The sequence below is a fragment of the Anopheles nili genome, chromosome 2 (assembly GCF_943737925.1).
Source record: "Anopheles nili chromosome 2, idAnoNiliSN_F5_01, whole genome shotgun sequence".
Lineage (NCBI taxonomy): Eukaryota > Metazoa > Arthropoda > Insecta > Diptera > Culicidae > Anopheles > Anopheles nili.
Genome location: NC_071291.1, coordinates 73,077,179 through 73,221,357, shown reverse-complemented (window position 1 = coordinate 73,221,357; position 144,179 = coordinate 73,077,179). Strand labels below are relative to the sequence as shown.

The window sequence follows — 144,179 nt, the reverse complement described above, 5'->3', positions numbered from 1 at the left end:
ACACTCGTCTCCCTTCAGGGTCGGGTTTTCCACCGATGGCCGGATCGAATGGTATGATACGAGCATTCTTATTGCCCTCAGGGGACAGGCGACTGGTCTGAGTGTGGCGTGGGACGCTGCCTCGAAGCTATTGCATATTTAGCAGACGTTTCGCTTGGGTTAAACGACACTGGACGTTAATGGATGCTTCGGATGTTAGTTCGGGAATGGAAATGAGTGCAATGTCCCTCCGTTTCCCAGCCACCAGGGAGGTGGCAGAGGTGGCAATAAAACGAAAGCTTTCATTGCAGCCGGGGGTGGTTGGGTTCATTCTCTGAAATCGTGTGCTTTGATGTTTGCGAACTGTCACATCACTGAGAGCTTTTTTTTGATCGTTTGGATGAATTTTGTTTTGGGCGGTAAATGTTTCATTTCGAATATGGAAACTATTTCCCAGGCACGAGTGCGTATCGTTCCATCTTCTGAAGCATACATAGTAGTGGCCCTTGAGAGGTCTGGATAAGGTTCGAATTCTCGACAAAAGCCATGATTGCCAGCGGTCATTTTTGGGACAGCACAATCTCTGAGGCTGGTGACGATGGAGACGCCTTGGGGCACGATTAGATTGAGGTATGTTACTCAATGAAATAAAAACGAAGTATATACACCACAATGCGGTCGTACCGCGCAACTGCACCCTTGTAGAAGAGCTTTTATTCACTGCTCGTTATGCTCGATGGAACCTTCGGTGGCGGATATCCTGGCTGGGAGGTCTCGGATTTTCTTCGCCCTTAAATCACGACCATAAAGCATGATATTCAATATTTCACCAATGGAACCAAGATACCATGGTTTGGCTCTAGGACATGATGTAACTGTGTGATTCTGGAAAATGGCTGCATTGGAGTCATGAAAACGGTGGTCTAGCAAAATTCGATCCCATGACTTTTATTTATATGTTTATTACATATCCTTCTGTGGTATGGCTTTATCTAGCAAGTGTTTCATATTCACTCGGTACAGTTACTATGGCTGAACAATGCTCCCGGTATCCACAAGCTTCCAACGATAGCGCATTTTACTCCTAGTCCGACTATGAATTATTATAGACGGCTGACATTAGCATCTCCTGGCTCATTTCCACATTCATTCTTAGGAAGCAACGGTCCATTTTACACCCTCTGGTATCACCTGCTTCTCGGATGTCGCTTGAATGCACCATCCTATTCTAGGTGTCGTTACTGCAGCGAGCCAGTCTCTCGTACCCAGCTGCTTCTCGGAAAACGATGCAATCTTCGGGAGCAATTCTTCCGCTTATGCATCGCTCCACCGGGACACGGCTGCAAATTCCGCTTACTCATGTTGTCGCCGGTGAAACCTAGATGGGCGATAAATCTATCTAGCAAACATCGTTTAAAGACTGTTACGGTCCCGGTCTTCGGACGTTCGCCGATGGGTTAAAGCAGATAATCTACGTTTAAAATCAGGATTTGTCGTTTTGAAGCATTGAAGCGTGCCGTATCAATGGTGGGAAGGAGATGCCACCTTGCTACTTCTTCCACCAAGAACCTGTTGATTGCTCCGGTTGTCCGGTGGAATATCTTTCCGTGTCTGAATTTAATGGAAAGCGCACCAAGAAACGAGATAATGGATGATGGCATCGTTTGTGATTGGTTAATCGTTGGATGCATTTGTGAGGTCAGTTCTAGCTACACTGCAACCACTCTTGGAAGTAATATTCTGTAGTCACTAACGGAGGGAAAAGAAGGCACCGTGCACCTTATCCAACTTCTCATCGACGAGTCTCATCGCACAGCTGGTGCTTTCGAACACGGGCCTGTATATGTGCAGCCCCCGTGGGAAATCAAAGTGCTGGATTTTCATTCTAATCTGCGCATTCTTGCCCATCGTTTAACCCCAATGGGAAGGCCGTTCTCCCTTCGGAGCACGATCGAAGCGAATGAATTGTGTCGGACCGGTTTGAGGCAGGAAAGGCACACGTGCCTTAGAATGGAAGCTAATATTGTATGGAGCCTGGCGTGGTATCTGTTTAGAGTATCTATTTCCTCGCCCTGCTTTCACTATTCAGCTAGAGCGGCAGCATTGTACAGGATGTTCCGGTGCTTACCATGGTGCTCTAAACCGGTGAACAACTCACACACGCACACACACTGGCCTCCGGTCGGTGTTGCTGAACTCATGCTCTTCTACACCTGACTATCAGCACGAGTCCTTGCTATACGAGGCCCTTGGTTTCCCATTGCACATAGTGTTCTGTATGCCCTAGCTGTAATGTCGGCCGAGCTGATAAATTACCTGTCCGTTTTGACAACATTGCCGGTTCATCCGGCCTGGCTAAGGTGTGCTGGCAACAACGGAAGGTGGTCGACCTTTGGCAACCGGGTATGGTACGTTGTACCCGGCTCGTTGTGGGGAATCAGAAAGGCCCGTTGGGTTCATCTTTACCCAGGCATGATTGGAGCGAGTTAATGTGCCGGGTATGAATTATACAGCGGTCTCGCTCCATTTTTCGAGTAAAATCCTTTTTTGTTGGTATGGAGCGTCGGAAGTGATTTACAGGAGCGCGTAGTTTGTTTTAGGCCGGCTAATATTTTAATCCTTGCCATGGATCCTTTTGCAACTAGGCTGAAAATATGCTAGACTATGGAGGATCCTTTCTAACGTTCAAATAATATGAGTAGATTTTTCATGAAAATAATAAAATAAACTTATCAAATTTCGAATCCAATACTACTTCTATTCTACCGAATTTTCTTCATCCAGATGCCACTATTGGTCCCGGTCTCTCTGTCAATGTTGATTCAATTTACCCATTAACGCAACGTTATAACACCCGTCCCCAGGCCCACGGCTCGGTAGTACGTGTCGAAGTGCCACTGGCAGCTGCTCGCTTTTGGAACTGTCACTTAGCACCAGCAACTAGCTGTCATATTTTTTTCCAACTCCAGTCAACATCTATTGGGAGAGAAATCCTCTGCGATTTCACGTCTATTACGGCGTGTTTTTTTCGTTTTCGTTTTTTCTTTTTTTCGTTAAATCCTGCTCAACTTCAGCTCTTTTTGTTCGAAAAGTTACCAGTTCCCATCGCACCGGGGGCTCTGTTGCGTCAAAACCTTCACCCGTGCAGCGTTTCTTTCCGGTTGCCCCTTTTTTCGCCGTTCCGTTGATGCACGAAAGTATCCAGTCGAAAGCTTCTCAATTCGGGTGTTTTCCCTCACCCTTTGGCCTTTTCTTTTCCCTGCGTGCGTGCTGCTGCAATCGCTCCATTTGATTGACTGTCACGAACGAAACCGTTGGGATTGGAAAAACCATTTACCACCGTTTCACAGCACACTTTCTGGTATGGTTGGGGCTCCGATGATTTTTTTCTTGCTGAACCGGTCCGGATATGGAGGCTTAGCAAGAGAATAATACTAGAACTAGAAGTTGGCTTACCTTAATAAGACAGAAACAATGCTGACGTGAGGGTGAAAAAGAAAACTTTTCGGTCGCCCCTTTGTCACGTATCTCAGCCGTCGGATGGTTTATTTGATCGTCTAAGCGGTTGGCATCGGTTCCGTGTGACTTCTGAAACAGGTATTTGAGGGTGTATCCAGCACTAATGAAAGAATGTTTCGAATGGAATGAGATTATGTTTTAACCAAAGCCATTTGAGAATTCAAACAAAGTAATGAGCTAACGGAAAGAAACTATGCCTGTCTTAATTTTAATGATGACATTCAAATGACATCGTTAGCACCGACTCGACCTTTTTTTTCCAAAAATAAGCCCTTTTGGGAATCGGACAGAAACTTCTTGGCGGCTCGTAAATTGCCGTAACGTCGGTAAAAAAAACTCCCGGGAGTTGCTGCTGCTTGACAGCAGAGTGGCAGCTGTCATTCCGTTTCGTTTCTTCGACAACCGGACCTGAAGAAGGCGTTTGTAAACTTTTCCGATGTTTTTCCGAAATGGTACGGTTTGCGGTATAATCAATCGCTTTTGACCTTCTCTACTTGAACGAAGTTCTTGGGGGCCATTAGGTATTCTCACGTGTTGAACTATATTACTTGCTCGACTTATTGAAGTCATAATTGATGCCGTATATTCAGTATTTCGATGGAACGAGGAAGACCTCATGTTTCTAACGCACACTGACACGCTAAATAATTTACCGATTTGTCTGCCGTCAAAATTGGAATATATTGACTTCTACTACATATTTACCACCAAGCATTTAAGAATGGTTTCTAGCCTTGCATCTAATTACTATCGATGTCGGTACGATGATGACTAAGGATAGCTTCAATGTCAATAGAACCGGGGTTCTTTTACACATTCGCAATGCACCAACGTCCAAGTACTACACCGCCATCTACGTCGCGTTTTCCTGCCCCGGATGCGGTCATGGTCTTTAGGATGGTTCTCACGTTCACATGGGATCCCGTTTCAAGGATGTCCTAAAGATCCGCTTCGTCATCAAGTTCCAGGGAAGTTTGATTGAACACGTACTCTTCGAAAGGACACCCAAGCGAGCAGTTGATGACGAGCTGCGATAAGTGTACATACGGTGGGAAATAGTTAGGTTTTCACCATTTTCCACCAGTTTGCAGCCAGCTCTCGATGGTGTTGGGTTCTTCTGTTGTGCTACCAAGAAGAGCGCCCTGGCTGATTCACACACTCGATGCATTCGTTTGATGTGGCAAGCTCTCAAGTGACATCCAATCGGTACCAATCGGTGTGAAAGAGTAGCTCATTTGTAGAACTACAGGTTAAACTGCACGTTCCCTTAGCTCATGGTTAGAATAATGCACTTTGATGTTTAAGTAATATTTAAAAGCAATATTTATTGCCCAGCAAACGAGACAACATTCTCTCCAAACACTTGATGGACGTTTAAAAGCGATAAATCTTTTCCACCGCGAGTGAAACCCACCACGAGCACGATTTATGCTGCTGCCAATGGCACCTCGGCATTGCTTTGCGATTAGAAAGCTCTTTCCTTCGGTTAAGGCAATCACCACGAGTGAACCTTGCGACGATCCTGGTCACCCCCTGCTGCAAAGCTCACCCGCCGGATTGAGGACCAAATTTACGATCTTTTGATGAAGATAGGTCGTCGAAATAAATGTCCTTACGATGACTCCGGCGCACCGGTTTGGTGTGCGCTAAAATATTCGCCCAACAAATGGCCACCCGTCTGCCGTTTGCGTTTTGATCCGGCTGCAACCGTACTGCTGCTCCTTCGCTGCATCCATCCGAACGGCAAATAAATTGCACGGAACGAGATGTACTTTCCGATATGAGGTTCAGCTTTGCAGAGGGCGATCGCTCGAGCGCGGGACGTTACGATGCAGAACGTTTCGCCGGCATTTTCGTCTGCGTTTGAGGGGTGGTAGAGCAGCCAGTGGGCTTGACTTTGCCAGCCACCATCGACGGAGCAGCATAATTCAATCTCAATTCAGCTCACCTGTGCACTCGCCGCCATGCCATGCCAGCCCGTCCGGGTGAAGTTCGAGTTCGCCCTTTGAATGCATTTGCCGTGCAGCACGAATGCGCAACTCGGCACCACGAAGCGTTTGCTCTGGCGTTCTCCATGCATAAATGCAACGCCAAGATTCTTGAGCGTTCGCTGAGCGCTCGTCGTTGCGCCTTTCTTGCGCCATTTGCATGCACATCACATCCGCCAGCGAGTCGGTGGCTTCTTGGGGGCCATTTCTTTGCCGCCGTCGGTCGCCCGTTCCATGGAGACGGCGTAGAAAGCGCCCTTGGCCGTCGGGTGTTAAGACGCTCGGTTTGTTTGAGCGACCACTGAATGGGAAGCTGCTGGCGTCGAGTTTCACGGGGTGGGTGGGCATTCTTTTTGGAAAGGGATAGCCTGTGTGTGCGTGTGTGAGTGTATGGGGGTAGTTTTTTTTTCTCGTTCAAAAAACACCCCAACCGATAAAGCTGCTCACATTCGAAGCTTCAGATCGTGGTATGGAAAGACGGCCGCCATCGTCGACGGGTCGTGTGGTGTATCTTATTTACGTAACAACCATAACGACCACCGCAGGGGTTTGCATTTTGCATAAATATGTGCACATTTTCCACACGGCACTCCTCCACGGCCCCGAAGGCAGCTCCCGGATGCTGCAGTGGTTTTTGCAGCGTTGCATCGAGCGACCGTTGTACATGCAGCGAGCTGTTTTGGGGCACTGGAAAAAGAGTTCGAACTCTGAAATTGGTTTAATTTTGTTGCGGGTGAAAGAGGGAAGCTGGGAAGTGGTTTATCGTTGGAAAAGAAATTGCTGAACAGCGTGTGGAGATGCATGCGTTATCGCTGCAACCATGCTATCTTAAGCTGTTTATGCAATGGTAAGCTTATGAATTAATTTGGTATAAATTTCTATCCTTTTGAAATGCAATTACGTCCTTGGAATGGAGGATTTCATGTTGCTTGATTTAGTTCAAAATTCACTCCGTACGTTCGCAGCTCTCTCTGATCTATAATGGCATGCTTTTTCCTGCAATCAGGCAGCATTCGTTTGCTTAACGCTTCACGACAGCTTAAAGGTAGCGTTCGATTTTCAGGCGGCTGCCAACTAAAGCGTGTTTTCGGGTCTTGTTTTTTCTTGCTCTCGCATCCTTTTGACGCCTTCCTTAAACGCGTTTCGGGTGCGGTTTGTCAAACACCCGGCACAAGGGCCGGCCAAATTCATTCCAGCTTCTCGCGGATGCACGAAACGGTTCCGCGATGTGCCATAAAGAAAAACCTCCCGGCCATTGAGTGAGTGAAATATTGCGGGGGCAAAATATAACCAAAGGTGTACGAAGGCAAGCACACGTAGCACGGTGGGCTATCGAAAAGCGAGAAAAAAGGGTCTTTACCGGCATCGCATGCATGCCGAGAAGTGGCGCAGCTTAATTGAAACACGGTTGTGGATGGTTATGGTTATGCCCGGGAGCTTGGTCCTCTCCGAAAGCAATTTTATGCCATCGTTTTTGGTCACATAAATATAAAACGCTATTCGTAATAAATTTCAAATCAAGCCCTACGAAGAAAAAACAAACCACCTCCCTGTGGGGGGTTTAAGGAGGAGTACGGTGTGTGTTGTCGGTGAGGCTACCGAGGTGAAATACGAGCCTGCGTAATGTTTGCAGAAGCCGGCACGGTTTTGCTTTAAAAACACATCGCAAACCGAAATGGATCGTTTCGTTTTTTGTGTCCTCAAGAAATGTGCGTGCTACATTTGGGAAATAATATTTTATCTTTCTTCTCCTTCCAGGTAGGCATCACGCTCGGACAAGCTTAGCGATAATCCGATCCATCCTTCATCATCGTTGACTCCGGTGTGCAAGTGTGTTCTGTGCTTGTTGGGTAAGGTTGGTAAATAGGAATATGTCTTAGATCTCGTTGGAAACATTATTTGATCTCCGAAAGCCGTGCTGAAGGTCAGCAAAGGTTTGGCTTCATCAAAACAGCATTAGCGCATTTGACATTTTTCGCCCCCAAAAATAATCCCCCACAACAATGTCAGTGTCGCACAGTTTTGACAACATTCTGCAGCCTCTGCAGGTCTGTTGTCCAATTCCTGAGCTGGCCTGCGGGTTATTTGACCTTTTTGGCAATATTTTTCAATGTTGCGTTGTTCGTTTGAATAGGGTTTTCCTGTCTGTTTGACTGTGGTGTTGTTGGAATCAAAAATTTCCCACACAAAAAATACAGCAAACAACGTGTTTGTTGTTTGCCTATCCAAAGGAAACAGGCACACAAAAAAGTATTTTTCTCGAATGCAGAAATGCGCTCCAAAAATGTCCCGAATTAAGAAGACACGCCCGCACTTACGGCCGTGTGAAAGCGCCCAAGGGTCCTGTGGAAAAGGGACAAAAACCGGGACACCCAACGACAACTCCCGAGCCAGGGAAAACCGGGAAAGTGATGAACGTTTTCTGCCCTCCAGCACCTATCTGTCCTCGCACCACTCACCCCAGGACCTCCCGTCGGGCTGTTAAAGGAGGCTCTTAAAAAGCAACCACCCCGATGGAGGCATTTTATCATTTTCATCTTGAATAATGATTCCGTTTGCCGAGAATTTATCATCACTCTTAACGGCGCTTGGGGTTTTTCCGTCGCCCACGAGCTTTCATTCGGCGGTGCGCCCCTTTCCGTTGGCATGCCATCCTCTCCGCCCCAGAGTAGCTTCCTAATGAGGAAAACCATGCCGCGGATGCGGCACGCTGCCATCATCACTCTTTCGAGAGGCGCTTCGGCAGGCGAAAAGCGGTCGGCCCAGAGAGAACACGGTCGGTTGCGGCTTTGTAGCTCGGTTTTATGCGAATTCCTTTCCGGCTGGCGGTTGGTTTGCTTCTGGGCAGCAATTGCAGCCATTAGCAAAGGGCAGCATAGTACGCTAGCTTCACACGCCTGGTACCCTTGACGCCTTGACGGCGTTCTCACTGGTGGTGGATTCCTACGGATTAACCCTTGGGTGCACAGAATTAGTTGAAGCGCTCGTTGCCTTTACATTTCATTTTAGTTCAACGCTTTGACACCTTGAAAGGTGCTTTGTTTGGAATATGTTTATGGAATAATGTACACAAAGTTTAATTTCATGCTTTGGCAACCGAAGGGTTCAAGGATAAAGGAGCAATATATCCAGATAATAGAATAGCAACGCGCGAGCACACACACACACAGAAACTCGCGTGCGTTCCCTGGAAAAGTGATTCCCTGCTATCCCGGAAGCGCCCGAACGTCTCAAGACGATGATTAAACCAACCGCCAACGCCAACCGTCGGCGTTGTCACCGTCATAATCAACTTCTTCCCTCTTGATGGACAAATAATGTGCCGTTTCCCAAGGGGTCGTGGCCAATGATTCGCGCCAAGGGTGAAAAGAATGATAGTTGGGCGGCGTGGTGGAGCATGTCCTTAACTTTTCATGCTGCCGGAAGTTGAAATCTTTGATAAATTGAAATAAGTCCTGCCAACGGCAGCAACCAGAGAAAAGGGGCAAATCTAATTGTTTTATCTTACGATTGGAGCGAGGGTGTGCTAGTTTGGGGGCGTCGTACTTTCTCGTTGATGTTTATGGCTGATAAGCGTAATTTCGTGAGCGTTCGTGTAGTAGGTGGGCAGATTGGAAGCGATTTCGTGCGAACTGATAAGCAGATGCTTTTCATTTACGCCATGGGCACTTTCCACGAAACGGCTCATTGGAGTGAGGGACGAGCTTGTCTAGGTTTGGGTGGTTGGGACGTTAATTAAATAAAATGGTTTATGATCTCAATACCAGCAGTGCAATATCAAATTAAAAAAAGTGTGTTTCAGGAAAAGATCAATGTCGTCGACAGACTTTAAGATTGATTTGCCTTTACCGATAGATTTTATTCATATTTCCGTTATCTTCGTTACAAGCTTTTTTTATAAGATTTATAGCCTGATCCTTGCCACGAAGGCGCCGCTTTACGAGAGGCTGAGAGGCTTAAATTTCAAACAACCCATGTGCTAAATGGCGATGAATTGTTGTGAAAGCGTGGCTTGTTATGATGCGTACTGCAGCATTGAAATTGATTCGCTTGTTTTGGCCTGCCCGGCGGCGGAAGGAAGCAAATAAAACGCGCACCTCTGACACCGTGGGCCATCGTCCGAGAGGCCATCGTCGCCATCATCGCCTTCGTTGCGTGTAAAAATAGACACCTTCGTCCACAACGCGTCACTCGCATGATATCGCACCGAAGCCCGCTAATGCGATAAGAACCGAATGATTGATGAGGCCTCGAATTCATTGATGGGCCCCGGGCCTTTCTCCGTCTGGGAGTTGAATCGCCTACCAGGGAACATCCACATCGCGAAATGTCGAACGCGAATGGACGAGATCGAGATGTATGATTTCGATTTCCGATTTCCGATCGAACCGCGATCTCGTCTCGGTTCCGATCCGGGCTGGTCAGCTCGCCACACGTGTCTTTCTATCACATTTGTCAATTCCGCTGACAGTTCGATGCCGGCTGGTGTGGTTGTGTTTTTTCATCCCCTGCCTTTGTCCTGTTCTCTCATTCCGTTTCGTACCCGTGTGCTTATGCTCCAGATTGCAGCGACATCGATCGATAAGGACACCCAGAAGCTGGTGAAGCGCGTATTACGCGTTCCCGGCGCGTTAATTATCTCCCACCCAGCAGCCGCATCTTCCATTTTTTTCTCAATCTCGTGGCCTCGTGTGCGTCGCGGTTGGCTTATGATGTAGGTTATCGGGCTGCTGTCAGGTCTACAGCTGGTCGAACCTGCCTCGAAAGGGTACAAATTGAACGAGCTGTTGCAATCAGCAGGAAGTTGGTGCCAGCTTGGCGCACGCTGCAACCGACCGGCCTTTGCCATCGTGCTTACGCTCGAAGTGTTGATAACGACCACGATCGGTAGGTTGTTTAGTTTCAGAGCAGCAACATACTTGCTGGTACATCATGAGCCCTGGCGAGTTTCCGAATGAATTTCGGAATGGAAGAAAACATCATCCTTTGGCGGTGTTTTGCTTTCCACACGCATCATTGTGTAAAGTTCACTCGTTTGCGCGACGTTATCAAAATGCAAATTATTTTCCTCATCAACATCCTTCACGCGTGATCTGTTTCTGGGTCCAACCAGCGCTCAAGAGGAGAATATTTTGGTCGTTGAAGGTAATTTTTACGCTCCACGCTCGGGCTCGGTTCGAAAATCGAATTTATTTCATTAAGTCAATCAAACGTGGTTCGTTCTACGCGAGGCTCTGTTCGCGTCGTGTGTGGCATAAACAATTTCACCGTACGTACGCAATCGTCAACCCGGCTCGAAATGTAACACGCACATGTCGACCGCTTGAGATTGGCTTCTCTTTTGCGATACCGAATTACCCGAATGTTTCCGCTAACGACTGGCGCAGAAGAATCCGGTTTTGATGAGCCATTCAAAACGGTTCGTACCGGCGCCCTGTGACAGCCTTATCTGGCTCGATAAGCATTTCGCCAACCGGAAATGAGGTTCCCGGTGCGATGATTGGATTTGTCATTGTGTACGTCGAACGGATTCCAACGACATGTGTACGCAGCTGAGCCCGGTCCCACTCCCGTGGTGCCTCCTTCAATCCTTTAATGCGCAACTGATATGACATTGTTCCTGAGAATGGCTTCTTCCGCTCGTGGGCGGAACTGTTTCGATCGTTTCCATTGAACCCCGTCGATGCGTCTTATCGCGAAGTTATCGAATTGTCAAGATATATTGATATAAAAATTCCTGGTACTGTTACAACAATGCTTGTCTGAAGAGAAGCACGCTTTTAAAGAGCACGTAAATGAAGCTTTAGTAGATGTGCCCTGTTGGAGTAAGCAGCGTTCGGAGTCAATATCGTAGCACGGTTTCTTTGTTGACGTACATGACCCGCGGCAAGTCACCTGTGAAACACAAAGGGATATCCTGATGATATGGAAAAACAAACTGCCATCATCAACTTCGCGCAGATAGATGGCAACCACGACATGCAGCCATGGTGGGGATGCGCGGACTTACAAACAAAAGGTCAAACAGCTAAAGTCAGTTCCCTGCTCGTACTTCTGCCTGTTTGTGCAGCTCCTGCTTAAAGTCAAGTCAGCTAACGGTCGGTTGCACTATTCATAATACCACTTGGGCGTATTCTCTGACAGCCAGCAGCCCCCTTTTTCGCTGTGCTGTCGTGTGCAGTGGTTCACCACGCGTGTTCGAAAAGCGAACGGCAGCCGGGTGAACGAGATTGCAAAATGGTCGCTTCTTTTCCGTATTTTCCGCACACATCGCAACGACGAGAATCGTTTCCATCTCGAAGTCATCGCTTGATGTCGACTGTCTGCGAGGGCAAACACCATCGCCCGATTGCGCGAGGAATGATTCTGGGTTTGCAAATGTGCTCTGCATCCTCACACAGCCCGTTATTCGTGTGCCTCTTCCGGCACTCTTCTGGTGTGCTTCCGGGAAACTAGCGCGTTATATTTCCATGATTTTTTTTTGTGTCTCGCCTTTCGAACTCATCTTTCACGGCCTGACGCCTCGTAGTACGGGGTTTGGGTGTAGTGTATTGGAATATAAGAACCACGAACCGGCTGGCCGGTAGTCGCGATCAATTGGCTCTGGCCCGCCGGATGGAAGCTCGACGTTGGAAGCCAACGGCCGACAATACATGCTTGCCATTATTCTGCCGTTAGTGTGCGCTCGGAAGAGGTGTCAATGTTTGCAGCTTTAGGCCCATCGCCTAGTGCCGCCATGTACGACGAGTCTCCCTTTTGGGCAGCTTCCGTCGGTGCCTTCAGCGATCCAATGGTTTGGATCCCATTACACAGGCACACCCGTTTCCGTTCCGTGTGATTGGCAGCGCTTTTCCTGGTGAACGAACTAACGAACGCTTCTTTATCAGCATGATCTTGTTGTGCCTTTCATATTTGCTCAGAACTTGAGTGGAGCGTGTACTGGCAATTGCTTCTACTTGTAAGGCGCCAGCCGGTGCAAGTGACGACACCGACGACGCCCGTTATGTGTTGGTTTATTTACTCCACTCACGGGCCTTATTGCCGGACATTTCCGGAGAAAAGTTGTGAATGGGATGGCTATCTGAAAACATCTTCTATTTTTATTGTGAGACGTAAGCAAGCTTTTTTACATCATGTTTTCGGTTGCACGTATTCAAAATCGTCCAAGGTAAAGCTATTCAATCCTACAGTAGTTGGTGTTTTGAATAATATATTTTGCTCGGTATATTCTTTGCGTAGGATATATGGTTGCGTAGGATACAAATTCAAAAGCAATGTGCTTATCGAGTATTGCATTAAATATCCAAAACATATCGTTCGCCAAAATTTCGCTTTTGAGCTTATGGAAAAACAAACCTTATCACTAACCATCTCTTTCAATTCCGCTAAAACGGTGATCAAAACATTCAATTAGACCCGGTGTTTTCGCTGGCCATGACGTCTTTTCCTCGCGCGCGCGCACACACCAAAAACATGTCCCACAAACCGGGCGTGGGATTGTTGTTGCCGGAATTGAGCAAGGCAAGTGCCGCGTAAATTGCACCCCCAAAATCTCGATAAGGAGCCGGCGCCCGTCCCCGGCTCGTCCCGTTCACTTTCACGTCCAAATGATGATGTTTATTCTGATGATTGAGATTAGAAAGCAGCGGGGTTGGGCTGGGAAGCAAGGAGCCGGACGGGATTGGATTTTGTTTTCACGTTATTTTATCCATTTACAGGCAACAGCAATGCACCCGAGCTCTCGGTCGGTCTTTCAGTGGCTCCTTCGGGTGCGTTAGTATTAGCGCAAATACACTACCGAGGGCTCGAGGCAGGATGAATAAAATATTTAAATCGAAATGTTTCATCTCAAGGGTGTAAATTCCGAGCTGCGTGTTTTTACCGGGCTCCCTTTGCCGTGGGCAGACCTTTGCTTCTTTCCACGGCAGACGGACGGTCCACTTTGGAAGTGTCTTCATTGGGGCAGGCAAAAATGAAGCCTGGTTCGGACCTTGTCCGGGCCCTGCGTTGTTTCTCTCGGGAGTTTTGTTTTTGTTTTCCTTTGCGCTTGAGAAGCCGGTGTCTTTTTGCTTTTCTTCAACATGGCATTGAAATTTCCTGCCACCCTAACCGATCCAAACCGGACTTTGAGGAATTTAGATCGTGAATTCGAATTGAATGTGGGTCGATGGGGCAAAAACGGAATTGTCTTGCCGCTTGGTTCTGTTTTTCCGTTTTTCCTCGCACTCGCTCACGCGCACCATTTTCTCACCAATACGTGCGTATTTGTGGAGTTTTCGGAATTGCGTTGGTTCATCGCCTCACAAGTAGCAGCCCACAAACAGCAGCTTGATCCATTCCTGGACACCAACCACCAACCGGCTTTTCCTGCCTATGGTTTGCTCATTCCATGGAAACGTTTCCGCGTTGGTAGGCTGCGGATCTTCGGGCCGTTTGACTTTGCTGACGATACTTCCCCGCTGGTGGAAGCTCCCACGAGGTTAAATCTCATTCCACCCGGTACGATGGACGAGCCAGCGCTATCATCATTCAGATTATTTCAAGCGTATTTGCATTTTCCATGGTGCGCTTGGAGGAAAGAAAAATAGGAGGAACGATAAAAAAAATAAAATAAAATACATCTTCCACGACCACATCCAACCCGGGGGCAGATTGTTTGACCCGGGAAGATTTTCCAGCGTTATGATACCGGTTAGCTGGCCACCCGTAACGGAGGCAGGACCAGGCACGACCGAAACGGTAAAATATGTTGCGCGCTCGGTACGGCACGGGAGGCACACGGATGGCCCCTTTCATGCTGTGATTGTGAGGAAAGCGACCAGAAAACGGCGAAGCGAAAGCATCCGCATCGCTGACCGAGGCAGGAAGTGTAGCGTAATTTCATTACTGCGCCCACGGACCACGCTCGCGGCCCGAATCCCGCGTCCTGCTCGCGTCCAGCTCGGCATAACACAATTGACCTGGAGTCTGGTTTTGTTGCTTGTCGCTGTTGTGTTGTTCTGGCTCATTCCTCCTCGGTTCTTTTATCGTGTGATATGCTGATGTATCATTTTCCACAGTTAATGAATCATGGCGCCTAAATATCACCACATTATGATGCGTATCAACGCGTTTTCGCTCCTGCTGGGCACGGCTTTGATCCTCCATCCAGGCGATGATCTCAGGGCATGGACCTTCGATACGGTCGATTTATTTTGCTACGTTTAAAGCGAGAAAGGCGCTCGACTCGAAAATGGATGGTGGTTGGTACCGTAGCATTCCTCAACATGCCCACGAACACCAAGCTGATGCTCGATGTTTTGGGAGCTTTAAATTGTGGAGCATTTCCCTGCCATATTGCATACTGTGTGTGCTTTATTTTTTATCTTTTTTCTATGATTTTCATCCATGCGATGGTGGTTCTGCTTGGCTGTTCGCTGCACATCAAACATGACCGCCGACTCTTTGGCGTAGTGTTGGGAGAAGAAAGTGTGAAACGAGCAAAAGCACCAGCGAACGTAAAACGGAAGCCACTTGCCTGGCAGAAATTTGCATAATTTTTTAACGACTTTTCGGAAAGCGGAGCAAAACTATTACCGCACAAACACACATACACACACATCCACTGGTGAAGTTGGTCCCGGAACCACGCGGAGTCCGCTGGAGCGGTGTTTTTGGGCTTCCGCCGTCCTTGAACGGGTCTGGAAGGCATGGAACAGGAAGCCGCCCGCACGCCATTTTCGATTCGAGGTTTTCCTCGCGTCTAGATGTGAGTGAGGGCTGTCCAGAGAACGTTTCACCTTCAGATGTCGGTGTAACATACCGCCACGCCGGATGAACTGGTGGCTGGTCGGTGGTGAACAGCATGCACGTGTATACATATATAAAGAAATAAAACTAAAAGTGTTATTGTCGTATGCAAATAAACCCCAGCCCGCATGCACACCACGGCCCTATGGCCGCGACCTAGCGCATGAATGGGGCACGAACGACCCACGGGAAGGTTTCGAATGGCGCCGGCAATGGTCACGATGGTGTGACATCATCAATCTGTATTTGTTGGTCTTTTCTTCGGTGTGGGGCTGAAGCATATGGACTACTTTGGTGCTCGACGAAAGCACGCTTCCGGTGCGGCCCTAATCGATGAACAATGGGAGCGCTGGATGAAGAACGTTGGGTTAATTCAATTTGGTGACGATCGAACGACGGCATGCAAAATGTAAAATTAGGGGACCATCCGAGCTGGCTTTTATTTGTTTCTTTTTTTATCAACCGTCAGAATATTTTTCGGTCGACGTCGGCCTCTTCCGCCTACTACGGACGAAGCCCACTGTGTACCAAAGGGCCGAAGCTGGAACGCCATGTTGTCACGAAACTCCACCGGCTACGGGGCTGGTCGCCACGATCGATGCGGAAGTGTCACACTGTTTATGCAAAGTAGGAGCGTGTTGAAAGTTACTTGTTTTATTTTTTGTTCCATATACCCTAGCATGCGGTCTTCTGCCGGCGCAATACAGGATAGCCGTATTGCAACGAGTTGATAAAAATCCTATTATTGCCTGCGATGCTCTGTCCGCATCCGGGGTGAAACGGGAAAGGTCCTTGTGCGCTTTGCTATCGACCTTTTGGCCGACTGACTTCCTTGGACCGAAAGCTTCATAATCGCTTGCTCCCCATCAGAAGGCGATTATGATCGGAGGAGCTCTGAAAGGGGGCATTCGAGGTCACCGGCAATTTGCCACAGAGTTCGTTGGATCCTGAGTAAACGTTTACCACAACCCATTAAAACGCGATTTAACGGGTGAAGAATGATAAATAGTAAAACATAATGAACTGTGGAGGACAATTATGCATGTTGAATTTCAATAGAAATAGCTTCCAATTGAGATCATCCAGTTATGATCAAACATTTAATCTAAATTAATTTTGAAACACGTTTTATACATTAGGGCAATATCAATTTTTATGTATGAAAATATATCATTATTTCATTTCATGTGCTTTGAATTTTTAAATATTTCAAAATTAAAAAACATTACCTTCTTCAAATTCCCAAAAGTGTTTCAATAACTGTGGTTGTATTAAAAGCAAGATCGAATAATTAATATGCTCAAAAATCACATCCTTTTCTGGAAATATTTTGGTCCGCTAGTTTCAAGTGACTTCACTGACACAAACTTTTTTGTGCTAATGCTTAAAAGTGTTTACCTACCATTACTTTACCAGCGCTGCTGTGCTAATCGATCTGCAACCACACGAGGCTCTTCGCGACCTGAGCTCCCGGTGATGACAAAATGTTTACCCAAATGTTTTCGCCGAAAATCCAACAAACCCTCCCGAATGGGTTACACCCCCGAGATAGGTGGGCGTTGGGAGGCAACTTTCTTTAACCACGCCTGATGCCTGATACGATCGTGTTGTTTATTACCGAGCGGCAGTAGCTCGCATCCTTAGCCGGTCGCTGTGGGAAAGAAAAATACAGGAGATTTAATGAAGCTAACATGAAGGTGGAGAAAAAAGGAGCCTTCAGCCCGGCAGCGTGGTTTGTTTATGGATTATGGGTGGCTCGATATGGAAAAAAGGGTGTACTCATCGTTCTTTTCTTGCTGTTTGTTTGTGCATGTGCTGGCGCTGTTTTCCATTCTGTAGGTGGATTTTTCGAATTCCCTCCTCGACTCTCACCCACCCCGAGCACGGGTGAAAGCCACCTTCACCAGCTGCTCTGGTGCGGTGATGCGTCGCGTGAGGTGCCTTGTTTTCGCGAGCGAACCAGTCACGAAACGGTACTTCATCGAATTACAGACGACGGTTAATCTTTACTGCACGGGTCCGCTGCCAAACTACGTGACCGTGCCGGTGGAGAATGGCTCCGGGCATCCGGGTCGCACTGGTGATGATACGGTGATGATACGTAGATACGAAGACGGTTGAAATATTGCGGCGGCTAAGGGAAACATGACCATGACTTTATAAGGAGGGTTACCGTCACGCTGATGGTCGGTATTTTCCTTGCGAAATTTCATCAAGCATTTTCGTGTACAGTAGAACCCCTTTGCGTACAGTCAACTTGTGGAATTAAAATACGTCCTTTATGCTCCCATCGCTGATTGTTTTCCCTAGTGCAGATTAGCAACCTGCAGAACTAACTCTTAAAGCTACTGTTTATCTTTGGGAGTAGTCCTCTCAAGAATGGCTTTAACCATCCGCAACATGTTGCCGCTCGTAAGAATGTATGAGTTAGATCCTTTCTCGGTAGTTCATATGGCTTGCCTTCTGTTTCGGGCGTGATGTTTGTGGGCTTTAGCACATCCATTGCCCTTATTAAGTGAATACGCAGGTTTTCCTCCTGTGGCTTTCTGACCGAGCGGCCTTTTTCGTATCCTAATTGATTATTATTCGCCCAAATATTGAACCACAATGCACACCGCCGCTCGCTGGCTGTGCGTGTCGGTGGAGGTTTTTCCTCGCCTGGGCACGTAACCATCGTTTGGGTAACGCAACGTAATGTGTGGCGGAAAAACGCACAACCACCAACAACACCCCACCGCCAGGACCGCGTGCTTCGAATTTGCATTGCATTAAATATTTCCAGCTGAGAAATGTACCGGAAATAATGTTCATTAGTATCGCGCTCCGATGCCAGCGGTGTTGACTTGCTTTTGCTCTTTCTGTTTTGCTCCTTCTTTCTCTTTCTCTTTCTTTCTATCTCTCTTGTTCATGCTCGATTTTTGCGAGATATGCTGATGCTGCTCGTTAACATACTCACGAGTGAAAATGCCCCCCGTTCTGATTTGCAGCTGACCGAAACGGGCGAACTTTGCCTTTCGCTGCCAGAGGATGGACTTTTTTCCTTCATGTTACCTCCCGGGGGCTACGGGAACTGTTATTGTTCACTCTTTTTTAACGCGGTAAAATAACAAATGATCACCCAGCAACGAGCGTTTTGGAAGCGAGTGGTGCAAAAAAATGGCCCCGAGAAACAAATGCAATTTTCATCGAGCAAATATTTGATCATGCAAAGCGTGATTTTGTAGAAATCATTTGAAGTGGCTGGAAATTATGTTTCGAATGGGTGGCAGCTTTTTTTGTTTCACTTTAGGGGAATTTTATCGCAAAAAAATGCATTTTATTCGCTTGTTCGTGCCTCAGTTGATTGATTTTAATATTTGCTTTCACGTTTATTGAAAACAAGCGTGTTGAACGATTGAATTTTAATGTTATTAGATTTATCAAACTACTAAACAATGGAAAAAAGCACATAGCAAACGGATCTATGAAAGGATCTTCTCAGTATAATGCAGCAACCAATCGAAAAGGTCTTCTCTAAAATCTCCTGCATGCGTTCGTACGCTCCCACTGCAGACTCTCTGCCCAGCGAGCGACCAATGTTTTATGGGCTATCCTCTTAAGATTCCTTTTCAGCAAAACTGCTCGGGCATTCCTCCGGGCAGCAGTTATTTACGGCCCAGCATTGCAAAACCGTCCTCGACACCCCGTGCACGCGCCCACCAACCGCGCACAAACACTAATTGGATCTTTATTAGAATCGCCGTAAATCGCCCGTTCGGTTCGGTTCTGCGCTGGCGTTTTATGGCTCGAGCGCGACTGGCTTAAAGACGCATGCGATTTCCACCGCCGAGCGTGCTCGACCGAGCCAGCGACCGGATCAGACGCTCTTATCGCGCCCAGTTCTTCAACCTCATCAAAATTAAGCCACTGTCTCTGAGCTGGATGCGAGAGTCCCGGCCACGCATGCAGGGAACGCCAGGAATCGATCGAACGGAAATCAAATCAATGCCACCGGGAGTGCGCTCTGCATGAGACTCAGCTGGCTATGATGAGCTACGGTGGTGTTGGTTTTAGCTGAAACAGGGGTTCGCGAAGAAGGGCGTTGGGTTATAAATTTCAAGCTTTATAGCTGCGAGAGGTCCTAATTTGAGACGCGCGTTGCAATTATGGGCTGTGGTGCGGGTTTATTAGGAACCCATCAGCAGGTTATTGGCCCCCTCGGTGTTTCGATAGGTTGCCGTTTCGGGACGAGAATGATCGAGAATCGGAGAAGACGTATGAGTCTTTTTTTTTGCGATTAAAACCCAATATTCTACGGTAAGTGGATGCGATTTCAAACATCCTGCATTCCTGAAATTCATGCCATCCGGCACGATTTGTGACGTTTCCATTTGGTTTTACTGCGTTGTTGTGTGGAAGGCGATTTCGTACTATTTTAGACTTTATCTTTGTTAGCTCAAATCAACACAAAAAGGTGGTGCAGGTTTCAGCTGTAAATGACCTAAACTTTAAGGTGCTGTAATAAACAGTAATTCATGAGCAAAATATAATATTGAATACTTTAAAAATAGTTCAAAGATAATATCAAAAAATGACAGTGTATCAAACAATATGGTCTCTTTAATAATTAAATCGCTCCGTTCAGCCGCATAATTTGATCGAATTAATGATTCTCTCTAGCCTCAGATGATTAAGTTTTAAACCAGGAAATTGATGATTAATACAAGGATTATAGTTTTTCAGTCGTTTTCTTCCCCAACGATCGCGCGAGTCTCGAGAGATAGAATTTCAGCGAAGCCCTGGTTGATTAATTTCCTCTTCAGATTTCTGGATTCATTTTCCCTAACCGTGCTTCTGCTCGCGGGGAAATCGATGGCAAACCTCTCGCTCGTCAGAACGCTTCCCCTTACGAGCTGCTTCTTGTCGCCGGGGTGGTTTTTAATATAATCTGATAATCCGCCAGCGATGACGATTCCCCGGAGAGTGCCTTGTGCCAAGCAGCGAAACATCAGCCACCGCCAGGGAAATCGTTACCTCGCCAATCCGGCCTCTTGAACTGCGGGGGTAGTCTTGAGCTTGAATTTATTATAGTTAAGCTTTATTTATCATGCCAGTATTGATTCTTCGGATAACCGTCAACCCCGTTCCTTCGGCTGATGCGGCAGGGGTTTGCATTCCCAGCCGTCATCCGTTGAGGCGGACAGATTCGATTATTGAGCTGTTTCGCTTCCGCTTCCTCCCGAGCACAAGCTCTGGTTCGAGAAAACGCACTCCATGGAAGCCAGTTGTTCTTTTTTTCTTTCAGCACGTCCTTTTTACTTCCATTTTGCTCATTCTTTCTTCCGATGCTTTTCGAAGCCCTTCGAGTGTCCTCGAAAGCGTGTGCGAGAGGTTTTTGAAGCGCCACCGCGATGTCGTTCAAAAGCGAACCAAACGGGAACGCTTAAAATAGGGGGCGGAAAAAGGATAACCAACCGATAGAAAGGCGGAAAAGTGGTTAAGGACAGCTCGTTGCTGGTGATTAAATGGTTCATTTGTGTCAAGAGGGCACGGGAGGCGCGCGTCTTTATCACTCTGCACTGTCTCTTTTCTGTTTCCGGAAGGGCGCGCAATTGAGAGAACGCCCTCGATGGAGTTCTATCGTCTTTGAAAGCTATAGAAAAGAGATGGAGAGTGTTATTTTTTTGCGCTCGTTTCACGTTCCGACCATTTTCTTTTCGCTTATTGAGTTTGCTCCAATAGCCTCGGCGTATTTCATTTGAATCTGTCTGACCGCTCGGACCAGTGGGTGCAGGATAATCGTCGTTGGTGGTAATTTTCCACTTCATTGAAATATGAAATGTATTTTTCATTAGTCCAACCATTTCTGGTGGGGAGCTAGGCGTTTGAAGAATGACTCTCGGGACCAGGCTGCAGCGGATGAGCACCGTAATTGAATTCTGTCCCATTATTCGCAAAGGTAAACGCGGATGAACCAGCTGAAGTGGAATCACTGGCGGTACATTAACAAGAAAATTCGTTTCCTTTTCTCTCTTCATGCTGAATTATTGGATTTAAATTCAATGTTTTAAAAATGTAGTTTTTGATGTAGAAATATATTTTATTTCAGTGGCAAAATATATTTTCCTCTCCGAAAAAATTGAGTGTTGTTTTCAACTGTTTCAAGACAGACATTTAGATTTATGATGGCCTAAGCACGCTCAAGAAATTTTGTGTCTTTTAATCCTCCAATAGCTGTAAAATCTTTTGGTACAAGGACATCCGAGGATGCTCATTTGTACAAGCGTGTTTCGCAACAAATGGTCGTCATTTTGTTCACTTCCCGCTTATTATCCATCATTCATTCAGCCTGCTTCAAACCCAAGTCAGGCTTACGGGGTGAAACGGCACCAAATAGCCGCTCTCAGGCCTCTTGACGATGAAGGCTTTCCGTTGAAGAGGAAAATATAATAAAATTACACCAGAACGCTCGAGCTACTCAGGCGCGCACTGTCCACTGGTACCGCTTGATGATTTATTCAGCCGTGAGCGAGAGCAACTAGAATGAAGTCTCCCAAGACACACCGCGGTACCTAAACCGTGCCCCTATAACCGGAAACGTTCCTCTTTCGCAGCAGACATCCGGTTGGAAATTGTTTCGCCTGGAAAACCGCTGCCCTCTCGGTCGCTCACCGTTAAAAAGGCTCGGCCAACGAAATCGTCAGTAATTTTATGCCCATTTCATTGCGCTTTCCGGAACCCGGACGCGTCTCCATCGGACTCCGTGCGGTATTCACTGTGAGGTGCTCTTTTCGACAGCATCCCTCGAACAAGAACGGCGGCGCCGGAATATGGAATGTTAAGCGAATTAACAATATAGCGAAATTAAGTGGCTTTTCGGTTGCCTCGAGGCGGGCTCGAAATTTGTGAAGCAGATTGCCGTCGCGGACGTCGGTTTTGAGGGCGCCGTCCATTAGGCAAAGAAGGCGGAAGATTCCGGTGAGTCCATCCAATCTAAAATGGAATGTTTCTTTTGCCCGTCTTTGTGCCACTGAACATGAATCAACTGTTCACTAATCTTCTGAGCATATTTTTCAAAAAATCCATTTTTTATCCTGACGATGGGTCGATAAATTTGCAGCAAATGTGTGCCTCTTCACGTGTACAATTTTTCATTTCAATTATATTGTTTTTTTTTTAAGTACTGTGTTTGGATAGTTTGAGGTCAAACAAAATTGCCTCTCTACGAATTGTTAGACAATTTTAAATCGTAAAGATTGTTAAAGTGATCTTTATGTTCCAATTCTTGCTATCCTAATTCTTTAACGCCATTTACCATTTTCCAAGGACAAAATTTCCATCCCGATTGTGTGCTCAACGTGCGAGAGGAAAAAGCAGTGAATAATTTAGCTGCATCTTCGCTGCCACTGACAGCGCAGTGATAAATATGAATACCGATTTTTCCGTTCCTCTTCGTACAATTGCTTCCTTTGAAAGATGGCACATTTGGTTGATTCACAGACGACTCCTGGCTACACCCACCGGACTCGGCAGCAATGAATGCCACCTGAAATGAGGTGTGAAAAAGTATGATTGATGCTCATTTTCCTCGGAGCTTTCGAGCGAGTCACGGGTGCGTTTGTGTGTACGTCCTATGGCGGGGTTCCGTGGCTTTCAGAGAACAAACGATCGCTTTTTGACTTTTGAATCAAACCCATCCGTCGGCTGAGTTTCGTCGGACGGCGGCGGTCGGAGCAGGAGTGAAAATAAATTTCAAGTTCTTGGAAAGTTTTTAACCGAAGGGGAGATGGCGACAAAAAAATCTCGGAAAATGATTAAGATGGGCATCCATTTCTGCTTGCTCGTGCCTGCTATCTAGTTCTTTAGCATTCTTTCTTCATTCCGTCTGTCGTCCGTTTCTACGATGAACAGAGAAGTCAAATGCTAGCCTGCGGCTGACATGACCCGGTCCCGATCCCCACCGTAAACAACGGGTCGCAATTTGAAGAATCCCATTCAAAGACCCGGGCAGAAATCAAACACCCAGAAATCAGGTCGATTGTGCTGGAGCAGCATTTTCCAAGGAACATGGTATGTTTTTCTCCGGCACTTCAATCAAATTCCGCTTCGGTCTGATTGAGCGCAGCAGAAGCTCACATCTCAATTACAAATATACGAGATTTCCTCTTTCGTGCTTGCTCGTTATCCTTGCACTAACTTTCGAATTTGAAAGCTCGGTTTGCAATATATGCATTCAACAATGTGTTCTTGGTGGCGGGGAAACCAGTGCCGAGTCAATCACAGCTTCGTCCATCAAATCATCGTATCGCAAATACATTAAATTGAACCCATCGTAACGGATCGGAACTCCTCTTCGAACGTCTATCCCGTTCCACCACCGCACGGACAGCTTAATCAAATACACGTGTTCTCCGATTTACGACGTATTCGCGACGTATCCTCCGGCTCGCGAAAGCTCATCGTCAATTCTTCTCGCAACCACTTCACCAACCACCCGATCCTGATTCACCGGTGGTGTGGCGAAAGCACCAGAGCGAGCGAATGAAGCTGGAAACCGTCAGCGAGACTGGCAGGATCCATCTTCTGTCAGCTCGCCCCACCAGACCGGCGGAGAGTGAAAAGATTGAAGCCATCAATCCGGTTCTTCCCTTTTTTGTCTTGGCAGGAACCCCCGGGGATACCTGGCAGGAAACTTTAGCCGAGTGCAATTGGGTTTGGGCAGGGTTTCGTGAGGGCACACCGGTACCGTTGAATTCAATTACAAACTCATTAAGAATGCCTGCAAATGTCTCGGTCCCACGGGTTCGCTTTCGGATCCGCCAAACGGGATCTTTTTGGTGGGGCAGTTATGTAAAGCTCATACACGGATACACGCACACGTCATCCGGGATTGCATTTGAGCCGGCATTAAATCATGCAGGTAGCTTTAACAGCACGGTGATCCTTATCCTTCCCAGTGCTTGACGTCAATTGATTTATAGGCTACAATTGCTCCACCCAGGCACGGTGGCTACCGGGTATCGCTAGCGGGTCGTCATTCTTTGCCGTCTCACATGGGATTTGTCTCGAGCTTGGCGTCCGCTTGGAGTCGAGGCGAGTCTTGCCACTCAATTACCATGCTAATGGCGGGATGGTGTTTTATTCCCGCTGCACATCGTGCCTGTTTCCGCGACGCAGTGCGGGCGATGTAATTCCAGCACGCCTTGGAGAGATCCACCGGATGCGAAACGACGGGAGATGGGTGCGCTCTGATTGCGCCGGGAGTTCTTGAGGTGTCTCATATTCGCTTCCGAGCCGAAAAGTCCGCGAGCCGTTGCGCCATCGTTAGCGAGTGCGGACTGGATTTAATTTGCATTTTCACCTTTCGCCGGCTCGTTTAGCTTGGGTATGGCTGGAGGTGCGCTCTGATTGGATTGGGTTCGCTGCTTCGAACTAACTCCGTTCGCTGGTGGAAAAAGCAGTTACGATGATTACACTGATAACGATATGCAGCCCCCGTTCGATGGTTGGCTATGGGAGTTGATTGTGATGGGCTGATCTCGTGCGCGCAACTAATGACAGTCTGCAAGCGTATGGCCTTAAAGCGTAGGGATCTGAACCAATTGATATACTTTCTCTGTGTAATGAGCAACTTTTTTTTAATGAAAAAACTACCGTAATGAGAAAAATCATTTGTCTATTTTCCTTATAACATGTTGCTGAAAATACTAAATATGATTTTTTTTTATTTTTCATGCTTTCAGAATAATTGCTTGCAGCATTCAACGGCTCATAACTCTGCACCAAGTGAATAGGATAAGTCGGTGAGTATTTAAATAAAAAAGACCTTTTACACATTTTTCATCATCTTCTATTTCGGACTATTAATTAAATTTTATTGCTACTACTTAAGTAACGCTTTTCTATGCAAAAAGGCTAACGGTAATTGTCGGCCAGTATCTTGTAGCTTAACGGAAGGTTACACATAGGATTTTTTGAGCATTTTGGGTTGTCTGAAGCGACAATTCACGGTTGGTTTCACTGGAGAAGCCTTGTATAAAGCGATATTAATTAAAATAAATTGTGGACGTAATTATGATCTATCACAGCACGCTTAGTCTGATCCCGTAATTCTGGTGCCTGGTTTTTTGGGATAGCCCATTTTTGCTAGCTTGTTTTTAGAACTACGGCATCCTTTCGCAGGAAAAGGCCGAATCTAAGCGACACCACTTCAACGGTCTCGAAAGTTGACACAAAATAGGCTGTATTTGAATGTCACGTAAATGGAAAATATTCTCTCTGGAATTTTAGTAGTGACTTGCTATGCAGTCATCATATTTTTCTATCTTTAAATTATCTTTTTTTTTGATTTGCTTTATCGATGTATTACCTCATAAGACATCTATTATTTTGAAATAAATATTGCACAAATGCTTTGATAAATTCCTCGAAATAAAATACTTTAACAAAAGATCAATATTGAAAAAAAATTTCCTGGCATCACTCTGTGCGTCAAAAGTAGCCCATTGCGTAAATTCTACGCTCATCGCATTCTACACTTATCCCACCTTGGAATCTATCATCGTCTGCTTATATGCGGACCATAAACAAGTACGTGCTGCTTGTCTTTTGGAGAGTGAGTTTACGACTCAAGAACATTTCGAAGCCCAAAAGCACAAACCCATAAGCCACTCTTTCTACTCCCGTTTGGCTGACTCATCATCTCTAAAATAGCATCCCTTTCGGGAATTCGCCATCGGGGGCTTAAAATGGTGGAAAAATAAAATTCGATTACCTACTCAACGTTTACGATCGCTCAGCGTTGATTTTCGTACGATCTTTTTATGTCCCGCACGTTCAGAAAGAGGGCTAGTTTTTGGCAGCTGAAATGATTACAGAACTTTAAAGCCTGCGTGGATCAACGCGCGAGCTATCGGCCAGACAAAAAAACATTTTATGGTCTTCGAGCGCTGGACACTTCCAACCACTACCATCAAACGTGGCTGCGTTTCCTGAGCAGATGGTGAAAGATTTCACCATGATTTCCTCTCTTGTCTTTGCGCGAATGAACGAGCTGGCTCTCAAGAAGGCAACCAACGGGTCAAATGCATGACTGAGCTGCGAAGTGGCTTTTGCAACGACGACAAGACAAAAAAAAAATGCACAACAAGAGCGCGCCTTGGAGATACATCTTGACGACGCGCTCCGTCGAAGAACGGTCCGTCACGTGTAAGGACTATAAATAGGCAGCTTGAGGATGGGCGAAAGCTGGTGGGGAAAGCTAATGAAGCACCATTAAACGCACCGGGCGCCGTCCGTCGACCAGCTGGTCGGAATGGGAAATTTATTGACGCGGGATGGGATTGCCGAGGCGCACGCTTTACGACCCAGGTCGAGGCCTCCCGAAAGAGTGCCCGCGTCGGTACGTTTCGTTTTTAATATTGTACAGTTCACGAAGCGATCTCGAAGAGCTTCAGGAGTGCAAACCCGTGGCACAAAAGCGAACCCCACCCGAAGGACCCAGTAGCGGAATATTGAAGAGTGAGAGCATAAAGTGGGCTTCAAGATGACAAGAGGTTAAAGCACTGAAAGCGTACGTAAGTGTGATTTAAGCTTTTCGAAGCATCAATCGTGTGGTGATAGTTTTTCGTTTTTGCCATAAACGAATTTATAACAATCTGCTTGTTCGTCAGTAGTTTTTTGTTCAGTAAATCAATTATTTTTACAGAAGTATGTTTGAACTTTTTTCGCGAAAACTCAGTGTGAAAATCTGCTCTTCCGTTAAACGATCGCCGTACCCAACTGCTACAGACTCAATTCAATTTAAAGTTTTGCACGATTTCTCGCAGTTTCTCCGAGGCAGCCTGGCCACTAAGCGGATTGCTGGTCCGTTTTTTTAATTATTGAGGGCCAGTTTAATACGGCCATAAATGCGAAACGGCTTAGGCCCTCGACAATTGGCCGACCGTTGCACAGATACGGTTTTACATTTTATTATATTCATTGCGTTTTCATATTTATATTTTTTGTTCTGTCATCGTCTCTTTTCCGTTCTAGCGCCATCCGGCAGCCCACGCGTTGCGCGGAAAACGCGACCAGCGTCCCGTATCGCGGGCTGCATTTATGGCTGCGCTTTCGCGCGCTGGCAGACGATCCGCGAAACTTCCGCGCATATTTTAATTGCGCCAAGAATAGGTGCTGGCAGCTTTCGCGGGTGTACGGTGCTCCGCATAGGTAGCGGCTACATTTTTATCTTTATAGGCAAAGTTGTAATGGCTTTTTATGGGAGTTAAAAATATGTTCGAGCGAACCCCTTTCGCTGGGTGGCTATCCTGGCGATGCCGTGCACTCGTTGGTGGCAAGCTGGATTATTCAATGCTCGTTAAACGGTGGGCGCGAATGATGTGTAGCCGAAGCCACCCGTGAGCTTAGCGAAAGGGTTTGTTTTCGCACCATCACAGCAACAAAACAAAGCAGAAGAAAACCAGTACGATTGATAAGGGCAAGGGATGGAAAGAAAGGATAACAAAGGGGTAATAATGGCGTTGTTGGAAAAATGAATTGCTTAGGCAATGGGCGCAATAAGCTCCCGGTTCGTAAATAAAATCTCGATATGATTGCCCTTTTTTATTGCACTTCAACTACTTACTCCCGTTATGCCAGGGACGTGAAATTAAATGTTGGAATCGTTCAGCATTTCGCACGAGAAAAAAGTTATAATACGCTACCTTCAAATCGCGGACGGTGCGTTTTGTAGACATCTCGATTTATTATTGGCATTTTCTCCCATACAATTACGGTAAACGATCCAACCGGCGCCCGCCCGCTTGAGCCCTTTCCATCAGGCGCGTAATCGAACCGCACCAAACCAGCCAAAAACTTCAAACCCCAGACGTTCGGGTTGGCTTCCTGCTGGCAGAAAGCAGCCGGCGAAACTAAACGTTACGTGACACCGAACGATCCGGTACGGAATTAATTCCATATCGCACGGCAGAAAGGGCTCGGGCGCAAACGAAGGAAATAATATCACTTGCCTTTTCACGGAATATTCATAGATCACACACGGGAGGTAGTATGTTTAATTTATTGGCATAAGTCGGTCGCGACGGTGGAAGAGGGCGTGCAAAGCCTTTCCCTAAGAGCCGGAAAATGCTGCCATTTTCTGTCCCTGGGTTTCCATTACCCACCGCGTGCGGGACACGTATGCTGCGTATGTGGCACAAATCGAGGGCTCCGAGAGCAAGTTTGTTCGGGTGGTTTGACTTACAAATGGGAAGGATTTTGTTAGCGGTTCCAGTGGATGTTTGGCGAGGGAAAAGCGGATTAAAGGAGTTTTGAGTCGTTCACTTTTCGAATTGATTTCGTGCTTTTCGTTGTTCAAACAGCACGTGGAGCAAGTTCAGTCATGCAAGACTGCTTGCTTCTTCTTTCGTGGCTCTCGAGAATGTACGGCTCCAAGCGAAATCCGAAAGAGAAATCCGTTAATCAAATTACGGTGCCCAATAAACTCACAGTAGCATTCGCGTATGAATTGCTCGTCTGACTGAGTTTGCTGAGAACGCACGAGTCGCCGGTAGGAATTGACCCGGGACCAGCTCAATTAAGCGAATAATTTGCCGAAGCATTACATTCCGTGGTATTACTTAAAGCAAAAGCAAATATCATCTTCTTGGGGAGCAAGAGAACACTTCCAATGACGAGCCACTGCCGCTGGGAGCTGCCACTGGTTCGATCGCTAAAAGAAGATCGTGTTGCATTTATGCACGACGGGCTTAATTTATGTATCACATCGTGCAACCCCGGAGATGCACAAGCCGGCAGATCGACTTGAATGGCTCTCGAACGGCCGCTGTGTCGTGCGGAATGAATAATATAAGCTGCTGGAATAAAATCCTTTCGCTTGCTCGAATCCCGGCTGGTACAGAGAAAATATTGCTAGCTAAAACAGCATGCGATAAAAACCGATTACCACCATTCTGCGAACTCCATCACATGCGCCATCACATGGCATAATATATCACCATCGTTTTGATTCCGGGACAGCTTCATTAAGCGGACCGTGTTCCCGGAACCAGGGCGATGGAGCAACCCTCCGGTTTTGATTGCAAATGCATGTAAATGGAAGCGACATGATACGTGCACGGGTTCGTTCAAATCAGTACGGCTCGTTTAACATACGATTTAGCATAGATTAGTTGGCTCGCTCAAAGAGCCTGTGCCCGAAGTGTAAATCTGGGTGCAGCAGCTGCATTGGCCAGGCCGTGGGTGCTTCCATCCGTGCTCCCGTTTCGGTTTACTCATACCCAGAACCACTCTCGGGCCCCGGACGGGGCCGAGTAGTCTATTTGCATTTTGAGAGACGCTGGCCTAAGTAGCATCCGGCAGCTTAGCCCGATGACTCGGGGAGAAAGTCGGGAATGCCGACCCGAGAGTGACACATTTCCCCGTGGTTTTTCCGTTGCCTTTCGTGTGGCATTATTTCTGCTTCCCGCAATTCGCTCGCCTTTTCCGCAACTGCAGCGTGCACATTCCCTGAGGGGCATTTATCATGCTCAAGCGCAAAGTGATGGAATGGTTCGCCTCTCGAGGAAGCAGGAGTCCGGATGCGCGTCTTCAACGGCAGCAGCGCCTTGGTGGCAACGCGTCCGCAGGCGTCTAACCTTTGGCTCACAAATATTTCCGACCCGTGCAGGGAGAAAGGCCAGGCGAAACAAAAAGGAACACCAACCGGGCGCAACCACAATCTGTAGCTTTTCCGTTCAATTAAGCTTTCATCCACAAATGGAGCCGTCCTTTTTCTCTGCGCGTCAGGGATGCGACTGAGGCTGTGTGAGGGTTTCCTGTCCTATGGATGGTTTTTTTATGATGCCCCTGACCACGGTCAACTATGGGATGGTGGGAATGGAGGCGTAGAGCAGTGGTTAACCTTCGGACGGGATGATTAATAGATGGGCTTTGCTGTTAGACGGAAGGCAATCGGAAGGAATGAAAAATATGAAAAACGACTCGGTAGCACATTTGAGACTCTGTTATAAGTTTTTCAATCGAGATTTGTACTTATTCAAAGATTAAAAAAAGGAATTCAAGCTTCTTTGATTGGTACACCAGATTCAAGAGCGGTATTTCATCCTTAATCATAAGAGAATGTTTTCAATTCAAATTATATGCTGGTAGTTTATTCGGAATCATTAAAAGTGGTAGTGGATCAATTGAGCAGAGCCTTCAAGCAACACTTTATTCTGAAAAGTATTTCGATTTCCCCAGCGTCCAATTCGGTTGAGAATCGTTTAGCAAACCCAAAATCGAACAGATGGTACCATATTAAGTATGCTCGACACATGCAACTCGTCGTCCGACCGCAAATTTCATATTCTAGTTGATAACATACGCCCCAAGTGTGGCCCACTTTGTGTGAATAACATCGTGTTATTCGAAACGTGTGCAATGCATCACAAACCGGCAATGAGCTTCATTCGAACCTACTTCTGATATGCATTCTTTACAACACCATGGGACGCCTTATTCGACTCCAACCGGTACCTTCACTCTTGCTGCTGTCGAAAAAACATGCACCACGAAATAAACATGCGAAGAAGTCACTCGAGCTGTGGGCTGCCTTCACGAACGACGATCCGCTGGATGCACAATCTGCTGAAATATGCATCCGGTCGGTGCGCGCTGGCATGCATATATTCGCGCCAACTCATCGAGCTGCTCAGCTGCGAAACAGATATACCGCTCCGTAGCCGAAAAACAGAGCTCAGCAGCTAGAAAGCACGCGTGAACGGCTCGTCTCATGGATCACCTTTCCAGGGCTTTCCCAGGACGCTTGGTGCCGGCCATCCATTTAGCACTGTACCGTCGACCGGTGCCATATTGCGGTCGAATTTGAGCCGCGCTTTCGAATCGTCATTTGCTTGGGTCGCTCCAGCCGGCCGGTGGTGCAGAATTTTGGGGTGCACAATTCGGTGCAGCGAACGGTACGGGTGTCACTTGCACCCGTGCGGTTGCCGCCGTTCTCTGCAGGGAAAACGCTAATGCGCTGATGGATGACATTCGAGTCGCGTTGCAGTTTGTATCGCAAGGCTTTTTTTTGGCCTATGCTTGTGAGTATGCTTTTTTTTTGCTTTTTCCGAGGGACGGTCGGCGTTTCATGGATTTTCACGGTGAAGGATTATACCCCATCGGCACTGCGACGTGCTCTGGTTTGGCCGGCCAGCTGTGGTCCGATAAATACGTCATGAAGTCGTGTTAAGACGGATAAGACCAGCCTGAGTGAGCCTCGGAAACGCGGATTAAGAGAAATGTTTGTTGTGTTTGCGTGAATAAAACACCTGTGTAATGGTAGGGTGTGCTATTATATACCAATTATTAAACATACTATAAAATAGCAGGGCACAAAAGATCAATTGCTTTAATAGGTTCATAAAATGATTCACTCAGACAAACGTACCTTTTCGCGGAATAATAGGATGGGAAAATAATTACACGTTGACTAAAAATAACACTCTCCTGGTACACGCACACTCAACACCTGTTCATGCAACTGAAAGCATGCTCTCCCGTAATCCTATCCGGCGTAGTGTTTTCATTTGCCACGCGAGTAAAGCACACGATCATGTAACACTCAGTAGCGGTGGAAAATTATGCGCAAAAAACACAATGCAGAACCGCCCGTACTCGGACGAGGCGTTTACCCTCTCGCTGGGGGATAACTTGACACGAGACTCATAATCTACCCTGTTGATACCCGGGCGAGCTGCCGCTGGTCGGGTGTATCATCATCCTGTAAAATAAATCAACATCAGCTGCGTCAAGTGCCCACGATAAGTGGCGCAGGAAGCACCCGGTTGGAGGTTGTGCGAATGTGTAGCTTTTAAAAATGCATATGACGAACTCGGCCGGGCAGGGGTGAGTTTTCCTTCTGTTGGAAATGATGGCACCGGGAGATCAGTCCATCGGTGTGGCGCTTACTTTAGTAAAAATATGTATATCTCTTTTTTTCCTCGCTCGAATATCCTTCCTCCAGGGCCAGGCGACCACGAAGGCTCACAACGTAGCGCGATGATGGGAGGTGTCTCGGGTGGGTTACTATTGTGGCAATAAATGCAACTCATTCACCGCTCGGATACAACCATTCGGAAATGTTTTGCATACAGCGCTGCATCTCGCTGTGGAGTTTCGTGTGTGTTTTTTTTTTCTTCTGCTTCGCTTCCAACCCGAGCCGGTTGAGTTGGTTGGGTTTATGCGAGTATTCACCACACGGTTCGTGCATACGAGACAGTTGAAACGTGCAGATTGGCGTGCATATGGCATTGAGAAGCTTTTGGAATTGATGGAGCTTTAATTTTCTACCTTACCTTACCGAAAACAGAACCTCTTTGCTATTTACTTTGATTAACTTTTCCGAGTTTGAAATTTAAACCAAACTTATTTCCAGTTGAGTGTTTTTGAAACATATTGAATGTTTGTTTGGTCGGAATTTATTCGGAAGCATTTATTACTCAAACTCACCCGAGCATATCATCCGTTTATTGGTTACAATAAGCTGTTTTTCATAGCGAAAAACACGAAAATTGTATTACAGCCAAATCATCAATCGATCAATTGTTGCATATGAATCATCTTCTCCCGGGAAACTTATCAATCCTGCAAACCCTCGAGGCCAGGATGGACCACACCAGGATAATGATGCACTTGGTGGTACCTCGGAAAGCAAGTTGTTATTCCGCATGTAAGCACCGTTACCACCGACACACTCCGCGCCCTCATTCCTCATTACACCCGGTCCAACCCCCAGTCACCAGTTGGTTGCGGTTTACATTTTTCTCTCCTTCTCCAAGCGAGATTTAGAATGTAACGCTGGCGCGAGGATTTCTGTTTTTCTCCCTACGAGCACCCGCGTGGAAGAGGATTGCACATTTCTCTTCCGGCCGACAGTGGCACCCGGAAGAAGCATAGAGGAACCGGTTCCGGCATTCTTTTGCATAAGCTGCTGCCCTCGCGAGCAAGCAACAGACCCATCGATGGACGAATGAAGATGTACGCGGGCCAAGGTGCAGGCCGCGAGCGCTAAACCTCCCCATCGCTCGGCTGTTGAAGAGGATGGGGTTTGCCTTTTTTTTTGCTTTTTTTCACGCTCCCCAGGTGGACTTGCGGACTGGATCCGAGCGCCGCGGGTTGCTTTCTTTGCCCCTCATGGCAATGTTTGCATACAGCTGTCGGAGTGCAGCTCGTCCGGCGCCGGCTCTCACATCGGCTTTCCGTAAATACAATTCGCACGACGATCATCGAGGCTGGCAAGATGGTGGAAATAAGAATGCCACAATTTTAGCAAAAGGCGAGAGGGAAAAAGAATGAAAGAGAGAGAGAGAGAAAGATGAAGCGAGACTGGTGAAGAAGGAGCGCAGCCAGTCAGGAAGGAAGGAAGCGTTGCGGATTGTTGCAATCCGCCCAGCTCTTCCACTTAGCAGCAGTGTCTTCCTGCTCTCGAAGCGTTCTTAACCATCCTTGACCCGCACAAACCGTACACTTGCGAGCATGTGCACTGTCAGAAAAATGTGCGCCCCTTTTTCCACCCCCCCCCCCCCTCCATTGCTCCCTCGGAAAGGCGAGGGCGATAGGAAGTGCATTAGCATGTTTCCGCTTCTTTCTGGTTGCAACTCTTCCGTACGTGGTGCGTTCTGGTGGAAAATAAAACGTCCCAATCCACGCGGCCATGGGATGGTCAGGCGAGATTTCAGAGCCGTCTCTGGCCGAGAGCCCGATTTTCTTGGCCCCGAGGGCCTCCGCCGGGAAGCAGATGTTTTCCTGCCGCTTTTTCCTTCTCCTGGTTGGGAAAAATGATGCCCATCTCATCTCACCGCGCCGTGTTATCTCTCGCGTTCGCCCTCTTCAAACCTCTCGACTGTATTTATACTTCCGATTCGATTCGTACGGTGGGCTAACATTGTACATCGGCTCCGTTGTGCGCGTACATAGTTGCGAGTGGGTTTCGAGAGGCGTTGCTGCTTCAGAAGCGAGCTGGAAAATGTGAAATCGCACCACGCGCGTCCCGGTTCGCATTTGAATACCACTCTCGATGGACGCGATGGCGAAAGCGATCGATCGGTGCGGTTGCATCCGAAGGGCACTTAGGGCACCCCATCGATAAGGACACAAACGCATGCTCGAGTGATGGAGATCTTGGCGTTGCTAAAGCCGTTGTTGGGGAAGCGATATTTCTTCAGACCACTTCTTTTTTGGTTGGCTGTCGGTGGAGTAAAGTGGTTCATTTTTCGCCCAAAAGTCCTATGTTTCTGGCAGCATTTGAGAAATGAGACACAGTGTTAAACTGAGAATGATTCGAAACAACTACACTTAGGAGTGGGTGGGGGGCGGGAGGAGGAGGGGGGGAGGACGAGGCACTGCATGTGGTTTGTGCATGTTTCGTCAAACAAAGAACCAATTAGGCCGCGTGTAAACAGCTTACGTAAACATATGTCCAAGTCTCGGGTGCATGGATTTGTTTATACTAGATGGATGTGCCACCGTCAGCGCAAATTGGAAAACTGAACGCGAGCGATCGGTCATTTCGAAAAGCGCTTATTTCCTCTCCACCGAAGCCCGTAATGAATTCATTCCCGCTTTTACGGTTCCATTGCTCCCTCTTGAACCCGGTCTGCGATGGTTAAGAATGCGTCGCCCTACGAAATTCGACTCCAGTGAGCGGTCTCTGCAGCCGTGCATACTAATCTTAGTGCTGATGTTTGTTGATGATGTTTTTTTTTTCCAGTGCCCTCCCAACCATCCATCCAACGGCCACTCTTATCTCTCTGCCTGTGCTGCTCCCCGAGCTAGACGCGCTTAAAGGAGCATGTTTCGGGCGTTTATCTTATCTTTTCGATGGGCTCTTTTTCGGCTCTCCATCGCGTCGGGGCCGCGTTTCTAAACAAAATCTCGAAATAAACGAAACGCACACACCGCCGGTCGCCGCCGTTTCGAAATTAGAGCAATGGGATGGAAAAAATGGGAGATAGAAAAAAGGGAGGCATCGACGAGGGAAAAAATGCAACAAAACTGTCGGGCAATCTTTAAATGTTCATCAATGGCCATTAGTGGGCAGTGGGCTTGTCAGTGGCCGCGTGACAGAACGGGAGCGAGAGAAAGTGAGTGAGTTTTGGGTGATCAATAAAACTGGTACGGAATCGATAGGGCTGCACGGTGGAAGGTGCCATCGGGACAGGGGCCATGTTTGGACACAACTTTTAATGGGATTTTGAAGGAATGCGTGTGCGTTGTTTTTCATTTCGCTTCGGCAAATAGTGTGATTTGTTGATGGAAATAAATTGATTTTTTGGTCACTGATAATAGTTTGTTGATGTTTGTTTGGTAAGTGTTCGCTCCAGTAGGTTGATTTATCTCGAAGGTTCAAATTGTTGCTCGAGTTCGCGGGTCGATCGTGATTCACAAACTCGGTTTTTGACTCGGTTGCTCTTCTGAATCTTAAAATATTTTTATTTCTTATTTGTATTTATTTTTCAAAAGATTTTCCTGTTTGCTAATGAAAGGATATCCTATTTTTCCGTTTCCAAATACATGAGCTTTTTACACTTTTTTGATATGTTTGCAAGAGTTTTTTGAACAACATATTTTCTTAATACCTAAGCGCATAAGTCGTTTTTACGTGCTACGCAGCGTGGTTTCATAAAACCCAAACATCTTCTCGCATCTTTACGTGTGCTTAATTTTGTCACATACTGTACAGCTGATTTAAATAACCCTCTGGAAGCATAAAATAGCAGTCCAGAAGAAGGGCAAACCATACAGGGAGCATAAAAAAGAGACGAAGAAATCTCCAAACCCATTGATTGTTGATAATTTCTGCTGACCTGTGGTGCACACCGCAGTAGGCCTCGAGCCCCGTGAATCCGTCAGAGCGAACGAGAGGCATCGCAGAGGAGGAACGAGCGTATCATAAAAAAACATCGCAACCTAATGTTGCTTATGTTGCGATGAACGCACACACCGACCGAGGCATGCTCATAACCACTCACACAACTGTTCTCGAACGCGTCTCGCTAGCCGTGGCAGGGTGCACATAGATCGAGCCCTGTCCCACTCTCTCACTCAGTTGCATAGTCTCGTGTTGTGCTGAAGGTCCGTCGTTGTCGTTGCCGTGCATATGTTGGCTCGCCGCGCACGGTTTCTTTATGTTTTGCTTCGATCTCGCGTGCGAGTGCGTCTGATTAATTCGATTTCGCGCATTTGCAATCAAACGTGCCCGGTGCTTAGAGTGTCTCGCGCATTCTCAGTGTGTTGCGCTATGCAGCGATTAAAGTAAGTGGTCCGTGAGAGAGACAAAAAGGGATCAATTTTGCATCGTGCAAATTGAGCGTTTGCTGCAAATCTTAAACCTCATCCGCAAATGCCGCAGCATCTGGAGGTTCGGTTTTAAAACAAAAGCCGATAAGCCGCGCCAATCAACGTGAACCTTTGCGTCTTGTGGTGCCATTTTATGCCCCCGTGTGGCTTCTTTGTGCCAGTGATTGCTGCCCGAACGTCCACTTCCCGGAATCGGTAGCCGACGGCAAGCTGCCAGCAGCTGGCTGCTGCATTGCTGGCAAATTGATGCTGCATTCGCAGCTCAGCTTCCACCGGAGGCGTGCGTTTAGTGCGCGTAATCGAAGAGTCGATGATCGAACGCCGTGCGCCAGCGTGGTGATGTTGGTGAAGCGTTTGCACGCATCGTAAACCATCGCGCTTGTGTGTGCGTTTTATGTTGGGCTATGGAAAACCGGATTATGCTGCGCGCACGTGTGTGTATGTGTGCGTGGGTCGCTGGAAATAGCATGCGGCCTGCATGATAGCATGGAGAGAAGAAAATAAAGTGAAGTAAAATACGAAAAAAAATACAAACCGTTTATGCACGGTTGAGCGGGCGAGAGGCTCGGTCGCTCGTTTCCATGTGCCGACCCTCGGTGGGGTTTTTGTTTACCGAAATTTCGTCGCTTCCGAACAGATGTTGCGCGCACCGTGGGCCATTTAATGTTGGGATGAGTTTTCGAAGGGTTTTTTTGTGTCTGTCGAGAGTTTAATTAATTCTTCTACGCCCGGGCGCGTGCGGTGTAGGTTTTTTGATAACGTGCTCACGGTGATTGTAACGTTCTAGGCCAAAAGTGTGTGTTTTGTGATTAGAAAACGTGTGTCTCGTAGCATTGAGTGGAATTAGAGGTGAAGTAAGCAAAAAAAAAGCGGTGTGCCTTCTGTGCGTGCATTCGTTGTGCCAGCCCATTGCATGGCTTTGCGTGCCACATTTAAAGCCCTAAGCTCATAAAGGTGCAATCAAGAAGTTGTGCTGTGTGCGTGCGTGTGTGTTTGTAAGGTGCTGCAGCTGAGTGCAAAGCCTGCTCCAAGTCGAGAGTGCCTTTCGCTGGTGCGTCTTTCAAACAGAAATCACTGCCATCGTCGCCCTGCAAAAGCGAACGACTAGAGAGGCGTTGATAAAGTGGGCCATTGAAGTGCGCCTTAAGTTAGAGGTAAATGCCAGGGCAAGAGCGTGAATTCGTGAAAAAACTTTAAATGCTTTTTGGGGTGTGTTGCTCTCGGGACAAGGAATGTCATTTAATTGATAAACGCAGCGAAAATTCGTCTTCTGATCATCCAACCGTTTAGCAGTTTCGTTCCGCATGGTTTATTGTTGCCGTATGCGAGTCGCTTTGCTGATGTCTCCGTCAGTTGTTAAGGGCTCCATACCGGTCCCGGGGAGCCATATGTTCGTCGAGCTGGCAGGAAATGGAAAGTGAGGGCCAGTTCCAAGTCACAAAAGTGCTTGCATCGGACGTGCATCATTGTGAAAGCAACCACCACTGACACAATGTTGCCTCGATTCCCAGTGGAACGAAAAGTGATCGGAAATCCACCGGGAAATGTCCCTCCAACGCCACTCTCGATCGGTTTTCCCGTAAGATGCTTTTGCGGGATTTTTTGCTTTTTTGTTATTTTCAACACCGGAAGGCTTCGGTAAGCGGTTCGTAAATGGAACGGCGCCTTTTCTATTCCCATTTTGCCGTGCTGTAATACGTGCTGCGCGCACCCCATTTCCTTTTGGCAGGGCGCCCTCTGGGACACATAATGGCTGCACAGCTGCCGTTGTCCTCGCGCGCCTCGATGATGATAAATGGTCGACCAATTTTATCTGAACAATCTTCTCCAAAGCCTCCAGTGCGTCCACGCCTTCCACCCGGCTCGGAGATTTTTATTTTCGTGGTCAATCTAAGCACCATTCCTTTTACCATCGGATAAACTCTCGATTGCCTTGGGTGCGCGGCAAGGACAAGGCTAACCGAGAAAATGTTCCGCCCGAAACCCTGGTGAGTCGTCGTGGGAACGGGTGTGAATCCTGATATTGACGATGCCAATAAGGACGAGCGGCGACTGCGACGAAAGCGAAGACGAATCGGCCAATCAAGAGGTTGCTTTATTTGCTGCCACCTAGCTTTGGATCGTTCAGGATGGACGGCTTTTTACCGGCGTCCGGGGAAAATTTGTGGTGTCTCGCTCCATCAGCTGAACGCAATTTTTTGTTCGTGGCTCTTTTGGCAAATATTTGAGCACAATTTATTTAGCCTTCCCGGAGCCAAAGTGTGTTATTCAATCCCATTTAAGGGTTACATTATTCCACGCGGCGAAAAGTTCGACAAATCGTTTCAAACAACGTTTTTTTGTGCTCTCTACTAGACTCACGTCACTGGTTTTTGATTGTTCTTCCAGTTTGAGTGCTCTTTGTTTCCCCAAACGGTTCACTAATTGCATCTTGATTGTTAACCTTTTTTATTATGCCGATCCTCGTCGATACGAACCAGAAACATTATCTTTTTCGTGTCAAAAAAGTTTCCAGCCATCGTCGGCAACTTCTGGGCCTGCTGGCGGAGAAGTTTCCCCTCAACATCTTGTCGCCGGATGAAGATGTCAGCAAAGTGTCCGACCAGAAGTGCTTCTTCGGCAAAGTACACTGTTTGAGCGGTGTTTTTAAAAAAAGAAAAATCACATCAGAAAATAGAAAAACAGCCTGCCGCGGTCGGCTCCAGGAACGTGCCGGTGTCGCTGCCGGACTAGAAAACACACCGGGCACGAAACATGAGCCCGCGATGTCGGTCACCGCGTCCAATTGCAGACACATTGTTGAGGGAAAAGCTGCACCGTAGCGCAGCCACCGGCAAGCAAACGAGCCGTAGTGGAATAACAATCTTTTCCAGAATTGCGACAATTTATCATCGCATCCATCCCGGCTCCGTCCGGACACGACTCCCGATCGATGGTCAACCGAGGTCGGATTGTTTTCCAAGCTCCGGACGCGAGTCAACTTGCTAAACTTCGCTTTGCTTCCTTGCCGTGGGCACTGCAAAAGTGCAAAATGTGTTGCAAAAGTTGACGGCAACCCGTGATGTTTTTTTCGTCCTTTTATCGCAGGCATGCTCTTTGTCTCTGCATGCACCATGTGAGGCGAGGGATTCGAGCTTTATTGTGCTGGTCTTTGCTGGGAGATGCTGCCTGCAAAAAAAAATCGAGCCAACATGAAGGAAAAAATGGAAGCACTCCCGAAAATCGATCCAGGGAAACGGCTAAAAGATTGATGAATTCTCGTTCCGTCACTAGAAAATGGCAAAATAAAACCGAAACCACCTCCTCCGGCTGAAACCGGAACGCGAACACGAGGATCACACCCAAATCGAATTGGGGCGTATTTTCATTTGATCCCAATTTTCCCGGGCTCACGCCGAAAGCCCCCGTGCAGCTAAAAAAGAAAAGTGAAACCGTCTTGTCCCGGGTTGTTTGTTGCTGATTCCGTGCCCGGCCGGAGTTTGTTACATGTTCGGAATCGATATGCTCCGGGTCCGGCTGGTGGGACCGCTCCGTCCGTTTCGGTATCGTTCCCGGGAGTGCCCTTTTCTCTTTTTTTTTGGTTTCGGTCCTTTCGGATCGGTGAAAGGAAAATTCCCACCCGCTGCACACGCCGTGGTACGCGACATTTTTGCACGAAAACGCCCGTCTTGGCTTGGAGAAAGGGACCTCGGAAGCCGCACATATCGAGCGGACCAAAAATATATATGATTACGAGGATAACATAATAAAGAAATATATTCGTGATAATAAAATCGCCCGAGGGTGCCTCCGTTCGCTTTACTCGCCTTGCCGGTTGCGACCCCTCAACGGGCGCAATATTTTTGCCGGGCTCCGGCGTCGGGCGCTAGCTGTGGTTCCCGGAAGGAAGCATTTTTCTTCGCTTCCTATCGGTCGTTGTCTATCGTGCTAGCTGGACACTTTCGTTCCGACAGGACGTCCGATCGCAGGCTGGGTGGTTTATTCTATTTGCCATTCCGTTTCACACGGTTCGCGAAGAGCTGCCTGAAATAAGGACGAAGATAAGTATGTGGCGCTTCTTCCATGCTGGAAAGGAAAAAGATGAAAAAAAAAGGAAACCACCCCCCCAAAACGGGCGCTCTTCAGTTGACGAGGAATAACTACATACATGCCTGGGTTATGGGAAAAAAATCCAACACACCCGCAGCCCAGATAGGATGTTTCTTTTCGATTGCGATTCGAGATCGAAGTCGCACCCGCGCGCTTGGTGCTACATTTGTCGCAACGCTCTGACTGCCGACGGGAGAAACATAATTTATGTGCCTTGTCCCTCGCGTCCTGCACCCTCTTCCACCACCACCACCACCACCACCACCAGAGGTCATCCGAGGATCGTGAGACAGCGATAAGGAGTGGATTTGCCTGCTTCGAATTATTGATTGTGGATATTTCTGTCACGCGTGGTGCCCGGGCACGTGCCTGGAGTGGGATGTTCGTTTCTGGTCAGCGGTGGCGCTTGTTATGGAGGGTTTGCGCTCGTTAGGCATGATTAAGGCCGTGCTTGAAAGCATCAGCTAGGATATGTCCATCGATTCGTGCGACATGAGGAAAACATTGCTCCCCGTTCCCGTGCCGCGGGAAGAAGGATTGGGCTCGGGACTGGTGAATCGCTTTTGGCTGTGAGCCACGGGAGCGAAGAGCAGAACATTAAGAAATAATAGCTGGGAAGCCCGACGCGTTGCCAGCGTGCGTGCGCCTTCGTGCTCGTCCTGCTGCGACGTGTCGGAACGCCCAAGGAGCACGATCCGGATGTGTCTCACTGGAGCGAACATGATGTCGGACGCTGTCTTAATGTGATCCGATTTCGCGGAAAACCTTCGTTTACATTCATTTATTCCACCAGCGTTCTGGCGGGTGAGGGGATGTTTTAGTTTTTTTTTATTTACGATAGCACGAAATTCTTGCGGAATTAATTCGAGTGAGGGAACATTTTTGGGCCACATTTTTGTCGGAAATCTTTGGGAAGCGGTTAACCCGTTGGATCGCATCGCTCTGAGAGTGCTGATGTAAGCTGCACGTTCGCGTTATTCCTTCGCACCGTAAACAATGGTCGTTTCGGGAAATTGTTATTTTTATTCCCTGAACATCCGACGGACGAATGCTGACTTCATTGCAGAAATTATGCGTTGAATAACACGTGAAGCAGCTAATTATTCCTTGCGGAGTATCCACATCCACATGTCGCGTGTAGCATGTTTGGTGAGTCCTTTTTGCCGGGCCTTAATTATTTCTCACCGTTTATGTGCGTGATCCTCGGTTACGACGCTCTGCTGTTACGACAGTAAACGTTCGTTCGGAGGCTCGATTGTTTTATTGCTTTAAAACGAGCCGTCGGTTTCCAGCGGGCCGCTTAAAATAATCGCTTTACGCCGACATTTCGTTCCCGGAAGTGTGTGGGATATAAAAAGAAATCAAGCCCCCGCGGGCAATGGCGTTCGAATGGTGTCCTCCGTGTGTGATTCCCCGAATGCCACGTGCTTCCGGTGTTCCGCGTCGTAACCGTTTGGTGGTAATGGGTAGATAAAATTTCCGCACCAAGCGCGCCAGTGGGCTCGTTTCGGGGTCCCTGGAGAGTCAGAGAGTCTCCGGGATCCGGGTGCCCTGTCATCACCGCTTAGGCGTGGAGTAATAAACCGTACTTCCTCCTGAAAAAAAAAAATGGAAGACCTCCACAAAAAAAAACCTAGCACACCCAAAAGACTATCAAGATCCGGAAGAAGACAAAAAAAGGGGGGTATAAAAAAAAGGTTGACATGACGCTGATGGTGATAAGATTTCATTCATCAATTTCCCTCAATCAACGAAATGCGTGAGCGAGCACGATGAGGAATGCAATAAAATGGAATCCAGTAATCGGGGTAGTAGGTGGGACACACCCGCCAAAGCTAGCCACGCGGAATGTCCGCCGTAAACGTGGGACAACTTGGGTGGTGTTGGCATGCTTCAGTAGTATGTTTTTTCTCTCTTTGGATGATTTCGGACGTTGTGGTGAATAATCGTCCGTTGGGTCGTATATTTGTTGTCATCGGGAATTTCCAGCATGAGTACGTCCACAAGGAACTAATGGAATTTGGAAATTTCTTTTATCACTCGCCCAGCTCATCCACTCAGACACTTCCCGCTCGTGACATTCATTCACTAAGACATTCGTTGTTTTTTTTTCTACTATCCCTTTTTTCCCGCAGATGCTGTGCTGACGTTCGAAGATGAGTTAACGGCAAGCTGAAGATGATCCCGGGCGTGGGCGGAGTGCCACGAGCGCGGTTACTTGCACTTCTCCTGGCGCTGACGCTAGCGGAAGTGATAACACGCGCTCTCGGCGACCCCGCTCCCTACATCGGCGGCCACGGTGCTGCCACGAGTACTATCAATGACGTCACAAGCGTCCTGCCCGAGCTGGCGGTCAGTTCGCCCCGGCTCGAGCGATCGGCCGACGGGCGGCCACCGTACAGCTTTCACTTTGCCCACGCGGTCTACAACGTGTCGATACCGGAGAACAGCATCATCAAAACGTACGCCGTACAGCCCCCGAACGAGGATCGAATGGGGTTGCACGTGACGCCCGATCTGGAGGTGCGCTATAAGATCGTCTCCGGCGACAAGGACCGGTTCTTCAAGGCAGAGGAACGGTTGGTTGGTGATTTCGTCTTCCTCGCGATCCGGCTGCGCACAAATAACATCGTGCTAAACCGAGAAAAGGGCGATAGCTACCGGCTAGAGGTGAAGGCGACCGGAACACGCCGCGAGGGCAAAAGTCGCACCACGCTCGAGGCGGACACGGTGATCGACGTGCGTGTGCTGGACGCAAACGATCTTAGTCCGCTCTTTTACCCAACCGAGTACGCGGTTGCGATCACCGAGGACACGCCACTACACAAGAGCATCCTGCACGTGGTGGCGGAGGATGCCGATCTCGGGCTGAACGGTGAGATCTACTACAGCATCCTGGACGAGACGGAGCAGTTCGCAGTTCATCCAACGACGGGTGTCATCACGTTGACGCGACCGCTCCGATTCACGGACCGAGCTTTGCACGAGCTCACGGTCGTGGCAAACGATCGAGGCATCGGTTCGACTAGCAGGAGCCTGGCGAGCAAGGCGCGCGTCAAGATTAAGGTCCTTCAGGTAAGCAACCAACACCGATACTCCGTAAAAGGGGTGCCTACATTTTCGAACCGCTTATTTTGACATGACCAGTCGTTTAGCTTTCATTTGACAAAAATTAAAATACCCTCCCACCGGCCTTTGGGGTTCACTAGCAGGGGTTCGTGTGCCAGTGGTTTATTTAGCACCCCGGAGGGCATACTAAATTAGGATCAGGACCGCATTTCGGTCGCCATATATCGCTCACGTTTATCTGCGTTTTTCCAGCTATGGTTCGCGAAAACCCGCCATCGGTGGAGCATTTAATTTGAAGCTTACGAAACGGGCGTGTGTTTGCGCGTTGTTTTTTTTTTCATTCTCTCGCTCTCTCTCTCTTGCTCTCTCGGTCGTCCTGCTCGTTTCGATGGCAATTTTAAAACTTCCCCCCAAGGAGATGCTTAAGCCCCGGATCGGAACCGTTCCGCGTGCGCGAATCAATAAAATGATTGAAAATATTGCACGCGCATTATGGGGTTGCGCGCGTGGGATGAAATATTGCTGGCGTGCCGGTACCGGTGCGGGTGATATTTTACGTCGAATTGGCATTTCACGTCGCATTTGCATCCAGCTGTGCGCTCGTGTTGGGTCGCGTTCGAGCGGATTGTAAATGGGTGATGTAAACTGCACCGTTTGCTGATAAATTCGTGCCGTTTAAAACGCCGGGTTATGAGGAAGCATTTATTTTGAAAACGTTTGCTTAAATTACCTTCCACCGAATGCGTTTTTGAAGAAATTGTTTCAGATATTTGCACCAGATTTGGAAGGCATGCACTCGAAACGTGTTCTAACAGGTCTGCTCTATTTCTTCTCCTTTTGCTGACATTTATTTTGACAGCCTCTTAAAGCAGCATAGCTTTGGACATTCTCTTGCTTGTTTCATTATGCAGTACCGCTGATGAAACCTTCTACAGAAGGTGGCTGGCAAAATGGGTCATGCCAATTTCTCATCCCTCCGCCTATTCGTTTTCCTCGCTTGCAGGCCAACAGAGCCGCCCTTTCGGACGCTCGGAGATAAAAGGAATTTCAATATTAATGCTACCATGCTCAATCATCGTTTCGGCCATAAGGGCTGACCTTTTTCTCTAGCTTCGTTCTGGAACGTGTCTCGAGCGTCGATTACGGCCGATATTGCCCGATGCACGTTTGTCCATGGGATGGCATTCGAGGACCAGTTCGTTCTCCCGTGTGGCATCCAAAGCGCATTGTACTGTCTCGGGATGTTGTCTCATCTGTCGCCCAATGGCCAAGACTACACTCAGGACGCCCTCCAGCTATGCGGGGTGAATGTTTCGTAATGCATTTTTCGGGAAAGCGAGCGCAGACCTGCAAGGGAGATGTAATCATCGTGAAAGAATGCGACGATTTTTGTTCGTTTATATTTTATTTTAGCTCGTGAAGCAATTATGAAATCTTTCGGCAATCGCAATCGCACTGCGGTCCCTGTTGGTCTTTCTCTGTGTTGTTTTACGAAATCCGAATCCGAACAGCGTCCCATTTCTGTGGTGGAATGTGGAGTAATTATTTTCATCAAACATGCAAGCTACCATCGCTGCCGGTGACGGCGAGAAACAAAAAGAAATACCGTTGTGCCTGAAGCTCATTGCCGATTCAGCTGTGCAGGGTAAAGAGAGACCGCAGTTGACCCACCGATCAAAAAAAAAAATCTTATAAAAAGGTTAACGTCATCTCTGAGCGCCTACCAAGTGAAGAAAAAATTGCTGTCCCTCACATATTCCGATCATATCGGCATGTTTGCACAAGCCCCGCATACGTCACTGACGCCCGTAGGGGAATCGCCCAAAAAGAAGGGTCATTTTCAGTGCTTGCTGGGCGCGCAGGCCAATACCGCAACGACAAAACCATTGTTCGGCTCGGTCGGCCGAAAACCGTTCTCGTTGCTGGGGTGAGCAAAAAAAAAGGCAGTTCGCCGATGCACCCGGGCATTCTTGCGGGAGATAAAATAAGAATAGTTTCCCAGGGTCCCCGAGGAGGGTGCGAATGTTCCAGAAGAAAGCGGCACGGTCGTACGTTCGTGTCGCCTGTCGGCATCATTGAATTCGCTATCCTGCGGGCCATTCTGGCCCAGCGGTTAGTGCCGGGTTTGCTGCCATTTTGCCCCCACAATGAATTCTACGTTCCCTGACAACGGATCGACATCGCTGGAGCTCGGGGGAAGTAGAATTTTTTTGTTACTACCACCATTGCGTGGCTTAGATAGCACGCTCAGGGTGTTGGGTGTGGCGTGGAATCGAGGAGGAGCGATTTCAGTTTGATGTGGTTTCGGCGTGTACGTATGTCTCCCGAACTGGATGCGGGATCGGAGAACGTCAGTAACAAACTCCCGCACGGAATCCCTCGAGGCTGGCGAGGCATTTGCATGTTGCGGCAAAATTGCATAATAAATTGATTTTTATGGCCTACGGTCGACCGAGTTTGATGCGACCGTTGGATATTGTTCTTTCTCGCACGGCTTTCCGCTACGGGTCGACCTGTAAGCATCAGTGCTGCATCGGATTTTAGTGCGGAAGTTGATGTTGTTTTAAAAATTCTCCCCCCCACAACGGGAGCGTTACGGGATAAACGATTCCGGGCAGGAGTATAAGCAAACGGCGGCAGATTCGTTCCATCAGTCAGTGCAGGCGTGAACTCCATGCTGCATGCTCCATTAAATGAGTCTAAATCCGTTCCAGGCGGCATTCGAGGGTCGATGCACGGGCCACGGTGAGGTGCAATGATATCATAACTGCCGTTGCCCCACAGATCGTAACATTTTTTTACTACCATTTCCTGGTTTTGCTCCGATCATCACGGTGCTTAATGGGTTTTACATCCTGAACCTGGTCTTTAATCAGCGTTTCGAAGAACTCGCTGCACCAAACAAAACAAAGTCATCTGCAGTCACTAACATCACGCCTTCGGTCTTATTTCCTCCCGCAGGTTAACTTGATGGCGCCGGATATTTACGTGCAAGCCCTGCCGGACATCCTGGAAAACTCCAACGCAAACATCTTTGGCATCGTGCGGGTGACGGACAAGGATAAGGGCGTACACGGCCAAATCAAGAGCCTCGACATCGTGGATGGCGATCCGGATGGGCACTTCCGCATCAAGCCAACGGACCGGCCGGGTGAGTACGTGATCGAGGTCCATCGGCTGCTCGATCGCGAGACAGCACCCGCTGGTTACAACCTGACGCTAAGGGCAGTCGATCGAGGTATACCACCGAAGCAGAGCTACCTCGTAACGCCAGTCCGGCTGGCCGACATCAACGACAATGCGCCCGTCTTCAATAGGGAGATCTACGAGGTGTCCGTCCCGGAAACGTCACCTCCAAACACACCCGTCATCCGGCTGAAGGTGACCGATCGGGATGAGGGTAAGAACGCGAAGGTCTTCCTCGAAATCGTGGGCGGTAATGAAGGGGGTGAGTTCCGGGTGAACCCTGAGACAGGGATGCTGTACACGGCCGTACCGCTTGATGCGGAACTGAAGGCGTTCTACACGTTGACGGTGTCCGCGATCGACCAGGGCAACCCAGGCACGCGCAAGCAATCGTCGGCGAAGGTGAAGATCAATGTGCAAGACACGAACGATAATGATCCGATCTTCGAGACGACCAACCTGACGATCTCGGTGGACGAAAATGAACCGGCGGGTACGTCAGTGACGAAGGTGACGGCACGTGACAAGGACCTGGGCGAGAACGCGTACATTTCGTACAGCATCTCCAACCTGAACGACGTACCGTTCGACATCGATCACTTCTCGGGTACGGTACGCACATCCAAGCTGCTGGATTACGAGAGTATGCGTCGAGAGTACGTACTGCGGGTCCGGGCATCTGACTGGGGTCTGCCTTACCGGCGGCAAACCGAGATACAGCTGGTTATTAAGCTGCGAGACGTGAACGATAATCGGCCGCAGTTCGAGCGGATCGACTGCCTTGGCCGAATCCCACGCTACACACCGATCGGGACGGAAATCTTCACACTTTCGGCGCTCGATTTCGACTACGGCAGTGTGGTAACGTACCGATTGCTGTCCGGGTTCGAAGACGGCTGCTTCAACCTCGATTCGGTGACCGGCATCATCTCGGTTGGGTGTGACTTGAACGATGTGGGTGTGGAACAGCGTGAGCTTAACGTGACCGCTACGGACGGCACGCACTTTGCCGACACAGCCCGCATCCAGATCAGCTTGGTGCGGAACCGACGGAACCTGGGTGCGAATCTGAAGGCTGAGGATGGCGCCACGTTCGAGTGTCGTGATACTGGCGTGGCGCAGCGGTTGACGGAGATAATGGCCGCGGCGGAACGTAACAACATGCCTGGTCGGGAGTCTGGTCTCAGTGGTGGTGGCATTTCGGATGACTTTGCAATGATGCCTAGTCGGTATGGTGAGAACGTACACGCGCCCGAATTCGTTGATCTTCCTCTGGAGGTGAAGATCAACGAGTCGATTTCGCTCGGGACAACGATCACCTGGATCAAGGCGCAAGATCGCGATCTCGGCTACAACGGCAAGCTGGTTTTCGGCATTTCAGGAGGTGACGACGATTCCGTGTTCCGGCTCGATCCGGACAATGGAGAGCTGAAGATCATTGGCTATCTAGACCGTGAGCGACAGGATGAGTACCTGCTCAACATCACGGTGTACGATCTCGGAAAGCCACAGAAGTCAATATCAAAAATTCTACCCATCACCGTGCTGGACGAGAATGACAATGTGCCCCGATTCGAGAAATCCCTGGCGAGCTTCCGCGTGACGGAGAACGCCTTAAACGGCACGATCATCTTCCGCGTGAACGCCACCGATGCGGATCTCGGCCAGAACGCAAAGGTGACGTACAGTCTTGTGACGGACACGCGGGATTTCCGAGTAGATCCGGAAACGGGCGTACTCACGGTAGTGGCTCCGCTCGATCGCGAGCGGCAAGAGGTGTACGAGTTAAAGATCCGTGCTACGGATGGTGGAGGTGATCAGAACACGCCAGCCCTTTACTCGGATGCCCTTGTTCGAGTCACCGTCGACGACATCAACGACAACGCACCGGAGTTCGCCGTCCAGGACCTGACAGTGCGCATCCGGGAAGATGTGCCACGGGGCACTGTAGTGACAGTAGTGTCTGCGATCGATCTGGATAGTGGTCCGAGCAGTGAAATTTTGTACAGTTTCGGTGAAAACGGTGACGGTGAGGGTTCGTTCCGGATCGATAAACTATCCGGTACCATTCGGACCGCGCGAATGCTCGATTTTGAGGAGCGCCAGGTGCACAGTTTGATCGTTAAGGCGATCGACCGCGGTACGCCGTCGCTGTCGTCCGAAACGTCCGTTATTGTGGAGGTGATAGACGTGAACGAGAACCGATTCGCGCCACAGTTTGAGGATTACGTGCTTACGGGTGCGATCGCGGAAAACAAACCTCCCGGGGCGCAGGTAATGCAGGTCCTGGCAAAGGATGCAGACTTACCCGGCCCGGACTCGCGTGTTACTTACTCCATAAAGGGCGGCGATGGACTTGGCATCTTCACCATTGATAACGAAGGTAGGTGTTTTGTTGTGTTTACCAATATAAAGTACCATCGTTGTCGCTCCATCGTGTAGAGTATGATGGCAACAAAATTGCGGAAAATGTTACGAAAAGTGTCCTTCAAACACTTGTTTTTGTAGACAATTTAAGGCTCTAACTTACGACTGAGCACAAGTTTCTTCATGTGATATACCTAAAAACGATGATACTGTTCTCTAAGTCTTCATTGGTCCGTAAATTTGCAGTCTATCTTAAAACCTGGTATCACGTTGATTTTAAAGCGTTGAATATTGTTATTTTCATTCGACCCCAGGAGTCGTTTCGATAAGGTTGAATATGAATTGACACATCGAAATTAAACACAAATTAATCTCGGTGCTCTTTCCTTGCGGCGAATCGTGCTTCTGGTGTTCTGATGTCTGATTTATCTGAGACTTTTCTGCCTCTCCATTAGGATTCCTCTCTTAACTGGATGGAAACTTTTCTATCTGTAGGCGTTTTCCCACACTTGTTCTTCTTCAGTTGGTAACGCGGCTGGTAAAGTTCAGTCCAACAGAAATCCAGGCCCTCAGGTCCGTCACCAAGGAGACTTGCGATCGAAAGAGCGATTGGAAAAGAAGCTAGGCAGCAAGACTTCTTGTTCTCTCTTTCATCAAGCTCTTCTGAAAGATGGCTTGGTAAATTAATTTCGCACCCAAATCAGACAAAAGTTTAGCCCTCCGCAGGCGCCCTTTGTAGGTTCTACGTTCGCTTCTACGTTCTATTTCATCCATCCGAGACCGCGACCGGTACACTGCAACCGGCAAATAATTAAAAACAATCCTTTCACTGATTTTCTCGTTCGGGCGGGGGTTTCTACTATTTCATTTCCAAAAGGGCGCTCGAGAAAATGTAGCACCGGTTTTTTAACCAGCCCGTTTTCCTATAAAAAAAGCACTTCATGCCGATTAAACCACCGGAAGCTCACAACTCGCGCTGTCATTAAGCACGGCCGGCTCGATTTGTCTCTCCGCTGCGCGTCCTTATCGACCACAGTACACTTCCCACATTGAGAATTTTGCATTTTTATTCATATTTCATGTGCGATTGTTTTAAATTCTTTATCACTGCCGCGTCGTTTCGTTATTTATGGTGCGCTCTCGCTAGATGGAATACTAGACAGCTGAAGCCGATATGCACCGAGCGTTCGTTCTACCGGGCGTAAAAAGTTTCTCCAAACTCGGACCGAAAGTTCCATCACGGCTGTGAAATGAACTGCAGGGTGGTTTTGGGTGGATTTTTTTTTCTTCTGTTATCATGCCCCGTAACCAGACAAAAGTTTGCCCGCGGGTGGGTTTCGCTATAGTGGCGTTTAGCAGCCATTTGTGACGGAATTTTCTCGTTCTCATTATTGTTAGCTTCGTGTTTCATAAATAATTCCTCCGGTTCGGTTCCTCGGTAAAAGGAGCATCTAAGGATTTTTGCATACGGTCCTGAATGAGGTTTCCCTGAAAATTTATCTATGCTTTTTTTTTCGCCCAACTTCGGTTAGTACTAGCATTTTCCGAAAAGGGTTATACTCAAATTGAATCGTTCTTCTAATCGAGTTTTCTCCATGAAGCAAGCTGTCGTCTGCTGGTTGACAGACATTTAGCTTCCATTCACCTCATCCCAACGGTCGGCGTGGGTGAGTGGGCGCTTGTAAAATGGCTCCCATCTCTTGCGTGAATGTTTTGCCTACCATACTTTGGTGATTTATACGATCACCTCCTTTGTCTTTTTGGGTCGTGCACGGAAAACTCTTACCATCGCAATGGAGGGGAACGACCCGCAGGAATAAAGGCGAGAACGCTCCATTTTCCCAAGCGCGCATCCCAAAACGGATCGCTTGGTGGGTTTCGGAGCGAAAGTTTCATTATTTAATTTTCCACTTTGATTATCAAATCAACTGCAAATCAGTTTCACGTTAGCAAAACGGGATTCAATTGCCGCTCACTCTTGGGAGTGAAAGAAATCTTTCCCATCGCAGCATGGCAAGTTCCTCGCATGTGTCGGCATTGCTGCGCCCTAAATGCGCCCTAGTGCTCTCGTGGACTTTTAAACAGGTTAAAAAACTTCCTCAAGAGACCATGAAAGGAGGAGGGTTTATTTGCGTACCTTGCGCTCACGGGCAGGAAGTTTTTAGAGATTTAAAAAAGCGAGAAAGAGCATAAAAAAAACGATGCACATCCTGATGCACAGCCAGGCGCTCGTTGTCCGCTCGATTCGATTTGCAAGCACTTCCGTGCGGCTGTGAAATAAAATAAAATCAACCGCGCTTAATCTCTGCCGGTTGGTTTTCAGCATGTCAAGCATAAATCTTCACCGGCGCGCTCGTATTGATCGCATGATTATCTTGCCGCGGCCGGACCGTGGGCCGTTTGCAAATGAGTGGCCATAATCATGTTAACCCGCTGCCACGCTCCCACGTTGGATTATCCGCCGGATGCTGCCTCTAATATAACAAATACTCCGCCAGGCTGCAGTTCATAAATTAATCTCGCCCCGGCTTCGGCGTGCGGTCCTTTGGGTGTTTTGGCAAAGAGGACAGACGTGCCGGGGTCAGCCGAACGCTGCACGACGATAAATCAAGCCCGCGGCCGTGTCCACTCATGTTCCTGTATAATGTGTTAGTGTGCGTAGGTCGAATTTCCATACCACACCACACGTGCGTACCGCGGTGCGGCCAATCTTCGAATGGCCCGGCTGACGGGAAGACTGTGACGGAAATGTCTTGCCTGGTGCCCCCAGAAACGGCAGTCTCTCCGTCAAACTGGCTGCCATCACGGCCGCCAGTAAATGATTGTTTTGCTTGTTTCCGGAGAAATTTATTGCCGTCCACTTGGGGGCGAAAGGTGGCCCGGAAGGAGCTTGATGGTCAGTGCGACGGAGGTACTTCACTCGGACTTGCTTGGATTTGGATTCTCGGGAACGGATTGGAGCTCTGGTTGTGGTTCTTCATCAATTTCAGAGCGGCTCATAATTGCTATTGACATTAATTATTGCTCATAATTTACGATCCCGGGTGGCGAGCGCGGGTGATGTGTAAAGGTCGATATATGGGTGTCGTCGTTCGACAAGAGCGTCCGTGCGAGGGCGAGAGTTCGACCACGTTTTACGAGCCATATTTCGTCTGATTGTGAGTGATTAACAACGGTCAAGTAATTTGACTTCGAAGGATTATGTTGCGGACCGTGTTAGGCGGGAATCAAACGAAACCGAATCGTTTCCCGCCATGCGGAGGGCACTAAAACCGATGTTTATTTACGCTCCGTTGGTGCTTTGAATATTTTATTCGTGTTTCTGGTTTTTGTGGAATTTCACGCACTTCTCGTGTACGTATGCATGTTGAGGTTGTTTCGATTCGCTAGTAAAAACCACCCGATACTCTTAAGTGACGAGCCATTTTGAGAGAGAATATTGCTCCTTTGAGAAAAAAAAAATCGGCTGCCTTCTACAGCACGGCAGCCGGAAAGTTCTTATCGATTTAGCTATTATATTTCGCCTAAAATTACCCTCAAATGGCTGTTGGCCATCCGAGAGCCAGACGGGCGTCCAGATTGTTCATCAGCAGTTTGCATATCTAATCTTGCGGAAAGTTAATACCGTCTCGGCTCGGAACACGGCTTGGAGTTTCCTTCCGCTCGCCGGCTGCTAACGACACAAACGCCGAGGCCAGCAACAGACAATGTATTAAATTTTACAGCAATCTCGCCGTATCACTTACGGTTCGGGTACTTTACGAAACCGAACTTTCGTTTTCGCACCCGCTGTAAGCCGGCGTCATTTGAGGAACCCCAAAACGAAAGTGAAGCTGCTGTGTTTCTTAATCAAAATAATAAGTACCAGACGAGAAATTGGGAGCGCAAAAAAGTTGTACCAAAATGCTCATAAATGAGAGTCAACGCCGTAGGGCCATCGCCGAATGGCCAATGTGGAATTCCTGCGAATCTGCCTCCGATGGGAGCTCAATCGTAATCGATTCCCGAAACAGGTGCTTGCGTTCCGATGTGGTGGGCGCGGACCGGCTCCTGGGAGATGAATTTGAATATATTTTTCGTTCAATCATGCACACACGCCTCCACCTTCGGCAGGAAAGGCAGGACGGGACGTGCGTCGTCCTATCGCAATGCATAAAATGCAAATTTTCATTTCTAGCTACCCATTGGGAAGCAACTACGCACCTCGGTTGGATGAATAATTCATTTTTCAATGCGTTGGGGGCATGTATGTAGCGTGGGCGCTTCTCTTCTACAATGCTTAGCTTGGTGATTCAATCCAGGGCTATGTTGAGTTACTTTTTCAATGCTCCTAGACAGTGTGAGTTTTCTCGGAGCACTGGGTATATCTCCCAGCACACGCAATGAACGCTCCATGATGCAGAGAAAATATAATGTAAATCTTGTTACAATAACTATGCCAGCAAAATATCGAGCCAAAACAAGCGCTCCGAATCTACAACGAGGGGAATAACTAATTTTAGGTCTGCATTCTTCGAACCCGTTCCATGAGAAATTATTGCATGCATAAAATGTAAGTTTTAATTTAGAAATTTATCTATTTTTATACACCCTCAAAACTCTTTTCATTTAGTTTTAATAATGCTGATTGAAAAATGGCGTGTGTAATATATGTGCGTTTTCCACAGCCGAGAAGTATAATAGCAATATAAATTACACCTAGCTTGTTCGTTTGTTCCGGTGTAAAATAGCAGAAAGAACGGCGGTATAGCTCACATAGCACAGACATATGAAGCAGATTTAATAAAATTATCCTGTTCGAGCATCCGTTTCTCTATCCCAGCACCAATGGCAACTGATTAGCGGGCTAGCGGCTTCTGGTCGCGAATCTAGGACGTCTGCATTGCTGGAAACGACCCTACCTTACACCAAAAAATATGGGTTCACGTTCGCTCTCCGTATCCGCCTCTTTTAACTGCTCATTCGTGCCTTCTTTTATCACGACTCTCATTTTCTTGCATGGTAATTACAATCATTATTTTGTAATTTATTTACGTTCCAGCGGCTCAGTTGCCCGTGCTGGCCCCGGGCCTGCCAGCAGTTGGGTCGTTCGTTGCCCGACGACAACATATTTATAGAGGAGCGTCCTCCGGTGTCCTCTTTGTCTGTTGTGCCGGTTTTATGCAGGAGCTTTGAAAATCCTCCCAAACCCCGGACATCCTTGCCTCTCGGTGCACGTTGATTGCATTTTTCTACCGTATCATACGTGAAGTGACCGGCGCCGGGTTACTATGGGCACTCTGGAACACTCGAGAGAACCAACCATGCCGACCAGGCTCGGTCATATAGACTACTGTCGGACATAAATTATATACACCGCCGCCATTCACCGACCACTTCCATCATCGTCCAACCATTCCCATAGGGCCTTTCGGTAGCTAGAGCCAAGGCTCACGGTTCCTAAACATCCGAGCTGTTTCCCATTTTTCCGAGCATTCTTCCTCTCCGATGTTTCCCTACAGCGCGATTTCGTGTGGTGGAGGGTTGCTTTTTGGAACCGTGGTCCCGGCTCTTCATGGGCGACAGGATAATAGCGATGCAATGGTGGCAATAAAGGCAACTGATGGTAGCACCGCCTAGTAACTGCAGTACTAACCGAACTAGTAGTGGTAACCGTACCAGCAGTGACGGCTGTCACAGTTGTGTGCCCACTTTGTCGGAAACTGTAGCCAGTACCACATGCCGCGAGGTGGATAAATAATGATGGTTTTCGGTGCTATAAATGCGCTGGATAGAAAAATGGACTCCACCAGCCTTGCGGGCAGAGGACAGTAAGAGTCTTGAGAGGGGTGCGAAACAGCACGGCCCAAATGAAAAAATAAACGGATATCCCAGCATGGGGCGACTGAAAGTATGCAATTCTTCGGATGCATTCTGGAAAATTGGGCAATGGTAGCCTATTTGGCCGGGATGAGAAGAATTAAATATGGACTATAATAGTTTTTTAAATTCCTGCTGAAATTATATCTCATTCGAAAAATCCCTTCCAACCATGGTTAGCAAATGTTGCAGAAAGATAATTGGTTGCATGCATGCAATATTCGCCGGTGGTGGTACTGTGATTATTATTGTGATGCAATATTTGTGCCATTATAGGATATTGTTATTGCGACGTAGCATGCAAGGAAGCTTAAAGATAGCAGTAAATTAGAGAAAAAACTAACAAAAATGTATAACGCTTCACTACAATTTGTACTGGCTCGTAGTTCAGCTTTAATTCCACTTCTGTTAAATGCACCACTGAAACAAATCGCTCAAACGGCAACGATCGTCTATTGAGGGATCCATATCGCTAATCACAATCACCTCCCGAAATAAGCCTCGTAATTTGATCTAATTTATTCGTTAGCTCCTTCACGAAAGCCCTCTCGTCGGCTCGACTAGGCCTTCTAGCGGAGCATTCTTTTTCCCTCCTGACGGCAGAAGCAGCTTAATCTACATCAACTTTCTGTGATTGGTGGTTGTCGTAATTTGCTCGAATTGTGTCGGCATGCTCCTAACCGTGGAACGAACATCACGACCCAGCGATGGTATCCTGCAGCCGTACCTAACGCGCGCCTCATGCGATCGCCCGGCAAAAGGGGAAAACGCAAACGCGAATCCCCCGGACCCGTTGTGGCTATATTTGTTCGCTGCACGGCAACGAAAACGATTGCCAAATGTCACGAGGATTCTCGAGGAAGGGATTTTTTTCCTCCTTGCTTGGTGCTTTCTTACTTTCTCCGAATTCGGGGCGCGTCTGTTGCGTCGTTGTCGTACCTTTTGTTCCTAGGAGCAGCCAAAGAGCGCTGGTGGAGCAAACGTGAGCAAATAGGCCATCAGATAGCGCCAAATCAAAGCTATCTTGTTGCATTCCCTTCGAACGTTTCACCATAATTCAGGCGAGCGTTTGTCCAATGGAGAACTCAGACGGTGGGGGTCGTTTCCCGGAACACGTGTTTTCACCTCTTGCCGTGGGCCACCAGGCGTCTCCATCGGGGTGGGATGCAATGCGCACGGTACCGGGCGTTGATGTTGGTTGGTTCTTTTCCCGCGCCGAAGAAAGACTCTCGTCGGGCCCTTTCGATGGCGGGGTATTAATATAAATGCGATCGAATCAAATTACAACAACAGGTAAGGAAAACGAGCACCAGATAAACTCGAACCCGACCGGTAAGTTGACTACCCGGGCTAACGACGTCTTTTGCGAGCCGATCGTTTGTCGTTTCGTTCGGTGGACGTTTTTTTTTTCACTCGATGGTAGGGCCCGCGCTTACGCAGTTCCGTGGGCGAATCGGGGCGTTTATGGATCGGCCCTTGGAGGTCGGTAAACTCCCCGGAGGCAAATATACAATTTGTTAGTGTAATGGACAGATATTGCCGCAAATACCTCTCCACTAACGCTAGCTTTGCCCACGCAGGGCTATCAAAGTGGCAAAACCCGGTAGCAAGTGAGCACCAAGCTAATGTGCGCTAGCCATGGAACGTGTGCCTTCCGTGAACTGTTGATCAAGTATATATGGACGTTTTTCCTGCCGCCGCATCCAATCAGATGTCGATTTTTCATCGTACCTGAAAAGGCGGCATGATTTTCATTCATCATTTACACCTTCTCGCGCTCCATTGTTGAGCGTTAATTTTTTTCTTCCACATTGAGCTGCCGTGGGTTTTGTAAAATTATTTTCCTTTTCCCATCCCACTTGCTGCGTTAGGTTTGATTGCATTGCGCGCTTTTTCTTTCAAGCTACCCGGCTTGAAGGAGGCGAGTAAAAAAAGAAACCATCACGTTTCTATCGTGAACAATCAGCCCCCGCGCATGAATTAACTGGCGCTGAGTTGGCAAAAATTCCAACACCGGAAAGAAATGCTCGCGTCCAATCGAACCGTCGGGTGTGGGGCAGGCAGGACGCGAACAACGGTAACGGTGTACATTTTCCTTCAAGTGGTTCGAATCGACGTTAAGCATTTGCCTGCAATCAATCGTTGATGAAGTACGCTCTTCTAGCGACCCGGTTTCCCTCCGGGTCGTGGATCGAAGGTAGGTTGGCGTTTATTTCCTTCCACCTTTCGCCATTATCGAGTCCGGTAGATGACAAAGTCAGACTGCGGATCGATACGGTTGGTACTTTTTTTTTCGTATTTTCCACTTTAGTATGATTGTGCGATTTCGCCGGCGCAATCATCGCTAAGCAAGTGTTCGGAGATGAGAGACAGCAACTGTAGCGTTTCTTGATTTTTTATTCATCCACTTTGGCTGTGGAGTGAAATCCAAAGGTCACACCACCAACAGTCGAGCACTTCCTCCCGTGTTCGTAAGTGATGAGCTCGGTCAATTAAGAATTCAACAGTGTCTCGGTTGGTTCTGCTTTCGTAGCTTATTTTAAAATCAATACCATCTTAGAGGTAGTGACGAGGCTATCGAGTGGATGATCGAATCCAAAATAAATTCAGGTCAATTACAACACGAAGTGGAATATCTAAAGGATATGAATAAATGCATGTCGATTGCTCGGAGAGTGGCCCTTAGAAACCATTCCGAAATTCCGAGCGTTTAATGTAACGGAAATAATTTGGTGCTCAAAATTGATGCGGAGCACTAGTGTTCGGACCAGCTTAATGCGCTATCAGCGTGGAGTAGCACTGCTTGTGAATTCTCTTTTTTACCTATCCACGGTGAGCTGATTTACCAAAAATCACATCCGTGATGGCTGCTTCAGAAACATTTTTTCCCCCACAGCCTAATTTTCCGCAAAGTTCATATTCAACTTCTAGCCACCGGTGAAGTGGGGTCAAAAGAATTGCAGGAGGATAGAAAAAAAGACGACACTAGCGGCGTACGTTTGCAGTTTGTTGTTCGTTTTTAATGCCTTGTTCCACTCGTGGCGTGATAAACTTTCAGTTTTGATTATTATCCAAGTTTCCCGAGCGCGAGAGAGAAGGGTTTTCCTTCGGTCTCTCCACTCGGTGTTCTTTTCTCGCGTGAACCTTTCGTGTGTAGACTACCTTTTCGCTCGCGAAACGAAGGTAAAATTTTCACCTGACTATGCCTTCGTGCGACCCTGTGGATATGTGCTTCAGCTAACTTTTCACCATTTTTACACACCGACCGAAGCCCAATTTAAAAAAGAGCGAAGAGGCAATATAATTCCACCTAATGGGGCAGAGATTTTTCAAAAAACACAAACGCAAAGCGGCACAGCGCCACGGTGAGATCGTCCTGGCGTGGGGATGGCTTCGTTTGGGGCTCGATTCTCGGCTTCTCAGGGAAAAGTTCTTACACAATTACCTCTCGTCCGGGCGGGTCGGTGGCCAATGACCTTGGCATTATTATTGCCGTCGTCCTGTGCCACAACCATTCGATGCTTATCCTGGTACCGGGTGAGCCATCGGGCTGGCTTTTTTGTTCACTCCGTTTCCATTCAACTACCCGCACCACGTATTGTGAGTGCCCGGGAAGAAACCCGGAAGTGCCCGCTCGCGCGAAAGGAAGCCGGAAGGGCCGGGATGGAGCACGAGCCAAATGGGTATCCGCGAAATTAGCTCCGAGTGGTGGCGGCGGCCTGCGCCAGGAGCATTCCCACCCTGTGAACTACGGGTAATTCACTCGAAGCTTGTTAAAGCCCCCTACTTGGTCTGGTACACGTGCAGGTGTAGGTTATTAGGCTCGAAGCCTGCTGGAAGTGGAAAGACAAAGAAAGTTTTATTTACTCGTCAGCCTGTGCCCGGGCTCGGAAACGCGGAACGTAGAACACCACGGGTACATACGTTTACACTTACGCTGGATTTCTGCTGCCGGCTAATAAACAGCTCCATTAGCAGAGCCGTTACCGTTAGCCGACCTGACTTCGACTTTCCAGTTCCAGGTGGACGCGGAACGATGGTTGAAAACAACAGCAAAAAAGCTCACTCAAGCCCTCCCAGCGAGCGAGCCGTCGAGAGAGGTCCTTGACGCTGTACCATTTTTTCATCTCCTCGCTGCTCGGTCCTTTTGGCGCAGGGGCTTCACGGAGCAGCTAGCTTCACGGTGCCTTCACACTCTCGTCGCTCACTCAGGGCACGTACGGATGGTCTAATTTCAAGTTGGGTTATCTGTTGTTCGCCGCGGGGTAAATTACTATCGTTGAATACCGCTTCCTTTTCCGCTCGGTAGGAGGTCAATTCTCTCGAAGGATGAAGAGCGTCCTGGCAGTGGAATTCTACCGACACCATCACAACACAATTGCGATCGATACTGAGCACACACACACACATTTTGTGGCTTGTTTCAGACATGGAGACTTAAAACTTTCAAATCAACCTCTTCCTAAAACACTAGGATTTTTTTTTCTTCGTTTCGCTCGTTCAATTGAACGTTGCTTTAGCTGTGGATAAAAATAATCAATCACACGTTTTATCCACTTCCGGGAAACGTTTCGATTTTCACAATTCCGCTTCACGATCCCACCATAATTCCGCTCGTGACAGGAAAAACAGATTTAATTTGTAACGATATTTGCTCCCATCAAAGCTCCGAGCGGAAACACGCATTCCAACTCACAGCAGGCGGTCGACAGTCGGTCGCAGGTCGTTTTGCTGCTACTAAAAGGATCAAGAAGTTTCCGCCGACGCCGCACGATCCGGTGTGATGTTAATGGCGAAGTTTCCACGAAAACTCCTCCCCACGGAACACATGTGACCAGCGTGTAGTACGAGTGCAAAGAAAAGCTGTTGCTGGTTCTTCTCGAACTTTTGTGCTTACGACAAAACGACATTAACGCCAAACTCGACTGCAGCGTGGAGCAATTTGCTAGATTGTTAGTCCAGTAATTAGAACATCACTGACGCGCACGGGTTGATTAGAACGGAAAGGACACTCCGAAGGATCGATCGGGTGCCGTTCGGACTCGTGCGTTCTCGATGGCGTTTGCAAATAACACGGTGATTGCTTTGCACCCGGCTACAAAACCTCATTTCCAGGCGGCCCTAAAGCTTGCAAGCGCCGAACGAAGGAACGTAAACGCAGGGATTTCTAAACCTCATCGCTTGAATGGGTTGTTTTCTTTCGGTTCTTTTTCACCCGCGAGCTAAGCAACAGCTCATGGGTGTCTCGGTGCCCTTCGGTGCAGCACCATAATTAAGGCTTGGTTGTAAGAGAAGGGAAAGAATTGCATCCGGAGAGCGCATAAAGAACCGTCTTATCGTCTGGCTGCAATAACAACAATTACCCGTCGGTGCGCGGAAGGACTCGTAGCGGTCGTCGGTGGAGAACGTTTCTCATTCGCTTTTCTGCCCGAGACCACGAGAGCAAGATGCAAACCTTCTTCCGGTTTCCACCCGGCGAACTGGCCAACATTGTGTTCGCATTTGTGTAATGCAGAACGGCGCAGTGCTCCAGCAAAACAGGGAAGGTTTCTCCCTTGCTTTAGCTTGGCTTGCTTCCTTGGAGTGAAGTCCTGGCCAAGCCGCGCTACATTGTACGCCGGCAACAAACGTAACTTTGGAGGTAAATCTTTTGGATGAAGTTTTCGTATCGTTTCTTTCATCGAGCTGGGAGCCTAGGCTACTGCCGGGATACCAATAACTTAGGCTAGTTTATATTTGCGTTGTTTTATGCACATATCTGGCGTGCGCCAAAGTTTTCGCTATTTAGCAGAGGTTTTGCAAATATCTCCCGCGCTCACAGAAGCTGCACCCTGATGATTTGTGTGCTAGTGAGCTTTATAGAGCGAAAGCAGGGAAAAAAACGAAGAAGTAGAAATGTAAAATCATATAATAGAGCGAATAAACTAGCAAATAATTCAGCACAGTTGCTTCGTTGCCGAGTCGGGACACGGGGCAAATAAAGCAAAACGCCACCACTTTAAACCGTGGCGCGATATGAGAACGAAAACTTTCAACTCGCGCGCGCGCTCGCCCTGCTGCATGCAAATGAGGCTTGCGATTACGCAACGTTAGACACGACCAAACAATGCAAAAAGGATACCGTGAGCCGCAGCACCAAAGTGGTGAGACTTTTAAGCCCCCCTCCGGCAGCCAAACGAAGGGGGCAGGACTGCGTGAGATATGCGGGTGTTGGATTTATCCCGCCTCCACCCATTGGGTGGAAGAAAAATGGACCGCCAAAGTTTGTCTCTCCGTCAAACAAAAAGCTTTTCGCGACGGGAGGTGCTGTGAATGGCGTGAGTGGATCGGTGGTGGGAAATGGCCGAAAGAAACTTCCTCCTTAACACTGAAATCGCAAGACATTTGTTTGGGTGGTGTTCGTTTTTGTTTTCTTCTTCTTGTTCGTGCGCTCATTGCCTCCTGCAGTCGAGCAGAAACCATGAATAATGCTGCAAAGGTTTATGTTTTTTTTCTGCCCCTTGCTTCCAATTTCATGGTGGAAAAATAGAGCGCGGAAATCACTGCCATTGACGCGTGATTGTGACGGGACGCTTCCACTCTCGCGTGAAGACGGAAAATTGATCGGTAAAACCGGAAGCACAACCACAGCGCCTCCGGGCGGCTTATCCTCGCGTGCAACGTTCGTCTCGGGAATATCCTCGAGACTAATTCGATCAAAACTGAGAAACATCATGGCGGTAACAGAGCGCGAGCGCAGTGTGGTGTCAAATTCAGTCTGCTTTTGATTCATTGGTGCGCGGCGAACTTTGAATCTCATTTTCAAATGAAGCGGAAGTCTGCGAAGCGTTACGATGAGCGACGGAGTTGCGGAAACTATCTTCATCATCGAAGCGACCGCAAACGACAACCACCAATGAATGCCACCGAGGCGACGCCAACCGACTTTGATTAATAATGATCGTATGCATACTTAATGCTGAAGAGATTGCATTTGCATTCAAATGAGGTGGCAAGGCTGGTGTCCGCGGAATAGCGCCCTTTTGCCTAGGTTTCCCTTTTTTTCTGCTGTCCTTTAACTCAGCGTAAAGTGTCCTTCAAATCGATCGGGTCCGGCGATCCGGGTGTTGTTGCGCGAATCGGAAAGGAGTCGTTTTTACGAACCCCCAAAGAAAGTGCCTGCCCATCCTTAACGCCAGCAGCTGTGATGTAAGATGTGCCATCCAAATTTGCAAACAGTGGCGCGTAAATTTCGCCCAGAGTTTCCTCACTGCTGCATGACTTCTGGCAGGATTATGACGTGCACCATTTTACGCAACACGCTTACGACATAGCGCCGGCAAGCTGTAGGTCGGCGAAGAGAATAGTTTGATTTATACTGCACGATTTCACCGCCAGCCTGCTACTGCCCATTTGCACTTCGACGATGACGATGATTTATGATTGAGCAGTGGCTTTGGTGAGATTTCGCCTCCGGCCGGGGATCATGATTTGATTGCTGACAGTCGGGGGTTTTGGGCCGTTGACGAAGTGCATCGTCAACCGAATTGATTGTGTCTACGTGGTGTGATGGGTTCACCCACCGACCCGCAGAACCGCTACATTGGCAACCCTTTTCACACCGGGTTCGACTGCTGCCTGGCCGATGAGTTATGAGGGCGTGGGACACAACCGCCGGACTACTAACCGCCTCCACTCGGGGTGTGTTTTTTGACGGATGGTTTCACTCTAATGTCGTTGGGGAGTAAAAACAAACTAGATAATACACGCTGATGGATGCAGTTAAATTACAAACCTTGTGACGTTTATTTGCCTCTGTGACGAGGGTGTGCGTGCGTGTGGTTGGTGTTGGGTCCGTGAACGCTGTGGGAAGGATTTCTCCACGTGATGATAAATGTTTCTCTTCATTTGAGAGAACGCGAGACAGTTTGTAGCGGTCGTGGGCGATGAAGAAAGAAATTTGTCCACTCCACCGTCTTGGCATTGGTCTGTGTTTACTGCTGTGTTTATGGCACATTGTTCAAAATTGTTTGCCAGATTGGGGTCGAGTTGTGGAGCAAATAGAAGTTATTTTTAAAAGCTATACGAGAACGGTGCATCCTAAAGCACTATTGACTGTATAAAATTTTAAACTCTAATACTTCTAAAATGAAGTATGGTATGTGATTTGTTTTGGCAATGATGTAGCCCCTGGTCTGTCAGAGATTGTAATGTTGTAATATGATGGATTATGTTATTTTCTTTCCAATTCTAAACATTACGTAAGACGTGAATTCGGGTGACGAATGGCAGTACCCAAAATAATCCATTAATTTTTGTTCAAACACAAATGGCTTCGAGATGCATTCCTTCTCGACAAAATCAACATTACGAAACGCCACCAGATTTATGAGTTCGGAAAAGGGGCAGGCACTCGCTTCGGTGAACGTGAAAACCGTTATTGCTTGAAAGAATGCCCGAAATGTCACCCGAAAACTGGCCATAAATTTCGCTTCCAGAAAGGTTAAGTGAAGCCATTGATTTATCGATTTTCTGCGAGCCGCAATATAAGCGAGAGTGGTTGCGCGTGAGGCATCTTGCATGCCTTCCCGGCTTGCCTTTGTGCAGCTCGGCATTGGTGGCATTGGTAGCTAGCGGCATTTTATAAATATCTCATCCACACCGGATGCGTTCCTGCAAGCGAGACGTTGCGCTTCACTTTCACCCGTCACGGCGAGAAAGCTACGGCCTTGAGAATGTGTGAGCGAGATGGGTGAAAAATATGGCATAAATCCCTATTTAAAGAAATCCGAAGCATGCAAGCAGTAAGTACACCGCCTGGCATACTTGGCAAACGGCCCCGAGGGTAGAGCATGCCCTCATTAAGGGAGAAATGTCCCTCAGCTCGAAGGACGGAAGGTGGTGCTATTATTAAAAAAAGTAGAAAAAACACCCTCCACATATGTGCCGGTACTGGTAGGTACCCTTGCGTTGGTACGGCTCCGATCGTGTCGATAAGATGCAGCTATTCAAGTGCACCGGAGCACACCGGCTCGAGGGTCCGTCCGATGTGTTTGTGTGTGTGTGTGTTATGCCGGCAGACGAAATTGAAAAGCGAGCGAGTGTGAACCATAATTGAAGACCGATAAACATCGTACCTGTGAGCGGTTGTGTATGCCGCGCTTCAAGGGCTTCTGACTGAAGAATAAGGTAGAATTTTCAAGAGTCATACGCTCGTAACAAGCGCAGTACGGGCAAGGATTATGAATTGTTACCGATCTCGATTCGGAAGGGCGAAGAAGCTAAACGAGAAGCTCGCCTTCTTGGATCGACTCACGTAGGGGGGAATGCTAAGTTCAAGGACATCGCAAAAGGTAAACCCACTGGCACCCGGGTAGGATGGAATTTGTGGTCTCTCGCATCTTGCAGATGCCATTGGAAGTTTTATATCCGAAGGAACATTCCCGCTGTGACAACGGACTCCAATGGCTGTAAAATGTGCCGTTTCACCTGGCACAAACTTGGCGTAGGAGATCCTCGCCCCCGGCTAATCCTAATTTATCATCTCCACATCATCAGTGGTGGAATTTTTGGAACGTCACAAAATAAAACTAGTTTCCTTCCAAAAATCGTATCAACAAAAAAAAAATTTCTCTCCACGGTGTCAGTGCATAGTTTGCCGGAATCCAGCACCCCAAGTCGCTCGCCTAATCCGGTTTCCCATCGGGTTCCACGCGGGTTCGTGGTCTACACGGGTCAGAATCCGACCGGCCGCCTCCTTGGTTGCCGCGTCAACGCCACCACAGCAAATTGGCTCCCGGTGAGCCGAACATTCCTTCGTGATAAAGTTTTAATCCGAGTCCCCGCAGGTCCGCGTACTCCACCAGGCTGCTGACACCTATCATCGGGTTTGATCCGGCTCGAGTGCTTACAGCGCCAGTGGCCGTCGGGGTAAAGTTTCTGTGGCTCCGAAGCTCAGCAGCCCCCGGGATGGAGATGGTTGACGTTGAGGTCTAGTGCTCAGCTCGGCAAAGCGCTCCCGTAGGTCCTCATACACACACACACACATTCTCTCGCATCCACCGGCTCTTGTTCTCGCCAATGTCCGAGCTGCTTCCAAACGGGGTCCGAACATTGGATCCCGGCGAAACAACGGCTCTCTCTGGTGGGTCGAAAGTGCAGGCGAACAAACGCAATAAAGCTCTTTCGTTCCGTCGTACTGAAAACCGCAACTCCTGGCAACGGCATCGCGGCTCCTGCAAGATGCACCGCAGCGCTGCAGTACAGTGCAGCCTGTCGGCCACTAAATTTTCTGTCGCCGATCCCAGCTGACAGGTCCGCACGGCCGGGAGGTTCTTCCGCGCCGCAAGCTGAAGTCTACGGTTGTTGCGCCACGGCTCTGTTGCTGGCATTCTTTTTCACCCAGGTCTTTCGGCGGTCACTGTAATCTCTGGGCTGGTGGATGGTGCTGGAGTACTTTTCAAAAAGGAAACTTTTGGACCCAACCACGCCTGCCATGCGATGGTTAACTTTGGCGTCATCTTGTTGCCTCGCAGCGGTGTTGTTACTTTGGCGCCTTTTTTGAAGCGATTTTTCCTGATAAATTATCAACCCACGTTCTCAGTTCAGATGAATCGCGCTCTCTCGTGGAATTTGCGTGGGTTGTCTTATCGTAGATCGATCCTTCTCGCTGAAGACGATGATTAACGCCGGTTGGTGATAGAACTGGTTGCTGTTTTCTATTAAAACTTTCACTCCCAGAGTTGAGAAATGTCACTCCGCTATCGTGAACTGACGCGATGGTTGTTGTTAATAATTATCAGGTCTTGTTCGCTTGGATGTCTTCAAAAGTAGCGAACGAGTTGTTGCAGCACCTTAAACTCGTTCGTTAAATATTCAATTTATTTGGTCCCGCCGTTTTTTGGAACTTTTCCCATCGTTTCAAGGTTTGTGGCTCAATTTTTTCCATCATCTCATGGGGTTCGTCAGTTTGACAACTTACCACACATTCTGTGTCATTTTTTATCCAGCAAGTAACTCCGCTTGTCACGGCGCGTCACAGTACGCTTTAATATAACCGTCCGACCCGGTGGCGGGACGATTATGACGATCCTCGCTCGCCGGGCAAAATTACCGGCATGGATTAATCTGTAACGTCGCATCTGCCGACGATCCTTGGGACAGCAAGCAGGATGCCTTCGGTGGTCCCATTCAGCCCTGTCGGACCATCGTCGGAAATTCTACGCCTTCCGCGTGTCGTTTGGGTTGACAATTCCGACTCGGCCGTCGGCCGGAAAGCGCACCCCAGCGGAATTAATTCCCGGAAAAATCTCCCACCCCTACCGTTACGGGGCCTTGGCGTGTATCGATCGATAGGCGTGGCCCCACCAGGACGCCCGGAGCGGAAAGACATTCCTTGTCGTGGCATATTTATCCGCGCTTGACGAAATAAGCCTTGCACGCCACGACCGTGCTAAGTAGCACGGGGACCCAAACCCGGCCTGCTATAATGGACGTAACGTGTGGTTTTCACCCCACTCGCTTTCCGGCAGTGCACTCGGGCAAGGTTGACGTGTGTTTTGACCCGCGAGCGGTAGCGAGTCCTTCGTTAAACCCCCGGTGACGATGACGAAATGTATGCAAATCCATCTGGAAGGATTATTCCCCTTTGGCGTGAGCTACCCATGAAAGCCGCGCTCGAGGAAGCGAAGTGAGAAGCGGGGGGGGGGGGGGGATAGCAAAAGGAAGGAGAGAAGAGCAACCTCCACTGTACACCCGCGTTCGTGCACCTCACCGACATCATCCTGCACAAATGGCTGAACAAGGACTTTCTGGTCACCGCCTCCGGACGATGTCGGCAGATTTGGCGGGAAATCGTTTCGTTTACATCCGGATGAGGCTGAGGAGGCGTCTCTTCACGCCTCCCTCCATTGTCCCTTTCCACTCACTTCCCTTGCTACTCCTTCAGAATGTAGCGAGAGAAAACGCCACCAGTGCACTCCCGTACCACCATCGCTGGTCGCGTTTCCCTTTCCCTAGGCCCGCGGGCGGAGTCACCTTTTGCTGGAAAATGCACCGAGGGACGCGTTGAAATCTGCCGAAAATGGAAGCGTTTTCCCTTGCGCTATTCATTCACTGTCGCATGCCCTCGCTTTGGGGCTCGAACGTGAATGCGAAAGATTTACCACGACGCACGACTGTGCACCCGTTGGCGGTCGGTTTTTGACAGGCGGTGTAATCGCGATGCCACTAACGGCTCGAATGGAGGATGAGAGCAGTTTTTTTTTCACTCTCCTTCCATTTGTGGGGCTCGGTTTTTCACTTCAAGAGCTCCCAGCGTGCCCGTGTGTCTCTTTTCCCTGTGGGAGGAGATTCTCGGTTAACCCGCTGCTATTTCCGGGCCATCGGCGTTTCATGGGAAAGGCTTTTTCGGCGGATATCATCAGTGATTGAGCTGCCTAACTTTAGGCGCGCTGGGATTGAACTATGGGTGGCATCGGCGGGCAAAAAATGAACCGTATTTTCGAAACGAACGAAGCCTTTCGCTTTTGCTTTGAAGCGCTAGGAATGGCACAGCGCGGCTTTACATTTGTTTTGGCCACGAGCAGCTTGCATTCGGTCCCGTCGTTCAGCGGAAACCATATCTCAACCGGATGGTGTTGAAGAAAAAAACCATTCGGGGGCCCATTCCCGATAAAAATCCTTCCCCGAAAGCTCCCCGGAAGGCAATCCAGCACCGAAACGCACAACGCTGTGTGGCAGTGATTTACATATTTACTTAAAACACACTTTCCCGGCGGCAAACGGCTCCCTGCGTGCGTCCCAACCATCGTTTGTGTGTCGTATTTTATTGATTTTAAGGAGCGAAAACAGGCATCGTGCTCTCTGGGGAATGGGCCGTGTGGAGCGTGTGGGTTGGGAATTTTGTGACTTTGAGCTTCGTCGGAAAAACGTTTCACCTAAAGCTCAAGCGCAGGTGTAGATGGCAAACCAAACATGCTAACATACGCACGGTCACAGAGGACCTCCCCGGTTCGGTTCGTTGCGGTGGTCTTGCGTTTTCGGGGAAAAGTCAAAATCGATCGGCACACTGTCATATTGCCGGGAAGGAGCCATTCCACACATCGGCCACAGAAGAAAAGGGCTTTATAATCATAAAGCCACCCGTTCGCTGGTCAACCGCCCTGAGGCTGGAGGTCCCTGTGAGAAGACACCAAAAAGGCCCACCGAAGGTTCGCAACGTTGTGACTGGCTGATGGTAACCGGGCCCGGGAGCCATGTGGGCGAACTTCGGAACCGTTTCCATGTGAGCGAGCCGCTCACGGAACACGCATCAATAATTCTTCGCAAAACGGCAAACGACATCGAACGTCAGCCGTTCCGAGGGCCGCTATCGCCGTCGAATCGTAAGGAGCCCGAGGATTCCGTGTGGAGAAATGCGAGAGCGCGTGTGGTGAGGTTTTTGCAATTTCCGGGCACCAACCTCTCGTGCCATCCACAAATTCGAGCTAACCGGGCCAATTATTGTGCTAACCGAGGAAAACAGGAAAAAGCCCACCCGCCTGACGAGGCCCTGTTACTTCCCTTCCAGGGCTTGGTAGCCTCGGATGCTCGAATGAATCGATTTTCGAGCGCACCCACGAGGTACTTCAAACATTTTTCGAGCACAATAGCCAAATGCCAATCGCCGGCTGTGTGGATGTGTGCAGCGCTTGGGTGCATGGTACATCCTGCCAATCCTGCCATTCATTGGCACGGGAGAACGCTGCATTGATTATGCAGCCTGGTCGGCCCGAGTGCGCTTCCGTTGGACTGTGGGACTGCGGGACTGCTGGTAGCATACGTTCCGCTCGAGTGGGTCAGTTCGGGAATATAGACAATATTCAAATGCCTGCAGCCGGGCCTTGTGTCGTTGAACATTTTCAATTCAACTTCACCGCAAAATCCACGATTTCCCCTTTGACGGGCCTCATGCCCCAGTTTGCTGGTATTCATGATCCGAAAAAGTCCTTTCACGGCAGCTGCTGTGCAGTCATTCCGGGCACCGGTTGCAATCGGTCCCCCAAAAACAGGGGTACTCCGAAATCAATCAACCGTACCGAAAGGCTCGCCCTGGAAAAATTGTTCCATTGGCCATGGACGGAGAGCGAGCATGTTCCATGATCACGTCAATTTTATGCATCGAATTTTACGACGGAAGAGGTACAGGAGATGTAACACAACGTAATTTATACCAGCCATTGACGAGCTTAAGAAAAGAGCTCCCAAAATAATGGCATTGTACGATGCTGTTGGGAAATTGCGAGAAAGGCACATCCTTGCATCGTGCGTTAACCAAGGACGCAGGTTTCCGAGGCCTAATCAATTGAAATCACGCATCAAAATGCATCCAATTTACATACCAACGGGCAACGCACGGTATTAGCGGACAAGACTTCTACGGAAGGTCTCAGGTCTGCAAACACCATACTGTACATCTTCGAGCCAGCGTCTGTTTCGCTTTCGACAAATGGTAAATGTGCTTCGTGCGCGCCAGGATCGGGTTGATAACGTAACAAAAGGGGTTACGAAGCCAGCGAGCTCGGTTGACCTTAGGCCGCGTTAGAAGGCATGACCCGGGCGCAACCTTCACACGGTTCGTAAGATAAGCGCACGCGAGGCAAATCAACTGACCGTTCGAGCGACCAGCTGCACGAACCAACAACGGATGGATCAGGATTATTCCAGCAGCGTCCCGTAAGGATAACACACAGTCGGGTTCGGCTACGATTTGCCCGTACTGCAAGCGCTGCAGGGTGAAATTTTAATTAAATTTATCACATTCCACCCGAACGGCACCGGGATTGTTTGTTTGCATTTCAACGACAGCGCCTCGAAGACGTCCCGCGTAGCTTTGGAGATACCTGCGCGTACATATATATACATAGTGTTGCAGCGCCGACAGGATGGACTTCCTTTAGCCGGTTGCCAGGACAAACGGGATGGTAATAAATTGCCCGGCAAGGAAGCGCACCTCGCTTCCGGTTCTCGCTTCGGTTGGAAAGGATCGGAAAATGTCCAGACCAAGACAGGACGATTTCCCATGTGTGTATGAACCATGCCCACGACGAGAAGTTGACTCAACGGAGCGTCTCGATCACATGATGGACGGGACGGATGCGCTTCTCATCTATGGAGGGAAAATGTGTTCGCACGTCATCCTGTCGAGACGAGCCTATCGTAAAGCAGGTGTTGCGATTTGTGTACGGGAGTAAGTCGTCTTAGTGAAGTGCTGCTCCATTTAATGCGTCGATTGAAATGATTAAGTTAAATATGGTCGCCATTGTTCGGAGGCGCTCGGAAGGCTCGCAAAGTTACGCACGGCTCTGTAAAGAGGCTTAAGCGCCAATCAATCCAGGTTGACACCTGTGAATTATTGATGGAATTCGTTTGAACCTGTAATGGGGTCCTTAATAGTCTTGATAGTATCTAGTAGCTTTTGGAAGCTAAAAATACAACAGATGGGCTTGTTGAGTCGCATTGAAATTACAATCAAATATTTGGCTGCACGGGAAGAATAAATTAAATAACAATAGCTTTCACAATGAAAATATTTTTAATTCAACGAATGTTTCGAATCGAACCTCAAACCAAATTTTGCCGTTCTTTGGAATCGTTTTTCTGTCGAATTGGAAAACGGTTCTTCAGAGCGAAACCAACGAAGTAACATCCTGGCGCTTCGCTTCAATGTGCCATACCCATAACAATATCTCTTCTAGTCTGTTTCGCATCATTAATTTTAAAACTATGATTATTTATTTAACTTCCTGTGTTTGCTTCCCGAAAAAGGCGCACCCTCCCACTGGCGAGAGGAATTTCGTTTTAATTGGAATAAGTTTGTCGGCAAACTTCCCATCGATTGATGCCATTGAGCGGGCCGGTATCGCTCTAATTAATATTTTTGCTGCTACCCGCAGCACCCGCTTTCACACGCTGGCGAGCAGTACACCGAACTGTGTTCCATTTTTCTCGCATCATTGTTCGCCCGCGCTGCGCCATAGTTTATCGTGCCCACCGGTGAGGGGGCAAATGGAAAATGCCATCCATTCCGGTAGCACCCGAAACCACCCGGAAGAGGAGTATTTACAGCGCCGGGAACGCGGGGCCACGCTTTACACACGGGAAAATGCTGCTCCGTTTTCCCAGGAAAAGTGTCGTTCCCTACGGTGGTGGGTTCACTGCTTGCCTGCTTTTCGGTATCACAACGGAGAATGGCTCGCGGGCGAAGCGTTGTGGTAGCGTGTTGTTTTGTTATCCGCGTGCGCTCGGCGCTTGCTGTTGTGTTCTGTTTTCCACCGCTCGAACGTGCTTCACCCCGCTCGCATCCGGCTTTTTCACCGCCATTGTTTCACGTTCTCGGGCCGATGTCGAAAGGAAAGAAAGGAGCTTTAGCGCGCGAAGGAAAATGGGAAAATGATGCCGCACGTGGGAGAGCAAGAAGCAAAAAATAAAACGCTCCCCGTCTGCGCTCGTGAAACTTTTGTTTAAAGTCTAGCATCCTCCTTCTCCCGGAATGCACCTTACTGCTTCTTCTGTGGGTGTTCGCTTCCGCGACTACAATTAGACCAATGGAGGGTTATTGTAGCCGTTGTCGCATTGTTGTTTCCCGCCTTGTTGATTTAACCAGGCTACGAACGCAATGCCGATGCAGTTTTTATCCACGCTTTTTTTTTATACCATGCGGTGCAATGCGAAGGACACGAGTTGCACCTTAAACAGTCTGCCGGGTTCTATCCCTGAGGGAGGAGGCAATTCTTTGGTGCAGGACGCGCAGGGAAATTTTCCTTAACATTGTACATTTTTATTGTTCAACCGCCGCGTGTGTCAACCGCTGATCGCCGGGTTGCAGTATGGTGTGCCACAGAAGCACCACATCACGCTTGGGAATAATGGGAGCTAAGTGAATGCTAGTGTCACGCATTCGTGCACCGGTGTATTGGAATATAAATGTTTGTATGTGCATGTACGCGCGCGTGTGTGTGTGTGTGTGTGATCAGGAATTGCTGTCCTTGCGAGAACGGAAAACGAACGCAGTTTCTGTTCTTTTGTCGTGCTTTTCGCATTTCAGAATGTGTGTTTCTGGGTTGAAATGTTTGAAGCTGGCTCTTTTCCTTCTGTATCGTCTCATGTGAGAGCGAAAAAATTAGGCAAAAAACTTAACCCACCCTTAAAGGGTCCATTTTTATCCGCACTCTCGGCTGCTGGCAAGCAGCTGCTAATGGCGCTCATCGTCGTCGGCTGGCCCCTATCGTTCGGCTGTTGAGCCCACAAATGCTGCAACATTATTTTCGACACGTCTCATACCCGTCTCGTTCACATCCCTCTACTATCGCGGCTCAGGCACTGGTGTGTGGTGGGTAATTAACACGTTTTATTGCCTATCTATGGCATGGATTTCATCGGCTCTGTGGTGCTTCCATTCCATTAAACCGTCAGCGAAGGCAACGCAAAACGCTCGGGACAGAGGGCGCCGTAGAGTGAGGATAGAAAATTTATCACCCGGCTAGCGTATTTTCCTGCCGAGGTGCTCATTTTTTTCCTTTCTTCATCGTTCGTCAGTCACCTCAGGGAAATGTAGGTGCTGTGCCAGGAAAACTTCCGTCATTGGTGTTCTGTCGGGCAGTGGTGAAGCAGAAGAAGCAAAAAGCAGCACTCCTTCTTCACCGAACCAGAGACGGCATCGAGTGAGCTCGTTTGATGAAGATAGAATATGCCTAATTTATTTACTCCCCACTCGCGGGGCCCGGGAAACCTCGCGATCGCGGGCAATCTTTCTCTGCTTTTCATCATTTTCACCCGCTCCAATCGTACAAGCAAATGAGGTCTCGTTTCGTGGCGTCCCTTCCGCATGAAGTGGCGCAATAAAAATCAGCTAAAGGCGCGTTATTGGCCTTCCCGACACACTTGCACTGTCGGTGGTGAAACTACACCAAACTCCCTTCAAACAAGCGACGGAGAGCAATTATGGGCAATTTTCATTTCCAAAACGTCTCGTCCGGCCACTTGACCTGAGCTACTTCGATCGACCCCAGGATGTTGGTTTCGGAAAAAGATCGTAAAATATGCATTAAAAAGAAAACACGCCCTAATTTAATTAGGAGTGATCGATAACGAGTTTGGCGATCTCTGGTTCTGCTTCAATTTCTGCCCGACCGAAATTCCGACACAAAACCGATGGGTTCATTTGTTTAGCTCAAATCTCCGGCCCGGAATTTCCCAAAGCGCAAATGCAAATGTGCTGGTACGCTGTCCTCGAGAACTACGGCAGGCACAACTCGTTCCATAATTCATCTCGCCATCCCGTCGAAGCTGCAACTCGGGTACGATACAGTTTTTGGGCTTTTTAATTGACTTCATTTGCACCGGCACCGCCGAGAAGAGAGAGGGAATTTGGATGCAGGAACAGCACCAATCCGCGCTTCGAGTTCAGGTTCTCGCTCCTGCGGTCGAGTGTCCTTTGGAGACACTTGAGCCATGCTCGAGCAGTTCTCGAGAACCGAGTTTGATCGACGAGTTACTTGTACCGGCAGTTTGGTTGGTATGAGCCGCCAGGCACGAACTAATTTTCGATTCGCTCGCCATTGGCTTCGCTGAGGGAAAAGGAGACGTTGCCAGACACCGGCACCGTCATTGCCACCGTGATTAATAGCCTCGATTTAAGCGTCCCGCCCAACGGTGCAAGGAGAAAAGTTTTGCTCGCGAATGTAAAACCAGTCAATCGAACGGTTACACTGTTTGGGCAGGATTTTGGTAATTATGCATAGCTTTTGTGGGCGAAACATGATCAGATTGCAATAGGATAGGAGCAATTTAGTGCTGGATGTTTCAATTACCGTCGATGTAGAGTTTTTGAACATTGCAGTGTGATTTTAGAATTCTGGGGAAACTTTCTCTAATTTGAACATCGCTTTTGTAAAGCTAAATTGTTGAAGTATGTATCGTCTTATCGATTCAGTATGAAATTGAGCTCCTTTTCTTCCTACTCAAACATATCCCCCCTCCACCAATCGTGCTCCTGTTCGGTTAGCCTCAGGCCAAATCGTACCTGAAACAAGTTGGCTAATAATCGACAACTTTATCCTCGGCAACCGTTCAAACCCCCGCAAGGTATTTCATCGGTTTCGCGCTTCCGCGCGTATCTATTTCCAATCTTTGGCGATGAAAACGGGAATAAATAGCCGATAGCCCAAAGGATATTGAGGCAAAGTTGCGGGGGCTGATTTACATTCGAAACAAGTTTCGTCGGGAGCCGGACCGGCGCTCGTTTTCGTGCTGTCGAGTGAGATGTTGACTCTCCATCAGAAGCAACGACGCAAAAAAAGGGATTAAATTCAACGCGTTTGTTAAAGGGGGCGTAGGATTTTGGGATATAAATTACAAGTTTAACCTCCTTTTTGCAGTGACCCAAACGAACCAGCCAACTCTGGACCTTTTCCGTGAACTGCGTATTGATTTCTGCATGGCAGGCTCAAATTTTCATCCCGTCTGATGTTTTTCTTTTCCACTCCATTCGCTCCATTGACGGTGGCGAGAGAGCAGGCATTTTGCAACGGCATGCAATTTCGCACCAAGCTGTCGTGTCGTGCATGAGGTCAGCATGTTTTGTGGCCCCGATTGTTCTTTTCGCTTCTTCTAGACCCCTTTTTTCTCGCGTTCGGAAGAAAAAGGGTGAGCTTTTGAAAAGGGCTTTTCTTTCTTAGATGTGGACTGAAAAAAAGGATATAAAAAACCGCCCGACGACGCACGTGTGATGGATCGAACACGAACAATGACCACCTTCAGACGAGGGCTGACGAATTGATGCTCGATTTCATGTCCGCCAGTTGGATCACTTTTTCACCCCACCTCAAACAACCCTAAACCCATTCCACCAGTCCAGACACCCCAGATGGGGACGCATAGACACACATTCCCAAAGGAGATATTGCTTGCTTTTTGCTATTGTTTCTTAGCTTGCAGCAGTTCCGGACGGATAGGATGGTTCTGAGCTTTTTTTGTTCGTTCCTCTTCTACATTATCTTCGCTTCAGTGACCGTGACGAGCGTCTTTTCCTCCAAACATCGACCACCCGTCGATGGCAGCTCCTTGACAGGCGACGACGTATTCTGCGAATCCTCCACCGGCCGAACGACTTTTACTTATTATCATTATCATCGTCGTCGTGGGGAAAACCGCTTTCAACGCTTTGCTCCGGCCTGACCCGGGAACGTCGTAGTACGGCTGGAGTGGGCGAAAGTTGTCCTGTCGCTCATTGTAATCACGCTAATCCCTGAAAATACCATTCCGTGCGCGTTGCACACGATCGCCTCCCGGCTCGGTGGTGGATCGTTGTCAACGAAATGACATTCATCTTCTGACCAAAGCGAACCGCGGTGTCCGCACGACGCAACCAACCCATATTCAAGGCAACCGCCGGTCAGTTGGCCCACGTTGGTTGTCAGTTGAAATGACAACGTGAGCGTGAAAACGAGACGCAAACAAGTAGAAATCATATACACAAAACGCCGGAAAGAACAAAAATAAATGTCCGGGAACGGCAGGAAGGAAACAAAAGATTATGCTTGCTAGCGTTTGTTTCATTTTGTTTTTTTTAAGACGCTGGAACGGCTGGAATGAGGCTCTTTTTGGTTTATACTCCACCCGGTTTCCATTTCCATGCTTGCGTCTGTCCACGCGCGTTTGGTGAATCCTTACAATGTTTCCCGCGTATTGCGGCGAAGCGAATGAACCGACCGCTGGAAGCCACACGAGCAGCAGGTGCCAGATGAGGCAGCAAGAAGGCAGCACAAAAGAAAAACCTTTTCCACGCCCAATATGGTGGTTTTCGCCCTCCTTTTTTGTCTGCATCTCATTCTCCCATTACCCGTGGGATTGCTGGAACAAAACGGCTGCAAATGATTAGGAAGATGAATTTTTCGTTGAACCGCCCCATGGATTCTTCTGCGCCCCGTTCGTTCGTTCGTCGAGATTCAATGAGCATTTTACAGCGCTGGAGCGTCCGAACGTTTTCCCATTCTCGGTGAACGTCCGTCACCGGGAAAAACTGATCAGCGGGAAGTCCGTCATAAAGAAAAGTTCACTCGTGAGACTTCAAGTAAGCCGGGACGCGAATGGAAGCCGTAGATCATGATTTTTTCGCACGAAATTTGTGGCAAGTTAATGGTTATGCAAGTGATGATGGTAATTGTGGTTACCGTGTGTACGGTGTGCTGTGAGTAAACTTTTTTTCGTAAGATTGTTCTTACACCGTACCCTAAAAAGATCTCAGGAAAAACAAAATTATAGTTTATTTTTTTGTAAGGTTGTTTGTTGAATTTGTATTAGTCTCGTAAGTTACATTCATTTGGATGAAAGTTATTATTACCAAAGCACATTTATTTTTAATTCATTGATCAGTTTTACTATCTAGCTTACTTATATACTTCTAATGAACAACTGCCGCAGTTTATAACGTCCTTATTACATGATGTGCCATTGATTTACCACAGGCGCAACACTTCAAACCGTTGAGGCAATTTAATCAATTCTACATTACTTTGCCAGTCGAGCCGCCTGGGTTTGATTAATTAAGGAGCCACTCGCCTAAGATCTTCTTTTCAAAGCCTCAATGCCACTCGACGGTGCTTACAAATAACGCATACATCTTTTACGATTCAATTTACCGCTCCATCGTTGGCTCGTTTTACAAACCGAGCCGAACCGCATTCGAAAACAACGAGCTTGATTGCTTCGATAGTAAAGTGAGGCTGATGTGTTCTAGCATTAACGTTTCTATTCTCGCCTTCTCACGCACTCCTTTGCAGGAACGGTTCGCACGCTCGCCTCGCTGGATCTGGAAACGAAACCAAGCTACTGGTTGAAGGTGTGTGCCCAGGATCAGGCCGTCGTCCCGCTGCACTCCTGCGTCCAGGTAAGTCGCCAAGTCGAGCTACTCGTTAGCAGCTCCTTCGCTGTCGTCGTCGATTTTCAAAACCGCGCCACTACATTATCGCCCTTTTTCCCTCCGCCAATCCGAATCGCTATCTCACGCAGGTGTACATCGAGGTGCAGAACGAGAACGACAACGTACCGTTGACAGAGGACGCCGTCTACTATCCGTCGGTGCCGGAGAGCAGCCCAGCGGGTGTGAAGGTCCTGCAGCTGGTGGCCGAAGATCGGGACATCGATTCGATGCAGCAGATTTCCTATCGCATTACGTCCGGCAACCCGGAAGGTTACTTCGCCATCAACAGCACCAGTGGTGAGTATCCTGATGCCTAACGGGCCATACTCCCGATACCACCCTATAGCAGAATGCGATTTACGGTTGCCATTTTAATTACCATCAGCTGGCTCTGAAGAAGCTCGAGCTGGATAAATCTCGACACCACAAGGCGTCGACGAGCTAGTGTTCGAGCCGAACGCAAGAAAATGCACTTTTAAAATTCAATTATTTTCCCATAAAAGTCGGCTCCTGTGGAACAATAGCGACGGAGCCCATAAATATTGATCGATACGTCCGCGGGCTGTTAACGATGCCGGTACGGCTTTTGTTGCTTGCACTGTGCTCGCCCCGTATCCAGTGACATGAAAAACTCGCTCTAATCGAAGAAGACGTTGCCTACTGAAGAAAACGACCCTGGTGGAACGGGACGAACCTGACCATCTAGTCTAACGTAAAGCATCTCCCCATCAAGGACCGCTTGAAACAGCTAAATCGAGAGTTACATTAGGTTGGCGAAGGCCCTTGGTTTGAGCCGATCGACTACGGTCGATCGCTCGCTACTACTCGCTCGTTGCCGGTGGCACTGCCATGAAGAGCAGGTTGGCCTTCAAGTTCACCCTTTACAACTCACTTGAGCACGAATGGGATGGTAGTTTATATGTCTTTTTCCTTCAAGAAACCCTGCCCTACACGCGGTGTCCAGCTTGTTGTGCAAAGTGGCTTCCATACCCGTCGGCGGGAGAAAATTCCATTTCGAATTCCAAACCCACCTGTCCGGTGCGTGATGGAAATCGAGCTACCGCAAAAAAGTGCTCCAAAGAAAACGGATTTCCCCGTCGGTTCGATTGAAAATGTTCGCTGAAAGAAAAACACTGCCATCTGCGGAGCGATGCTTGGCTGACGCGGTGGTCTGGACGATGCCAATCCGCTCACTCAACGCTTCAAAAGACGGATTGCATTTCAAACGGAGCGATGGAAATGAAACCGCCCTCTTTCGATCTCTTAGAGGGATGGTTGTTGCTGAATTATGTATTTGCCCTTCGGCGGTAGATTAAAGGAAGCAGGATATGGAGTGCGTACTTCTGTCGGTCTGTCGCGATGGATTCCATCGAGTGGTTTCGATTGCGTACTGTCGAACCAATATTTAAAGCTGTCCGCTTTCGGTTGATAAGTTTTTTGCTTTCGCTTAATTTACCTCTGATAGTAATGAAGCGTGTGCTTGTGTGTTCGTTTCAGGATTAATTACAACCACCGCGCGGAAGCTGGATCGCGAAAACCAACCGGAGCACATACTCGAGGTAAGTACGGATGGCATGCGAATGAATGACTTTTTTGAGGTTTTTTTTTTATAAACGTTACAGTCCATCAAAGAATCGAGAAATTCTGGCTACTGACATTATTGGTCCAATATGAAATTGAATATCGTTTTCATTTTTTAAATGTATTGATAATAATTGAGTTTTACGCGATAATTTTCTGGAGCAGAGTAAATATTGAGTATTTTGATTGATTCCTTCTCTGGAAATTTGTGATAAGCTACAATATTCATTCCGTATTCCACATTGCCCATTGCACTAAAGCATAAAACCGGTTGGAAGAACCATTTTTGGTCAAAGTATTCACCATTTACATTTTCGACGAAAAAGAAGCTTGCCTCTTTTGTTTCGGTACTATTTTTCTTCCGATACCATCAACGATTTCCGTGAACAATTGCCACCTCAAGAAAGGTTCACTCTGTTGTGTGATTTTTTGCGCAAGCTCATCGTGGTTGAATTTACGTGAGTTTTAAACCCAATAGCTTCGTTCCCACGCACACGGCGAACGTTTCCGACAACAAATAGAAGGTGCCATGGAGCGCTCGGTCGTAATCCACCATATCATTCAAACCCCCGAACTCCTACCCTATCAGCCTGGTGACGAAAGCTTCCGGTCCAAGCTCGGCACAATCTCGGAACGCGACCCGTGATAAGGACCGGCCTCGCTGGCGGCCTCATTAATCATTCGGTACAAAATTAATTTGCCTCCTGCCGGGCCAAATGCGCTGGTGGAGGCGCCCGGTCGCAGGTTGTAGATTATTTTTCCGAGCTTTTCCACCCGCATGCGAGTCTTTCCGCTCGACGTTTTCACCGGCCGTGCACTAACTTTTCCTCCTTTATGCCATTTTAATTGCAGGTCCTGGTGATGGACAACGGGGAGCCGCAGCTCTCGTCGACGACGCGCGTTGTCGTGCAGGTCGAGGACATTAACGACCACGCGCCCGAGTTCGATCAGAAAATGTACAAAGTGCAAATCCCGGCCAACGCCAAAATCGACCAACCATTGTTTCAGGTAAGCTTGGTTCGATCCACTACCGGTGTTGTAAACGTGCTCGTTGCATTCCGGTGTTCGGTTCGGTCGTTATTTTGCAATCCACGCACCACAATCAGCTCGTTCCCTGCGCGAGGGTTCGCTTTTGAATCGAGCAAAATCCCAATGGGTGCGGATTGTCAAATAATTATCGCAATCGTGCATCCTCTATGTTTGGTATTTTTGTTTTGTTTCTTTTACATTTTATCCTTTCACATTCACGTCACACTCAACATACCACGTAACTCACGGCTACGTTACCCATTTCCCACGCAAAGCCCGATATGGTCCCATTCACGTATCCTAGCACAGGTCCATTTAGCTCGACAACGAACGCATTATCATCGTCGCATGTGCCCCACTTTCACGGTGTTCGCATATCGAATTCGGGACGACCCCGCTATCTATTAATCATTTCTGACATCCTGACAGGAGGGCCGCCGGGTGCATATTCGCGCCCGGGCCGTACAATCCGTCGAACGTTAAGCTGCTCTCGCTCGTCGATTATGTGTCTTGTGTTTGGCGTTATCCGCGTCCTGCATTCACCGTAGCTGCCATTAATGCATGCGGCAGCGGCGGTTGCCATCTGTCGTCGTGCGCGGTCGCATCATTCCCTAGAGTGGCATAACCGGGAGGTGCGAAATTTTTGTGGCATTCATTTTTCGATTCACACAAACCCTACGTGTGTGGCTTGTCGTTTTGGTTGCAAGGATTTTACGGTCGGCGAGTGTGTGGGATTAAAAGAACTACCCGGTGGAGCCACAAGGATTTCGAGGTTCTCCGGTTCGAGCTTACGGCCTCATAAACAAGCCTATATTCAGGCGTGCACATGTGGGACATCGTTCCGGGCGGACTGGCAGAAAACAGCACGCGGTTGATAATAAAGCCCACTTCCCGTGGGTTCGCACAATCCACAAAACGGTTGCATAAGCTTGCGGGTGGGTCTAGGCGTGAATGCGGGGATTAGTTTCATAAAGCGTTAATCCTTTTTCGAGAGGCCTAAATTTTACCCGAAAATCCTCTCGATGAAAATTGTGATCCAGTGCTGCTGTGTGACATCGCGGGGATAGTTTTCAGTATAGCGAAACTCTGTTTTTTGGACCCAAATTGTAGAGTTTTCCGCCTGGACTTATTAAAGACGAAAAAAAACGCAACAACAGTTTTATCAGAGATTTATTTTTGCCAAGTACATAAATGGGGCGAATTTAAACCTTTCCGAGCACCGAGTGTCTCCGATAACCTTTAAGGTGTGAGAATTGGTCGTCCAGCTTTCTCTCTCTCTCGCTCTCTCCCGGCATGCTCCTATAGAGATACGATTGGCCAACAACTGGCCTCGGTCTCGGCATGGCTCACTCATTAAAATCTCATTTAGCAGAAAATAATAACATCCGGGTTTAATGGAGACACGCCATCATTAGGGGGCTCTGGGCTAGAGTCGGGTGAGAATTGGCTACCGTCACCGAACACGTCCAGACCAGAATGTCGTGGTTGCTCGCTGTTTGTACACTCACATGCTAGGAAAATTGCACTCCGTGCAGTGTCGGGCAGCCAAAAGATGTGACATTCGATACGATTTTCTCCCGAATGAACGGTGAAATGAGTTTCACACGGCCATGTTATGGTCTGTTCAGCTTCCGGTGGATCGTACACGTGGAGGTCGATTGCACAACATTCGGCAAGGATGACTCGAGCCACATGCAATGACATTTGGCTTGGTTTTAGCCCATTGGAATTAGATCATTGGGAGTGTTGGGAAGCAAAGTTTAGCTTTGCGTTGTGAAGAGGAATCCTTGTGGTGTTTTTAAGGAGATACATGCCAGCAAAAGACGCCAACCATGACTCTTGATGGATAATAATTAAAGCTGGCATTCCATATAACATAAGGGGTTTTTCTTGATTACTAAAATCTATAATATGGAAGCCCAAAATATCATGTACTACGTTCATTGGCAATCTTCTTCTCATACACCATTCCGTTACTTTAAAGCCTATCTGTTAAATTGTATCGCTTTTTGTAAGCCTCTTACAAGCCTCCAATCCTCGTAGCTTCCTGCCGGTTGAATAACCACCGCTGACGTATTCTTTCATGTCCTGATGATGAATAATTCAATCAACTCCGGGTAATTAATTCCTCGACCCTACCGCAACGTGCCGAGCCCACAGTTTCGCCCCCCTGCGCCAGCATTAAGTAATGAGCGATGAAACGATGTACGACAAACACCGGTCACCGGGCGCACGGTAAAACACACACTCGCACAACTCCTACACACCGAATGATTTATCATGCGATGTTATTGATGTTGTTCCACTCGGGAGCGCTTCTTTTTTGTCCGTGTTCCTGTTATTTTCGCTTACTTTCTGCCTCTTCCTGCCTGCCTGGTGTGGTGACAATTTTTCCCATCGCCAGTGAAAAGCAACGGCAGAAAATGAGGCCTATTTAGGCCTACCACTTCACGAATAAAAGCTCCGTCAGCAACGTGCGAAGAAGATGAAGCGGTACAGCCCGGAACGGGTGAACAAAACTCTTTCGGTTTGATTAATTGAATGATAAAGTGAACCAGCGGCTGGGGGAAACTTGAATTGGGACGGCAGTTGAATTTCAATTAGAGTGGGAAAGTTTTCGGAAAGAACATGCTTTCGTGTGCTCGCTGTGATGCAGCGACCTTCCCGACCCTGGCCAGGATCTTGATTCGTCCACTATCGCAACGGCCACCAGGCGTCTCCATCGGCGTGCAATGCGGTCCGACAGGTTCAAAGATTGATGCGACCGGATATTGGTGGTAGCGGCGATAGTTGTAATTATGATAAGAGAAGTCATTTTCCGGATGACCGCATCCCAGGCCTCACGCTCAGGAGGGCTGCTCGGGGCTCCCGATAACCGTCACGGGGCGCTCTTTTTTCCTCGTCTGAGCGGAAGCAATTACGAGGCTTCGACTTGAGCGTGCTAATTAAAGCGAATCGCAGCGAATCGTTTTGCTTTGCTGCCAAAGCAAGCCCTTGAGCGTGTGGCTTTAATAGCGAAGCATGGTGTTTTCTTTTCGAGGGCTAATTCGGTCCAACGGTTCGGGGGAAAATTCAAAAGGACTAAAATAACACGATCGGCACGCGTGGTCGGTTGGGCTTTAAGGTGAAATTTCCTTGGTGTGCCTTAAAATAAACACTGGTGTGCCTGCCGGTGTTTGATTCGCCGTCCACCGTTCGTTTATTTTGGAAAGCTCCACCCGCCGGTAGCCCTTTTTGTGATTACACACTCACAAAGCATTCGCTGCACGAAAGGGTACTTCCGTTGCGCAATGTGTAAATACACATACGCTGAAGGCGCCCTCAGCTGCTGTGCGTGCGTATGTATGTGTACACTGGGGTTTTTTCCTTCTTCCAGTACTCTTTACTGAGCTGGTAGCCTATAATAAAAATAAATCAACCGAACATAATGCCCTTTCTCTCGCCACGTGCGCCCTACGCCTTCCAGCCACCATAGGACACTCGATGGTGCTTTTCTTTCGAACGCCGTCTCGAGTGTGCCGGTCGTTAATTACAAAATGCTTCTAAATTATGCAAAATGCCTACACGAACGCACATTCCCCGGGGGTAATATTTTCTTGCTCGAGGTTCCACACCCACCTGCCGCATATGTTGCGCTCCGCAACGCGCTAGCGCACTGGCCAAAATCTGGTCGCCTAACAATGTGGGGCCAGTTTTGAATAATATATCAGTCCCGCAGGTGAGAGAGGGTGGTGTTTATGCGGTCCAGAGATCACTTACAGCTTCGTTCGTGGTTGGAACAGCATTACTCACGCTGTTTTACACAACGCCCACGAGGAAAATCTACATATGATGTAGAATGAGAGGTAGTGCTTTTTTTAAAAAAGCTTCAGCAACACTGCATACACCTGCAATGAGCTTATACCTGAGATGATGTGTTACTAACGAAGCCACTGGATGAACGATGGTGTCCAACAAAAGCTCTATTTCATTATTCAAACATCAATTACGCAATCTAAATTCCAAATTCGCTTTGCAACGTGCATGAAAGCACCCTACAATGTTTATGTCTCCGTATGCATTGCATCACAGCATACCTAGAAACATTAAATAATGAGGAATGTTGGTGTTTTTGGCGTTCCGCCCACTAACGAAATTATGATATCGTTCGATGTGAATGATAAATTACTCTCGATTTGATTGAGATCTCTTAATGCGCCCCCGCTAAATACAACATTAGAGTTTATCATCACGTTTCACGCGTCAGTTAGTTTGTTGACTTTCGATAACCGATGGTTGTTGAAATTTGATAGTCTTTTATGGAAATCAATATTACAGGGCATTCGCTAGAATGGCTGAGTTTTAGTTTGCAGACAATGCTAACACGCTGTTCATCGAAAACATGCAGTTCATATTTCGCATTGATTATTTTGTTCACTGATACCAAACGTTATACGTCCGGAAGAGTTCGAAATATTCACTTATTCCTGGAATAGTGCGTAATAGCTGGAATTGAAAAACCGAACCGAAAACGTCGAAAATCTCCGACCTGAAACCTAATTCATGTGATGCGCGCAGCCACTAATTTTTTTTTCCTGGAATATTATGGAACAGCATTGCATCACAGCTATGGCATGATAGCAACTAGACGGCATTTTTTTATACTGACAGCTAAACAGCAGTAATTCTCGTTTCACGGTCGTGGAGCGTCAATATCTTGCTAGAGAAATTGTGCTGCTGCAGAAGAGCGAAATGATAGGAAACTTTCCCTTTGCATGTTCCTTGCAAAATCCACCATGGTGCGAAGAGCCCGGCTTAACTACGTCCAGTCAATGACCAGCGAATGGCAAAACAACGACTGTCATTTCCATTTCCATGACGGTACCATCGTCCCGAACGATCGGCATACGGCTTCAAGTGCTGCCCGGGCGATGCCGGTATCTCTCGGTAAACAATAGCCGCTTCGGATCACAATGTTGGTACACCGTGAACATCGGAACGTTCAGTAGATGACGGTAGATAGGGTTTCCTATGTGTTCTTCGAGTGTTGGTTTTTTTGCCACTGCCTCGTAGCGGTCGAGCTGAGAGAGATGCTTCCGATGTCGATGACGACAATGGAGGTGATAATCACGGTTACAATGACACTGCTGACAGCGTGTCCGGTAGCCACGGTGCATCCTTTACGCCCACTGGCCACGTGCCTGCCGGTGAAGCAGACCATCGCATCGAATCGGGATTGCTTTTTGACGATGATTATGATCTGTGCATAATGGGCTCGGCAGGAGTTGGTTGGAAACCCACGGGTCATTTTGCTGTCGAGTCCCATCCCTCCGGCATCCGCGCAACACCAACCTCAATAAGGGGCTTTTTCCTTCGCTTCTCTGCCTTCGGCCGTGGGCCACTCCCAACCGGATGACGCTGCAGGTGTCGCTGGCTCATGGCGACGTTCCGTACGGCGTAGTAATTTGTGCACCGTATCCGACACTCGATCAATGTTCCGAGGGGAAATTAATTACGGATGTGCCCGGATGGCAGTGGATTAGGGTAGCCATCGTTGGCCACTCGTGGTGCAAGCGCGTTTCCGCGTTAAGCACCACGGGTGCAATGCACCAATCAGCTCTCGGCGATCGATGCATGATCGTGTGCTTTTGAAACAGCCCCAATTCTACTGATTGCACCCTCGTTACGGCACTATCCGCGTCAGGGAGTCCCGTCGCCACTGAAAGGATTCGAGGACACACATTTCGAATGGATTTACTGGATGCTCATGCTCATTTTGTTCGTTTCCCAAACAAACATTTCTTGTCGGTCATTTGACACACACCCACACATACATCCTGTGCGTCATCAACAACTCGTTAACATTTCCTTGGTCAGTTCGCTGTTTCACATTAATTCACAAGTTCATCCGTCACGGTTGCAAGTAACTCAACGATCATCGGTAAACATTACAGTTGCATATTTATTTCAATCTTCTATTGGTTATGTTCAGTTTTGCCTGCTTCATTACTGCACGATCCGTCGCCTTGTCTTATGTCCTGTCGCGTATTCCACCGAACAACAAACCAATAACGCAACTCTTTCAATCTCTCTCTCTCTCACACTTTATAAATATATTACAATTTTCTTTTTATTCAACTCTTCGGCCACCGCGTGCCTCGAAACACAACCACCTCTACAACATCAACTTCAAACTGAACAAAACACTTCTACCGACCTGTTGCGACACTTCGACACCTCGAAACATACCCAAATGCACCGTTCTGTCCATTGAATGTGCTCCGCGAAATCGACGTTCGACATCGTTTCTTCTTCCGCTGTTTCGATGGCTTTGGCTGTAAATTTTGCGTCGCTACCACCGATTGCAACATGTACTGCTCAAAAACAAATCACATGCAACGTCATTGTAATATATATCCATGGCCCAATGGCTCATTCTTCGTGCCGGTTTCGGTGACCGCTCGATTAACCTGCTCACCCGATCCGATTGGCCCGGCGGGACGGCGATAATAGAATGATTACGCCAGCAGTGGCTACGAACCACCGGAACTGGAGCTGACGGAACCGATGCTATCCGATCCGGACGTCGGACTCGACGATGCGGCCACGTGGGAATCGTTTCCGGAGAAAAACTTCGCCGATCTGCAAGTCGTCTTTCGGGTAATGATGCTGCTGACGATGCGTCTCCATTTCCTAGTCGTCTTGAACGTTTTAATCAGTTAGCATTCTATTCCGCAACCCCTTCTTGGCTCGCTATCGTTGATGTTATCATGTTCTGTTAGCTCGTTTCGAACCATTTTCTGCTTCACTTCGCACTTTTTCTCATAATAGCTGTGCTTCGTTTTGAAATTTCAGTATTACGCTTGTAATTATTTATTCGTATTGTTGCTGTATTTAGTTTAAAGTAAATCTCTCGTATGAAATTCAGGCAGATTGTTTAAACTAAATATAGTCGTATTATGTAGTGTTGATGTCCATTATGCTTTGTTGGTCGTATTCGCTTTGTATGCTTCTCTTGGTATCTTAGGTGGTGCATTAGATGCTACAAAGCTACAAAGGAACGGTTATATTATCGCTGTCGTCATTTTGTTACATACCCGTTTCTTACATCCGAGAAAGCCCCCAATTTAGTTCTCGGAGTACCACCTTGTTGTTTCTCTACTAGATGTTTTTCAAATTTTATGCTCATTGCTTAATAATTTGTACATTAATTAACCTCAGCTGGACCGCGTGCTCCGGAACTGGCGAACCGTACCTGTACCGGTTTATGTCGCTTATCTGATTATCTGAAACTGGCTTCACACCCTGCTCTCATGTGGCTGCTTTACGACGTATGAGGATGTATGATGAGTTTCCCACGTCTCCCACGGGACATTCCCCGGTGCGGCAGTAGCATTAAAGGTGGCTGTGGCTTATCGATAGTGGTGTCGGAATGTCATAAAAGTTGTTTACAAACATCCCAATCGGTGCAAATTTTCGCACGAAAAACAGAATAAAATTTCCCACTTCGGTGAGATTATGACTAATTTTCTTTACCAAACTTATTTCGCATAAACTCTCGCACTGATAGCGTGCTGAGATCATGAATGGAAGTTTTTCGCTTTTCATTACCTCCTATCACGAGCACAGCGATGGGGGACGAAAAACTCCCCCCAAAATGGACGCACGATATCACCGGATTTTCTAACTTGCCCCGCTATTAACCTCGGAAATATGTGACATCGTTGCTACTGGTGCTAGAGCACGAGAGCTCTCATTGCGGTGATTCGATTAGCTGCGCTCATAAGGAAGACTAAATTATTTCTCACCACCGCTTCCACCGACCGGTACTGCTGTGTCCAACAGGCACCGACGGTGGAAGCTCCGGCGAGCAGCAGTTTCCGTACCACAGGAAATTGGCCAAAGGTACGGCATTTGATAAGCATTCCCACCGCACGACCGCAACTACTGCTAGATATGAGATCGTACTTCTGTTTTTTTTCTCCCTGACGTTGGTCAATCGAATGGAACCAGGCAACTGAATTGCGACCATGAGGACTCAATTCTTCGCTCGTCGTCGTCGTCGAATGTACTACCCCTCCCAGTACGGAGCCAGTTTGGCTTCGTAAAAAGCGATGATCAACCGCAAATTTTATATCCCATCAGTGTCAGCTCCGGTTTTGCCACCCCAACTGCACGTCCCACTCGCCCGAGAATCTTCGACCAATCGCCCTGCATTATTATCGTGTTTGGTTTGACTCCACCCTGCATCGGTGGGCACCCAGCTGCGACATAAGGAACCCAGCTTCGGGATCCCGGATCCGGTTACGGTCAGTAAAGTGCAAGTATCGTATCACAAACCACCGAAGCGGCTCCATCAGGACGACTGCGGTCGGTCCGGGACCGATCGGGGCAGGTGTGTGTCCTTTCCGAGCGTACGCAGTGATGACTTTTTCTTCGTCGGGCTTGATTGGGTTTGCTCGATGGCGTTGCACTTGAAGGTTTCTTGCTCGTACTCGCAACTCAAGCGAGACTTCTTTGGCGAGATGTGGGAGAAAAACCCCGAACGTCGCTTGTAACATGGCTTACGCCGAATCCTTACTTAAAATGCCGCAGCAAACCGAGCAGCTTGCGGTCGATTTAGCTGGTGGCGATTTTGTGGGTTCTTATGTTTTGCAGCTCAGCTGTATCGAATGACCTACCGACAAGCACACGCCGACTGCCGAAGAAATTAAGGGATTAATGTAAGTTTGGACGGATTCGGCTTTGTGTCAACTTTATGCAATGCTGAAGTGAGTGCGGCTGTATTTGTTGCCACACACTACAACTCGTCGGAAACGAACGTGAAATGGCTTCGAATGATTTTGAAATCAATCTCACAAGACCCGAGAGCACGCAAAAGGGTTCTTAACGATTGGTTCTGACGTGGCGTGAAATTACGGCGGGAAAGTTTGGAAGCCCTTGCACCGCCGTCCGGAGGCAAGAAAAATTGATTTGACCATATCGGATTTGTTTGAACCCTTCCTTACGTGTTCTTTTTGTTCGTTTTTGTTCGTGAAACAAGCATACCCTACAGCGCTACAAATTAACGATCAATCATGAGTGTGCTTCGAAATATGAAGCCTGCTGGTCGTTGGCTTTTCCCACCCTCGAAACGCTCGTGCCTCCACAGTGTATCACGTGATGCAGTGTCAGCATCGCGAACGAGCGCATCACCGCATCGTTGACACGTCCGTGTGATGGAAACGGAGACAAAAAAGAATGAAATAGAAGACACAATATGGTTCGCGACCGCGCAAACCCTCTTTAATCACATCCAATTAACGTTGCCATACTCAAATTACGGCATCAAATCTGCATCGATTAAACATTTATATTCAATCGTTAGCTGACAGCTGCCTGCTTCGCCGGGCGTGTGTGGGTGCAGTTTGGAGTGCCAGTGTTTGGGGATGGCGGTGGTAGCTCTTCCGTGTTCTCCCGTTCTCATTCCAACGCCCGCCTACGACGTCTCGCCGCCAGCACGGTGGCGCTGTCATTTATGTGCACAAATTTGCTCCTCATTCGATACGCCTGCGTCATGGTGTCGGAATCGGCCGAGACCCGGACGGCATTGTTGCTGCGTTGACATTTATTTCTATGACAGATTTACGGTTGACTGATTCGACCTCCCAACCCGGCCCACAACCACGGCCTGGCGCCGTTCATCATCGGTCAAAACATGCTGTAGCGCGGTTGTATGCACAGAGCGCCTGCCGGTGGATCAATTCCGCTCGCCGATGCCACCATAACCGAGCGCCATCATTATATTATGCTGGTCAATCAATGTTTGACTCCAAGTCGGTGCTGCCCCCAACTTGCCCGGTGTCCCGCAGATGGAAAGGGTTTTGTTCGCTCGGTTGGGCCAAACACAACACCGACCATCGGGAGCCATGTAATGGTCCACGCTAAACGCGAGCATATTGTATGGTTTGAATGGGGTTTTGTTTTGTCTAGCGGCCGCGACCGGTAGATTCGATCCCATTGACCCCCCGGAGCCGGATCGGTTTGTTCCGGCGTTGAACAATAATCCTCGCTGTTTACCTAATGAAATGAATCGTTACGACAGCGCGTGCTACCGTGGGCTTACGGTAGAGGTGATCAATTTGTCTACCCTTTTGGCAAACAACGGTTGTGTGGTGGCAAAGACAGGATTGCGTGGAGCCATTTTTTTTTCTTCGGAGTCAAACCGAGTCGAATCGGACCTGTGGACTTCTGACTCTGGCGGATATTGGAATTGCTTCATTGTGTATGGGTTTATGCTAACGTGCATGTGCTTTCGATAGACGATTCCTCACAATCTCATTCAGTTAAAAATCTGGCAAACATATTTTAATTTTTTTTTCGATAATCAAGTTATCCAGCATTCATCACATCTGTTGGGTTACAGGAATCCCTGTATATGTGCTGGCGTGCGTTTTCAAAGACATAATTATTCACCAGCGTCCAACAGCTGCTGATTAAGTCAATTATCCCGATTTTTCTCTCAATCCTCATCCACTTTCGTCATCTAACGGATGTGCGAAAGTGCTCCTTTGGGATTTGTGTCAGCGTTGTTAAATTGGTTCGTATTTTTACACATTCTCCAAGGACGTTTTCCATTACCCGTGCAGCACAACGGATGGTAATCAGTGTTCGTTATTTTGCTATTGCATTTTTCCTAATGCACCTCAATTAAGGATCTATTCACAGCACACAAAGCAAACGATGTCCCGCCAAGGAACTGTCCTGTCCTACTTCCGGGGAGCAAATTGAAGTGCTTCCTGGGGATAAACGTTAAGCTTTGAAGGTTTATTTGAGCTCAAGAATTTCAAGCTATTTTGTAAGATGTTTTAGGTTCTATATATCAAAGCTTAATATAAGCTTTTTTATCTATTTCATAATGAACTTCTTTAATGATGTTTCATTGACAGATTAAAGCTAACTTTCTACGTTGAATTAGTTTAAATCAGTAGTAGTTCATCTATGACATTTGTGTCCCATAAGCCAGCGTAGTGCCACAGCAAAACTAGAACAAACGAAAACGGATCCGAACCCATCTCCACGGTGACGTTAACCAAAGGGAACCGAAAATAGGAATTTTGGAAAAAGCGAGCGCGCCCTCTCGTGCAATACGCTCTAGTTAACATTTCATTTTTATTTTATATTTTTACCCTCCACCTTCTGTTGACGGTTGATTATGTGTTTTTGAAGACGGAGCTCTAGCGGATCCGCTTTCCGCCGTCGTGTGCCTCCATCAGTGTCAATCAAAACGAGGATTTGGCACAGAAAGGACCAATAAATTATGCATGAAAAATGACATTCTTCCTGGCCGCTCGAAAAGCCACCGTCACCAAATGCTTGGGCTGTGCTGGAAACCAGCGAAAGCCATCCTGAAGAGATTTAATTTTTTTATTCCCCAACAAACACACATCCACCCATACGCAGCCTCGGACGCAAATCTCTCGTCCAGGATCAGTCGCGACGGTGGTACGCTTGTTTACTTTTGACCTGACCAACCGACCGTACCGGCAGGGTCAGGATTTCCAACCGGGAACACATTCTTTTGTGCACTTTTTTTCCTCTTTTTCTCTCCCCATCCGACCACACTGTAGCGAAGGACAACGTCTAAGAAATTTGCGTCACAGCAAATAGGCTTAGAAGGGAACCGGTTTTATCGTTTCCTTCCGTCGGGGGTTTTCTTTGGGTTGGTGATGTATTTCCGGTTTCCAGCACCGGGCTTACTCGGGTTGCTACTGCTACTGGCACTGACGAGAGGACGCAAAGTAGCTTCCCGTCCCATCACAGGGATCCATCCCGCTTTCATCTCTTCCCCAAAAAGGGGTTTATGCTTGAGCGAAGGTGTTCTTTAGAAAAGTAAATTAACTTTCCCTAAGTGCCCGTCCTTGATCGGTTCAGAGGTAAATTAACATAAGCGTAAACCCTTTTCCCTCGTGTAGCATAAATAAAAGTGGTACATAATGGTGGCGAGTCGAAAAAGTTACTCTCCTCATACGGTACCATCAGCCGATCCGCCCGCTGACGAAGCTGTTCATTGGTTGGCTGTTTGTTTTTGTTTGTCGCTCCCTCCCGCTCGGAGTGGAGCTTAATCCAATCAATCGATCGATGCAGACAGTGCAAACAAGCAATTGCAGCATTTATGCGTCGGCTGGTTGGAGGATACAAGCAGGAAAGACTCCTAAATTGCGGAAGCTGTTCGTGTTCCCGCTACGCAAACATAAATATAGCTTCATTTCGGGGCAGAAGTTTGTTTGCGTTCCATTTTGGATTTTCCATTTTTCCGCTCGCATTCAGTTGCCGCCTTACTGAGCGAAGAACATGCGAGCCGTGAAACCGGAAGCGGACAGCTTTATGGCGATAATAAATCGAGGACGAGCGTAAGCCGCTCAGGGCTGCTCAAAATGCATTGCCTGCCGGTTGAGAGTGCACCTTTGCCGGTCGGTTCCGTAAGACGTGATAAACGCTTCCAATCGTACGCGAACGTTCCTACTCTCGGGCGTCATTTCCCACTCGCGATTTATGCGCGGAATGGAGAGCGCTCCCAAAGCAAACGGATTCAATTGTCGCAAATAAAAAGCTTACCATATAAATGAAACAATATTTGAAAAGTATTCCCTGTTGCGGCGAGGGCCCGGCAGCTCAAAAAGCCAGCGATCGGTGGGTTGAAGTTGGGTGTCGCCTTGAAGATCCTTGGAGAACGCGCAGTGAATGAAATATGCAATTTCTCACCCACTCCCGGTGGTGGGACAATAATGCATGAGAAGCCTCGGTTCCCCGGGCGGCGGAATGATGTCACTTATGATTTTATGTTCGGCCGGCGACACTGGTAAGGCGCTTGGGTAAATGGGTAAAAACAATCTTCCCTGGGGAGACGAACCGCGGTGTCGTTATGGTATGACATATGCCCGAAGGGCCCGTTGCGAACGCCCTTCTGGTATGCGAACACGCGACACCAAATCCCGAACCACCGGAAAGCACCGGAAGAATATGTTACTTTCGCGGGTGCGGTCCTCGTCGAGTTGCGAGGCGATGGCCGCGTACAAGCGTCATAAAAGGCGAAATGCCTTGTCGTCATCTGCCGGCAGAACGTTCCCTTCGATCGCGAGGCTGTTTGTGGAGGAGAGAAAAAAAAGGTTTCCACCCACTCTCATCCCAACACATTCCACACCCGCGTGGAGCTCCGAAAGAAGCCTTGCTGGAAGGTGCGAGACGTACATCATCTGCACATTCCTCGTATGAACGCGGCTCGTCGACCCAAGCGCGCCCCAGAAAAGCACGATATAAACACGCGCAAATAGCATATTACAGGGTGTCGGAGCCGGAAGAAATGGCTCAAAGGGGAGTGGGAAAGAAAGTCAACTCAATCCTCCGCGAGAAGGCGTCGAATGTCAGCATCCCGCGTGTACGACACACCCGAAACCCGGGGAAAAAGGATGACGATGATGACGAATGACTAGGGCCGGGGGTTTGGTTCGTTATCCTTCCACCGGGACCGCCACAGGGGGATGGTGCATATGTACACAGCAAAGGGGTGAATGGAAAAGGCATCCTTACACCCACACGTGTGCCCCCAGCGTTGGGTGTTAAATCCTGTCTGGAGCGATGTATTGCGCTCCCTTGTTTTCGCGAGGACCTTGTGGCGAGGGTGGCACGTTGTGTGGCTTCGGCGGATGTCAGGTCTGACGGTGGATGGCGCCACGACGAGGGTAAAAATTGACTCGAATTGCGTCGACTCGCACTCGCGTGGAGAGTGCTCCGGGTACTACGGGTACTGGATAAATTCTATTACGCTGAAATGTTTGCTATTTGTTTGAAAATAGAATACATTTTCCCGATACGGAACCGGCGAAGTTATCGCTGCATATCGCGCCGGCGGTAAAGCAGCGCGCTCCTGGGGCACACTTCCACTCGCAGGCGGAACTTTGGAGTGACATGAGTGAAAACAAACAGAAAATGAAAGAGAATGTATCAATTTAGGATCGCAATTTCGTCCTGCGAGAGGCTGCCGCTGGTGTGCGGAAGGAAGAAGTTATTTGTCGCCGTTTTACACAACCCTGCGAGAATGTCGTCCCGTTGGAACGACAATGGCCATAGGGCTTGGGGACGGAAAAACATCAAAGGGACAAGCTATCTGTGAATGAATATGCGATGTACTTTTTTTCCTCTCCTTTTTTTTTGCTGTGAAACAAGTACCACAAATTTGAAGCTATTTTTAGATCTCGTAGGAAAAGCTTTCGTTTTTTTCTTCCACGCATTGTTGTACTAATGTTCTGCTAGCTTTTGATAAGTGAACTTGAGCAATGTGCTGGTGCAGAGTGTGTCGTTTTCATGTACTTATATCTCATGTTTGACCTTTCGGAACAGGTACTGGCGACTGATCAGGACATCGGCGAAAACGGTCGCGTTACTTACTCGATCAAACCGGGCCGCGGAAAAGCTAAGAAGTTCCGCATCGATCCAGATACCGGTGTTATCTATGCGGCTCGTACCTTCGAGATCGACACGGAGTACGATCTGCTTGTACGGGCAGAGGATCACGGTGTGCCGAAGCGATCGCAACAAGCCCGCGTCGTGGTAGCCGTCGTCGGAGTGCCACTCGAGTCGGAAAATGCCCCAGTCGTGAAAGCGGGCGATCAACACGTGGAGCTGACGGAGAGCGATGTTCCCGGGTTCCTGGTGACGCTCATTCAGGCCTCTGATCACGATGGCGAGCAGCTGTGGTACGACATTGTCGGTAAGAATGCTGTTCTAGTTTATCTTTTATCAAGGAAATGTCTTCAAGTTTGGATGGGTAAATGACTTTTGCGTGAATATGCCTTTCTTCCACGTGATGCAGGTGGCGACGATCGCAACGAGTTCTACATTGGACGTGACAACGGCAATGTACTGCTTGCAAAGTACCTGGACTGGGAACGACAACGGGAATACAACATCACCATCAGCATTTCGGATGGCGTACACACGGTGTTCACGCAACTGTACGTGTCGGTACTCGACATCAACGATCACCGGCCCGAATTCACTGAATCTGTCTATCGAGTGGACATTTCGGAGAACATCGAAGAGGGCATGGAGGTCCTGCAGCTGCACGCGACTGACGAGGACGAAGACAAGAAGCTTTTCTACAGCCTGCACGCCGCTCGAGATCCCGTCTCACTGAAGCTGTTCCGGGTTGACTCCGTCACCGGTAGCATCGTGATGGCGCACCGGCTCGATCGAGAAACACTCGCTGAACACGTGCTGATAGTGATCGTGAAGGATCAAGGAACACCGGCCAAGCGGAACTACGCGACCGTCATTATCACCGTGCATGATCACAACGATCATGCGCCCGAGTTCACGACCAAAATCGTGCAAGGAAAGGTTTTCGAAACGGCCGCTGTGGGAACCCGTGTGGTGCAGGTGTACGCCATTGATCGGGATATTGGGGACAACGCGCGGATCACGTACACCATCGTGAGCGGAAACATCGGAAATGTATTCGGAATCGACCCGAGCATGGGTGTGATAAGTGTGGCCAAGCAACTCGACATTCGCACGCTGTCGGAGTACATGCTGCAGGTGAAGGCGACAGATGGTGGAAAACCAGCGCTTTCCTCGCAGATTCCCGTGCACATCATGATCAACATGGCGGACAATGCTCCTCCTCGTTTTAAATCGGATGACCCGGCGGCTGAGATCTACGAGAACCAGCCGATAGGAACGTTCGTAATCCATCTGGAGGCCCGTAGTACGTCGTCGCTGCTATTCCAAATCATTGGTGGTAACGTGGGCGACATGTTCTTCGTCAATCCGTCGACGGGTGTCATCACAACGAAGGACCTACTCGATTACGAGCACACCAAGTTCTACAATTTGACGGTGCGAGCCACCAACATGGCATCCGCTTCGGCCACCTGCTCGGTGATCATCAACGTGCTCGACAAAAACGACAACGTGCCGTACTTCGAGCAGCAGGTGTACCGTGGTGAGGTATCGGAAGCCGCACCGATTGGGTCATTGGTGTTGACGCTGTCTGAAGCCATGCCACAGTTGAACGGGTCCACGGGCGGTTTTGTACCCGGAAGCAACAACCATCTAGTGAACGCGTCGTTGCCTCTCGTAATCCGTGCGAGGGATGCCGATTCGGGATTGAATGCCCTGCTTCACTACGACATCTTGGATATGCTTCCGAGAAGGTACTTCCACATCGATTCCAGTACTGGAGCCATCAAAACGATCATGTTCCTCGACCACGAGAAGATACCGTTTTTCAGTTTTCACGTAAAGGTAAGTAGCATACTTCGACCTCGAATGATGTTGGTGTGATAAAATAGAATCCTGATCACTTACTCTGCTGGTCCGTTCTGGGTCAATTTCCATCCCATTTTCACAGGTAACTGACCTCGGTAAACCTCGACTCACATCGGAACTGACCGCGGAGGTACGCATTAATATCACGGATGTAAACGATTGTGCGCCGACGTTCACGCAGAAGGAGTACAACGTAACGCTGCTCTTGCCGACTTACGCGAATGTAGCCGTGCTGCAGGTAAATGCAACGGACGAAGATAGCTCTGAGAACTCCACCCTCCGGTACGACATCATCGAGGGCAACCGAGACGGTGTGTTTTCGATCGACGCCACATCCGGTGTCATAACGACGCGGGACGTCGAAAGCATCGGTCCATCCTACCGACTAGCGGTGCGTGTTTCGGACGGCAAATTCGCTAAGGTTGCTCAGGTGAACGTCGACGTGGAGACGTCCGAAAACTCCGGCCTCATCTTCCAGCGACAAACGTACGAAGGATCGATCATGGAAAACAGCACCAAAATCAGCACCGTGGCCGTAGTGAACGTTCTCGGCTCGACGCTGAACGAACACATCGAGTTCAGCATCCTCAACCCAACAGAAATGTTCCAGATCGGGTTGACTTCCGGGGCGATCCAGACCACAGGCCGGAAGTTTGACCGTGAGGTGCGGGATAACTACGAGCTCATCGTGGAAGCTCGTTCACAGCAACCCGATCGGGAAAAGCCACGTGTCGCGCACGTCATCGTGAACGTCACGATACTGGACATCAACGACAACTGCCCGATGTTCGTCAATCTGCCGTACTATGCCGTCGTCTCGGTTGATGATCCACGTGGATCAGTCATCACAAAGGTACACGCGCTTGATCTCGACAGTTTCGAGAACGGTGAAGTGCGCTACGAGATGAAACGAGGACATGGAGAGCTGTTCAAGGTAGACCGCAAGACGGGCGAAGTAACGCTCAAGCAAACGCTTGAGGGCCACAACCGCGACTACGAGCTGCTGATATCGGCGTACGACGGTGGTATAACACCCTGCTCCACTGACGTTACCGTACACGTGAAGGTAAGCAAAAACTCACGCCTTCCGAGGTGACTCCCATTCGAGCTCATTGAGCTCAGCTGCTTCAATCGGTTCACCCATCCGGGCATCCCCGTTCGGAAGTCGATCTTCCGTCAGGTTGGCGCACACCGGACCCTAATAAATCAGGAAGTTTTTCAAGAGGAACCTATTACCATCCACATTCCATGGGGTTTTTTTTCTGCTACCTCGCTTGGCACAATCTCACGCAAGAGCGGATATGCCCTCCCCTCAAGCATCCGGAAGGCACAACAAACCACTGCTTGTTAAGGATGTGTTTCTTTTCGGCTTTCCTGTGTTTGTTGCTTCTTCATCTGTTTTCTCGGTGGCCCTCGGGCTCTTCGGTTAGAATAACATTTTACGGCATTAGGATCACATACGCGTGCTTTTTTTTCGACTCCGCTCTGAGGCAACCATGAATCATGGACGTGTTCACACGTCCATTTGCTACGGATGGACAACAATCCTTTTTGTATACCTGCAACCTTTACCCCCTGCCGCTAACATTTCCCACGGCCCATCGGTCCTTATCGGCGTTGAGGTGCTTCCGGATATGGCGGTCCCTTTTCATCGGGTCGAAAACGATCAAGCTTGAATGGGGTGTACAACAAGGGTTTGCATGACGTTACGCGGTGTAGCAGAACGTGGCCCCAGACTGAGACGAGAAGGCTTGACTTGACTTGCAACAGGGGAAAAGACCGCATCCGCCGAAATGGAACTAAGGCCGAGGGCCACCATTCACTCACTGTTGATTGAATGCAATCATTAATCATACTATATCCTGCCTATACAGCCCCAAAATTGGGTGCCCAGCCGAGGTTGGCTGGAGACTGCATTAAGCGCCCCGTGAATGAGATCCAACCGCGGCCGGCAGATTATCGCGCCAAATTTACGTAGGTCCACCGTTTGGTGGGTTGCTGCGTGGCTGAGATAACTCGTAGCGCATCATTATAGTAGGAAGAAGCGTGCTTTCATTATTATCTCCTGTTGAGATGAGTTCAAATTTATCACTGGATTATGTTCTGAAGGATTCCTCTCGAGTTGCAGCTGGAGCTGTGTGCAGTGTACTCTTTTCAACTCTTAAAGCTTTACAAATTTTTTCCCGTTGTTTCCAAACTATCCGTGTACAAGCAGCTTTAAAAATTCCTACAAATTTTTTCTTCAATTGTCATTTTATTGAAACAAAGCTGGTCATTTGCGACCGCACTCCAGCGACATTGAATGCGTTACCTGCAAGCGCTAACGATTAGGCATTATCCTATTGTCCCACCTCAATCATTTGCATACCATTTGCATTGGAACAATGTGGAAAACGTGCCAGCCGGGATGAAAAAGATGTCCTTTGGCGCATTCCCACGAAACCAGTTTCCCTTCAACCAGCTGACCCAACCCGCGGTGTCGATCATTGAATTCAACTTAAACATTCTTCCGGCCTCGTTCGATTGAATCGTTCAGCGAGTGCAGTGACCACATTTTCTCATCCCGTACTTATGGCTTTCGTTTGTTCCATTCATTCACTCATTCTCTTTCTCGCTCTAATTCATTTTCCTTGCCCTGCACAGGTGATAGATAAATCGATGCCGGTGTTCAGCAAGCAGTTCTATTCAGACGCGGTTGCGGAAAACATCGAGCTCCATTCGCCACTGTCGGTCGCCATCCAGGCTGAGAGTCCGCTCGGCCGGAAGCTGATCTACAGCATCGTGAAGGGAAACGAGATGGAGGAGTTTGCCGTCGATTTCAACACAGGTAAGTCGCACGATCGTTCGTTTGGGGTTTTTTTTTCGTCGCCGGAACACATTTGTTCCTAGCCTCTACCATACAGCGTGTGGTCGGCCGGGGCATCTACAACAGCAAGAACCTAAAAAAAATCAAGGACAGAACCCGTATATCCTCTCGCTCCGCCCTGGCCAGCTCCTTCGCTTCTCACAAAACTCGGCTGTCATCCGATAAATTAGTATTGAACCGCCGGAGTATTCTAGGTTCTCTTCATTTCCCGTTCGAGCAACATCGTCGTGCGATCCAACCAAAGCTGGCCGCGTACGACCGAGCTCGTTTCGGTCCTTCGAGCCCGATCCGGTGCTGGCCACATTCCGAAAGCAATAGAAGTCTTCCAAAAATAAAATCTTCGCATCCATTCCGCTCGTTCCGAATCCGTTTCCGGTGGTCGGAAACCAATGCGCCGTGCAGGCTAGCAGTTCCACAGAATTAATTTCCTTGACGTACCGCATCCCCAGCAATTCCTTTCGCCATTTTTATTTCCATCCTCCGACATTCGCCAAGCCCACCACAGACGTTGCGTTTTTTTTTTGTGTGTGGCGAAACCGAACTTTGTTCTCGATTTGTTTTCATCTGCTCAAAGAAACCGGCGTGAAGAAGAGGAAAAAGATGCTTCAACGTCGATTAAAAGCAATAGACAAAATGAAACACTCTCATCTCTTGTTGCGCTGTTCGTTTTGCTCCACATTGTGCTTTTTTCATCCATCACCAATACCTCAGCGTCGTCTACCTTCTTTCGCATCGCTTCGGCCCGTCGCACAAGTATCGTCCTTTGCGTGGTAACCTCTTGGGGAGAATTTAATAAACTCGCTTCATCGAACAGTAGTTACATATTTCGGCCCGATCGTTCCCACCATCCTCTGCTGCGGTGTGGTGTTCCTGCGAGTGGCCAGCCTGTACCGATCGAACTGCCAGTCTGTGATGTTTCAGACGAGCCAAATTCCTTACAAGTTTGGAGCTGTTGGAATGCTTCACCGCTGCTGGTCTTGCTATTGCTGCTGATGCCTTCGTCCTTGCGCCATGTGCCAGTGCTCGGTAATGCCTGGAACGAACGATGGACGCTCACCGATTGAAGTGTAATGGAATGGTATTTTCTCCCATCTAAAATATCTCTGGCGAACATGTTTTCACCGAATATTTTTTGTTGATTCTCAAACAAAATATAATTTTTCGCATACATGAAACACACGCGGTCAATAACGCTGCGCGCTTACACGGGTAGGGAGGGTACACGGCTTCATAGAAGTATCACAACCTTAACCGCTTTCCTCGAACGTGTGATTTTGTGTACGTTCAATTCCGCTCAACTAACAGCGGCAAGCAATAAAACGCTTTAATCACGTTTGGTAGCTGCAACGGAAGTGAAACAAAATGGCCACTAATTTCGCCTCCATGATGGCAGCGGGGGATAGAAAAACCCATAAACAAACGGACGACAACGAAACGTTGCATTTTTATTAATCCCCATTCGGGTAGGCTTCCTTTAACAAGCGTTCTCAACGCGTTGGAAAAAAGTATACCCAACACGCAACCAATATTCCGCTAATTGCCTCCCGTGTACAGTAAACGCCTAAATGCTGGCAACGCTCGGACACATCGCGATGTGCTAGGTTGGGTATTTTTTCCTCGTTTAGTCAAGGGGAAATGTGCCCTGCAGCATAATTAAACACCTGCCTGAAGGGAGGGAAGAAACTGTCACGTTAGAGGAAACGAGACCAAAGTTTTACTGCGATTCCATTTCCGGTAGCAGCACCATGCGGCCATTACATTACGTTCCCCTTGTGACCGTCCGTGTATCGATTTCGGTCTCCTGTCGGTTGGCCTAATTTCACCGTCCGTCCGCTGGTTGACGCCTCTCTAGCTGGACGAAAATCATGCATCGATCGGATTGCTTAATGATCACGTGGCAAGTGCCAACCACTAGCGGTTGTAATAGTTACGCGGCGGACGGTAATTAGGTATGCTGTTTTATTGCACGTACGAACGTTTCGATGGGCGAGCAAAGTTGGGTTGCGTTTTACATGATGTCGGTGAAAAGCTAAATTGCATTATGAGAGGATCATTAGCCGTAGGAATTGGATCTGTGGTATCCGTGAATTGCAATTCAATCAATCGATAAATCTGTAACATTCGGTTACCCTTTCATTCAAGATACTGGCAAAAAAGGTGATTCGTACTTTGCGATGATGCAATTAATACTCTTGACTCTAAAGAGCGCTATTGAGTTGAATGCACAATTGCTTCGCTGATAGCATGGATGGAAAAAATGAAAAGAAATCTGAAAGTGGTGTTTTATCAACTTTTCGACCAAAACCGAATCGTGCAGTAAACAATTGAATCCCTCAAATGGACGGGTGCAATTGCACAACGATGCGAAATAACTAGCTTCCAGAAAAGGGGATCAGTGCGAATGAGCGCTTTGGTTTCGATACGTCGAACGAATGTAATTGAAACGCCATTCGCCAGTCGGCGAAAGTTCATTACAGCAATTGAAAATGCATACTCTAGCAAAGGGAATCGCCCGAATCCCCCCTGCGTAATGCACTTTCTTGCGACCAATCTCGCTTGTGCATCACTTGATTCGGTATTAATTTGGTATCACTTCGACCTTTTGCAAAGGTCCCGATCGCAATTTAGATGAAATGAGATTCAAGCTGGGGTACCCTCCTTGCAATCGAACTGAAATGCCAGATTTTTATTCCAAAATGGCTGCTTTTATTCTTTTCTCATACGTTACTTTTGGTTTTATGTAGAAATATAAGTTTTTCAATCGCCTGAAACTACAAAAAAGTAGCAATGTCCTAAAAATGGCCCTATATTAAAATGTATTGCGTCATGAACAACCAACGTTTTGGGGAAATATTCAACATCAGCTCATCTTCGGACAGCAACAGACAACTCTCCTTCGGGATGAATAAAATTACTCCTCCGCATCCGCTCTGTGACGAGGATTTTTGTTTTTTTTTATTGTAGTCTCTAGTCACATCCTCCGTACATTGCCGAGAGGCACACGGACATCCATCACGCGGTTGCGATGCCAGCAATGGATGAATCCATGACCTCGGCTTCACATGCGCATCTTCCGGGGTGGTGCTTTTGTTCGAGATTCCGTAACAATGTCTTATTTTCCGGTTAAGTTGGCACGTCCAGCCGCACGGAACCGGATCAAAACGGCAATCAAAACAGCGACCAAACATCGCTGCTGGTTGCCGGTGGTCCGGTCGGGTCGCTTTCGGCATCCGCTTAAATCCCGTTTGTCGAGCGTCCTTATTTTTCTGCCTCTGCGCCAGCGGAAAGATATAAAAATACAACCTATTGCGGAAAAACGTAGCAACAGCGGGAGGGCAGAGTTTGCTCCACCGGAAAGGGCAATGTGAAGCATAAGTAGGAAAAGAAAATCCTTTCCAAAGAACGACAAACAATAGCCGTAGCTCTGATCCAAAGCGGAGATTAAGTAGGGCCCGAAACGCGTGTGGTGCTGAACGATAAGAAATGAAAATCGTCCCGGTCTCAGGAGCAAAGAAATCTCGTTGGCATGTCACATCTGCAATTAGTAGGCGGTAAAGAAAGGCGAACGGTCGAGGTCGAATGCGATAATTTTGATACAGACTGGTACGACAACGGCAGACCGTGGACTATCAGAAAGATGATTTGTTGTACATATTTAAATCTTTGATCTTAAATTCAAGAAAAGATTCCATATTTACATGAAATCGAACCCAACCTAGTTTTGGGCTAGCACGATGTAGCCTTACTCCATGGCGTCCCTAATTAAGCTTCCTAATTATGTTCCGGGAAGGAAATTTACCCGCCAGGTATTATTAATCCCTCTGGAATGCAACCCATTGGCACGAAACCAAGCGGGCTTGCGCATTTGTTCATTATTTCCACGACCAGAGGGCACAATTTTTTTCCTCGAATTTGACCCAGCTTCCGTAATTGAACCCTACGTTGGAAGCATTTTTGCCTCGCCCCCCTTTTGAGAGCACATCAAAGGCGCATTGCTCGAGCAATTAGCAGCAGATTTGGTGCGGTGCTACATTTCCCAGCCACATTTGACTAAACGCTGAGCAAACAACACGCGGTCGATGCATTTTTCTTTCCCCCCACGGGCGCGTTATTTCACCGCGGAATCTAGGGCACCGCACACGGAATTGGTTTGTTTAATTTGGACGAAATATCACCGGTGGAGCCAGCAGCATAAGCAAAACCAGCGGCTACAAGCAGACGTCATTAAGCCGTACTTAGACGGTCATCACGCGAATGCTCGCAGGCCTGTGGAATTAATTGTGTTTACATGCCCCGGCGCCGCTTAGTGGGTGGGCGAAGATTAGATTAACAATTAGACTAGGCGGCCGCGGAATGCTTGGCATCGTGTTTTCATTTCGCATTTCTTCATTACGACACCCAACGGCGTTTGAAGTGGATTTAAATACGCCCCGGATAAGCGAAAAAAAATTGATTCCATCACTTTAATGTGGTGTTTTATGAACCGAAACAACACACACAAGCGCGCAGTTCGTCTATCCAAACTCTAATTGATTTTTTTCCCTTTTTCCGCTTTCGGCCTGGAATCCAGCAGGTGGCAGAAAAAATGCTCGACGCAAACCACCCATTTCCATTTCCATAATGCCCATTTGCCGTGCGAATTGATACATCATTCTCGTTTAATGGCTCTTTTCGTCGCGAAAAATGCGTGCAGCAAAATAAAAGCTCACCGAAATATGGTTGTAATGTCTGCTTACATCATGCTGGTTATCGCCTCACCATCGGGCCGGGTGGTTTTGCTTCGCGTTCAATTTATTCGAGTGCAGGCTCAGTTGTCCTTTCGCCCTCATAGTCGATGCTGCATCTCGGTTAAACGGTTTAATATCATATTCATGTTCGTTTCGCGTTACAATCGGCCCCGGCGTATGCAAATGGATACCCCGGACAACGACCTGCCTGCGTGTGCAACAAGCGCTTCATGCGCCAACGGGTTGATCCGTATTTATCGCACAGGAATAACTACGCCAAACAGCGAACGCGCAACGCAGCGACTGCAAACAAACAGGAATAAAAACACATCACTCACCATCATCAACGTTTATCCTTTTTTGTATTCGCGTGTATGCGTGTGTGTGTGTGTATGTCCACCAACTCAAATGTGTTTATCTCGTTTATTCTCTCTCGCTCTGCTTCGTCCTTCCTCGCGATACATCCTCGTCCGGTGATCAGCTCCGGACAGTACCAATGGTCCATGTGAGTATCGCAACAAACAAACGAAGAAAAAAAACGTAAATGGCTAGTAAAATCACACCCCCTTCATTCCCTTTTGCTCGTTGTGTTGTTGTGTCCTTTGTTTGTTGTTCGTGTTGTCCTAGTTTTCTAGTTTATGTCGCATTCACCGTGTCGTTTCACACTCGTTTGTTCTCACACACGGCTAATATGCTTACCGGAAGCGCAACTCATCCGCACTCAACTTTCACGAAAACTGCAAAAACCAAATATGCACGCTTTTGTCGTTACATCAACACCTTCATTTACGATGCAAAGCACTCTTTCATCATCAGCAAATGCATTTTCTCCTGTTTCCTCGTAGCTGCCAACCTCCCATCCGCATCCTGCAGCCCCAGCAGCCTGTCTCATTTGTGGAGTGTGTTAATTTGTGTGCATAAATTAAAAATTAGCACGGCAGTGAGGGTGCCATTTCGTATATGCCTGTGGGTGATTCGGAACCATCCGGGCTGAAACTAGGGGAATATGCTTTCGTTTCACTTCCATCTCGGGCAACGTTGGAAGCAACCCCATTAGTAGTAACCTTAAAGTGTGTTTTTGTGTTTTGCTTGCCTAACCCCTCGCTGCAATCAACCGGACTTAAAAAACAGCAAACATTTACTCACGCCATTTTTTCTCGAAATAAGGCTTTATATATCGTGTTTAAGATTGTGAAAGGTAATTTTTATAAGATCAACGCGCGAACAAAATGCCTCCTTTCGAAGATATCGAAAGCATATGGGAAGTGCATCGAGGGAATTTTCCTGCCTGTTACCAGATTCATTCATAACCGTGTATGTTTATTCATGTTTTTTTTTCTGTAGCATAAAGGGCACACAAAATCCCATCACCTTCCATAACGGGATGCAAGCTGTCCCTAGACCGCAGGTGGCTGACAAACTTCAACCGAGATCACTTTTGACGGGTTCGTTTTCGATACTGTACCTGTAAAAAGGTACCTCAAAAAAAAACAAGGCTATCCGCCTGTGTCCGAACGCAACTCCATCAAACACACAAACGCGAGGTCACAACGGCACGATATAAGAGAAAGCACACAAAAAAAAACCCAAAAACTGGGAGAAATCAAAATCCATTTTATCCCATCTATGATGGAAAATTGCATAAATTATTTGCGTGTGCGTATAACTATTTCCATCCCATGGTTTTTGTTTACCGGCGCTTTCGTAGTACGGCGTACACCCCGCGTATGTGAGTTGGTTCATTTTTTAACAGTGGCTACGTAAAATTTGCCCCCCCCCCCCGCGTGCCGACACGATTTCCCACATGGGCCCCGGTTGGAATTGGATTTATTTTTCACGCGCAACCATGCTGGATGCTGCAGGACTACCACCCCCAGGACGATGCTGCAACACTCGGTAAAGCTCAAACACGCCACCTAGTGCCCTGGTTTGCCTTTTGCTCCACGCAAATCCCGACGCTCCACCCATTCGATGTCCATGTTGATGGCTTTTCTGGGCCGCACTCCCACTCGGCATCCCGCTGGTGGGCGATACAATATCACGTATGTGTGGGTGCATATAAGCTGCAGCATCGCTGCATCACTGCATCGTTGCATCGCCCCAGCTCCCGCGCTGTTGCGCTTCGTTTCATGTCGACCGTCGATGAACCGACGTGTTTTTCCTTTCCATCCTCCACATCCGAGAGCTGGATTCGGATTTTTCAACCCCGTAAAGGTGCTCCCATGTTATTGCTCCTAACGAGGGAATAGCATATTTACGCGGAAATCCCGTTCCACTAGTTTGCGTTTGCGTTTGCTTTGTACTTGCCTGTTTTTTTTTTTGCCACCAGGCCGCATGTGTGGATAACAAAAAATCCATGCAACACACACGCGCCCAACCGCTCGATGAAGTGTTGAAATATGCAAACCTCCCTCGCCGGCGCCGGCCCACCTCACTACTTTCATCTCTCGTTCGTTCTAAAACCATAACCCGCAAGGCGCGAAGGGTGGGTTGCAGTTTCGTGTACTCCCTTCTCGCTCACCCTTATCAGTGGTATTTATTTTAGACCTCCCCAGGAGGAACTGGAGCATATATGGGGGCAATTTTTGGCGCTTGTTTTTTAGAATCCCGTGAGTGGGATTTTGCCACCAGTCCGATGCACTATCGGTGGATGTTTGAGGCATCACTAATAGGATCCGTTGTGTCCACTGGGTTGCGTGCGTACTAAGCCCGCTAGTGCAACGAAAGAAGTGATCTACGTATGGGTGAATGTCGTCTCCGGATCGAAAGAATTATTAAATCACGCCGAGAAAAAAATTCTCACCATTACGCCACGTTTCGGTGTTGGTCGCCCGTGAAAAGGTGCTTTTTTTGCGATGAGATTAGTCCGGTCTATTGCCTTTTTTGTTGTACCTCAAGTGGACCCATTCATTGTACAGTTTTACGAACTTCGGCAGTGTGCCGGAATTAACTTTCATCTCTGCAAACAATGCGCCGGTTTAGCCTGAGCTCGTTTCCTCGGGTGTCGTTATCGGTGGTGCAAATCGTGGTTTATTGGCCTAGATGGAAACCCACGGATTACCGATCGGCGTGCCTATTACGCCCATTTCACTGAATCTAAGCCATGAAAGTGCAGTTGAGTGTTGAAATTTTGTCAGACATTTCACCGACAACAAGTCGGTGGGGCTTCCCAGTCGATCCCGGTTTCTATCATCGGATTGGGAATCGAACCAACAAAAAGCCGCCTCACAACCAAAGGCAGTGGAAAATCACGCTCTCGTTACCGCTGCGTAAATATGTGTTTATGCGTTCGCCTTTGTAAAAGAAACGCGATGGTGCGAAAATGATGGCTATCAAAATCGGTAAAATGTGCGAACGAAGCGGGGCTGGCAAAAAAAACGGACCCGCGAGAATCCTTACACAGACTGGTGGCCGCAAAGAGGAGGGCCGCCCAATCATCAAAAGATTTAATCGATATTCAAACGCCGGCCGCGGTGCGTGTAAAATCTGTGCGTTTTTCGTATCGAATTCGTTTTTTTTTATCCCCTTTTTTGCATTCATTGACGCTGATAAAACAGACGGATGACGGGGTTTCGCTGATTGAACGCATTGTGCAAAGAGCCGGTGTGATCGTATCTCGCGTTACACCACCGATTTCCGAAATCGGAAAAAGCTTCGTGGAACCTTAAAAAAAAAGAACCTCAACCAAACAAACTCGCGATGCTCCGATTGCGGACAAAGAATGAAAATGGCTGGCACGGTGCACGCGATAAAGAAAATATAGACATATTTATTTGTCTGCTGTTGGCGCGCTGGTTCGTTTGAAGTGTTACGATTGGATTGACGGCAGAATGCCGAAGCAGTGCAAATCAATTGAAATATTTCCCTTCGCACTTGTGTGTGTGTGTGTGGTTTATGCGCATGCATACCGCAGGCTTCGTTGGTGAGTTGGGCACGCAAAATGGAGCAAGAAATCCGCACGCAAGCCATTACCGTGCCGTTATTTGGTGACATTAAACGGACTTCGATTGTGATGAAATGACAGCGCCAGAGCGATGGGATTAATTCAGACGAATGAAACACCCGAAACAAAAAACGGAGCAATTTAAAATTTTGCATCTTGTGCGCTCGCACCAACAATGCGGGTGGGTGATAATGCGATCAGGAATTATCTTTGATCCGTGAGCCCGCGGTACGTTTGCTCTGCAGCAAAATGTAATCTCGTTTCCCGTCATTACACGACGCAGCCTTTGAAGCGCATTTCAATCAAGGCAGGCCGTATTTTATTGATCCATTTTGCGCACTTTGACAGCTATCTGCACAATGCTGCAAACGTGGGGAAGAACATGCGATAGGTTTCCTGTGAGCTTATTGACATAACCACCGTACAATAGCCCGATCGATTGCATCGCCATACGCTATCGCACATCCTCGTTAGGCGATGCAATTTCGAACCGAAAAGTGAGTGCCGTGGCTCATTAAAACTCGGCTTACAGACAACGACCGGACAATCGCCACCAAACGGGCTATTTCAAACAACACTTCCGGGCTATCGAATTGCAATCACTGGCTCGCCCTGCTGCATCCGCTTGCTTCTAATTTATTTGCAAAGACCATTTTAAATGCCGTACCCCTCCAGGCTCTCGAAACGTAAACTCGAAACTCGATCCTTCACCGGTTCGAGGTGCAATTATTTGGCACAGAACCGCACCCGCCAATCGCACGTGCGGTGATCGCGGGATCTGTCACCCAATAACGCGCCCAAAATTGCGCATCCCAACATCGGCAACACATTGGGCACGTACGGTCACTTCCGCACTCTGGGACAGGAATTCTGCCTCAGTCGTTTTGGCGACTAAAATAGAAGAAGAAAAAAAGAGCCGCCGTGAGGTTAATGCCACCCAGCGTAACAGGACGCTGCAGGAAGGGTGATCTGTTGGGTGATTGGAAATTTCCCGTTAAACCCCGCCCGGCCCAAAATGGCGGCCTTTCTTTCCACCCCTGAACGCCATTAAACAAACGTGTCCGTGGAAATAACACTTTTCGCCCAAAATCACGTACGGCGAAACGGAGGCTTCGGGATAGCAAATATACAACCAAAAAAAAAAGCACACACACACAAGCCCCAAACTAAACACACGCATTTGTGAGATCGTTATGTGTCGCTGGTCGGAAACTGGTCCGATGAGCAAATGAAACCGCAAACTATGCGTTTGCTATAATGATAATGCGTAAATACCATCGAACGAAGCTCGCACGCGTGCTCACCACACGACCGGAACAGGTTTCCCGGGTGGTAGGGAATGTTTCCTCTTCCTGTTGATTGCAACGGAAATGTTGCGGTTCAAATCGCACCACCGAATCGCGCCCAGACCGAGTGTGGGCACAAAGTGTGTTGCTAGCGGGCTTGAGGTAGAATAATCTGTATGCTCGAGTGTTGATTGTTTTTTGGGAATGATAAATTTGCGTTTCAAAAACCACTAATGGGGACGGTTTTTTTTTTTCGTGTGATACTAGCTAGTAACTATATTTAGTTGTGAGTAAGCTTAAAGTGTGAAAAAAATCCCCCTCAACAACAGGTGGACCATTATTCCACTGCAATTAAGGCCCTTTTGCACAAAAGTTCCGTTAAAATTGAGATGATACCGCGTATATAACACCAATCGAAGTGCTGAAAAATTCACCACCGATGCTCGCTGCTGATTTGCATGCAATTTGGGTTTATTTGTTTCGTTCCGTTCGGTTTGTCATTTCTCGTTTATTTTGTGTTTTTCAATTAGCTTTTCCACGACCGCACCACCCGCTCCGGTGCAATTTACGAAAAGCGTTCCGCTGGCGGTTGAGCATTAAATGTATAAATTCACTTTTATCGCGCCCCATTCAAACGCGTGTGCTCGTATCGAATTGCACGCCCTACTTTCGGCACCTTCCATCGGGGTGTACCGTCCGTGCATGATCCTCCACAGTCCTGCATGGTCCTTCCACTTTTCCGGCTTACGCTCCAAACCTGATCCTGATTATTATTGGCGCGATACAATTTATGCTCCCCGTGCGGCGAATCGCGCCGGAGATATTTGCATTTTTTAACGACCTTTCAGCTCTTCCGCTGCGTGGCACACGCTGCCCTCGCTCTCGTCCTTAACTAGCACCCTTGTTTAATGCACGAAACGCACGCATGAGAAAGCGGTAGGATCCATCGTGGAAAACTCACCCATCCACCCCCTATGCGCATCCTTTTCACTGACCCCCTTAAAACCACGAACACGTTGGTATGCTCCAATTGTATGTTGTGTGTTATGTGTGTGTGCGCTCGCGCGTGGTTTTGCAAAGTGGCATGAAAATGAAAAAGCATACCTGCACCACCTCACGAAAGATAGCTGGTGGTGCGCTGAAATTGCCTGCTAAGAGACCGTCCGCAAATAATCATAATATGAAGGAGCGCTCTCACACGCCAACGCACACACACACACACACAAAGCCACAGAGCGTCTGCAATTTTTTTAATCTTAATATCTAATGCTTTTTTTTCTCTCTCTTTCTCTGTCTTTCTTTCTCGTCTGGGCTGGTTAACGATGCACGAATATCCGGTGCTTCCTACTGAAACGGAACGCTACCCCCGGGTGGATGGTGATGATGACCACGATGTCGGCGTCTTCTGTGATTCTTCCCTCGACGACGATGACCACGGTCACGGTCCGGGCCACGCCTGCAGGTGCCATCTACGTCGTGGACGAGCTGGACTACGAGCGCCGTCAGAGTTATGAACTTTTAATTAGAGCCACGGATAGCGTTTCCGGTGTGTCGGCTGAGGTGCCGGTGTCGGTGCTGGTGCAGGACGTCAACGATTGCCCGCCGGAGATCGAGCAGGACAGCTACAACATCACCGTGTCCGAGCGGGCCCCGTTCGGTACGGCCATCCTGAAGGTGCACGCGAAGGATAACGACACCGGTAAGTCCCAGTGGGAGCCAAGGGCGCAACCAACTAGCTTGCTAGTGAGAATCTACATGGAAACCTTCCCGGTGTTCGGTTGTTGCTGCTACCGGTCCCGTAGAACCGCTGCTCGAACCGTTGACGGTGTGATTGTGAAAAAATTTTCCCAGAAAACTGCCCGCTTTTTTAGGTGTGTGCGACAATTCACCCTCATCCGGGACCGATCCATCGTTTCTTTTCTTTTGTGCCGTTGACTGTCACCATGGGACAATAATGGAGCTCCATTAGACAACCGAGGGGTGTCATTTGGCAGCCCCGAAGGACACCTCGTCCTGTCGATGGTGCCGTTCGCAAGGCCACTACGCGCTTTTCGAGAAAAAAAACCCTGTAACGGAGGTTTAATGATTGAAAATTTTTCGCCGAAGCTCGAGGAAAGAATAATACTCTCGCTTTCCCTGGCCGGCCCATCCACCGATCGGTAATTGACGAGGGACCGATGGCATGATGATTGACAGGAGTTCTATTGTGACTGGGGGACGCCGGTGCCGGTGTTCGAGCACCGGAGTATTTTGCCCTGTCATCGGTTATTAACTTCAATTACACAGTTTCCGCCAGCTCCGGTTGGCTCGGTCACTGGATTGGTTTTCATTTGCCGGTGGAGGATAACTAGGATTGATTCGCCATTCGCGTGACGGTTGGGATCATTTTTATTAGCTAGATTTTGATACCGGGACAGTTTGTCTCCGTGAAAAATGACGTCCCCCGTGAAATGGAAGCACCCCGGAAAGGAAGCATTATTTATGGGCTCCTGCAAATTGGGTGCCAGCTCAATGTTACGCTTCACCCACTGCGAGCACCCACTTACGAGGGATAATAATTAATGACGGCTTCGCTGATTTAGCGTCGCACCTATTTTGATGTGTAAAAAGTGGCGGCCCTCGTGGAAAGTTTCGCGTCAGTTTCATCGCGGTTATTACGTGAAGATTGTGCAAACGGTACCCACTCGCTCGCTGTGATGCGCTACAACGCTTTCCCGCTCCAGTGTGTTTTCCAGTAAATCCTCAAGTGGTTGAAGCTACCGAGTCACAGTTCACGTGCGCACGGATGCGCCATTGCAGCTGCGTTGGTCGACTTCTTTTTATCACCATAATCATCATTACCGTTGGCGGCAGGCGGGCATCATCGACATACCCGGGGCACTCCACCCTGGCGGTACTTATCTAATGAGAGAGTGTGCGCTGAATGCGAGCGCACCGCAATTGAGGTGGTCTGACTTCTCCTCAGCCAGCAGCGGGAAAGCGTAAAGGAAAACGCGCCCGACGCTTCCATCCATAGAAGAACGTTACACTCAACCACGCACACCATTACGGTCGAGGGTTTCTTCTAGCAAGACCCAAACACCCTACATTGCCGCGTCGTTTGCTGAAGGGTTTAAGAGGTTTCGCTATGCTTCGGGGCTGCACACAAAACGAAAGATGATAAAAATAAAATGGAAGCACCACCAGCTCCCGGCCGTGTCGCCGTGACGTCGAAGAGAAAGAACCTGCTAAAGGATTCATTCATTTCAATCGTTTTTATTTGGCCGTGACGGCGAGCAGACGTGTGCTTTACGGGTGTCGTTTTAATTAAGCATGTCAGACCGGTTACAAATTACTATAGCCCGTGGCTCATCTACCTTCGCATCCTTTTTTATTTGTCCCGCAGGTATCAACCAGGTAATCAACTACGCTCTGCAAACTGACTCCAAGAACACCTCTGAGCACTTCCACATGGATCCGTCCGATGGGGTGATCTATCTGAAGAAATCGCTCGACCACGAAACGCTCAGTCACCATCACTTCACCGTCGTTGCATCGGACAAGGGCGTCCCGAGTCTCAGCTCAACCGCACACGTTTGGGTTTCGGGTAAGAAATTATCGCAACATCCGTGCTCAACGCTTATCCATAATCTACCCAAATCCTGCCCAGTTCGAGAGAGAGAGGTGCATAGACTTCCGGAGCTAATTCTCACCATTCCCATTCCCATTCCCGCAGTGATGGACATGAACGACAACCCGCCAAAATTCGAGCAGCCATCGTACTCGTGCGTCCTGTCCGAGCACGCATCCCGCGGCCAGTTCGTGACGGTTGTGTCCGCCTCCGATCCGGATTACATCGATCATGATCGGCTCGTGTACACGATTGCCCAGGGCAACGAGCTGCAGACGTACGGCATCGATCCAGTCACCGGTATCATCACGCTGGTCAACATGCAGAACTTTGCCGAGAAGCACGTCTCGATCCTGAACGTGTCCGTCACCGACGGCGTCTACACGAGCTTCACGCGCGTCAAAATCACCATCCTGCCGGCCAATCTGCACAATCCCGTGTTCGAGCACATGTTCTACGATGCGAAGGTGGACGAGAACCAGCTCGCCGGACGGCTCGTGACGACGGTAAGCATCCGTGGTACTGTGGTGCGCCCGCGGATAACATGTACCCGTGCGCATTATGCGTTTGCTCCCGTTTGGCTGAACAGGCACCACAGAACCCCGTCATCCGAGATGGGCGTCGGAGCGTGAGCGAACGCGAATCCCGACCCCGATTCCGTTTTAATTTATGTTAAAAGCTCCCAATTCAAATTAGCACAACAAAGCCAAGGCGTGGCACATGTGGCGGTGCCGTATTGTGCTTCCGTGTCGCTTGGTCGCCCTCGTGTTGTTCATTCTTTACCACACGCTGGTGACAGCAAGTTGGGATAGGACGGGAAGAAAAACTCAAGTGAAAATCGCAATTCCCCCGAGAAAACACTTTACGCTCATCGCTGTCGCGGTAGAATGCGCTAGAAGCGCGAAACAATTACCTCTTCGACGGTTGATCCTCGAGACGGAAGCGGAGGGTACTTTGTTTAATTACGACGAAACGTTTCGAAACAATGCCACCGAATACCTAGGTGCGGTTTTGATGGAACGCATCCCGTTATTCTTCATCCGTAAAGCCCGCTTTTCCGCGAGCCCGCAGGGTTAGCTTCTTGCACTAATCAATGATTATAATGGTTGCATTTTAAACATAAACCATCATAGCTTGGTCCTCGAAAACGTACGAGTACTAGGTAAGAGTTGTTAGGGGGTAAAAAATAACCTTTCCGTATAAATGCTGCGCGTTTGGTGGAAAACGAATACCTCCCTGAGTACCGAATGCACGGCAATTGCAAACGTGCAGCAAAGTAATAGAATTATTCGGCATTTTCCTCAAGCGGCGGAGGAAAAATACATAAATCTGCATTTGCCGGTACGCCCGGTACGCCCGGGTGCATGGAAAGCACCGGTTGTGAAATCACAACCAAACCTCGCCACCCGAGCAAAACGATTCCACAGCGTTTAATGGTGGTGCCAACAAAATCCGACACGTTCGCCTCTGCAACACCCAACCGAAACCCCACCGAAACTAAATCCGTAACCGTTGCGAAACGAATCCCCGCAGTAGGTGGCACCATCCGATCGTGTGTGGAGATTCGTTGCCTCCGTTTCGGTAGCACGTTGCCTCGCTCAAAAACGTGCAACTGCACATTAGTCTTGCCACAGAAGTCTGCCAAAGAAAATGGGAATGCAAATTGGATGCAATTAAGCCACACGTCGTCGTCGTCGTAGTCGTCGTGGTCGTTGGTGTGGCTGTGTGCTTCTATTGGCCATTCGCCTGCACTATTTCCTTGGCGCAGTTTGAACCGTGTGTAAGCTGAGTGTGTGAGTGCATGACGAGAAAAATGCTGATTTATGCTAAACGTTGGAAAACTGCTGCTCCTCTTGGGGGCTGATATGAAGCCAAAAAAAAGGAGAGAGAAAGAGAGAAACCGACTCGTACGCAAGAGCGCTCTTAATGTTTCGCCAAGAAACGCCTAAATACATGCTATCAAAATGTTACCCGACACCCGTCGAGGACTCACGGCTCCGTGCAAGCAGGGCGTGGAATTTTCGCATGGCATCCGGAAAAGGTATGCTTTCGTTTAGGCTCGCTGCCTTACGGCAACACGGCAGAGCAACCGCTGTGTCTTTATTTGTGGTGGCTGCTACGAATACGTGCACTAACCTTGCCCAACGGCCCTGCATTTGATTTTCCTCGTGCCCAGTGGCTGTCATACCCCTTGGTGGAGAGAACCTTCATTATTGAAAATGAAACACACCGCGCCCGCGTGCTCCCGAGCTCCCCGTTGGAGGAACAAATAAGGACATCAAAAGTCACGGAGGTCAACGCAGGGAAGAACACAGCGGTATCGCTAGCCCTGCCCCGGACACGCCAGCTGACGGTGAATATTGGTTTCCCGTTCTCTAGCATTCTCCATCCGGGGTCAGCGGACCACAAATGGTCACCAATGTGTGACACTGGAACGCTCCCGGGTGGAAATCGAATCTGCTGCGGTTGTGTGTGCCGTAAGTGAAATCAGGCTGCGCGCTAAACCGACGTTCGATGGTGGCCGTTTGGGTGCTGGTTTCGTTTCGTTTTGCGGTCGACCGACGGTGGCACAAAAGTAATATTATTAGATTTTTTTTACTTCACTTCCGCTCGGTTTCACTGTTCGGTGGAGACGCCCCGTCGCCTCACATTGAGGCTATTTGTATTCGGGTCGCAAGTCGAGTGTCCTTGCTCGTGGAAGCTAAAGTTGCACAGTGGCCCGACATCTTAGAGTTTTTCTTTATCGAGTGAATAATCGAGATTTTCTTTCGATCTTTTCTCCACCGATGTGCAGGTCAAGGCAACGGATAAGGACTTTGGTGAATATGGTCGGGTAGCGTACTCCATCATATCCGACGACATGCTGGAATATTTCTCGATCGACAAAGAGAAAGGAGAGCTGGTGACCAAGAAAAAGCTTGACCGGGAAGAACGCATGAACTACGACGTACCGGTGATGGCGGTTGATGCGGGTGGTCGAGCTGGCTTTAGCACGGTGCGCATCCGGGTCGGTGACGAGAACGACAATCAGCCGGTGTTCCAGTATCGCGAGTACAAAACGCTCATTCAAGGCAACCTGACTGTTAACACGACGTTCTATCGCGTGCGTGCGATCGACTCCGATGACAACCAGAACGCGGTGGTAAAGTACTCCATCTTCGATTCGCAAAACTCCGGCATCAAGGAACTGTTCGGTGTAGACGAAAACACCGGGGGTCTATATCTGCAGAAGAGTGCCGTTAAATGGGGTAAGTGATAAGCTTTCGTATTTCCTTGATATTTGCTGATTTTATACTCGACATTTTACGAGTTTTTATTTTAACATCTCTGGAATCGATTCGCAGAGAACCAACTGTTTCAGTTTTTCATTCGTGCACACGATGGTGGCACTCCCTCGCTGTATTCGGATGTCGCAATCGACATCTACGTGATGAGTTCCGCCGAGAATCCACCTCTTTTCGAGAAGAAGGATCGCAAGCTCTTTCTTTCAGAGAGCTCGCTGCCGGGAACGGTTATCACGCGATTGCGGTTATCAGGCAACGTGACTGCTCGTTACCGCATTCTGTCGGACGAGCTGGAGGAACCGCAATTTTCCATCAATGACGCCGGTCAGCTTCGGCTGGCTAAGACACTTGATCGCGAGACGCGTGATACGCATCTGATTGCCATCCTTGCGGAAACTGATTCGAGCCCACCGTTAACGGCTGTGACGGAAATCGTTTTGCACGTGCAGGACGAGAACGACAACACGCCGATGTTCGAGAGCAATCCGTACTCGTTTGCGCTGGCCGAGAACATCGAAAAGGGCAGCTCGATCATGAAGCTGACGGCACGTGACGCTGATAGTGGATCGAATGGAGATATTCGGTACGCCCTGTCGCCCGACGTTGGCGATATCGTGAACATTTTCGATGTGGATGCGTACACCGGATGGATCACGACGCTAGTTCCGTTGGACAAGGAGAAGCGGGAGGACTATAAGTTCCAGGTGCTCGCTACTGACAACGGACAGCCAAAGCACACGACTCGCTCGACGGTGATCATTCGACTGAAGGACTACAATGACTGCCCACCAGTGTTCAAGGAGAACCATTACAAGGCTAGTGTCAGTGAGGACGCCTTGCCAGGAACGGTTGTGCTGCAGATCGCCACTACGGACAAGGATGTGGATTTGCGAACGGCTGTCGAGTACTACATCATTTCAGGCGACACACTGTCACAGTTCCAGATCAAAAACACCGGCGAGGTGTTTGTCGTGAAGGCGCTGGATCGTGAGAGCATTTTCCAGTACGAGCTGAAGGTGATCGTTACCGACGGCAAGTACACAGCAACCGCGAACATCTCGATCACGGTACTGGATGCAAACGATAACCCACCGTACTGCCTGAAGTATCGCTATCGGGAGCAGCTAAGTGAAGGTGCTCGACCTGGCACGCACGTGCTGCAGGTTCTTGCCAACGACATGGACGAACCCGCTAACAGCCGGCTGCGTTTCTACCTAACCGGCCATGGTGCGGAGGATTTCAACCTCGACAAGGACTCGGGCCACCTGAAAACGACCCGCAAACTGGACAGAGAGAAGCAGTCTCGTTACAGCCTGATGGCGCACGTGCAGGATCGCGATCACCCGGGATGGGAATGTTCATCACAAATCGAGCTGACGTTGACCGACTTGAACGACAATCCGCCCGAGTTTTCCATGAATCCGTACAGCGTCACGCTGCCGGAGGACGCCGAAGTTGGAACGTTGGTGACGAAGATCCACGCAACCGACGCGGACATTGGCATCAATCGGAAGATCAAGTACGCGTTCTTGGATTCGTACCGCGATCACTTCCGCATTGCACCTGAATCCGGTATCGTAACACTCGCGAAACCGCTCGATCGCGAACTAAAGGCGCTCTACAACCTGTCGGTTAGTGCGATCGATCTTGGTCACCCGGCGCTCTCGAACGCGGCCACACTGATCATCAATGTGCAGGACATCAACGATAATCCGCCTGAGTTTACTTCCAAACACTACTTTGCGTCGGTACCGGAAATCAACGCGATCGGATCGGAAATCTTGAAAGTGCTCGCAACCTCCAAGGATACCGGTATCAACGCGGAGATCGCCTACTCCATCATCGGTGGCAACGAACATCGCAAGTTCACAATCAACAACAAAACCGGCATCCTGTCGCTGTCCGACACGCTAGACTACGAGCGGGCACGTGACTACTTCCTCACGATTCAGGCTGTGGATGGTGGCACACCGCCGCTTAGCAACTTGGCGACGGTCAACATCTCGGTCACGGACAGTAACGACAATCACCCGCAGTTCACTCAGAACTCGTACAACGCGCGGATCCGTGAGGACGCTCAACGTGGAGATCGCATACTGCAGGTCCGAGCGAACGATCTCGATTCGGAGGATAACGGTCGAGTGAGCTACACGATTGAGCGCGGCGATCGTATGGAGCAGTTTGCCATCGAGGAAGACACCGGCTACATCTCGGTCGCTGGAACCCTCGATCGTGAATCGATCTCCAACTACGTGCTGGAGGTGCAAGCACGCGATCATGGTGTTCCAACACTCACGGCGTACGTACTGGTAAACGTGGAGATTTCTGACGCCAACGACAACCCGCCTGTGTTCACGCAGCACAACTACACAGCCGTCGTGCAGGAGGATAAGCAGATCGGCCACACGCTGCTGAAGTTCGACGTCACGGATGCGGATACGGCACCAAATGCGGCTCCCTACACGTTCGACTTCCGGTCGGGCAACGAGGGTGGCTCGTTCCGAATCGAGCAGGACGGTATCCTGCGCACGGCCACGCGATTCAATAGCAAAATCCGTGACAGATATCAGCTACAGGTGCGCGTGTTTGACAACGGAACTCCACCGCTTTACTCCGACACTTGGGTGCTAGTGAAGGTGATCGAGGAATCGCAATATCCACCGGTCATCACGCCACTCGACATCTCGATCAATTCGTTCATGGACGAGTACCCGGGAGGTGTGATCGGTAAAGTGTACTCCACCGATCAGGATCAATACGATACGTTAACGTACGGCTTAGCCCCTACCACCGGCGTTCTGTACTCACCCACCAACCTGTTCAACATCTCCAAGAACGATGGAGTGATCTACGCCTACCCACGGTTAGACGTCGGTGACTACCGCGTCAACGTCACTGTCACCGACGGCAAGTTTGCCTCCTTCACGATCGTGAAGGTAGCGGTCGAGCTGGTCAACGAGGAGATGCTGACGAACGCGATCGTGATCCGTTTCCTCAAGGTATCGCCGGAGTCGTTTGTGCTGAGTCATCGCAAGGGCTTCATCCGCTCGGTGCGCAATGCGATCGGATGTAAGATCAAGGACATCATCATCATCTCGGTGCAGCCATCGAGCGACGACGATCTGAACCAGATACAGCACCGCGTGCGGCGAGAACTGTCCAACGTGACGGCGTTGTTCGATCAGCGTGAAACACGGTCTCGGCGAAGCGCCAATCGTGACCTAGATGTGCTTTTCACCGTGCGCAAATCCACAACCGGCGGGTATTACGCAGCACACGAAATTCGCCGAGTGATCGACGACAACCTGGAGGAGATCGAGGATGCCACCAAACTTCAGATCGACGAAGTGGTCAAGTCAAAGTGCCTGCCGAACTTCTGTATCCACGGAGAGTGTGAAGATAAGATCGTACTCGATCCGAAGCTCATCCATCCGGTGTCGACGGATGTGACCAGCTTCGTATCGGCCCATCACGCCCACCGTATGGAGTGTGTCTGTCGTGAAGGTTATGGAGGTGACAAATGCCAACACGCTGTGAACGAGTGCTCTAAAGCACCCTGCCCATCCTTCAAGACCTGCATTCCCGATTCGTCCGACCAGGGCTATCATTGCACGTGTCGGGAAGGATTCGCCGGCCCAAAGTGCGATCGGGACATCACGCTATGCAACGACGAAACGTGCTACGTACCACGGAACCCGGTTTCGTTCAGTGGCAAGAGCTACGCGCACTACCGCATCGAGAAGGAGATCGCACGCAAAAACCTCGAAGATCAGCTGGTGTTGAGCCTGCGCCTGCGGACAGTACAGCCCACCGGTAACATCATGTACTCGGCTGGAAAGGTGGACTTCAACATCCTGGAGATCATGAACGGTGTGATTCAGTATCGCTTCGATTTGGGTTCTGGAGAGGGCCTGGTCAGTGTGTCCAGTATCTTCGTCTCGGATGGTCTATGGCACGAGGTGCGGCTGGAGCGTGAAGGCAACAGCGCAAAGCTGCTCGTCGATGGCAAACACGTCGCTCAAGGCAACGCACCAGGCGTAAATGGTGTGCTCAATCTGCAACCCGATGACATTTTCTTTGGAGCGGAAGTCAAACAACACCCGACGGTGCTCGGTTTTCAGGATGTACAGCGAGGTTTCGTCGGGTGTATGGATGATATTCGATTGTCGAAGGTCCCAGTGCCGCTGCATATGAAAGGAGCCAGCTCTGTCGCGAGTCTGCGTCAGTTCGCCAACGTTGAGTTCAGTTGCGATGCCGCGTCCGTTCTGGTACCTCTCGGGGTATGTGGAACGCAACCGTGCTGGAATGGTGGCACTTGCAAGGACATCGGCGGTGGCAACTTTGAGTGCTTGTGCCACTCGCGCTTCTCCGGCCCGTACTGCAAGGAGGACTTGAATCCGTGCGCATCCTCGCCCTGTTTGTACGGTGGCAAGTGTACGAAGGCTGGTTTCGGCAACTACACCTGCGACTGTCCGGCAAGGATGTCGGGCAAACGGTGCGATTATGGACGTTTCTGCACACCAAATCCTTGCCGAAATGGGGGTGTCTGTGAAGAGGGTGACGATGGGCCGCTGTGTATGTGCCACGGTTACACTGGCACAACCTGCGAAACAGACATCGACGAATGTGAACGTCAGCCGTGCGGAAGTGGTGCAACCTGCATCAACGAGGCCGGTAGTTTCCGGTGCATCTGTCCGCCGGAGATGACGGGGGCAAGCTGTGGAGATCCACTGAACACGAACGCGCTTACGATCGCGTTGAAAAAGGTCACCCCACAGATGTTCGTCATCGCGGTCAGCGTCATCACCGTCGCCTTGGTGAGTGTCATCTTGTGGGGTGTTGTGTGCGCCTGCCGGAAGAAGCGCCGCTCGAGCCGTCACGAGAAGATCAATAACGAGGCGAACAAAGGGATCGTTCTAAATCCGGTGTCTGAAACGTCGGGATACAAGCGTGGTTCGAAAATGAGCAACCTAGAGATTCAACGAGATCAGCGACCGGTTTCGTACACGCCTAGCAGCAACAATGCTACCGATCATCTGTACAACTGTAACACGATGATGCAATACAACAACCTGGACACGCTACGAAGCTACGGATCGGCTGGTGACGAGCTGGAAAATGTTCCACAGGCTTACCGCAAGGGTACGGTTCCCTCCACGCCGCAGATGGTGAATCTCAACAGCGGAGGCGCAAACGCCAACACCTCCGACACTGAGTCCTTGCACAAGCAGAAGTGGACCGAACAGATCCAGATGCAAACGTTCACCGACAAGATCAACAACGATCTGAAACGGCAGGGTGGCTCACCCGATCCGCTCTTGCAACAGCAACACCAGCAGCAACTGCAACAGCTTCACCTCCAACAACAGCAGCCCCATCTTGCCGGTCACCTTCGTGTTCAACCGATGCAGCTGAAACCGCCGGCTCAAATGGGAATCTTACCGGGTCGGTTGCTCAACACTCAACACTCGCCGACGATGCTGATGCCACCGCACAGCTTCGAGGATGCTCCATCACATCATGGAAGTACGGCTGCGTATCATTGGGACTGCTCGGATTGGGTCGGTCGTGGACATCACCCGCTGCCGAACATCACTGAGGTCCCTGGTAGTGAGGTCCCGGACTCTTCTAGCTTCCACAGCAACGAAAGCAATGAATCGCACCCGAAAGCAAGCCTCCTTCCGCCGAGTAAGTACCACCTGGAAGGAAAAAGACCAACAATGTTCGTCTAATGTTGAGAAACATGTTTATTTGTAGTCCTAGGACCCGTAGATTCCACGCGCGACATCGAAACGCTGAACGAGGACAATGAGTCGGAATACGTGGACGATTCGGAGTGCGACCAGAGTGAGCAACCGCTCTCGTTGGGTTTCGAGCAGAACTCCTCCATATCCTGCCTGAACCCGCTCGACAGTGGCAGCGAAGATTATAGATTTAATACAGGTAAGTGAACACCGGCAGCATCCGTTAGCCAGGAGATATAAACTAACATCCCGTTCGTATGCGCCATATTTTGTTTTCCTTTTCTGCACGCTGCAGTGCCTTTAAAAGTTAATACACGTAAGTTTCGAACCGGCACTAACCCAGCATGTGACGAAGGTCCTCCTCTAAAGCGTGTTAATAAGCATTTGTTTCTTTTCTCGTCTCTTGTCCACCTCACGCTCCTCAACGCAGCTGATAGTTATCTGCGTCATCCGAACAGCTACTTGCCGAAGTATAACATACAGAGCGAAACGGAGGGCGAAAATGTGCCACTGACGGGTCGGAAGCCGCTGAACGGACTCGAGATTGGCCGGCATCAGCTGGTCGAATCGGACGATGACGACGTCGAGTCGTACGGATTTCCTCAAACGCGCCGGAACCGTCGCGAACCCAGTGATATCGATTTAGTTTTAAAAACCGGTACGTAGAACGAGCCTTTTAACGCGCCAATGAATGGTTGGGTTCGGGATTTTTCTGCTAACGCTTCGGCAATTGTTTTCCTCCTATGCCACACAGACGAAGGTAGCTCTCTGCTAAGCCATTCCCGTACCCTGAATAGCTCCAACCACTCGAATAGCGATCTCTCGACGCAGCTGTGCGAGATCGACGATTCCGAGTACGAGCAGGATCATCACCAGCAGCAGCACCATCATCACCATCATCATCATCACCATCTTCAGCCGCCGGTACCAGCCGCGAGCTTGTCCGGTTCTTCCGGTGGTAGCGTCAGTTCCACAACCGGTAATAGTGCCGGTACGGGAGCCACCTCCAAACCGAAGCAGCAGAAGGTCAAGTGGAGCAACGTTGTGCAACAGACGGAAGTTTGACAGCGGCAGTTAATCGACGGCAGCAGCCAACGTCGCCACCGAGCGGCGCCAACGGACAAGACTTACTTTACTACTTCTACCCTGTGCAGCTATGGCAACCTGTTCCTCGCACCGATGGTTCGATCCTTGTTTTTGCTGTACAGGCAGTCGGTGCCATCAATGCGCAAGGTATGCTCATTCCACCATCACTACTTTTTCTTCGCATTTGGATAAATTATTTATTTTACACACGCGCAACCGATCCCACGCGCGACAATCCGTGGGCGGTGGGAGCATCTTTCACTTCAAAAGTGTCATACAATTACGAGCCTCGTTTCTCAGTACAACATGGAGCATTCGAATGTTAGTTTTATCCCGTGAAACGTTAGGAACACAGTAGCACGTACGCAGGTTTAGTTTGTTACTCTGGAAAACCCGTTGCAATCAGCTCCAGACAATAGGCAGCTCGCGATAAGATGAAAGTAGGTAGATGAAGGGAACCCAGAAGAAGCCGCACGAAAAGCAGAGCTCGATTTCATCCACTCAATGCAACCAACGACTGAAGGCTATTCTCCTGTTTTAACGCAGCATGCGTGAGGTCCGGATATCCAGAAACATTAGCAGAACCTCCCAACGTCGGACGTACGCAGCCGAAGTCCGTGCGATGGGTTGAATCTGGTTAGACGATAGACGACACTTTAACGATGTCCACTAGATGTTAGGTGCGGTAGGAACAACCACCCTTTATATCCCGGGGAGGAGATTTTAGCTCGACCCCAAAAACACACCACCTTCCATGAGGAGACGATCCGTTCGAGGCATGCTATGGGAAAGGGATTACCGTTCAGTATTTGCTTTGCGCTTTTCGTTTTGCCATCGCATGGGCTTTCAATTAAAAGCTAGTTTCACCGTCGCAAGACATCGCCCCGGGCGGAGCGATCGTGTTTCCCGGATTTTGTTTGTTTGCTCGTAGCCCCTATACCAACAACATTGCGAGGGTGGTGTTGCGAAATCTCCGTGCATCCCACCCAGCGATACGAAACCTAAAGCGGTATATAATCGAGCAGGGTAGGCATGTCATTACGACTCATCAGGGTATCTGAAGAATTTTATGATTTGGTTTCAGTGAAATTTTAAATCCTTTGATTTTTTTTTACGATTAGGCTCTTTTGTAATATTTTAAAACTATTGCGTGTAAAGTTGTTTATATACGAAATTATTCAGCTTATGTGCAGTCCAATGCCCTGCTCAGTACTGCTTTGTCATGTGTGTTTTGGACGGGTAGCGGATTGAGCAAATTTTAACAAACGTGGTTTTTAAATTAGAACTGATTTTATATTTGATCCACATCCGTACGTGGGCTACAACACTTTCAAACTATTTTGGTGCTGTATGAAGTAATAATCTTCAATGGCAAGTGAATTTTTATATGCGTATCGTGTGGATTATCAAAATCGTCCCCGGGAACATTTGGCCACGTAAATGGCTCTACTAACTCAACACAATTTTATTATTACCAACGAGCAGCTCTACTGCAGCTGGAATCGAAACTATTTACTATGTCAAACTGTTTTCCTTTAGATAATTCTTAACATTATTCTACTTAAACGATAGATTAACCACATTTAAGATTCCGTTTTTTTTCTCCAACTTCGATTCCAATGTTGCAACGTACTATTCCATACTGTCGCCATGTACGATAAGCGCATGGTAGTAGAGTTGGTTTTCCAGTAGAATAACATGTCGTTTTGGCGGTCCCGACGGTTCGAGTGCATTTGATTAAGTAACTTATATCCATGCTTGCCTTCTTAGTGTATCAATTGATGTGGCATTCGCTTTTGATGTCACGTTTTACTAGGCGAATAAACTCATTTTATGCTTCAATGATTTCAATAGGCTTGGTTGAGAGAGAAAGAGATCGATACAGATGGAGAGGGAAAGCGATACGCGCAAAGAATTTGTTTTATCGTATTCATTTTTAACCTATGTTCAATTTTGGACAGCAAAAATGAGCTTCTCTCTGTCGTTTTGTCGTATCCCTTAAAATAGCATACATCGAGCAGTGGGTAAGCAGAAGACGGTAGAAAAGAAATCATAACGTAGAATCCTTAGACTCCTTAGAAAAATATGAAAAAAGTGAAAAAAATCTACAAAAATAATCTAAACAATCGAAAACTTCTCATTTCGAGCGTAGGAAAGTGGAGAAAGATAGTACACGAGTACCGCACGGTAAAGAAGTGAAAAACTGTATCATAGCAAACTGTCTCAAGAGCAGCATAGAATAACAAAATGCGAATCTTTATTTTTACGTTTGGGAACAAATCGAAACACAGCCAAGTAAGGGCTGAAGTTTGAATTACGTCGTAAAACACCGTTTCCAATAACCCAGCGGGCGCAAAACGGTCAACTATATCAAAAAGTATTAGGGAAAGTAAACTAACAAACAAAAAAAAAAGAGCGATATTATAATAATCACAATAACGAACGGGGTGCAACCGTGCAAGTCTTAAGGCGAGAAGAGTGAATCGACTATCACATTTTACGAAACAAAAGCCCAGCCCTTGCGAGGGTCCTTCATTATCCGTTCGCGAAAGTGGTTTCGTTTGCAAACGCACGAACATTTATCGCCCCCGGTAGTTGTGCGCAAACACACATTGACACACACACACACACACACACACACACACATGATCATTTGACGAAAACACAATCATCCGTATCAAGTAGGGAAGGAACCCGGAACGAGAAATTGCCACCCCGCAAGGGTGATGGGCGTTAGCAAATCAAAACAAATAGCAACACCTTTTGCACAATGTAAAGGCAGCACGGGGAGCAAGGATCAAGCTTCCGATCCTGCGAACGTTTATCGATAGGAAACACTCGTCCCACGTGGATGGTGGGATCACTTTCCTTTAGATATTTATCTTCCGCCCCTCTCCCGAGTGGACGCTGATCGTCCGAATTGCCGCGAAGAGTGTCTCGGTTATGTAGGTAATGTAAAATAAAAAGAAAAGAAAAAAAAATGGTGCAACAACATGCGAGGAAGGAACAAAAAAAAATCAGAGCAAACATAGAACACATACGAGGATCGTTTGCTGTTCGAGTGGGCAAGAAACGATCCTCCCGTACTGACGAATGTAACATGGTGCGAAACAGAGTGTGGAGGTAAATAAATTTCTGAGATAACTATTTTTAATTCCTAGTGGTAGGGTATTAACAAATGATGATGTTGCATCCGATTTGTTTCTGTATATTTGCATAATCAAAAAGCTTTTTCTCTTCAGTTTATGCTCAACACGTACTAGTTAACGGAGAAGCCTAACTATGACAGCAGATCACATCATTAACAGCAATCACAAACGTCAGCTCGTAGAGTATGTTATCGATGCCTAAAAGCCAATTTTCCGGGTAAACACAAGTACATATTTAATTATTCAACCGAACCTGCCCCCAGCCCAGCTGGGTCGAGGCACAATATAAAGCCTTTCGCCGCAGGATAAACATGCATGGTCGGTTTATTTAGTAACGGCCGCCGGTACATAGTGCTTTATACTGTGCCATAAGCGTTAGTCGAGCGCACTTCATTTTAACAAAAGCACTTCATTCATAGGCCCCGTGGGAAGGATTATGCCAGGATTATCTTGTCAGCTATATTTTTGTTTGTTTAACCCATTTGCCGGAAGCCGGTTGCGAAAGTTTTACACATTAATTGAAACCGCCCTAAAATTTGGGGTGAACTTTCGATAAGCTACACCCACACAAATGCCAGCCTGTTCGTATTTTCTGATGACTCCGCACATCAAAGATAAAGCAAACGCTTCGGATGCAGCCAACAAACTTGTGCGTTCTCCGGTTTGATCCCATCGGATAACGTTTTGCAATTATTCCGTACCGCATCCGATCGGTGTCGGTATGCAGAAAAGGGAAACTAATTGAAAATTCTTCCGGAACCGAGCGCTAAACGATATCTCGGGTATCACGATTGGTGCATCACGTTACCGAGGAGGGTATCCTGTTGTCGGTACAGTGCTTGAAAAAGGGCGTCGGGGCTGAAAATCTTCCGATTGCATCGTCTCAAATGCAAACGGTGACGCCGACCGGCGGGTGCAAGATTAAAAGCTAAGCGAATAATAGCATCGCTGCAACGGCAGGCGTTGGGTGCCCGATTCATCTGCAAATCAGGTTCTGCGTCACGACGAGCCAGGACAAGCGCCCAGCTGTACGTAAGCCGTTCGAGATTACCGATCCCGGCCTACATTCCCGTGCGCGTGAAGCGGTATAATCCTCTTGCAAAGAAGCGAAGCAGCTCCAGCAGCAGTAGCAGGGAAAAAAGCCCTCGACAAGCCGTTTGGATCCGGTTGCACGGTGCACCTATGAGCTGACGCCGCCACACCATCGACCACCGGAAAGCCTGCACAGGGCCGTCTTTAAGCGTTAATATACGGCTCACCGTAAAAAGCGGGGATGCACGCAAACGAGAGAGCGCCACCGCGAAGGTGCCAAAACAAAATCCATCACAAGCCTAACCTCAAAAAGGGTAGGACCCTCGGTGTACGCCACATGCCTTCGAAAGACCAGACTTAACCCAGTGCCGTAACCCGAACCAAACCACGCTCGATGTGTATCCGTACGAGGCGCATTCGGTGATTTTACGAGTACGTGTAACGCCTTTAATACGCCCTTTCCGGGAGGTCGTTAAGCCTGCTGGACGTTGCTTTTCGGGAGCTTTTGTTCTCGAGTTCGCTCGAGGACGCTGTTTACTCGCCAGCTGATCCGGCCGAGGCAAAGGACCGGATATAAAATCTCCCTTCGGAACTGCACTCGTGGATGTGCGAAAAATGGCCAGTGCATCTCGCTTTTGAGAAGTAAACCAACCAACAGATTCAATAAGGGCAGGAAGATCAAACTTTGGATAGGCGAGATTAGTCTGGACTATCACGACGGAATACTGGAAGCTTTTTGGCCGTGGAAAAACCATCTCACTCAAGGTACTTATATTGAATTTAAATCTCACCTAATCGCTCTTTTTTTTTTCGATTATATTCAGACAGGCAGTGGTTTCTGTAAACTATCATTCCGTAACTCATCAATCGAAAAGGTAAATAGTACGCCAAATCTACAAAACTCGTATCCCCTCGTTTCAGCACCAACATCTATCAAAACGCATTTTCCTGCCCTGGTTCTGATGCCATCCTGTTTGGTTAGTGATTAATGAACCATAATGAACGCACTCGTCCTCCCGCTCCATTACTACGGCAGCTAGAAGCTTAATTGCGGGTGCTCTCCACGCCTGTTACGATGGACAATCACTTGCCGAAAAGAGGCTGCTCCCGGAAACCAGATATCGAAATTTTATCACCCTTCACTCACCGAACAGCGTATCCTGTAAGTCATTAACTCCTGGCCTGCACTCCTTGCTCGATTTACTTTCCCGTTCCAACCCGGTTGATCGGGACGCAAGCCCATTATTGATGGAGTGCCGAAACCAACCGGCACGATGCTCGTTGTTTGCTGATAATACAACCCCCCTACAGTGTTTAGTTTACGAGCAGTAAACAGACCTGCTTGTGAAAGGATAGGACCAGCACTGCACGCTCGACGACGAGGACCCTGGGAAAATGCTTCCTGAACGGGACATCAATACCAAGCAACGTTTCAGGAGTTTTATCGAAGAAGAGATTCTGTTCAATTCAATTCACGTGGCAGGCTTTGTTGTACAATTTAATGGCGTGTAATTTCATGCGAGATACGTTCTGTGTCTGCAAGGCGAGCTGGAAACATTTATAAGGCTACCCTCCTGGTATATGACCGTCACAAATGCATTGTAAGTGATTGGCTAGTGATTTACTAGTTAACAAAGCAAACTCATTCATTTCCTATCTCTGCTAGAGATTAAATTGCATTCTCGAACACAATTCCGGTCCATGAATATGGGCGCATCCACATTTCCGTTTGGTTCAGAATCCTACCAAATGTCCTTGCATTGTAGTGTCTTGTGGTTTATGCTCGTCATTTCGTCAAATCAATTACATCGGTACCATCGCACATGAATGATCCAACAGGACTTATGGTCTAATTCCAAATATGGGTTTCAATAGCAACGTGATCTACCAGTTTAATTTCCAGTGCATTCGAGCATTGAGCTGGGCAACAATAAATTGTGAGTAGTCAAATTCAACCTCCATTTTCTGTCCCATTGTTAATGGAAGCTTAGTTTTTTGCTTCAATTTTCTGAAAGACATGGAATAGATAATTTCGAATCAGTCACCAAGCTTGTTGATTCCTGTCTGCTATCAAGTGCAGCTTTGAGGGTAACAAGAGTCCCATTTCAGCCCTTTATTTCAGTAGTTCAACACAATTGAGTGTAATTTATTGGTATCTTCAATAGCAACGCATGGTACCCCATATGCATTTCTATTTTCCGTGTGAATTTTCACGTTCAACGTGTTCAATGGGATGTGCGATAGATGAAACGTGTGTTCTACCAGTTTAGTTGAAAGGTAGAAAGAAAAAAAGCAACATTTTTTTTCTCAATTCTCGCATCATGTTGGAAACATAGAAACCATATGCAAAATCAGCGCATTCTTTCCACTCATTAGCGTTCATTTTCCGTGCTGATGCATGCTTTTCCGATACAACAACAAAAAGCCAACACTATGTAAGACCACTTGACAGGTTTTATTCCATCACACATCAAATCGCAGACAGCAAATTTATTAGTAAAAAAAAGCCCCGTTATCATTCACCACCAGCACAATAGGCTCAACACGCCGAAACAATGACGATCAGGGGCCATGAAACCAATTACGGATGAACAAGTGCCTATTTGGTGGGCCTATTTTTCCCACCCCCATCACATGAACGAAATCAACGCCCGCTCTTCCGGAACCCACCCTCGCCGGTGGTCGTGTATAAATTTGGATTAATTAAATTCGATACAAATTAAAATTTCACACAGCTCCCTGCCCTGTGCCGGCAGGGTGGGTCATGTTCTCGTTTATATTTTTCCACCTCTCCTTTTTTTTCGCGTTTCGCTCTTCTGCTCGCTAATTCGGAGCAACCTCTAACCTTCCCCCACATGCACCCGAACCGCGGCTACCCACTTCATTTACACACAATTTAGCCAAAGCGCCCACATTAGCATACAAATAGGACGCAATCAATGACTGTGGCACTAATTTAAATTGAATTTTCCCGCCACCCTTCGCTGCTCTTGCGGGGGAGTGGTTCGATTCCCGGCACCGGTGACCGGTCACATTAAGCATTGATCTCGTGATATGATATCGGAAATTGAATACCAAAAAGCTGTACCCACAGCACCCCTCAACCGAATTCGTTCGATCCTCATTATGAGTGGGTTGAGTGAGAGAAGAAAAAACGAGACAGCCCGTGAACTACGGAGCGGGGAAAAATCCCTTATCCAAACCCTTATTCTTTTCACTTTGAAGGGCATTTTGGACGGTGTCTCGGGTCACCTTTAATCATGCGCCACCACAACCAGAGCCACCGCACTACCAAAAGAGATCCCCATGGCCGACCTCGGACCGGAATCACTGCCCGCCGGTGTTAATTACGGTTTTATGCGTGTATAAATGTTTAATTGTCACTGATTTAATTTCGTGATTTCGAGCACCGATGCAGTGGTGCAGCTGCGCGCACGATTCACAGGCCGGGGAGGAAGCGAGCGGACCAATTGAATATGCGATCGCCGGCAAGGATAATCATCTGCACCGCGCCGTTGACAGGGGATATCGAGTTGATAAATCGCGAAACGAACCTAAAACCACGAATCGCACCTGGTGGGGGCTGTGGGTGGCACGTGGAAAATGTGCGGGAAAACTACGCGTTGGACTTTTGCGTGAAGTATTTATTCGACACACCGGTGAAGCACTTCCGCTTCCGTGAGCCTTGTGCAGGTATTTTAATTTCGAATGCCATTAATGTGTGTGTGTTTTTTTTTTCGTTCGCCAAATGCAAGTAAACGAAATGATCATGAATATTTTGGATTATTCTACCGGAAATGAGGGAAAAAATCAATCCAACATACGGGTGCGGGATCTCAAAGGTACCATTGTGCAACTGGGGAGGGAAATTGCGATCAGCAAATTTGCATTTCCGCATTTGCCACCGTTGAGGATGCCGCACTGGCCAAATACTGAAGTATTCACAAAACGGAAGTTAATCATTACTAACACTAACTGTTAATTAAAGCAGGGTAGTAATTTGCATGTAAAAAATAAAACGAACACGTTGCGCCGCGTCCTAGCGCATTTCCTTTTTAATGACACAGAGAGATCGATAAAAGTGAATTATAAATCCGTCACTCAGCAGCCCCAAGCGTTGCAACAATGTACCACACGTCGGATGAAATTTTGCCACTACTTTCATATGCTCCCGTTGGTACTTTCGTTGGAGATTTTTTTTTCTCCACTCCTGCCTCTATCGCAGCAAAAACAAACCGAACCAGCAGAGCATTATTGAAAGCTCGTAAATTAATACTTACGACAAATATGCAAATGGCATGCCCGCCCAGATGCGGTACCCGCCGCATACTGTCATCGGGACCGAAGCGAAGGAACAATAATAGCCCATCCTCGTCCTCACCCCCACGTACACACATACACACACGTGCACACGAAACAGTGCACCGTATCACGCCACTATCGCGTAATGGTGCGCGATGGCGCATTTTCCATTAACCGTTGACCGCCGGAACGATGATGGGAAGGAAATTTCTTTTCGTTTTTCCTTTGCCTTTTTTTTTTGTTGTTGCTGCTGCAAACTTGCCCACGGGTCTTGAGCGCACGGTGTCCTCGTTATGGGGAAGTGGGTGTGTGTGTGGGTGTGCATCTGTTTTTCTTCTTCTTTTTTGGCGCTTTCACCACTTATTACTGTATCGATAAGCAGATTACGGAGGTTGTTACGACGAGCAGGCGAGCAAACAAAGAAAAACGCGCGTTCGTGTGGCTCCGGAGTGGACCTAGCCGAGAGGATGTAATGAAAATGATGCACCTCGTAATGGGGTAGAATATCTCGTTAAAAATGTATTCCTTTGCCGTTCGCGGACTAGGAGGGATGTATGCGTTTTTAATTATTTTAATATGTTGTATCCCGTAATTTCTTGCGTATATTCTGTCTAAGAAGGAAGCGGAAGTCTCGAAGCCAGCAGTAATGAAGTAGCGCTCGCTTATCTTATATCTCCGGGAGAATAGTTTGGCGAGTACCGCGAAAAAAAAACACATTCACGTTCAACAACTCCTTTGAATGCATGTCATAGGTCAACAACCGATGCACCGGGTTCGCAGATTCAATTGCTAATGTCCTGATGAGTTTTCCGTTCCATTGCTGATGAGACTGTACGTTTTTTTCTTCTATTTTCAGTTGCCATGTGAACCACGAGGCCTGCTAGTGTGTGCTTGTTGCTGTCGCCGGATGCTGGAGGGAAACAACAATCACCGAGTCGTGAGGCAATTTTTCGCGGAACACCTACGGCCTGCTTACCACACCTTCTCCTTTGCGCTGCCAACAAACAACATCTGTGCGAAATACAATGAAAACTAAATGAAAGAACTGTAAATTCATTTCTTTTTATTATTTTGATTGTAATGTACTCTGAACGTGTAGCATTTTGAATAAAAACCATGAAATATAATCCAACCGAGTTAAATTATAATATCCGAACGATTGAGCTTACCGAGCATTTCGCAATCTGGCCTTTTGGAGATATTTGTCCACCTCAGAGATGTTTTGAACGTGTTTACCACACAAAAGGTCCTCTTTTCCCTTTTTTTCCTGCACGAAACGCACCAGACGTGATGTAAGTATGGACAGAAAGAACAAACAAATTGAAAGAAACGAATTAAGCGAAAGAAAAGCGATACCATTGAAAGAAAAGTCAAATTTAAAACCCTTTCCGCGGTCGAAAAATGCGGTTTTATCCCGCGCATTATTGCTCTTTTTAAGGTATAAATATCGGCAATGACCCTCAAAACACCTTTGCAAACCCTTACTGCAACCCTTCGCTACCCAAAAACCCCCAAAAGACCACCCATTCCCGTCCGCAAGGTAGTTTTCACGAACGTTTTCCAAAACGCGATTTTCGCCCGATCCCGAAAAAACGAACCCACTGCACGCACCTTTAAGCGGAAGGTTTTCGACGTCAAATTTCGCTATCCAAAAACCGGCTTTTTTACTAAGAGAGCATGCGCTGAAGAGGTAGCCCCAGCTGGTAGCGAACGAAGTAGCTAGTGATCTCGCTTCCGCGCATGGGCTGAACTCATGCTAGCTCCCTCTAGCGGTATCCATCCATATTGCCGCTCGCTCCCGCACGTGATGATCTGCCCGCTATCTCTTTCGCCCACGATCGCTCGCTGCTATACGCACACTACATGTTCTTAGTGGCCATAAGTTATGAGATTTTAAATATCGAAAATTATTATTTTGACATTAAATTTTCGTCTTAGACGATTGAAAAGATGTACGCAGAAAGGAAAAATTCTCCGTAATATGAATTCATGCTTTTTACAGCGCCTTAGTGCTTTATTTCATGAAAACAAACGAAATTAAAGCGGTGAATAAAAAAGTTGACCATTTGTCGCGCTTTGCTCTATAGTGCGGTTGATCCAATCACGTCGCTCGCTCAGGATTAGAGAAAGCATCTTTTCGGGAGTAATCATTGGTCATTTGATCCACTGCTTGCTCTCTCACGCTCACGTGCCATCCACATGCTATTTGTTTAAGCCTATGTACCTATTATCCGATCGAATGATATCAGTACCGTTTAGCACTCCTTTAGATACGGACCACTGCTGCACGTGGAGACGTCTTTATTTACACGGCAATAAACCGATCAGCCATGCTACTTTGCGAAAGATTACTCCCTCTTTTCGTTATGCAAAAAAATTAATGGCGCCGCTGTGCTCCTGTTACAAATCTCAACAATGCTAGCTTGTTTTGTTAGGCTGTGATGCGCTTTAGTTTTTGCGTTCCATGTTACGCAGTATGTCTGAAAGAACAGCTGATTACACTTGAACCGTTTGACGTTAGAACAGACACAGTCATTTCAGCCTCGAGAAGCTCGATTCACGCGGTTGCCCTGCAAGAAATACCAGCCCACTTACTCATGAACTTTGAACTCCATGCCAGGAAACGAGGTGAAGTGACGAGACGACATAAATGAGAAGCTGAACAAGCTACACAAGCACGGCACGGCACCGCGTATATCCGTGCTACTGTTGCCGTGTGGCCCCTGGTACAGAAAATGAGAAGAATGTTGTCATATTCTTAATTGCTCAAAGAGAAAACACATCCCCAGCCGGAAGTACGTTGCAGCAAGGAGTCGAGCAGGGTGTGCATCAAAATGAGCGAACGACGGGAAACACATTCATAACGACGCTGCCAGCACACCATCATTCCATGGAAACGACTCAAACCATCTGAGGCGTGAAATTTACGCGTGGGAAATCTACACCCTCTGGGGAATTGAAAGGTAAAAGAGCAATAAAGCAAGCTGCACACCTTCACCATATTGGCATGCTCTCTGGTCAACTTGCCAGTGGAAAATGATGCCCACAACTGGTGGTTACCGTACTAAATCGAAACGTTCGAAATTGCTCTTTTTCACGCGCTGCTGTGGCCCATTTGAAAACAACGCGATAAAGTGCTGCGAATTACGCGCCATCCAAGCAACCCGCGCACAGCGGTTCGCAAAAGGACCTGCACAAAAACCATGCCAATGAAATCCTTCAACCTTGCAGACGGCCGTCGCCTACGTGGATGAGATGAATAATTTCAACCTAAGCGAAGCCACGCGTTCTTTCTCTCGCCCACAGACACACACACACACACACTTTCGTCACCACCTAGTCAGTAGTGGTTGCCTATTTACGCCGCCAGCATTCCCTAACTGCTGGTACGACTGCTGTGTGACACGTTTCTATGATTTCTGAGGCTGCCGTCGGTTGGAAAGTTACATTTTTATTCGCCCACCACCAGCGGGACACATGTGCAGCGAAACTTAAAGATAAGTACCGCCACATAAAACGACTAAATGAAGGCGTGTGTGCAGTTGTTGAGAATTCGTCTCCCGTTTTACTGTCTACGCGAGGACGTGCCAGTTCCCGGGGACTGCGCCTTTCACCGTACGCGTCTATCGGGCCAGCGACCGAGACAGCGAGGTCCTTCTTGTGCACGCTGGCAAGAATCAACCGGACCGGTGCCGGTGTCTTCGGTGAGCCCATAAATCATAAACCGACGACGAGAACGATGACGACGACGTGAAACGTGCATATGGTGGGTGGTGCACGTGCGGGTGGTTGCCTCGTCCGTACGTCGTCGTGGTTTTGCTCGCTAGTTTTACAGTTTACGAGTCCTCAAAGTGGAACCACTGTGCGGTGGTTCTTGCGCTCGGGTTTGCAAAATGGGAACGGTGGTGCTTAATTATTGGGGCATAAAATTAAGCAGCAAAAAGGGGTAGGAGTTATTAAAAAAACATGCGCCAATTCGCTTTCATTCTCTTCAAGTAGCAGCTGATGCTCGCCAGACGGTTGGTACTGGTAGACGTGATGGCAGAAGATTTGGAGAGAAACGTTTTCAACATTTTCGTGGAGGATTTCGAAATGTCATTCAAATGTTTCGTCCTTCAGCATTAGCTACGGTTTTGCAAACAATTGTGTGAGTTAAGTCGCACTCAAAACGCACACTAATTTACTCGGCGTTCCAGGAAAAACGTTCTTCCTGGTGGAAGCCATAGCCTTCGGTTAGGTCGGGATGAATGAACTCGCTTCCCGACACACCCGCAGCTCATTACACATCTCCTCCCAGCAGCGGCTGGATGGCGCAGGATGGCTAGTAAATTGCGATTCCATATGGAATTAAATCGGAATGAGCAATCCCACGCAATGTCTCGCCCCCTGGAACGACGTGGTATTTGTTCAGCGAGCCGCAGAAAGCAGCTTTTCACTTTCCATTTACGTTAGGCCAGGCACGCCGGCTGGTGCAATTTGTTGGAAAATGCAGTGAATGAACGGGCCGGGAGCGAGCCGGATGTGCACCAGCGAGGGCCAGGTGAGGACCGAGCTTAATTGATTAATATCCGAGAAAATATTGAAACATACCTTCACATCCTGTTTCTCGGCGTGAGTGAGCACATTCAGCAAGGTGCTTTACGTGGCTTGTAGCACGTTCACAAAACGATCGCATTCAACGATTCAGAGATGGGTAGCTTTCCAGCGTAATTGCTCGGAATAAAGGCTGGATTTGAAACATTCTAAAACATTCCGTTTTTAATCCTCCTTTGCTTGTTAATATTAGCATGAAAGGGGGGCATGTGTGGTTTATTTTAATTTGCACCCTCTCAGTCGCCGTGAAAGCTAACATAAATAGTTGAATCGAATATCAAAGCCACACAGAAACCCTTCAGAACGTAGTACCTCGTAGTAAACCATCAGGAATAGATAATAAAATGGCTTACGGTCGCTGCTACGTCCGCTCGAACAAATAACAAAACGAATACCGGAACGGTTTTCCATTCTCGCGATATCGCAATTCGTTTCGACTTCTCGCGAAACTAATTTCGTGTTGTCTCAGACTTTTCTCGCCATCTTCCATCCCTACGAGTGGTGGCTTTGGTTCGTGTAGCCTTGAACAAATATCGACACTTTTGCGGGAAACGAATTTCTCTCTGTCTCTCTCTCTCTCTCTCGCTCGTTTAACCACCCCATTCCTGTTGATCTATGCGCTTCCGGTTCAGTAAGTAATATGATTGAATAAATTGCACCATTTTATTGTGCCACCATCGCCCGAACCGGCGTGCTTGGTGGAGCGTAAATTGTCAGCATTGTACAATTTTATTTCTATCCACCTTGGAACCCGCTCTGGGCCCTCTTTCAAAGGCTTCCGCGTGATCACGCGAGGGCCAATTCCGATGCACGGATGTGACTCGCTCGGGCAAGCGTCAACCACTGGCTGGAGACTGGTGCTTTTGGAACCTCACTTTCAACGGCAGGATGCACCATCTGAACCAAGCCAGCCAGAACCTGAACGAAACTACACGATGCAAGATCCTTCCTTCTTGACCCCGGTGGGCTGAATCCGGTGAGTTTTCTACCCCACCGTACCTTCTCGCTGCGGTTTTCCTTTGGTGGTGGGCCGGTTTTTTTTTTCACTCTCTCTTTCCATTCACCCACACCATCTTTACCGGTTTATTCACTCGTCGGGTCTTTCATCCGTTTCCTGTTTTTGTTATTAGATTTTATTTCATTCTCGACTTTGCTCGTTTGAAAATTGAATTAAATTTTCTCTTTATTGCCGGGCTGAGCGCGCAGCCTTCTCGCTGCACCGTGGACCATGCTCTGGGTTGCAACCATCATTGCAGTGGCCCACGTTGGCCATCCGTTAGTTATGTGTGGTTGCTTTATGGGTCGCCGCTGACGGTTGGCCATATTGCAGTTCCTAGGCATGGGGGTGTACTCATCCCGTACGACCCACTTTCGTGCGCTTTACTCGCTCGGTTTTAATGGCGCTTTCGTACGGACGAAAACCCGGCGATGGGACTGATGACGGATGGGTTTCGGATGCTGTTTACAAAGCGGTCAATAAAGTAAACCTAGCGTGTAGATAACATTAGCCGCAAATGAAACATACGGCCATTACGCAAAAGCGACAGCCAGCGCCTTTAGATGGCTGGGCTGGCATATGCGGTGAAATCGGTAGTTGAGAGAGCTTTTCATGATGTTAAATTACCACCGCTAACGAACGAGGACAAAGAGTCGCATTTTTTGTAAAGCTTTATTTTTCCAAAGAATAATTTTCCATTCGTTAATTTTCCTGCAAATGATTAAAGCCATTCAAGCCGAACTACACGCTTTATTACACCCAACAAACCCCCAACAGACCCCATATGTCATACTTACCCTTAACCGCAGCTGCAATAATCTCTTTCTCCAACATACCCCACCATTATGCTCCTTGTTGGTTGCGCACTTGCGCCTGTAACACACGGCAATAAAAAAGGCTAATACGATTTGTTGTTCCGTTTCATAACATTCGAATCGAACGAGAGAGTCTGGAAAAAAAACAACAACTTGGTTTGTCCTCCCAGGGTGCAAACAACCACCATCTCCTGGGAGGGGTGTGTGTGTGTGTGTGTTTGTGTCGAGCAAATAAGGTGCTCGATTGGTGGGCGAGAAGGGAAAAGATGCGATGGAGAAGGCAGGAAAAAACTTCATCCCTTCTTTCCTAACTCAACCCAGCAATCAGTTGCGCCCAACTGGCTCTGGTGCGGCCAATCGACCACCGTTGCTCCCGACAAGGACCACCTGCGTTGCTCCAGCGTCAGCTTCCCAGGCCGATATGCATAAATAAAAATCGGCAATAAAAATAAAGCCCTGCACACAAGTCCGTCCACACATACACGCACGCACGCAGAAACGCGTGTCCTTCGTATCCTGTCGCCGTGTTTGCCGTACACATTCACGAAATCGGTTAGCTGGTAGGAAGCGATTGGGAAGAAAGGCCTATCGTTACAGGCACGATATCGAGCTTTTTGCTTTTGCCTAACCTGCCAAACGACGGTGCCGAAGAGCGTAAGGAAAGAGAAGAGAAAGAGCGAAAAAAAAAATCATACACCAAGCCCACGCAAGGGAACGCAAGAGCGGCAAATTATTGAACCGAACTCGGAACCCATCACGCGCGCGGACTGGCGAAACCGTCTGGAAAGTGAAATGTAAATTCAAATGCAAATACTACAAATCGCTTCCCAATTTGGCGAACGTGATTTATCGTAACGGCAGCGCCCGGTCGGTTTGGCTGGTCGATCGGTACGTACGCTCTTGAGCTTCCCTTTAATGTTTTTGAGGGGTTTGCTTTTTTTTTTTCAAGAGGCCATCGAGCAAACCCGCAGCAGCATATCATAAAGGAAGCGCGTTCTGGAGGCACGTTCCTTCCGGCGACACGGCTGGAAGCTTAGGCAGTCGGCCCGTCGTCAAGTACCGGGTGGCATTATTACGTTCCGCTGGTTGCACGTTGCGAACGATACCGCCGAGGATGGATGGATTGCAATTTAAAAGGCGTGCTTGTGTGCGTTTTCAGGCGGGGTGGGAAATTTCAAATCTCTTTCGAAGGTAAACGCTTACGGTATCATTCGAGGGTTCCTTCTGTTCGGCCGACGCGTTTCAATTTCGAGCAACATTTTTACGTTCCAAGAATCCTAGCGTCATTTTTGTCGTTACACGAATGGAATGTTTTTGCAAGAGAGACCCGCAAGGCGCTTAGGAAATACAGCAATATGTTGAAATTTTACGTTTTAAAGCGTATAAACCATCGCCTCGAAATGGTGCTTTAAATCTTCCCAATTCCAGCTGCAGCGTTCCTCGTTGCTTATACGTTTTTTGTATCTTGTCCCAACCAACCACGCACTATTGTTTTTTAAGCCTCTCTAATACGGCGTGGGAAATTTTGAAATGGGCAAGAGCATTGCAACAAAAACAGCGCACACATGAATGAACGGATTAAGTGGGCGTATTTTTATGTGTGCATTTGTTTTTCCATCGTTTTTTTTCCCTCTCCAACCCACTTTCCATTACATTGATCGGATATCGCGTCGTGTGGATCCGGTTCGCCCGTTTCCCGGGCGTTGGAGCATATCGACATAGCAGGTGATAATGAACCAAAAACATGTACGATACGGCACCCGGCACACCCGGTTGCATCGGATCCGATCCACACACGGGGTGCTATCCAATAGTGCTCGGTTGCTGGAAAGCTTGCATGATTTACAGCCCGGTAGTTAAGCGCCACATTCTCTATCGGTATTTATTGCCCTTCCTGGAAGCCCTTTGCTTGGTGCGAATAAATAACGCTAGATGTTTGTACAACCCCACCGACGCTCGGGCGTAAAAAAAGATCCCAAACAACCAGGAACAAAGAACAACAAACAGATGCATTGCGAAAAATGTACGCGTGACCAGGCGTCTCCATCGAGAAATGGGCAAAAACATGAAGTACCATGCGCCTCCATCGGAGCTTGAAAGATGGCCTCACGATAAAACCGAGCAACAACAAAAAACGCCCAATTTCACTGTGATGCAAGCCACACGAAGCTACCTCCGCAAACAATTGCCCATTTATCTAAAACCTTAAATTTGCAATCACTCACTCGATCTACCGATAATGTTGGCTCATTTCACTCTGCCCACACCGTTTGGGCCAGCAGTTGCGTTCGTTTAGCACGTGCTTAGCTCGGCTACTGTTTTGTAATCGGCATCACGCTCTACCGGCCATTTCGCTGATTTGCTACTTCCCAATTTTCGCATCGTGATAGTTTCACGGTGGGCCAGGTTTGTGCAATAAATCATCAGCCGCCTTGCCCCGAGTGCCGGACGGTACAGGGAGCAATAAATCAATCACTCCCTTTGCTAGACAACTGCTAACCGGCGCGTTTCCGTAGATTCCTCTCCAACAGCTGACTTTGCAGCGGCGTAACACTTACCCCCGGGCGCGATGCTCGCGGAGACAGTCCTTCTCGCTGTCAGCCCGATAATGATATGGATAGTAAGTTCACTCTACACTATCTGGCATCTTGGGTACTGGCCGGCGTAGGGGCCTAACCGAGCGGAAAGCGCACCAGATTGAATCGTAACAGTAACGCTTTGTTTTTCCTGCTCAAATCCGCCCGAGGAGCCCGGATGCTTGTAACGAATGAGGTCATAAAAAAGCGCACGGACGAGCATTACTTCGGTGGAGTACACTTTGTTGCGCTGGTACACCGATTTGCTCATGCAACAACGTGTGCTGCCTGCGCTAGACAATGTTGTGGTGGTTCTTTTTTATTGGATTGAAAAATTCCCACACATCAACATGCACACATACAAACGCGCGCGCGTCCCCCGATAGATGGGTGCCATAAATCAAACAGCGAAACAAAATGGTAAATTGAAAATTAATGAATTATTCAGCAACCGCTCGTACCGCTTGCCGGTCAGGCGTGTTTTATTTCTGCCTCACACTCCCCGGAGTAATTTGAATAGTCGCTTCTCGGAGAAACGATACAAGATTGTATCGTGCAGTTTGAAGCCAAGGCTCGTCCTTTTTTATTCGAACGTGTGCCATTACTCAAACGTGTGTGCCTTTAAATAAGGCATTCTCCCTTTTCTTACGAGCTGTAAGCAACGATCCCACGCGTGAAGCTTGAAGTACCGAGCTTTCTCTACCTACACTAGACATACCATTATCATCCACGGAACGACTCCAAAACCGTTTGCTATCATTTTCTTGACAAAAGTGCCCCGCGTATGACCCACACTTACCCTGCGGAGCGTGAAGATCATATTCACAACCCACCTTAACTTTGGCCGACCCTTTTTTACATGCCCGATTGTTTTTGCTTCTAAAAAAAGGACAGGATTGTCCCTACTTCCACCAAAACGACGGTTAAGTAAGGCTAAAAGTCACAACAACCCGAACCCCAGCGTGGGAAGGGCTTCTTTTTTTCTTTTTCTTTCAAACCTGTCTCTCTGCCTCGGTACTGATAACGCGCTCGTAGTCCAAAAAAGCAGCACAAATCGCAACCCCTCATAAGCGGTAAACAAGGCATAGGTTTAGTGCTGGTTAAAAAAACAAAGCAAAACGAACGTAGAAAAGTCATCCGTAAGGACTCGCCTCTCCAGGTTTTATGGTCAGTGCTTAGCATTTTACGACCCTCTGCACTGCGCTGCAGCTCGGTTCGATTTCGAGGAATGGAAAACTTTGAGGAGGTTGGTAAGCAAAGCAAAAGAACGAGCGTTAGCGCATGAGAAATGAGTGGGAAAGGAACGGAAAACACACTAACCAAACATTCATTCTCAAATTACTCCTGCAAGCGGTCAACCCGGACGTCCAAATCGAGATATATGATTGTCCCTCTCGAGAGCGTCCTTTTGCGTCCTCGAGCGTTTCACCTTTTTGAACGGGTTGAGCACAAAATGTAGACGGTTTGGGTGAAGAGATGCTACGATGGTAAAATATACAGGAATACAACACGAAGGCCACGCCAGTCGAAGGCAGCCGATGTTTGAGAAGGATTATTCGTTATTCCACCATTCCCAAGGGTTTGAAGCAGTCGTACATGAGACGGTTGGTGGCTGCGAGGGATGAGACAGACGGAAAAGGCCTGTGAAAATGAAAACGGAAATGACAACTGTCTCAATTGCTTCGACCCACCGTTCGACCGTCGTCACTTTGATGGCTTATTAATGAAGACGCCGTGTCCACTTTATCTTCGCTCTACCAAACCGTACTGCTGGGTCAGGGAACGGATCTGTGGTCTTGAACGGGAACGGGAAAGCAATGCAGAAATATGGCGAAAAAAGTGTTCGAATACTGTGGCGCATTTTATTTGCGCCTGACAGATTGTTGTGATAGATAATACCCGGCCGATGGTCCCGGCGGTCATCGTTCAAAGGTCCGTTGTGATCGGGTAAAAACAACCCTTTCTCAATAGCGCAAGGGCTACTTTCCACCCCAAACTGCTCAGATCCTAATCATGACCTCGTAAAATAAAACCCGATGCGGTTTGCTTGCCCCGAAGGGGAATATATTTTTTCTCTCTCTTTTGTTTTACAACACGCTTCGGGGCGAGCTTCGATTAGGCGGGCCGTGCGATCGCCCCACTTCAATTAGTGTTTATTACACCCTCATAAAGCTCTCATCGATTGTCCGGTCGATGCGCGATGGTCATTATGGATGGTTTTGAACTTTATTTGCCTATTCGCGGTGCATCGTAAAGCCGACGGTTCCGGGAAATAATCGACTTTCACTTCCCCAATAAATCCCACTTTTAATGACCCCGGCCGGAGGTTTCTAATCGCCGCTTGAAGGAAGTGGTTTGTAAATAAAATGAACCCTCGCGGGAAGAGTGATGGTGAATTTTATCCTGGATTATTTGGCTTTATTTGGTGTCCGTTTAAGCATTCTGCAATCGTGGAAAGTGAACGCCAGCAGCAAGAGCCCATTAAATATCTCCATCGGCGAATAGATTTATGAGCGTCCTTTAAACGCTTTTCTCCAATTGTCCAAACAGTAAGGCATCTTTACTCTTTAAATCGGTCAAATGGGTATTTTATTTTAAAAGTGAGAAAGAAAATTATAAAACGTTGCGTACTTTATATAAACTGGTTCCGTGGACTGGCGGTCTACGGCCGTATCTCGTGTAACAACGCACGATTACGGTTCGCATCCATTTTCGAATCAATTAATGCACACAACCATCGTGTGCCCCCATTTGGCACGTGTAGCGTGCAGTGCATAATTAATGGCAAAATGGTAATCAAAAGTAATTAATTCCATTCGATCGCCGTTTGCCGTAGTTGCATTTCCCGTTGATTGCTGATTAGCCCCGCACGAGATGCATATTAATCCACCGAAGCCCACCCACGTGACGATCGCCCTTCACCACCCACGGGGGAATATTTCAACGATGCACTATAAACACACAGATTAGCTCACTGCTCCGTCTCCTCTTTCCAACTTTGTGTCATAAATGCCATTTTTGTGCGCCACGTCCCAATCAGGACATGTGCCCGACGGCAGGCGGGTGGACACTAAATGGTCGCAAATTTGAACAAAAACGCCATTTCTACCATACACACACACACACACACACACACACACGAATAGACAATGAAAGCCAGTCTAGCATGTGAGTAACGAAACCGCCGTACAAATGTCGCAATTAAATCAAAATAAAAACCACCAACCACACCGTGCCGTTCGTTACAGTCCTGTCCTTCGCTCGAGATCACCCACCGAGCAGTGGGCGCTGCGCCAAAAAGGAATTCCGTTCGTTAGGGCAAATTCAATTAAGATCACATGTCACTTTATAAACTAACTTCCCAGCACGTCCGGGCTAGCGTTTCGGAGTTACGGGCGAGTGTGTGACTTTCGACTAGTTGCACGGAATCAAATATCATCATGTGAAAAGCTGCACTCTCCGCCTTGCGAGACCACATCTGCATATGGCCACACTCACACACACACATCGGACGGAAGTCATCCTACCGAGCGCAGCAGCGCAGTCCCGTCAATCCATGCGACTTCCCACGAACGGCGGCTTCGGAAGCGCAGGAAAAAGACATAACACGTTTTATCTACGATTTTGACAAATATTTACAAATGCTGCTATATCATCATTGTCACATTCTTTGCGCACGGCGGTCGTACCTCGTCCTTCCGGATCGGTGGCCGGGTGCCGGGTCCTTTGTTAGTCTCGGAAGGAAGTTTCCGCACGCTCGCCGAGGATTCCTTTTTTTATGCTTCCTTTTTTTCTTCACCGGTGCGAAAGCAAACCCCGAGCCCACGGAGCATCGAGACGCTTCCGGAGCGGACGGAAATGGTATGCAATGTGAGCCCTTAATGCAGGTTAGTCGGAGTCGGACTGGAGGGCAAGAGACATTGCGATGATGGAAACTGGGGCTGAGACACGAACTTTCTTTGATACGGCAAACAGAGGAAAGAATGGTTGAAGGAAACTGGGTAAATATGTGTAGTTCAGACGACACAAGTAGTCTCCGGGTCCACTCGCGCCGGCAAATGTATCATATTCTGCGCCCACCCAGGCAACCTGATACGTACCACGTGAGCCTGTGTGTGTGCTGCGTATGGCTGGCTGACAAGTGGTTTCATTTTGAAGCAAGATTT

General features: G+C 48.3%; 1 protein-coding gene across 1 annotated transcript; it reads left to right on the top strand.

Annotated features, from left to right (window-relative positions):
- Window positions 1-42,863: 42,863 nt before the first annotated feature.
- Window positions 42,864-122,528, top strand: LOC128720759 (fat-like cadherin-related tumor suppressor homolog). Its single transcript, XM_053814453.1, has 21 exons — window positions 42,864-43,760; window positions 46,716-49,323; window positions 76,967-77,073; window positions 77,196-77,403; window positions 78,604-78,665; window positions 79,540-79,695; window positions 86,209-86,355; window positions 94,075-94,444; window positions 94,547-95,979; window positions 96,086-97,069; window positions 98,647-98,830; window positions 104,078-104,101; window positions 110,288-110,524; window positions 112,211-112,411; window positions 112,541-112,941; window positions 115,230-115,683; window positions 115,780-121,407; window positions 121,477-121,662; window positions 121,759-121,779; window positions 121,894-122,121; window positions 122,218-122,528. The coding sequence occupies exons 1-21, from the start codon at window positions 42,864-42,866 to the stop codon at window positions 122,526-122,528; spliced, it is 14,847 nt and encodes a 4,948-aa protein (XP_053670428.1).
- The last annotated feature ends 21,651 nt before the right edge of the window (window positions 122,529-144,179 follow it).

Excerpts from the sequence above, each read along its gene's own strand:
- LOC128720759 (XM_053814453.1), top strand. The coding sequence starts at position 42,864 with ATGATCCCGGGCGTGGGCGGAGTGCCACGAGCGCGGTTACTTGCACTT. Across the intron at positions 79,696-86,208 it reads TCGACCAACCATTGTTTCAG|AATGATTACGCCAGCAGTGG; the intron begins GTAAGCTTGGTT and ends CGGCGATAATAG. Across the intron at positions 112,942-115,229 it reads CCGGACGGCTCGTGACGACG|GTCAAGGCAACGGATAAGGA; the intron begins GTAAGCATCCGT and ends ACCGATGTGCAG.